The following is a 144,179-nucleotide window of genomic DNA, read 5'->3' as shown; positions in this document are numbered from 1 at the left end:
AATACTGTTGGTGATGTTTGTTCTATCACCCCTTATGCTGAGGGTTAGTGGCCTCCCCGGGCAGTTGAGAGTAAAATCTGCAGGCACAATGAATGAAAGATTGGTATCATTTAGCAAACATTACTGCATAGTGTCTTATTATTCACTGTCCTTTTTTAAGGGAGACATTACTGTAGTGACTTATACTACAGCTGTATGATAAAAGAAAGTTTACAGTCCGTACCTAAGGCCGGGGCTAGTACATTAAACAAGGTGCGACATGATTTCTTTGTCTCACAACAATGCATTCAGCAGCTTATTTTTAAAAAAAAAGGCTTGAGAAGAAAGAAAGATCTGCGAAAATATCCTTAAACAAAAGACCACTACTACCACATTAAAAAAAAAAGAAAAAGAAAAGATACGTACATGTCGTGTTACTTTCCGTGCTTGAGGACGTGAGCAACGGCTGGTAGAGCGAGAAACAGGCAATCAACCAGACTACGGGAGACATTTCTATCTTTGTTTTATGACCAGAATTCACGAATGTATAGATTCTATTTTAGTCCCTCTTAACGCGTATAATCAAAGAGTGACCCCATCTCGATGGGAGATACCTTTGCTCAAATCAATTCACTTCCAGGTGTAGAAATGTGAAAGTATTATACGGTGGGAGTGCAGTTGAAAATGACGTCTTCCAATCCGCTGTGGACAAGTTCACCAATTACCGGTGATAAAGCAATGTCATTGCTGGTGTCATTGGAGATACGGCGGCCGAGATAGCGTGCGCATCAATGCTTGGCAACCCATAAGGTATGTGTATCATCTGCCATAAACTGTGTAGCTGTGTGAAACTAATTTTCTGTCCAACTCTCTTACTTCCTGGGAAGCATTCAAAAGCCAGTCGCCATTTTACGGGAGCGCATATTGTGCTGATCAATCAACATAAACATTTTCATCCTGCCGGTTAGGGCCTACCCATCTATACTCCTGGCTTAAGGGCAACAATGTGGACAAAGTGCCTTTGCTGAAGGGCAAAACACATTGACCTGAACATTTCCCTAGTCTGAGCATAACTTTTATTTATTACCTTATGTTAATTAAGTCTGCATAACTTGGAAGTTACGGGAAGAGAGCTGTTTTTGTCAACAAATTTTTCTACTAATATTTAAAGCCCATCCTCTTTGAAAGTTCGTTGCTGAATTTTTTACAACTCCTCGACAGTTTAATGAGAATTATGCAGTTCAGTCCAGCCTTATCCTTTCATTTTATTCTCTGAAAATAAAACAGTGATAATATGTTGCATGGTAAGTCAATAGACTTGTAAAGCGACAACATTGTCATCTGTACATGATTACCAACCAACACCATCGTTTCGTCTTAAAATTACATGCTTGTACACTGCAATTTAATGATTTTTTTTAACTGTCGAATTTCGTGAGACTTCAACCGTTCACTTTAATTTCGCTCTAATCATTTGTCAAATTATGATCACGGGATGATGCTTCACGTTCTAAATCTCAAGGGACTATGTCATTCGATCCTTTGCTTTACTGGTTTTGTGTTGCTTATTTGGGCGGTTTTTCCTGGTTTTTCATGATTGCCTTTTCTATTTCACCTTTCCTGTTATTTCCTTTATAACTATCTAAAAATCTAAACAAAACTGATTATCATGCTTATATCTTTTCGTGAGAATAGGCAATTTTCAAGAAACAATGCCATGTATAGTATAGTCTTCCAGTCACTTTCGATTTACTGAACAGCATGTGATTAGTATTTAGTCGAAGACATTAACTTGAATTGTTCACGTTCATTCCGTTTTTGTCTCACGACAATCCTCACGACTGATAGATTGTTAGTGTGTTTCAGTTTTGATATGAAATCCAAATTGCTGTTTATGATCTATTCAAACCATGAGAGGTTTTAAGGAAAAGCAATGTGTGTGGGGGACTGATTTACGTCTATTTATTAATAGGGATGATAATGTTCATGGTATAGCTTGAAATGAGGATTCTGCTTTTAACTTTTTGCCACACTTAAAAACCAATTTGTCTCCCTCTACAGATGAAATTTGTAAGATCGCAACTGCTGACCATTAATTTAACAAACATGTCACTGCCGGCAACCACGGATAGCCTGATGGTAGTGTCGCTGCCCGGAAAGCAGTAGATTACAGGTTTGAGATCCGCGGTTCCTTATTTTTTGACATGTTTGTTATATGATAGATCACCAATTGAGATATTACAAAATGATTTCTATTGTAAGGGATACAAATTAAAGAAAATTCACACATCAACCTACACCCCTCTGTTTAATATTCTCTTCTTTTTTTAAAGGGAACTACTTAGGAAATATTACAGAGTATATAATAAACGCAAACAGAAAAACTGACCATTACGAATTTTATTTATTTATTTTATTTATTTATTTATATGTTTTATTTTCACAGGGTGGCTCCGTCAGTGGGTTAAACACTGTTGTTCTTGGAGGCCCTGCATGAACACATACATACAAATAAACACAAAAATGTATGATAATCATACAATACCAACAACAAAATCATATTTGCAGTATCAAATCTGTATATATCTTAATATACTGTATACTGATGTATATTAAACTCAAAATTTAACAAATATTATGCAACACATTACATCCTCATATCCTTAAATTTCCCCTACCTCAGAAAGAAAAAAAAAACAAACAGAAAAAAAAAAAGAAATGACAACAGAACTATACTTGGGCACAGTGGAGTGCCCTCCAAAATTGGGCTGAGAACGAATGTTTAGATGGAGCATGCTTTAAGTTTATTGGTAAACTGTTCCATTCGAGTGCGCCGGTGTATGAAAAAGACTGTTTCCCAGCATTCGTTCGAGCTCTAGTTACTATTAGCCCGTCAGAGACTGCTGATCTAGTCTGGTAGTTGTGTGTATTACAAACTTTCTGAAACAAGAGTGACAGGTACTCTGGAGCGTCCCCATTTAGTGCCCTATAAACCAGTTTGCACCTTTGAAGCTTCCACCTATCCTCTATCGTGGTCCAGTTTAGTTGACTTAGTACGTAGTCAGTAGATATACGTGTGTCTACCCCTAAGACTATTCTGGCCATTCGTTTGTGTTGTCTCACAATAATATCTTTCGTAGTAGAGGGACATTTTGACCAGGCGATGCTGCAGTAGTCAAACAATGGGAGAACTAAAGAGTTTGCAAGAAGTTTTAGTGAATTCAGAGGTAGGGATTTTTTCAGACGACTCATCAGACTTAATCTGGAACTTATTTTCTTACTTGTATGATATACGTGTTCCTTCCAGTTAAGAGCCGGGTCTAAGTGTACCCCAAGATATTTGTAAGACTTTACTTGGGAGAGTGTGTGGCTCTCCAGCTTTATGTTGACAGGATTTGGGATAGCAGCTAGTTTTTGAGGCGTTCCGAAAATCATAAATTGTGTCTTACTAGGGTTAAGTGTGAGGCCATTTTCTTGTACCCAGTTGTTAACAAAATCTAAATCCTTATTTAGATGAAATTCAAGTTCATCGACATGCTTAGCACTGTATATTAAAACAGTATCGTCAGCATACATTATGACCTTGCTCTTGAAAGTGACACTGGGTAAGTCGTTTACCATTATGGTGAACAGTAGGGGTCCGAGGATTGAGCCCTGCGGTACCCCTGACAGTATTGTACCCCAAGTTGACGCAGTATCCCCAACTGTTGTTTTTTGCTGGCGGTTTGAGAGATAATTTGTAAACCATATGAGTTCAACCCCTTTTATTCCATAGGATGTCATTTTCTGTAGGAGTATTTCATGGTTTACCGAATCAAATGCTTTTCGGAAGTCTAAAAACACCCCTCCAGTAAGTAAACGTTCATCCATGCTCTTATACAATAGATCAGTAAGAAAAGCTAAAACAGTGTCTGCACTATGATTTTTTCGAAAACCTGATTGTTCGGGTGCCAGCATTTCATGTGCCACAAGATACTCGGTCAACTGGAGGTGTACAGCTCTTTCAAAGACCTTCATTACAACAGAAATAACTGATATGGGTCTGTAGTTATTTGTATCGTCTGCGTTGCCCCCTTTGTGTATGGGGGTGACACAGGCTTTCTTCCATTCTTCAGGGATGAGCCCAGTACGCATTGAAACATTAAACAGGTGAGCTAGATGGCTGGAAATGATAGAGGCAGCTGCCTTCAGCAGTTTTGGATGTATCCCATCAGGACCGGTTGATTTAGACGTTTGCAAGTTTTGTAGTTCCTTTTGTACAAATGCTTCATCAACTTCATGAAAGGAAAAAACTGAATTCACATAATTTCTTTTATAGGGCTTATCGCATGTTACGGTGTTATTTTTGTCTTTACAACTTGACCTTGCACCGACAGATATGAAAAACTTATTGAACTCTTCAGCTATCTTTCCTTCATCTAGCTCAGATGCACCATCAATGATTAAAGAATTCACCTTCCTATTCAATTTCTTACAGGGTGTTACAGTTTTGAGAATTTTCCATAATTCTTTGGAATTTCTACGGTTTTCAACAATGCTTGTATGATAGTATTCTTTCTTGAGTATCTTCCCTAAGTTATTTACATAATTTCGTATCTGTTTATACTGTGCCCATTGAGCAGGATTGTTTCCAGAGTCTACAAGCTTTTTCAGTCTATCCCGCTCGTGAGAGAGCTTGATATATTCATCATTGACCCAGGGAGTTTTCTTTCCCCTTACCCTACGTGTTACCACAGGAGCAAACTTATTACATATATCAAGGAATTTCTGTTTCCAAACTTCCCAAGCAGTGTTAGGATTTTCTTCCAGTAAAACTGGCGACCAGTCTACGTCCTGCAGGGCTAATGTAAATACGTTATCATCAAATCGTTTAAATGAGCGGTATCTTATGGTACGAGGAGGTAACTTTGGTTTGTACAGTCTTCTAATTACATAAACAAGGTTGTGATCACTGACACCAAGAGATATAACGTTACTTTCCCTAACATTCTGTGGATTGCTGGTAAGTATTACGTCCAAAAGAGTACAACTTGTCTCTGTTATTCTGGTTGGAGACTCAATTAACTGATACAAACTATTCTGATTACAGAGCTTCTTTATTGGTTTTAATTCTTTGGTACATAACATATTATAGTTTAAATCACCGAGTACAATCAATTCTACGTTTGAGTCTGACACTCTAGAAATCATCTGTTCAATAAGGAGCTGGTACTCACACGGTGCCCTTGGTGGCCTATAAATTATTCCAATAAGTATACCTTTACAGTTCTTAATCTTTACTTCTATCCAGAGGGCTTCAATGCCGCTGCATTCCAAATCAATTCTACGGTGATAGGATATTGATTCGTCCACGTATACTGCTACTCCACCACCACGGCGATTTCTGTCCAGCCTTTCAAGGCAGAATCCTTCAAAAACAACTTCCGAGTCCGAGACGGTTGAGTCTAAGTGCGTCTCTGATATGGTTATGATGTCAAAAGGCCGATTGATAAATTTTTCCTTCAAATTATCATACTTTGCAGTGAGGCTACAAACGTTAAGGTGAGCGATTCTAAGTCCTTTCTCCTTCAGGTGGATAGCACCCCCCGTGTCCAGTAGCTCTTCCCGTATGGGACCTTCCTCGAATTCCAGTGTGGGAGGTAAGTTTGTAGGAGGTAAGTTTGTAGTTTGAGCATTCTTTCGTTTCCCCCTTCTAGTCTTGTGTCGTCGGGCTATTCCGAGTTCAGATATTGTCTTCCACAGTTCATGTGGAAGTCGCTGATGCTGGCGTATGTTCTGATTTACGTTAAGGCTTTGCAGGTATTTAGTGTCGTAACATATTCTATCTGTTCGCTGTGAACTGTGTTCACTGACGTGTTGTTCACTTTTACCTTTCGAATTGGGACCAGGGTTAGGATGTATGTCACCCGATTTCAAAAGCAACTGGTGGGTTGCAGTAGAGTTTGCGTAGTATTGTATCCTTGCTTTCCCATATTTACATAAGAGTTTGCACATTAGTTCACTAGGCACTTCATGGGGGCTACAGTCAGTCAGTGCCTGGCAATCTTGGCTTTGACTTATCAAAAGGGTGACAGCAAGTACAATGGTGAAAGTTCTATAGAGCTCCATCCTACTTACAGGTGCACAGTGGGTCAGTGAATAGAGAGTTGATAGCTGGTCCCTCCTTTAACAATGCAGACATTCAGTGATTGGCACAGTCATCCTTGCAAGGGTGAGTGGGCAGAAAGTCACTGAAGTATATCCATGTGTTGTAGTATGGCTCCCTGCAGTCTCAACCATACGAGAACATCGAAAATGTAAACTCCAAATAATACTTTCCCTCAGAAATCAGAAGCACTCATGTTGGTCCTGCTTGTTCCAAGACTCCAACATCAAACACCAGTTACAAAAACACAGGGTGACAGCACAAGACAAACACCAAAAACACAGGTAGGACAGAGAGCTTGGAGAGGAGCTGCCTAGGCGCTCACTCAGCTCACTGTGACAGGGGTTACGAATGTTATTTATTAGTAGAAAATTGAGAAAAGAAAATGGGATTCCATAGGGATTCGAACCCAAGACCTCCTGATTGCTAGCCCAGCGCTGTACCGACTGACATACAAAAAGCCCTAGTTCTGTGTTCGTTGCCAAAACCCTAAATTCTCAGTGCTCGAATGGTTAGAAGCCATGGCAGTGTGTTTGTGTGTGACACACACGTGCACACTCTTGAACCTATCATAAGGATAATTCAACTTGGGGTAAATGCCATTTTCTTTGATCAATTTTCCACTAATTATTGATATTCACTCTGGTCAGTTTTTCTGTTTGCGTTTGGAACATACTCAAAAAGCCGCATCACTTCGGTGATCCCCCGCATTTATCTCAGATATTTCAAAACCCATTTTCATCAAATAAACTTTGAACTCCTTTTGAAATTATAGTGTGCTCTTTCATATTTCATAAGAGGTTTTTCGTTATCTCACCAGGAAAATTAGAAACATGCATCTCAACCAAAGGTATATCATCCCTTTAACAGGCTTTTGTACATCCACCGGATTTAATGAGTTGCTATATAGGTTAGTGCGATTTTTTTTTTTATTATTTCACTGGCATACCTCAGTACTCAATTGCTGACTGGCTTTATCAAAGAAGAGTAATTCTTATTCATAGTGAATCAATATCTGATTTCTATCAAAATGGAAATATTAAAGGCAGGGAAAGGCCGTTTTAGATTTATATGTTACATCGCAGAGGGAATTTATAATCCAAAGTATACCATACATTATTTAACTATAATATGCGGTTGAAGTGTACACTGTGTGTGCATGGGTTGTGTGTATTCAATACATGAGGTGCCAGTGGGTAGAGTGCCGTTAAAACGTTGTTGGCTTTATGACAAAGCCCATTTGTAGGTTAAAATCATATTTTCTATTTTTTGTAATGTTTTGATTTTTGTCGTAGAATTATTTCAGAATGTAGAAGCTTAAATATCAGAAAAAGAAAATAAGGAAGGTTCTTCATATTTGATATTGGTGAAATAGTCATCATGGTGTCTACAATTTTGCTATATTGACAGACTTTTATCATCATGAAGAATATAGTATAGATTAAAAAGATACATTTCCACTTCGAATTTTATACCGTTTGTGTATTGCCAAGAATCAAAATTTGCAAGAGTAATTTTGTTATGGTGTAAAACAAAAAAGGACCAAAAGGGTAGAGATACATCACTTAGATTTAAATTCATACGTACTAATGTCATTAGCACTTAAAAACATAACACGACAAGTGAGGGATATGACGTTCGGAAAGTGGCACTTAGTAATCTGGCTGTAAAAGTCTTGTAATTGTTTTTTAAGGAAGACGTGAATGATTTTTTGTCGAGTCATCGAAATCATGTCAGCGAGAACAATGAATTTATTTTTGGTTAAGAAAACATCTTATGGTGTCAACTCTCTCTATATTCATGATATAAAGAAATATTGAAATTTCTTTCCTTTGGTTTAAAGGGACCGTGTAGTTTTGGTTGAGAACTAATTTCAGGTTTCTAACATTTTTGGTAAGATAATGAGAAACCTCTTATAAAATATGAAAGAGCGTGTAATTCTACGAGGAATTCAACGTTTATTTAATGAAAATTGGTTTTGAAATGGCTGAGATATCCACAAAAGAGAGCGATTCTGATGACGTGTGGGACCCACACTTTATTACGATCGCTTTGTTTTACTTTATGTTTGGATGTTTCAATCATTCCAAACCCAATTTTCATCAAATAAACTTTGAATTCATCTTAAAATGGTATGCTCTGTACTATCATCACAAGTATTTTCTTGGTATCTCGCAAAACGTTAAAAGCCCAATTCTTATCACCACCAATACTGTACTATCCCCTTAAAAGTAATGTGTAAAGCGAGAATATGTCACCTGTCCGTGCTATCATGTGATGTATTGTCGGATCAAAACAGACAAAGATGAACACAGCCAATGGCAGAAAATATTGTAACCAAATCCGAACGGTCTGGAGACCTTGTGCTCTCCCTCCGTGAATAAACGCACAAAACGCATGTCCAGCCGAATGGAGTAGGTCTACATAAGTTTCATAAGTTGGTACTGAAATCTACCCAATTTAGGATGTACCATGATATTTTCAAGAAGTACACAAAAATTTATATTCATATAACGTTTTATATTTTGATAATAGAACATTGCAATCGTTTGCTGTATATCAAACACTCAAATTAAACAAATGTTTCAACCTAAATTTTATATCTAAGCTTATTGTTCATCGGCTGAAGGTTTTTATTTTGTTTTCTTTTCTTTTCTTTTGTTTTGTTTTGTTTTTTATATCATGAGTGCGTTGATATCCAGAGGCACTGAGATGGAGTTAGGATTGTTATTATTGATATAACTATATTTTGTCAAATTTGAACCAAAGTAGGAAGTTCTTAACTGCTTCTTGTTCAATGTAAAATATCCCTGCTTATTTCGCGGTATACAAAAAGCTTGACCCCGCAAACTGGCAAAGTGAAACTTTTAAACACTTCTTGCACGTACATTAGAGAGTTAAGTTAGGAGCCCCATTACATTTCTAAAGCTTCCAACAAAACAATAGACTGAATTTTCAACAGCAACATGAGAATGCCAATCATCGCTTGTTTTTATTATATACACCAAAAATCCATAGTTTTTATAGCATATCCCTCGTACTTTCGTAACTGTAAAAAGATTAGGAACAATATAGGATTGTTTGTTTCGAGCAGGTCAAGGTTGAACGAAAGCTCCTTAATCATGACGATATTGTTGAAGCATTCGTTTAATCTAAGGTGGTATAGTATTATTCACTGTTATAGTTCATCATTTCAGAGACAAAAAAAACAATTATTATCATGATCATATTATCAAATGAAGCCATCATGCAGTGTCATGTATGCTTCCATCGTACGTATAAATGTACTAAGTATATACATTTTACTTGATGTGTGTGTGTGTGTGTAAGGTACTATGTACAGTACATGCGAGAGGATGATAACATTACATCATAACAAAAACACAGGTGATCAGAGTTTGGTATTCACACTCTCTCTTTCAATACCTCACTTGCACTCCCTCCCCCTCTTTCTTTCTTTTTTTTTTTGGCATTTTCACTTGCTTTTTCTGCTATGTTCTTTTTTTTTTTTTTTTTTTTTTTTTTTTTTTTTAATACACACCATTACGCCCACACAACATACTGGTACATTATTAGTCCTGCTGATTTCCCATTTTTGTTACCCACCAGTGATCACCCTCTATAATGCAAGATAGAGATCGCATTTTGCCATTAAATGCACAGGTATTTTATGAGTAGTATACTCGCCCTCATAAATTTACATCATACGGTGCTCGTGCAATAAGAAATAATTTATTAGTTTGTGTATTTGTATTGTAAAGTATTTTTTGTTTTGTGTTTTCTGTAATAACTGATATGAGTAATTGGATTTGGGGAATTGATGTTAAGTTCAGTTAAAAATGAATGCAAACACAGTTATTTGAGTATTAAAGTGTTAATGGTTGATGAGGTTGTTTTTTTTTAACAGATGATATGTATAATATATTTATTGAATTTTTACATTGCATTGAATCAATCATAGGGAAATGTGGTGTCTTTGTTATTGTTAAAATGTTTATATAATGTCTGTTGTTTGATGTAATTTATACGTTTTTTATGTGATGCATTATAATTTAGCCTTCGGGCTACTATTTTGCATGTTTGCTCCAATAAACCATTATCAATCAACCATAACATATGAGTGTAATGGTACACTCGTATTACTTACAATAACAAAAATCTTACATCGTAGTCTCTCTATGTTACGTCTATATGCAAGTGGAAACGGAACCCTACTATATTTACATTGCCTCATTCTTGACTATAACCAGAATGTAGTTATAAGAGCTCAACAACAACAAAAAATTCAAATGAGAATATGAACAATGTTAGTACGTTGTAATGAAAGAATTACGATTTTTACAACCATTAATATAGCTTATTCAAATGTAAACTACAGTGGATATGACAATTGTAAACATACATTGGGTTAAATACTACAGATGTGCCAGTTTTTGCAATAGGCAAACTTCGAGTAAAGTAATGCTTCATGGTTTCTTTTTTTTTTTTAGTAACAGCTTGTTTTTCTACAATATTGACGAGCAAGCATGCAGTGTACAATAGTTTACAATAAACATACAAACACAACGAGTATGAAGCAAAACCAAAGAAAATACCTTTACAGATGACACAGATTATTCTAAAGATAAGTTCATTTGATATCTGATTTTCTCCATATATACCATTATCATACAAAAATTCCTCATAATCTATTCCTACGTGAATAAACCTATAGGTTATTCATTTCCGCAGCTGCTCTTATAGCTGCTCCAAATTAGATTTTTGCTACTGTTGTCTTCAATCCATTTTACCTGCCATGGAAATGATTCTGTGGTAAGAGGATAAAAACTCTAATCGCTATTGCACACAGATTTTACCCCTCCCAGACGATTTGATTTTGAAAACGCAGCACTATTATTCGCTATAAGATTCATGTGCTCTCGCAGTGAGATAAGAATATTTGTCAATTTATTCCCTATCATTTTATCTTTCTTTCCCTCTTTTTAAGCGTATCTTTTAACTTACATAAAATCTCAAGTGGGAGTCCAGCCGTAGAAAGGCCAATGGCCTCTGCTGGCTCCTCCATTTCTCTCTTTGAATTTACTTTTTTATTCTTTTTTCTCTTTCCCTCCATTGTGTTTTTTCTTCTTGTACATGTATACTGTTACGTAATGTTATGTTATTTGCACTTTGTTCTTCGTTATTTCAATGAGAATTTGGAAGTAAATGAAATGAATGTATAAATGATCATCAATCAGGACATTGATAAGTATCTCCTGAATTCTATAATATTTCATAGACCACACAGGTCGAGTTTAACTGGTCTTTTCTTCAAAAATTGGGTGTAACAATGGAGTTATTAACTTCCCTTCATAAGTCTCATTTTAGTCCAGACTGAATAGTGAAAAGAAATCAAAGCATCTCCAGAGTTCTCGGTTAAGAGGAATGCTCTCGTACATGATCTGACTTTGATCTGACCTTTCGTCCACTTCGGACTGTGAAGATTAATTTGTTCTAGGACTGCTGTGTGAGTGGGGGAGGGAAGGTTCTTCTTTGTCCAAGTTCACATTCTGATCTTCTATGATTTCACCAGCGCAATCATGTTTCAAAAAGGAGATACCCATTTTCGTCCAACTCGTGTTCTTCTCTGTCTTTGCTTAAGGATATTGAAACAGAAAACACAGCATTGTTCATGCCCTTCGCATGAGAATCATTATTTCTCTCGATAGTCGAGTACTCGTGGTCAAGTGGCGGTTCTCTGATGGTCGCGGATTGGTCCAAAGTTGATGGAATCTCCTCGTATGTAACCCCACATGCACCGTTTTTATCTGGTGGTCTTGAATGGATAACTAAACCTTTGCCCATTGTTTCTCCGAAAGATTGGTCACTGTCAAAGTTGTGACGAGCCTTTCCATCTTCAAAATTTTCTGAAGGTTCGCTATTCATAGCACTCCGTGTGCCTACATTGGAAATCAAATAACCATTTTCGTCAACGTCGTTTTCAGCTGCAGAGAGGTCCTTACATTCAACTAACTTTACTTCTCCCTTTTTCTTCTTTACATTTTCTGTCATGTTCATGTATTGCCCTTTCTTGGCATCTGCTGTCGTGTCTTGACACTGCGAGATGTCTTTCGTGTCGTCTTTAGTACTATCTCGGTGTAGGACGTCATGGAGAGACCGGGAAGTCGAGTCTTCTGGATCGTTGATCATTTCCGATTCAAGACTGTGATCCTGTGCCAAATGCGATGAAGAGTAGAGGAAAACATGTTGAAGATACATTGACTTTTTAACCTTAGATACACAATGTGCCTTAACAATGAGTACACAATACACCAATGTTTCCTGCCATGAATATTTTCGTCCACATAAAGTGAAAATTGATGACGTCATTAGGCTTACCCTTTTAAGACTCTAATGAATTTCAGTGCAGTGGGAATTTACCGATTTTACCTCCATTAGCTTTGAAATAAACGGGTGTTTAAACATTTCCTTGATTTTTAAATGGCTACTAATCTTATTCCGAGTTATACAAGGAAAAGTTCGATGTACATTTGGAAATTTTTATTTCTAAAGTCTATTGTATTCTTACGATATGAAAACAACGGAGTTTGGTCGAAAAGAAATGACTTGCTATTTTAACGACATACTCTACGGTGACTACCTCTGCAGAATTCTGGTAGACGTGATCCTCGCTCTGCCGGTTAACTGTGGCGTCGCCAGTTTTGTTGAGTTGACGTTCCGGCAAAGAGAAATGCACCTTGCAGGCATCGGTATTGATAGAGTGCAATGAGTGGGTATCTGATTTATTTGAATTTTCTTGACGTCTGCGTTTCCTATTGATCAATAAGAAGGAAAGACAACATGTCAGGGGAATACGTCATAATACATCACAACATCGACACATGTAAGAACAACTACTGCATATGATTACTTTTGTTGTAAAATTCTATAGGATAATTCCCATAAATATAAAATTGCATAAACAGATGAAACTAATCTCTTTTTAATGTTTACTTACCAATGTTGAAAGATTGTTAATATTCCATTGCCCTTCGTTTCTTCCGATAAACTGTGTGTGTGTGTGTATGTGTGCGTTTGGGACAATAATAGATATAGAACCTACACGTATCTCAAATTGTGTGTACGTGTTTTCGTTACAAATCAATACTTGCAATACATATTGTTTGCATTGTAAATAAGCATATATTTAGATAGATACAGGTGTACACTATGTGTACATGTATCCAAATGGAAAAATGGAAACACACACACACACACACAAGATATTATTAAAAAACAATTGATTATTGCAGCACTTACCTTTTCCAGTGATGATTGCACCAAGCCATGAATGAAATGACAAGCATCATGGCTGCGAAACAGACAGGGGTTACCATAATCAGTGCGATGAATTTTGTCTCCAGGCCTAAAGAAACAGAAGAATGATCGATCCGATTGAACCTTCGTCATGAAATCAAACTGTATTATCTGGAAACATGAGACCGATATCCTTTGATAAGTTTTTGTAAAGTACATAATGTTGTAAAAACAAACAGAAAAAACAATACATGTTCTTAGTTCTCGGTCAAGGCATGCAATATATGACGTATGCCCTGATTAAGTTTCGATGATGGACATAGTAAATTATGTGACTTTTTTACATTGAACTTTTAGTGCTCAGAGGTCAAGAGTCAAGTTCAAACCTAACTGTTCCTTAATTCGATTGTAATTTCCGTCCCCAATTTTAACTCGAAGCATCCACACATTTACAGAAAAATTGAGTATGAAGATTTGATATTATGAACGCAGCATTACCAATGGTGAAAGTTAAAAGGTCACGATCAAAGGTCACGAAAATTAAATTAAAATGCCATTCTCTGGCAACGAATTCTATTAAGTAAGTGCAACTGCAATGTTGCTTGTGGGTGGATAAAAGTCAATTTATGATGATGACGTCCACACGTCTCTATACTATCAAAATATGAAGGAAAGCGAAGTTCATCTCTATGCCCATCTTATACAGAAAGGTGACGTGTATCTACACTTCTGTCCTGTCACTGTCTGTGTTTCTGGCAGAAGATTTTTTTCCGTCTAATAAACGGTTACAGCTCGTTATTCCGAAGGTTCGTTATTCCGAAGGCTCTTTATTCCTAAGATTCGTTATTCCGAAGGTTCATTGTTCCCGAATTTCATTTCCGGATTAACCAATCTTCGGAATAGAGAACCTTCGGAATAACGCCACAAATTTTCGGATTAACGAACCCTTTTTCATTTTCAGATTATAGAACCTCTAGGTATAGGGACTTTGCGTGTTTCGGATTAACGACCCTTCGGAATAACGAACCTTCGGAATAGCGAACCTTCGGAATAACGAACAGCACCCTAATAAACAGCATGTTTCATCGATAATATGCTTTTTTACCACATTTTAATGAATCACTTATACGCGGAAAAAGATTGACACGATGACATGTATTGTTTTGATACGAACCTCACCCTGGCACATGCACATAAATGCTATATAATTCATGATAGTATTATAGCATTTTGAGTGGGCACCTGCACAATACTCACTTGAAGTGTTGCTTTTACAAATATTTGTTGATGGTGTTGTGCTAGTTCTGGCATCACGACATTCATTATCTGCAAAGGTGTACCAATGAAACTAGTTCAACAAGACGTGAAATTAGTTTCGCGTGCAAAGCATTTAAATGTTTTTGAATCATTTTATTTTAGAGAGGGAGCCCCTCCCCCTTACCCTGCATCTGTAATCAACCTTCTTTTTAGTATTATGCAACGACTGAATTCGTTTAAAAACAATATTTTGTTGCTTCAATTAGTTTAAGCAAATAGTAATGGCAGAAGTAACGAATAACGTAATTACATTGTATTTACAGTTAGTCAGTTGCTAAATGTTGAGCAAGTGAACTTAAGTCTTGAAACGGGACTGGTACGATGTAATCCTCTTAATCAAGATGAACTATTGTTTCTTTCTCTACTCTAACTGACAGACTCAAAAGGGGTTTGCTTCGAGCTAAAATATGACATACTGTAAGATGACTTTGTACGACAGACCGTTTAGTGCATCATCGATTGCCCGGCAAGACGGGACTGACGAGTTCCAAACCGGGAAGTAAGTCGACCAGCCAGGTAGTCTCACACACAGAAGGTTCGCGCTGCTGATGCGGGAGAAACTCTGACCACAATTGATTATGTCTGATCCAAAGATCGTAATATCAGGATCCAAAAACTCTTTACACACAGGACCGAGATGCTTCCAAAATCCAACAGAAACTTTCGATAAAGGAAAAAAAAACCGTCTCGATTCAGATAAACAGATTTAAGGACATTAAAAAAAACACGAAGTATGACAACAATACGGATAAAAAAGCATAATGCAATCACCTTCAAACTGTGTAGATGACCTATCTCTCTCATTGCTGACGTAACTGCCTTTACAATTTAGACCTTTTTTTTTAAATGGCGAGATCTTCTGATAATGTCGTTCAAGTGAACATTTGACCCATGACCTGGGTGATCACACATTTTTATAGACATAGAAGAAGATAATACTGTGAGTACTATGAGAAGTAAACAAGAAAATAATACATTACTTTGTTTAGAAAATATATTGAATTTCTTTCTGAAATGTAATAAAAAATGTTTCTTCTTTAACAATGGGTGAAGCATATGGGAATTCAAGGTAGTGTAATTTTGCCTTGTTCCAAGTAATTGAAAGTTCAAAACAATTATGATAACAGTTCACTTTACATCAGATGATGATAATAATGCTCGTTGAAGAACTAAAAATATAGTATTGTATGCCAGAAGCAGTGGTGAATCAGCGAGGGTAATACTGAAAAACAGTACTTCTACATGAACATCATCAATCATAACGCTATATTGAGAAAAATATTGAGAACAGGAAACGTTTCTTAACCTTTCATGTGTGACACTGGGTGATACTACTGTGATACTCACGGTTATACAAGCACTGGACTTCCTGGCCTGGTTTTGCCTTTGTTTGAGGTGTCCAGTAAGGAGTATTGTTCACGCAAGAACTGAAGTTAGCATACTCTTCTGATTGATAACATGTGCAATTTCTTTCCTTAACGACAGCAATGTCATGGTTTCCACTTTTCCATCTACAGATTGACACACACTCTTCATCAGAATGAACGTTAAAGCTGGAAACGTCCAAATCCTGAAAAGTACGATGATCGCTTACGTAGCATCCGAGAAATCCAGGTTCTGCGGAAATGTAGAATGACATAATTAAAATCTGTAAGCTATTTCTTGTTCCTTATAGTTTCTGATCATCTCATCTGACATTTTCTCGGTGTTATTTTTTTTTCCTTCATAAATTCCCGATTGTTGAAGTAGAATTAAAAAGCAAACTCGTAACCTTCAGAGAAGAGGTGCTTTCATTTAGATCAGTTACATTTTAAACATCATAAACCTGATAAATAGGTTCTGAAGATTTAAGCTACGGAACGGACCGATCAAGTCGTAAAGACGAAGGAGCTTTGCAAACTTGTAATGAACATGGATGTATGACGGGCATGTCTTCGCACTAACGAATGGCACGAGGAGGGCGAGACTCATAAAAGGCAAATTAGACACAGATCTTGAATTGATGTCAATTTCAATCCTTTAAACCCTGGCAAACAATCTCGTCATTTGAGTTTCAAATGTTTGTGCATATGTTTTGATAGTTGTGATGTAAACTGAAATAAAAATTTCTCTGCTATGTGTATGTTATAGAATGGGATTTGTTCTCACTGTTTAGCTGTTTAGATGTGATGGAAAAAGTTTTTGTTTTTTTTTCAAAGTGAGACTGTTTTGTCTAACACGTTAAGTGCTTTAGTATGACGAAACTTTTTCTCCTTTTAATTATAAATTAGAACTCCAAAAAGCGATACAAAGGATTAACCGAGCATGAACTTAACATAAAAAATCCCTCCTTACTTCAGAGCATAGCACGCACCTTGTAAGACAAATTATTTGAGAATGATGGTGCACGCTAGTCAGAGTGATTTTGTTTGTTTGCACGTTTTATTCCACACACACGCACACACACATACACACACACAGCAGAGTATGATCATTTCTATCATGTTGTCAAACCGACCCAAGTTTAGGTTGTATTGACATGTGTCCATTATGATTGCATTGCGTTGAAAAGTCCAATATATCATTGGCATAATCATGTTGCTTAGAGTACATAAAAGTCTTTCGACGCTTTGATATGAATATAAATAATTTTGCAATTCATTTCCAAAATTTATTCCACAAAAAAGGTTGAAACAACAGTAGAGAGACAAACAGCAGTACAGCAAGATAATGTTCGGTTTGGTAATTAAGAGGAAGTCAAGCGTCCACAAGGATGGGCAAAACAGTATGTCATTTCAAAACAACACAAAAAGGGTGCTCCGTACAGCCGAAACAATAAGTCTTCATAATTCTGACAGGGGGTGTCTTATCTTATCCAACTTATTTTTATGCCTCCGCCAACGAAGTGGCAGGAGGCATTATGTTTTCGGGTTGTCCGTCCGTCCGTACGTACGTACGTCCGTCCGTCCGTACGTCCGTCCGTCCGTACGTCCGTACGTCCGTCCCGTTTTGTTTTTGTCGATATCTCAAGAACCGTGTGGTGGTTTTACATCAAACTTGGTATGAGGGTATATCCTAGGGGATAATACTTTGTTTGGATTTTAGGGTCACGGGGTCAAAGGTCAAAGGTCACAGGTTATTTAGTGAAAAAAAGGTTGAAAATTCATGTTTTTCTCCATATCTCGCAAATGGTTGAAGGTATCTTCATGGAACTTAGTATATATGCTTGTTCCAATGGGCAGTGATTATCGAGGGAAGTTGGGGGTCATGGTTCAAAGGTTAGGGGGTCAAAGGTCAAGGTCAACTCCTCAAAATATCGCTACTTTCCTTATATTTATGCAATGCCTGAAGGTTTTTTTTTAAACTTGATGTATACATGTATTACCCAATATGTATACATGTATTAGCCAATATATATTCTGTGGGAAGTTTCTTGCCAAAAGGTCAAAGGTCAAAAGGTCAAAGGTCAAGTGAAAGTGCTGAATTGCACTTTTTCCTCCATATCTCAAAAGTAACTCAAGGTATCATCGTGAAACTTACATATTTATGCATGTTCAACCTAACAGTGATCCTCTTTGGAACTGTGAGGTCAAAGGTCAAAGACCAGGGATAGATAATGCTGTTTTCCCATTTGATACTGAAATTATACTTTTTCTCAATACCTTGAAAATTACTCAATGCATAAACTTATAAAAGGGTCAAAAGTCAAGTAAATATCATCAGTTCCCCAAATACCTGCACTCTAACATTTTAATCATTCATCCAATTGAACCTAGTTCTAGGAAAGTGAACATTCAGCACATTTGTGTCAAACCTGTCATTTTAATATTTTGCCAATTGTGTGAAACTTTCATCACACATTGTCAAGACATTGTACTATAGACCTATGGAGAACCATGCATTATGGCGGAGGCATATCAGTCGCCGTAGCGATATATCTAGTTTTTTACATGGATTATTATTATTATTATTATTATTATTATTATTATTATTACTATTATTAATTCGGCTTTCATTCACAAATTTCATAGTACATATTTCGAAATCAGAACATACACTTGAGTTGTAAGGGTGCACCAGGTTGGGCAGCCTGGGTTTGGAATGAGCCAACTAAATGACTTGGGCCCTCAGGCCATCCTCCCAACCCACCTGGTGATTAGTGTCTCATTAGCCAGCAAGTTAATACTCCTTCTTCCATTCAGAGTATTTTGTCATGACTTTGAAGTCTACGATTATATCACAGAAATTTGGTTACATGGTACATACAAACCAGTAACCTCCTGAAAAAAAAAATGAATAAAGAAAAATAATATAATTCAATATCATTACACTTCTCATATTCAATCTTACCTCTGCACCTGATTCTCACAGCGTTGTCCGAGAAACAGGCAGTGTCGTTAGATACACGTAGGCAATCTTTAAATCTTGCACTCCGACATATATAACCTGAAGTATGATAAATATTTCTTCATATCACTGTAAATTTGGCATAGGAGAATCGGGGATATGGGGAAAAGAACACAAGAACCCATTGCACTGATCGCTGTCAAGACTTAACTCGAGTGTGTCCAACATTGTTATCAAAATAATTTACAATTTCATTACGGTGCATCTAGAGGTTTTTAAGATAATCACTTGTTATTTCGTTTTGCATCTGAATTCAAGACGTGGAGTGAAAATATCAGTGATATATCCAGTGCATTATCAGTGCATACTTAGCATTGCAGTTACCTTGATGAAATGAAAATCGTTGATTTTTCTTCGACGCAGCTGCACTTGAAATATGTTGAGCCGAATAATTTTTTACCGCTGGAAAGCCGAGCTCTCTGCAGACTAAATCCGCAGCTCTCAGGTTAAAGCCATCATAGCACACATATCTGTCTGAGTCCAGGACCACTAAGCCATCCAGGGGAGAGGGTCCGCCTACCAACTTTACAGATGGCATTTCTTTGAAATAAACGAGTATACACTATATAAGGATTTGACAGTCGTTTCTTAAGAATTAGTAATATTTTGTACTATTAACTTTTTACCTTACGCTAACCTTCGTTTATAGGAGAACTTATACCTTTAAAGAGTGCCAGTGTTGTTGTTTCATATTTGATATGTAGTTGTTTTTCTTTCGCAATATCGCAGTTCGTATGTTTGTTTTGTGTCATGTCTTTTTACGGTTAAATTTTTATTTAAAAAGCTAGGTTTTAATTTCATTAGCAACACTCTTACCCTTAACTATTTCTTTCCTTTAGACTGTACTTGTTATCATTTAATGTTGTGTTTGGGTCTGCCTTTTTAGGAAGGATTAATACTGATAATTCCGTTACTACATTCCCGAATGGCCGCCAATACGACTCCCAAAATGGGAAATTACACTATTTGGGCTAGTGTTAATCGTTTGACCTGTGAGTGTAAAGTGTGTGACATGTTGGTATAAATGCTTAAACTTTTCTCGCAGGCATATTTTCACGAAACTTGTCTTATTGTGGTTATAACGTCATCAGAAATGGCTGCAAGCATGACCATCAATGATTATGCATTTACTATGCTTTAAAACAAATATTTGGTATGGGTATTTTCAGCAAGGCCCTCGTGTGGGAAAGGGTTATATCCACCAATCCGTCCAACTCCCTTCCTTGCTCAGTTGTTTCTCTTCTCGAAGATATCCCTTCTGTTTCACCCCATCCCTCCTCCATTCTGAAAACGGATGGACATCTCTCCTATCACTTAAATATTCTATAAATTATAAACTTATGGACGTTTGCAATCAGTTATCCGTTTTAAGTTATTAGATTTAAGGGCAAGACTTCTTTTTCGGATATCACTTTTGAAATCGTGTATTTTGTTGTAAGTCGGTATATTACTGTTGTCGATTAAACATTAATCAATCCATGGACTGTTATAATGCGTTCTGATTTAGTCCTAATTTGAATAATATTTTTTTCTTGTTACGTGAGCCAATGTTCATTCAGAGCTCGCTCGCAAGTTTTCTTCCTGATTTGAGCAAGTGAACAAAAAAGTAGATGACACGAAAGAGTAGGTAGGGTGTGCATGCAATCCAAATCTTCGAGGTTTTCAGAATTGTTTCTGACGGGGTAGTGGGCTGCTAATACCTCGGTACCTCCGTATCCAATATCAAAAAAAAAAAATCTGTGAAAGGCTAGATAGTATCTGATATGATAATAGTTATTGTACAAGTACTAGAAACATAAATATGGCAGAGAAACGTTGCTAAAACCACAAGGCCTTGATTTTTGTTGTTTTTGTTGTTGTTGTTGTTGGTGGTGGTGGTATTTTTGTTGTTGGGTTGTTTTGTTTGTTTTTTTTTTGTTGTTGTTTTTTTTTTGGAGGGGGAGGGGCAAAAGGCCACTAATGTTTCCTGGGTAGTATTCGAGGAATAAAAGATAGACCACGTTCTTTTATGAATATGTCTTTGCTACGACTCAGTGTATAATACATTGAGTCGTAGTAAAGGCGTGCTGACGATATCCTCAGTAAGCTATATGCATACATCTATTTCTCGGCAGAAGACTAAGACAATGTGAGCTTAAAATAGAAATATTTGTACCCGCTGCTCAAGTAAGATCATGGAGAAAGTGTATAAACACTTATACTTATCATACAAGGCAATGGATACTTACCGTCGTAACATGTCACATTCATCTTAAAATTCGTTGGATTATAATATATGGTACCATGTACACGCACTTTCATCTCATGTGTCAGTGATAAAACGGTGACTGTTTTATGCACAGGTCCAGTCATAAATGTTCTGCTGGATATGACATCCTGAATATGAAATTCCATCAATATTTCCTTGATAGACTGAACTTCAATGAGAAATCGCCGTCCTGGAGGAGCTTTTATTACCCAAATACTGTTGGTGATGTTTGTTCTATCACCCCTTATGCTGAGGTTTAGTGGCCTCCCCGGGCAGTTGAGAGTAAAATCTGCAGGCACAATGAATGAAAGATTGGTATCATTTAGCAAACATTACTGCATAGTGTCTTATTATTCACTGTCCTTTTTTAAGAGAGACATTGCTGTAGTGACTTATACTACAGCTGTATAATATAAGAAAGTTTACAGTCCGTACCTAAGGCCGGGGCTAGTACATTAAACAAGGTGCGATGTGATTTCTTTCTCTCACAACAATGCATTCAGCAGCTTATTAAAAAAAAAGACTTGAGAAGAAAGAAAGATCTGCGAAAATATCCTTAAACAAAAGACCATTACTACCACATAAAAAAAAGAAAAAGAAAAGATACGTACATGTCGTGTTACTTTCCGTGCTTGAGGACGTGAGCAACGGCTGGTAGAGCGAGAAACAGGCAATCAACCAGACTACGGGAGACATTTCTTTCTTTGTTTTATGACCAGAATTCACGAATGAATAGATTCTATTTTAGTCCCTCTTAACGCGTATAATCAAAGAGTGACCCCATCTCGATGGGAGATACCTTTGCTCAAATCAATTCACTTCCAGGTGTAGAAATGTGAAAGTATTATACGGTGGGAGTGCAGTTGAAAGTGACGTCTTCCAGTCCGCTGTGGACAAGTTCACCAATTACCGATGATAACGCAATGTCATCGCTGGTGTCATTGGAGATACGGCGGCCGAGATAACGTGCGCATCAATGCTTGGCAACCCATAAGGTATGTGTATCATCTGCCATAAACTGTGTAGCTGTGTGAAACTAATTTTCTGTCCAACTCTCTTACTTCCTGGGAAGCATTCAAAAGCCAGTCGCCATTTTACGGGAGCGCATATTGTGCTGATCAATCAACATAAACATTTTCATCCTGCCGGTTAGGGCCTACCCATCTATACTCCTGGGTTAAGGGCAACAATGTGGACAAAGTGCCTTTGCTGAAGGGCAAAACACATTGACCTGCACATTTCCCTAGTCTGAGCATAACTTTTATTTATTACCTTATGTTAATTAAGTCTGCATAACTTGGAAGTTACGGGAAGAGAGCTGTTTTTGTCAACAAATTTTTCTACTAATATTTAAAGCCCATCCTCTTTGAAAGTTCATTGCTGAATTTTTTACAACTCCTCGACAGTTTAATGAGAATTATGCAGTTCAGTCTAGCCTTATCCTTTCATTTTATTCTTTGAAAATAAAACAGTGATAATATTTTGCATGGTAAGTCAGTAGACTTGTAAAGCGACGACATTGTCATCTGTACATGATTACCAACCAACACCATCGTTTCGTCTTAAAATTACATGTTTGTACACTGCAATTTAATGATGTTTTTTAACTGTCGAATTTCGTGAGACTTCGACCGTTCGCTTTAATTTCGCTGTAATCATTTATCAACTTAATTATGAACACGGAATGATGCTTCACGTTCTATCACTCCAGGGATTATGTCGTTCGATCCTTTGCTTCTTTACTGGTTTTGTGTTGCTTATTTGGGTGGGTTTTTTTTTTTCTGTTTTTCATGATTCCCTTTTCTATTTCATCTTTCTTGTTATTTCCGTGACAACTATATTAGAATTTAAAACAAAATTGATTATCATGCTTATATCTCTTCGTGACAATGGATAAAATTCAAGAAACATTGCCATGTACAATACTTCGGCTTCTTCCAGTTACTTTCCATTTACTAAACAACATGTGATCAGTATTTGTCGAAACATTAACTTCATTTATTGTTCACGTTAACGACGTTTTTGTCTCACGACAACCCTCACGACTGATAGATTGATACTGCATGTGTTTCAGTTCTTATATGTAATCCAAAATAGCTGTTTATGATCTATTCAAACTATGAGAAGCTTCAAGGAAGCAATGTGTGTGGAAGGCTGATTCACGTCTATTTATAGGGATGATAATGTTAGTAGTATTGGTTGAAATTAGGATTCAGCTTTTAACTTTTTGCCATACTCAAAAACCAATCTGTCTCCCTCTACAGATGAAATTTGTTAGATCGCAACTGCTAGCAACAAACATGTCACTGCCGGCAACCAGGGATAGCCTGATGGTAGTGTCGCTGCCCGGAAAGCAGTAGATTACATGCTTGAGATCCGTGGTTCTTTTTTTTTCGACATGTTTGTTAAATTATAGATCAGCAATTGAGATATTACAAAATGATTTCTATTGTAAGGGACACAAATTAGAGAAAATTCTCACATCAACCTACACCCCTCTGTTTAATATTCTCTTCTTTTTTAAATTAGAAACCACTTAGGAAATGTTACAGAGTATATACATAAACGCAAACAGAAAAACTGACAAGTACGAATATTATTTATTAGTGGAAAATTGAGCAAAGAAAATGGGATTCCATAGGGATTCGAACCCGAGACCTCCTGATTGCTAGCCCGGTTCTCTACCGACTGACCTATAAAAAGCCCTAGTTCTGTTTCGTTGCCAAAACCCTAAATTCTCAATGCTCGTAAAGTAATGGTCAGAAGCTATAGCAGTGTGTTTGTGTGTGACACACACGTGCACATTCTTGAACCTGACATAAACCCGAAGGATAATTCAACTTGGGGTAAATGCCATTTTCTTTGATCAATTTTCCACTGATTTAGGATATTCATTCTGGTCATTTTTTCTGTTTGCGTTTGGAACATACTCAAAAAGCTGCATCACTTCGTTGATCCCTCGCATTTATGTCAGATATTTCAAAACCCATTTTCATTAAATAAACTTTGAACTCCTTTTAGAATTATAGTGTGCTCTTTCATATTTCATTACAGGTTTCTCATTATCTCAAAGGTATATCATCCCTTTACAGGCTTCTGTACATCCACCGGATTTAATGAGTTGCTATATAGGTTAGTGCGATTTTTTTTTTCACTGGCATATCTCAGTACTCAATTGCTGACTGGCTTTATCAAAGACGAGTAATTTGTATTCATAGTGAATCAATATCTCTATTTCTATCAAAATGGAAATATTAAAGGCAGGGAAAGGCCGTTATAGATCTATATGTTACATTGCAGAGGGAATTTATAATCCAAAGTATACCATGCATTATTTAACTATAATATGTGGTGGAAGTGAAGTGTACACTGTGTGTGCATGGGTTGTGTGTATTCAATACATGAGGTGCCAGTGGGTAGTTTGCCGTTAAAACGTTGTGGGCTTTATGACAAAGCCCATTTGTATGTTAAAATCATATTTTCTATTTTTTGTAATGTTTAGATTTTTGCCGTGGAATTATTTCAGAATGTAGAAGATTAAATATCAGAAAAAGAAAGTAAGAAAGGTTCTTCATATTTGATATTGGTGTAATAGTCATCATGGTGTCTACAATGTTGCTATGTTGACAGACTTTTATCATCATAAAGAATATAGTATAGATTAAAAATATACATTTTCACTTTGAATTTTATACCGTTTGTGTATTGCCAAGAATCAAAATTTGCAAGAGTAATTTTGTTATGGTGGAAAACAAAAAGAACAAAAAGGGTAGAGATACATCACTTAGATTTAAATTCATACGTACTAATGTCATTAGCACTTTATAAAAACATAACACGACAAGTGAGGGATATGACGTTCGGAAAGTGGCACTTAGTAATCTGGCTGTAAAAGTCTTGTAAATTGTTTTTTAAGGAAGACAAGAATGATTTTTTTGTCGAGTCATCGAAATCATGTCAGCGAGAACAATGAATTGATTTTTGGTTAAGAAAATATCTTAGGGTGTCAACTCTCTCTATATTCATGATATAAAGAAATATTGAAATTTCTTTCTTTTGGTTTAAAGGGACCGTATAGTTTTGGTTGAGAACTAATTTCAGGTTTCTAACATTTTTGGTAAGATAATGAGAAACCTCTTACAAAACATGAAAGAGCGTGTAATTCTACGAGGAATTCAACGTTTATTTGATGAAAATTGGTTTTGAAATGGCTGAGATATCCACAAAAGAGAGCGATTCTGATAAAGTGTGGGGCCCACACTGTATTACGATCGCTTTGTTTTACTTTGTGTTTGGATATTTCAGTCATTCCAAACCCAATTTTCATCAAATAAACTTTGAATTCATCTTAAAATGGTATGCTCTGTACTATTATCGTAAGTATTTTCTTGGTATCTCGCAAAACGTTAAAAGCCCAATTCTTATCACCACCAATACTGTACTATCCCCTTAAAGGGGAAGGCTAGTAACTGATCAGTGGGAATCAGTGGAAATGCAGGGAGATGATTGTTCCAATCCTTATGGGATTCATTCAAGAGTTCATTGTATATCTATTGTTGTGTGAAAATGATTTGCTTCAGAACGGTCTCATATTCAAGTAATGTGCAGATTAATGCTCCGTCACTGACCAGGGACGCTAACCTGGAAGCATTAAACTGCACATTACTTGAATATGAGACCATTCTGAATCAAATCATTTTCACACAACAATAGATATACAATGAACTCTTGAATGAATCCCATAAGGATTGGAACAATCATCTCCCAGCATTTCCACTGATTCCCACTGATCAGTTACTAGCCTTCCCCTTTAAAGTAATGTTTAAAGTGAGAATATGTCACCTGTCCGTGCTATCAGTAAAAATGATTGTATGTATTGTCGGATCAAAACAGACAAAGATGAACACAACCAACATGACCAATGGCAGAAAATATTGTAACCAAATCCGAACTCCGTCGTGCTCTCCCTCCATGAATAAACGCACAAACGCATGTCCAGCCGAATGGAGTAGGTCTACAAGCGCCATTTCATAAATTAGTACTGAAATCTACCCAATTTAGGATGTACCATGATATTTTCAAGAAGTACACAAAAATTTATATTCATATAACGTTTTATATTTTGATAATACAATATTGCGATCATTTGCTGTATAGCAAACATTCAAATCAAACAAATGTTTCAATTTAAATTTTATATGTGAGCTTATTGTTCAGCGGCTGAAGGTTATCATTTTGTGTTGTTTAGTTTTGTTTTGTTTTGGTTTGGTTTGGTTTGGTTTGGTTTGTTTTGTTTTGTTTTGTTTTGTTTTTTTGTTTGGTGGGTTTTTTTTTATATTATGAGTGCGTTGGTATCAAGAGGCACTGAGATGGAGCTAGGATTGTTATTATTGATATAACTATATTTTGTCAAATTTGAACCAAAGTAGGAAGTTCTTAACTGCTTCTTGTTCAATGTAAAATAGCCCTGCTTATTTCGCGGTATACAAAAAGCTTGACCCCGCAAACCGGCAATGTGAAACTTTTAAACACTTCTTGCATGTACATTAGAGAGTCAAATTAGGAGCCCCATTACATTTCTAAAGCTTCAAACAAAACAATGGACTGAATTTTCAACAGCACCTTGAGAATGTCAATCATCGCTTGTTTTTATTATGTACACCAAATGTCCATAGTTTTTATAGCATATCCCTCGTACTTTCGTAACTGTGAAAAGATTAGGAACAATATAGGATTGTTTGTTTCGAACACGTCAAGGTTGAACGAAAGCTCCTTAATCATGACGATATTGTTCAAGCATTCGTTTAATCTCAGGTGGTATAGTATTTTTCACTGTTATAGTTCATCATTTCAGGGACAAAAAAAAAACACAATTATTATCATGATCATATTTTCAAATGAAGCCATCATGCACTGTCATGTATGCTTCCATCGTACGTATAAATGTTCTAAGTGTATACTAGTACATTTTACTTGATGTGTGTGTGCGCGTGTGTCTCTGTGTGTGTGTTAGGTACTATGTACAGTACATGCGAGAGGATGATAACATATATGAGTGTAATGGTGCACTCGTATTACTTACAATAACAAAAAATCTTACATCGTAGTCTCTCTATATTACGTCTATATACAAGTGGAAAAGGAACCCTACTATATTTACATTGCTTCATTCTTGACTATAACCAGAATGTAGTTATAGGAGTTAAAAAACATGCAAATTAGAATATAAACAATGTTAGTAATGAAAGAATTACGATTTTTACAACCATTATCAAAGCTTATTCAAATGTAAACTATATAGTGAATATGCAGTGTAAACATACATTTGTTTAGGTACTACAGATATACCAATTTTTGCAATAGGCAAACTTCGAGTAAAGTAACGCTTAATGGTTTCTTTTTTTTAGTAACAGCTTGTTTTTCTACGATATTGACGAGCAAGCATTCAAGTGTACAATAGTTTACAATAACCATACAAAGTATGAGGCAAAACCAAAGAAATACACTTTTAGAGGTGACTCAGATTATCTTAAAGATGACGGTAGATCATATTAGATTCTGTTCATGTGATTTTCACACATAAATTCCTCATAATTTATTCCAACGTGAATAAACCTATTGGTCATATTTCATTCCCGCTGCTCTTGTAGCTTCTCCCAATAAATTGTTGCTGTTGTTATCTTCAATCCATTTTTTCTTCTGCCACGGCAATGATTCTACAAGAGGAATAGAAATTCTCATCTCTATTGCACAAAGATTTTATTCCTCCCAGACGATTTTGTTTTGAAGACATAACCATGTTATTCACTGTAAGATATACAGTATGTGCTCTTGCACTGAGATAAGAATATTTGTCAATTTATACCCTATCATCAATCAGGACATTAATAAGTATCTCCTAAAAGCTATGAAATTTCATAGACCACACAGGGCCGAGTTTACTGTCTTTTTCTTTAGGAATTAAATACAACGGTGAATTTCCATGCATTAGTCACCTCGTAGTCCAAACTGAATGGTGAAAAGAAAGCATCTCCAGAGTTCTTTGTTAAACTTAACAGGACTGTTCTCGGACCTTTGATCTGACCTTTTGAGCACGTTGGACTGTGAAAATTAATTTATTCTTTGACTGCTTTTTGGGGGCGGGGGAGGATTCTACTTTGTCTCAGTTCACATTCTGATCTTTTATGATTTCACAAATCATGTGTCAAGAAGGAGATACCCATTTTCGTCCAACTCGTCCTCTTTTCTTTCTTTGCTTAAGGATTTTGAAAAGGAATACAGAGCATTGTTCATGCCTTTTGCATGAGAATCATTTCTCTCGATAGTCGAGTACTCGTGGTCACGTGGCGGTTCTCTGATGGTCGCGGATTGTTTCAAAGTTGATGGAATCTCTTCGTATGTAACCCCACATCTACCAGCGTTATCTGCTGGTCTGGAATGGATGATTAAACCTCTGCCCATTGCTTCACCGAGTGATTGGACACTGTCAAAGTTTTCGTCATTCTTTTCATTTTCAACATTTTCTGGAAGTTCGCTATTCGTAGCTCTACGTGGATCTACGTTGGAAATTAAATAACCGTGTTCATCAACGTCGTTTTCAGCTGCAGAGGAGTCCTTACATTCAACAAACTTGACTTCTCCCTTCTTTTTCTTCACATTTTTGGTCATGTTCATGTACCGCCCTTTCTCGGCATCGGCCGTGGGGTCTTGACACTGCGCGATGTCTTCCGTGATGTCTTGAGTACTGTCTCGGTGTAGGACGTCATGGAGAGACCGGGAAATCGAGTCTTTTGGATCGTTGATCATTTCCGATTTAAAGCTGCGATCCTGTCAAATGCGATGAAGAATAACGGAAAGCATGTTGATGCATCGTACCGAATTCCGACATTGATTTCAACTTTAATTCTATAAATACACAATTTTTATCTGAAAGTGTGTACAACATGTACTGCTATATAGATTATCGTCAAGATCTAGTGAAAATAAAGGACACCACTATTTTTACTCTTTTAAAACTCTTTATTTAACGAATTTTAGTGCAGCGGGCAATTTACCGATTTCATCTCCATTAGCTTTTGTGTGTTTGAAAATTTTCAAAAATGTTTCTAAACTCCTCCATTATAGGCTGCTATATGAGTTAAGTTATGAGTCAACTTTACAGGGAAATAATCTTTACATGAAATTTTTACTGGGGAAATTCGCATTTTAAAGTTAAATGTATTTTTACGATATGAAAGCAAAGAGTTGAATACTCTTCAAGAATTTGGTCGTCAAGTAATGGCATGTTATCTTAACCATGTAACCAATGTAATCTACAATGACTACCTCTGCAGAGTCATCGTAGACGTGATCCTCGCTCTGCTGATTAACACTGACGTCACCAGTTTTGTTGAGTGGACGTTCTGGCAAAGAGCAATGCACCTTGCGATTATCGGTATTGATAGAGTGCAAGGAATGTGTATCTGATTTATTTGAATCTTCTTGATGCCCAGGTTTCCTGTTGATTAAAAAGATGGATACGAGAGAAAGGTTCTGTGGAATACGTTGTAATACACCAAACACAATTACGTGAGAACAACTGTGGCATATGGTTAACTTTTTTTGCAAATTTCTACGGCGAATTTCCCATAAACAAAAACACATGAGACTGATTTCTTTTTAATGTTTATTACAAACATTGAACGATTGTTTAGCTAGATTCTATTGCCCTTTGTTTCGTCCAATGATTGTTGTGTATAGGCCAGCGTTTGGGACTGTAACAGATATTCTATAACTCAAATTGTGTTTTCGTCCCTTGGGTACAAATCAATACTTGCAATATATAATATTTGCATTGTATAAAATAAGCTTCAATATATTATATATATATATATATATATATATATATATATATATATTTATATATATATATATACATACATACATACATATAGTTATTGACAGTGCATATATAGCGCATAACACAAAGTGATATACACATGTAGCTATATGGGAACAACAATAAAAAGCTACTAAAAAGAATTGATTATTGTCGCACTCACTTTTTCCACTGATTGATGCACCAAGCCATAGATAAAATGGCAAGCATCATGGCAACGAAACAAACAGGGGTTCCAATAATTAGTGCGATGAATTTTGTCTCCAGGCCTATAGAAACAGAAAATAATAAATAAGATCGAACCTTCGTCATGAAATGAAACTTTGATACCTGGAAACACGAGACCGCTATCCTTTGCTAATTTTTTGTAAAGTACACTTTGTGAAAACAAACAGACAAACATTGGATGCAGTTCCTTCGGTCAAGGCATGTAATATAAGCCGTATGTCCTGATTAGGTTTAGATGAAGGGATGTAGTACAATTAATTGATTTCTTTTGCATTGAACTGATAGTGTTCAGATGTCAAAAGTCAAGATCAAACGTCACTGTTCTTTAACTATATTGCAACTTCCATCCACAATTTTAGCTCGGAATACCTACGTGAAGTAATATTGAGTACGAACATTAAATAGAATGAATGCAACATTAGTTGCCTGAACTGACAGGGGTTAAAGTTGAGGTGTCACGATAAAGGTCACGAAAATTAAAATGAAATGCTATTTTATAGCAATGAATTCTATTAAGTAAGTGCAACAGTCATTTTTCTTGTGGATGGATAAAAAGCAATGTATGCTTAAGATAAAGGATTATCTTCTGCAAGTCCACACGTCTCCATTATATACCGTTATAATATATCAGAAAGCAAAATGCTCCTTTATATGCAAATTTTATACCGTCAGGTGATATGTATCTACACTCTTGTGTTCTGTTTCTGGCTAAAGATTTTGACCGTCTAAGAAAAGTCGTACACAGCATGTAAGATTCATGATTTAACTTTTAACCAATTTTTGTTTTTTAATAAATCACTTATTACGGGGAAAAGATTGACACGATGTTGTGAAAGAACGTTAGCATAATACACATCAACTGACATTGCTTTGATACGAACATTGCCCTTCTAAAAAGCGCATAAATACATAGTAATTCATAATAGCATTACAGCATTTTGAGTGTGCACCTATACTCACATAAAGTGTTGCTTATATTTGTTGATGGCGTTGTGCTGATTCTGGCATCACGACATTCATTATCTGTAACCAAGGTGTAAAATGGAAAGAGTGCAACTTGAGTAATCTGTACTGAACCTTGTCATTGGTATTTGGGCAACCACATTAGTTTTACAAAACAGTTTTGTTGATTTAGGTAGATTTAAGCCAATAGCAATGACAGAAGTAACGAAAAAGGTAATTATTTTGTCAGTTGCTAAATGTTGAGCAAGTGAACCTAACTCTTGAAACAAAACTGGTACTGGTACGATTTCATCTTCTCAATCAAGATAATCTATTGCCTCTTTCTCTACTCTGGTTTACAAACTTTGAAAGGGTTTGCTTAGAGCTGAAATATGACATACTGTAAGACGACTTCGTAAGACAGACCGTTTGGTGCATCACCCACTGCCCAACAAGACGGGACTGACGAGTTCCAAACCGGGAAGTAAGTCGACCATCCAGGTTGCCTCACACACAGAAGGTTTGCGATGCTGATGCTGAAGAAACTCTGACCACAGGCGAGAGTCAGGTCGGATCCAATGTACGTAATACCAGAGTCCCAATAACCATTACACACGGGACCCGGTGCTTCCAAAATCCGACAGAAACTGTTGATAAAAGAAAAAAGGGTCAATTTCAAACAATATTGAAAAAAAAATGAAACAATGAAACAAAAACAAAAAACAACGTAAATAACAAAACCATATGTAGAAAAAAAAAGAATATCTGTTGTCACCTAAAAACTATTACTTCTGCTGTCGCCATGGTTGCTAACGAAACCGTCACGATAATGCCAACTTTTTCTTTTTTTATAATAAATCCACAACTTGTGATAATATCACCTCAGTGAACATTTGACCCAAAGCCCATGTAATCGCAAAACCCGATAGACATTATAAATGAAAGAAACCGCCGAATTAAAAACCATGTATAACAAATGCAAGGATAATATTCTTGCGTATTCAATATTGTTGCAATCTTGTTTTTACCATATCGAAGTTTATTATCAGCTATGTTCTTAACAACAGTTGACGTGATATATACTGATAGGGACAATAATGTGTTATATCAGTACATGTAGGCCTACTAATAAATGTCAGTATACTATAATAAATACAGTGCTGTATACCAGAAGCAATGATACATCGATAGGGGTAACACAAAATCTTAAACCAGTACAAATATGTTATTACCATGATCATGAACAACACTGTTTTGAAAGAATAATGAGCATTATGATGAGAGTAGGAAAAGTTTCTGTCATTCAATGTCATTAGTCAAATCTTTTGATACTCACGGTTATACAAACAGTGAACTTCCTGTCCGGGTTTTGCTTCGTTTTGGGGTGTCCAAGAATGGTTATACTTTACACCAGAAATGAAGTTGGCATACTCTTCTGATCGATAGCATATGCAATTCTTTTCATTAACAATAGCGATGTCATTGTTTCCCGTTTTCCATCTACAAGTAGACACACATTCTTCGTCCGAATGAGCATTACAGCCAGAATCATACAACGCCTGATAAGTATGACGCTCGCCCATGTAGCACCCGAGAAAACCAGGTTCTGCGTAAATACAAAATGAGATACTTAAAATCTGCCATTTATTTCTTATTTTGAATAGTTATTGATGACGTAGTGACATAGATCATATTCAGTAACGCTGTAATATGTTCCCGATTGTTGAAGTACGAAAAAAGCAAAAACAAAACGTACATAACATAACAAAACATTTAAACATTAGACAAGACGTGTTTTCAATCAAATCATGTACTTTTCAGACTGCATACATCCACATCTATACCTCCATGACGATCTAACCTTTGAAAGGAATGATCATTTCCTAAAGACGGAGATTTACAACATTGGCAGGACTTGGACGTAGGACAGCCATTATCTGCACACATCAAAAAATGGCAAGAAAAGGGTGAGAGCCAACTTAACAAGCCATATTAACTGGAGAATCATAAGAAGCCGATCTTGAGTGGATATAAACTAAAATCACTTTAACCTTTTTGAATGAACTCAGTATCATTCGAGTTTCAAGTAGATGGACTCCCATGGGGTAACCAGGAATTTCGTAATGGGGGGAGGGGGATGGCAAAAATATTTCTGGGTCCACAGAGAAAAAAAAATGTGGCTTCAGTGCATTTTTTTTCTTTTCCCCACATTACGTTTGCGAACCCCTCACACTCATCCCTCTGTCACCACACCACACACAGCAAGCATATCCCAACGACTTAAAAGCCCTTGAAAAAGACTGGTTACACAGTCGAAAGCTTAGGAGAATAAAAAGCCATAGTGAACATTACTGCAACGTCTGTGAGTCATTCTTCCGTCACACATATACATAAAGATAATGCAGCACCCACAACGTACGAGGCCAAGCCCGCTTCACCTTATATATATATATATATATATATATATATGTATATATATATATACATACATACTTTGTTATCCATGTTTATATATGTATAATACAATTATAGCTTGCACTTATCATAGTCATGGTTAATCTTACCTCGACATCTGAGTCTCACAGCACTGTTCGAGAGACACTGTGTTCCTTTTCGTAGGCAGTCCTTAAAACGTCCATTCCGGCATTCATTACCTGAGGTATGAATAAACATTTTGAAATATTTCGGTAAACGCAGAATATTACCAGGGGTATCGGGAATTCAGAAGAAACAAACAAACAAACAAACATAGGAAAAAATGGGAAAATTAACCTCAAGAGTATGACTCAAATATCAATAACCCTGTTTGGTATGCATATTTACCTTGAGGCATTATCAAAAGGTACCGTTGTAGGTAATCGTCACTGTTATCAGTTATTGTTTTCAACGTTCATTCATGAATTAGACTGATATTAAATATTGTTACATGCATATAATTTCAATACACATGCTCAATATCGTATATAGTTACCTTTAGAATATGAAAGCCACTGAGTCCTACTCGATGTTGATGCACTTGGAATAGGTTGAGCCGAGTAATCTTTGACCGCTGGAAAGCCGAGTTCTCTGCAGACTAAATCAGCAGCTCTGAGGTTAAAACCATCGTAGCACACATATCTGTCTGACTCCACGACCACCAAGCCATTCAGGGGAGAGGGTCCGCCTACCAACTTTACAAATGGCGTATCTTGAAAATAAAAGAGTATGATATACCAGTAAAGAAACTTTATTTGTGATGTGGATTGTTACCTTTTATACTCGTGCAAAACCGTGTTTAACCGTAGAACGCGTATTGTTAGTTTTAAAGTAGAAGTGATATAAGCAGTGTCAACGTTGTTATTTCACGTTTGATATGTAGTGTTTTTTAAATGTAGCATATGTTTGCTTCAATTTATTTCATATTTACATTCAATATTCAATAAATTTCACTATGTTTGAGCCTCATTTTTTCAGGATTGTTTATAGTGATAATTTCGATACCACAATCCAGAATGGCCGCAAGAATGGCTCAGATATTTATTTATTTATTTATTTATTTATTGAAACATATTTATACAGGATAAAAACGATCAGCTAAAAGCTGTTTTACATCGAAGTCCTGTGTAAAAACAATGCATTTTCCTGCACAGGGGATACATGTATATACTATAAAAGAGAGACCATCAAAAAGCGAAAAAAAAAATCATTTTCAACAGATTTAGAACAAAAAGGACTGCCGGACTGGGATACAAATGCACAATTCGTTAAGAAAAATATGAAAAATGCCAAGTTTTGGAGTATATTCTGCCCACTATTCACACCAAACAGAATCAATACACACAAGACTGAAACACGCAGTTTTCAGCAACCCCATTTATACAACACCAGACACTCGGTCAAGCCTACAGTTCACACACGGCACACTCACTTACACACGCGCACACACACACGCGCACACACACACATACACACACACACACACACAATTACACACGCACACCATCAACAGACACACCACACACAAAACTCACTCGAGCACACACTCGCACCACATGCAGTGATACAACACAAGATGACATATCACGGGCAAATACTCACACAAACAATGCACACATACAATACACATTCTAGAAACACAACGTAATATACAGTACATTAATACGACACTGGCGATGGCATTATACATGTACATAAACGTGTCAATAAAAAAAAATGCGATACAACCTCCATTTCTATGTATAGGCCTACTGAAATACAGAGATGAAAATGTGTGGTAGGTGACTGGTAAAAAGTGACAGCCCGGCAGTTCAAAATAACCATTATAACAATTAATCAATCAATCATTGAAAATATAAAATCATACTTAATGAAATATCCGAGGAATCCCCGTGCAGGAAAAGCTCACAAAATTCAAATAAAGGAAAAAAAAGTTTACAATCAGCATTGGATATACAAATACACGACATTAGGCAAAATAAAAATGTAGTGACGGCTGTATACATAGATTTCAAGGCATTGAATAACTAAGAACTGCTATTTCACAATATATGTCTTAAAAAAGGTACGTTTGTAAAACCTTTTAAAAGTCAAAAGAGTTGGTGCATTTTGCAATTCAGTGGGAAGAGAATTCCAGGCAATGGAGCCCGAGTATCTGAAAGATTGTTTAAACATTTCATTGTTTGGCTTCGGTAATACTACATTTAACGAATTTGCATTTCTTGTGTTTAGGCCATGTCTATCAAAATACATTTCTACTTCATTGCAAAGCCTGACTGGTGCTGTACCGTGAATGCATTGATACATGAGCATACAAAGAAAATAGTCACGTCGGGTTTCTAGGCTCTGCCATTTCAATTGGTTAAACAATTCAGTCACGCTTATATCACCATATCCAAATTGTTTGGAAACTACACGGGCAGCTCTTTTTTGAATGCGTCGTATAGATTCGCGATTTTTTGCGGAGCAGTTTCCCCACACAGAACAAGCATAGTCAAAACATGGTTGAATGGTAGACTTGTATAGGATGTTAAGTAACCGAGTGTCAAGGGTGCTACTAAGTCGTCGTAAAGAAAACACTTTATATGCTAAGCTTTTACACAGCTGTTTTACATGATTATCCCAAGTCAAATGACTGTCTATGTTAACACCCAAATATTTTACACAATCGACTTGTTTAAGTCTGATTCCATTAAGATTCACATTCAAATCCTTCAAATTAGGTTTAAAACGTGAGGATACAACCATTACATTTGTTTTATCAGCATTAATTTTCAATTTGTTATTTCTATACCAGCTATATATTTCATCAATGCAGGCTTGAAGCTTTATTTCAACATCATTCACATTTTGCCCATAGCTGTAGATTGCAACGTCATCAGCGTATATATTACAGATACCTGAATTAACACTCTGAGTGATATCATTGATAAAGAGCAAAAAGAGTATGGGTCCAAGAACTCCACCTTGAGGGATTCCTATTGTTACTTTGTTTGGCTTTGATAGCTTTCCATTCAAACATACTGCTTGTTTCCTTCCTTTCAGGTAACTCTCAAACCAGCATAATTCAGTGCCATAAACTCCATGATATTGCAATTTCAAAAGTAATAATTCATGTGAAATTGCATCAAAACATTTGGATATATCTAGGAAACACACTGCCACTACTTCACGGGCATTTAGAGCTTCAAGCCAGTCATCAATTACTCTGTGCAAGCACGTAACAGTTGAATGATATTGTAAGAATGCTGACTGTTCAACAGTAATCAATTCATGATGAAGTAAATAAGAAATGAACTGCTTTTGGACAAATTTTTCAAGAATTTTTGCAACGTGAGAGACAACCGAAATCGGTCTGTAATTTGACAAAACTTCTTTATCTCCATTCCCTTTGTAGATAGGGGTGACACGGGAGAATTTCCAATCTTCAAATACAAGTCCACTCTTTAACGAACCATTGAAAATACCAGTCAAAGTTTTAGATATATATAATGCGGCAATATTCAAAAGTTTACTATCTATATCTAAAATATCTAAATTACTGTCTTTGGGCAGTTCACGTAAAATCTTTAGTACATCATCCTCTTGTATATCAGAGAATCTAAATTCGTAAAGACATTTCGGGTTTTTCCAACATAATAATGCATTATCAAAAGAATTAAAAATTTTCTGCCCAACATTTACAAAAAAATCATTCAATTTATCAGGACTTATTTCATTATGAACACTATTAAGATACTTCGAATTACCCGTGGCTCTATGTAATTCCTTCCAAAGTTTCTTAGGGTTGTTTTTATACGTTTCAGAAACTGATGCTAAATATACTTTCTTTGATTTACGAATTGCATCAGTAACAATGTTTCTTTGTTTCCGATATTCATTCAAAGAAGTAGCACATGTAGCCTTGCGTTTAAAGTAATCTCTCTTATACATCATACCTATAATTTCTGATGTTATCCATGGATTATATCTATTCTTTATTCGAATATGTTTAATTGGTGCATGTTTATCACATATTTTCAGAAATGCATTTATCCAATTTTGCCAAATATCATCACAAATAATTTGAGATGAGAAACCTTGATGATTTGTCAAAACATCACAGTTACATATATCATTGACAAAATCATCACAGTTAAATTCACTGTAATCTCTGAAACGGGCCAATTTATGGCCTGAGTTTCTAGCAGAACACTTAACACACGTGAAAATCATGTAATGATCACTTAACGAGATCTGTGCAACATCAGTTATAATATGGCTCTCGGGTATTGTAGTAAGTATAAGGTCAATACACGTAGAAGAGGAGGCGGTAACGCGTGTTGGCTTGTGGACAAGCTGATGTAAAGAGAAAAGACATTCTAATGCATGAATTGGTGAGTTATTTCCACCACTATAATCAACATTGAAATCACCCAGAATAATAAATTCCTTGTTATCCATTAATAATTTCTCAAACATACTGGTACATATCTCAAAAAACTCATTTCCAGCATTAGGGGGACGGTATATACAACTTACCAATAAATTCATTTTCTTACATTTCAGTTCAATTAATACTGACTCAATATCATATTCCTCAATAAAATCACTTTTATCGGTTGTAGTTAAAGAACTTCTCACATATAAACAAACACCTCCTCCTCTTTTACACACACGATCCTTTCTTATAATATTATAACCCTCTATCAGAATCTCATGATCTCCAATTTGTTCATGGAGCCACGTTTCAGAAATGCACAAAATATCAAAATTAAATGTAATCAAAATATACCGAATTTCATCTATTTTAGGCAGGAGGCTACAGACATTAATATGTGCTACTTTCAATCCGGTAAAATTTTCCAGTTGAGTACTAATCAAATGATTTGCTTTAATCTCACGACTTATACTGGGGAGCGAGTTGACATTCGGGTGACGTATTTTCAGCCCACATAAATCTGTATTTGGAATGTGACCATCTACTAGGTGTTCATATACTAGTTCAGTGGTTGGGGTTCAGCAGCCTTTTGGCGGTCTCCAGACTGTCCATCCAATCGCGAGGGAATACCCTCCCTTTCGGTCTCCGACGGAATTTCTGATGATGGTGCTGCCAAAAAATATGTATGCATAGTGTAAGTCTATTGACCTGACGTGACCTGTGACCTGTGAGTGTAAATTGTAGTTCCCTTTTGGTAGAGATATTAATGCTGCTTTTGTCGGATTCGCACGAAACTTTCTTATATTTTGATTACGTCACTGGAAATGGTTGCAACCATGACCACTAAATTTTTATGCCTTTACCACGGTAAAAAAACACATATTTGATATGGGCATTTTCAACAATTACTTTATGTGGGGGAAAAAAACTATATCCCCTCCAACTCCACCCCCTTCTCAGGCAAACCACTGTCAGGTGATTTAAGAAGCAGAAATGAATGGCAGAGAAACGTTGCTGAAACCACAATGTTTTGTTGTTCTTTAGGGTTTTTTTTTTCTTTTGCAAAAGTCACCAATGATTGCTGCTTAGTATTCGAGGAATCAAAGATTGATCATGTTCTTATAGATATACAATGTACGTCTTCACTACGACTCGATGTATATACTGAGGAAAATGTATTGTTATCGTGAGTAAAGTTATGCATACATCTATTTCTCGACAGAAGAATAAGACAACGTGAGCTTTTAAAACAAATATTTGTACTTGCTGCTCATGAAAAATAATGGAAAAAGTGTATAAACGCTAATATTCATTATTTACAAAGCAATGGTTACTTACCGTTGTAACATGTGGACAAAGTGCCTTGCTGAAAGGCAAAACACATTGACATGCACTAGACTAAGCATAGCTTTCATGAAATATCTTTTGGTAATCAAGTCAGTTACTTGAAAGTTATGGGGAAAACAGCTGTTTTGTCAATAAATTTCTCTACAAATATCTTAAGTTCCTCCTTCTTGAAAGTTTTGTTAAATTTTTATAACTCCTCGACAGTTTAATTAGAAGTATGTAGTTCTGTCCAGCCTTATCCTTTCATTTTATTCATGGTAAGTTAGTAGACTCGTAAAGCGACGACATTATCATCTGTTACATGATTACCAACCAATATCATCGTTTCTTCTTAAAATGACATGTTTGTACACTGCAATTCTATTTTTAATTTGGAATTTCGTTAAATTTCGATCGTTCGCTTTAACTTCGCTCTAATCATTCATCAACGTGTGAACATGTTGAACATGAAAAGATGCTTCACGTGCTAACACTCCAGGGACTGTTTGACGATGCATTCGATCACTTGCTTCTTTACTGGTTTTGTGTTGTTTAATTGGGTGGTTTTTTGTTTGTTTGTTTGTTTGTTTGTTTGTCTGTTTTTCGTCATTACTTCTTCTATTTCATCTTTCCTGTTATCTTCTTTACAACTATATAGATATCTCAATGAAAACAATTTGTCGTGCTTCCATCCCTTTGTGAGACCGGGCATTTTTTAAGATACATTGCCATGTACAGTACGTTTTAGATTTATGTTAGTAACAGGGCAGAGGAAATTTATAATCCAAAGTATACCATCAGCGATGCATTGTTTCACTATATTGTAGTATGTGGTGGAAGAGGAGTGTATACTGTGTGTGCATGGGCTGTGTGTGTTCAATACACGAGCTGCCAGTGGGTGGTTCGCCGTTAAAACGTTGTTGGCTTTGTGACAAAGCGAAAATGTGAATATAATGCTTTATTTATTTTTATTTTATTTATTTATTTCCATTCACAGGGTGGACTTTCAGCACAAGACTGATTTTCAAAGGGGTCCACGTAAAAATACAATGATTTACAGGGTAAAACAATAAATACAAATTACATAAATAACTGTATACAACAAACAAACAAGAATAGAAATAAAAATACTCAACATAAAAAGTACAAGTATTCCTATTCACTTCAAAAGCATAGAAAATGTGCCTAGATGAATTGAATTTTCTGCCAGAGTATGCAAACAATCATTCGTGATATGAATATTAATCAATGTATGTATAATAACAACAAAAAATATGTATATTTAAAACGCAGCCTCAAAACATATCATATCTTCTTATATTCCGTTTAAAAATACAGATTGTATCACTCGAACGAATATCATACGGTAGACTATTAAACAATATTGCACTAGAATATAAAAAACTGTTCCGTTTAAAATTTGTATTTGGTTTTGGCAAAAATATTTTACATAAAGTATTACGGAGAGAATATTGCGAAGTTTGCATGCATATTCGATTGGTAAGGTATTCAGGAGCAGTATGATGGATACATTTAAACAGGAGGATAAGATTCATTTTTTTCCACATCCTTTGAAGAGGTTCAATTCCTGACTGATTGTATAATTCATCACTTCATGCAAACACATCAGCATTTAGAATAATTCTCAAAGCTCTTTTCTGTAAAATAAAAAGTATATTCAGATGTGACTTATTAGCACTGGTCCATACAGAAGAACAATAATCAAAATGAGATTGAATAATTGTGTGATACAACATTTTTATAATATGAGTATTCAAAAATGATTTTGCTTTGCGAAGAAGAAATAAACTCTTAACAACCTTGCTACGAATAAAATCAATATGATATTTCCAATTTAAAGTAGAATAAAAAATCACTCCCAAATATTTACATTTTGAAACACGGTGCAAAATTTCCCCACCTATAGCAAGTTTAATCAAATCACCATTAAATCTAGTCAATCGCCTTTGGGAACCAATAAGCATATATTCAGACTTTGCCGCATTCAGAATCAATTTGTTATGCGTGAGCCATGACGAAATACTTTGTAAATCTTCATTAATTGATACAGACATAACATGAGGATCCCTAGATGAAAAATAGAGACAAGTGTCATCAGCATAAAGTGATAGTTGGCAGTGTTGAATTACATTTGGAATATCATTAATAAACAACAAAAACAGCAGTGGGCCGAGTATCGATCCTTGAGGTACGCCGAACTCGACTCTCCTGTGCGATGAAGTATATCCATTCACCACAGTGGCCTGAAGCCTACCAGTTAAGTAGCTTTGGAACCAGGACACACTTCCCTCATCAAAACCATAATGCTTCAGCTTCTCTACTAGAATAGCATGATCCACCATGTCGAATGCCTTCTTAAGATCTAAAGTAACAAGGCAAGTAATAAGACCTTTGTACTTTTTACTTTTTGAATTGTTTTGATTTTGTCATGGGATTATTTCAGCATGTGCAAGATTAGATATCATTATTTTCTTTAATTGAGGAAGGTCCTTTATATTGGTGTAATCGTCATCATGATGACATAATACTTATTGTGTACAGCGTCTTTATGTGAACAGATTTTTATCATATTAAAGAATATAGCTAATTGACAAATTGCCCTACATCGACGTAAATAAGTATTAACCCTATTAAACCCAAGCTATTTTGATCCCTCGCAGGCCCAACTTTTTTTTTATTATTTGATGTATCATCGTCATATTTGGCACATAGGTAGAGTAACTCGTACTCTAGCTACATGACCGTACTTTTGAATTTTCTCAAGGTCACCCATGGAGGGCGCTATTTACCAGAATATAAAGAAATATATAGGAAATATGCTAAAAACATGATTTTTTTCTGTAATTTCTTTATCCCCATTATATATATCTTATTATAGACCAATCATTTTCATATTTGCCACAAATGATAAGCGAGTGGAATCTTATTATTTGTTATGGTTGAAATTTCTCAAGGTCACCACATGGGGGCGCTATTCATATCAACATAGTGATACATTATGAGACCTGAGATGAAATGTTTGGGATGGGTCTAATATGACATTTCATATTTGCATAATAGTGAAATTTTGAGATAGCAAATTGATAATATGATAATCTTATGATGTCAGAGGCATCACTTGGGTGAAGGAATCAAAATAACTCAAAATAGAAGGGCAATCTTTAGAAAATATATTAGAAAAATCTCTTCTGGTCTAAAGTAATATGTAAAGCGAGAATACGTCACCTGTCCATGCTATTAATTGGAATGATTGGGACTATGTATTGTCTCAAAACAGACAAAGATGAACACCACGAATGGCAGAAAACTTTGTAACCAACTCTGAACGGTCTGGTGACCTTGTGCTCTCCCTACGTGAATAAACGCACAAACGCAAGTCCAGCCGAATGGAGTAGGTCTACAAGCGCCATTTCATAAATTAGTACTGAAATCTACCCAATTGAGGATGTTCCGTGATATTCTAAACAAGAAAACATAAATTTATATTCATATAACGGTGTTATTTTGATAATACAACATTGCGATCATTTGCTGTATAGGAAATATTCAAATTAAACAAATGTTTTCACCTTAACTTCATAGGTGAGCTTATTGTTCATCAGTTGCAGGTTTTTGTTTTGTTTTGTTTCTTTCTTTCTTTACTATGAGTGAATTGGTCTCCTGAGGCACTGAGATGGAGCTAGGATTGCTATTATCAACGATATTTATATAACTGTATTTTGTCAAATTTGAACCGATGTGGGAAGTTCTTGACTGCTTTCTGTCCTGTTCAATGTAAAATATCACTGCCCTTGGTCAGATGCTAACACCTACAGTATCTGCAGCTTCTGTAGTACTTCGTAGTACTCTGAGATTGAGGTTCTAACTGACAATTTTGCGCATGCTCATTTCGTGGTATACAAAAGGCTTCACCCCGCGAACCGGCAAAGTGAAACTTTTGAACACTTCGTGCATGAACATAAGAGTGTCAAATTAGAAGTTCCATTACATTTCTAAAGCTTCCAACAAAACAATGGACTGAATTTTCTACAGCAACTTGAGAATGCCAATCATCGCTTGTTTTTATAATACACAAAATGTCCATAGTCTTTATGGCATATCCCCCGTACTTTCGTAACTATGAAAAGGTAAAGGAACAATATAGGTTGGTTTGTTTCGAACACGTCAAGGTTGAACTAAAGTCCTTAATCACGCGATATTTTTCAAGCATATCAGTATGATTATTCTAAGAAAAAAAGTATCAAATCCTTTGGTTTCGAAGACGGCGTTCAACCCACATCACGTTCTCTTTAACACATTGTATTCTGCAAATGACTGGTTCTGCATGCCCAATGCCAACGTTGATTGTAGACTACCGTAGGAGACAATCATGTTGAACTATATACAGTGATATAATTATCATTGAAAGATACATTTTGAATGCCAATCCAACAGTCAGGTGGATATGGGGGGGGGGGGATGGAGCACTCTTTTTTTACAACGTGAAATATAGTACAAATGTAATCAAATATGATTCATGATTCCCTTTAGGGCCCTGTCTTGAGATATGGGGGGGGGGTGGAGCACTCTTTTTTTGCAACATAGAATATTATCATAAATGTCATCAAATTTGATTCATGATTCCCTTTAGGGCCCTGTCTTGAGATATGGGGGGGGGTGGAGCACTCTTTTTTGCAACATAGAATATTATTATAAATGTCATCAAATATGATTCATGATTCCCCGTAGGGCCTTGTCTTGAAGCAAGGACAAATTATTGTACATATACGTCTGTATCCACAATGAATTAAACTTAGCAATTCTTTACCTTTGACTTGTCACCATAAGCCTTTGATATCATCTCTCTCAGTTTTCCATGTTTTTCCCCAATTTTGCGACTTTGCGCTGCTGTATGATCAGTAAGTAATCTAGAACCTCCCGTAAAAACGGCAAGAACATTGGTTATTATATAAAATATCGTATAACTTTGATAAAATCAGGTTTGAAGGTTTCATCCGTCAGCTTGTCGGATGTCATGCATTAAAAGCAACACCATAGCAACATGTACCAAATAGCACACAAATATATACAGCATGCTAATTACTTGCACAATGTACTCTTTTTTACGTTTTTTGTATTTCTTTTTCTCTTTATATATAATACACTTTGTCCCAAAAAAAGGGGGTTACAGCGGATTTACGCGTTGATACCTTTTAATGATTAAACTTTATGAATGTTACTGCAGGGTCTAAAAAAGTAACATCTTACCTATATTTTGCAGAAAACCCCATTCCCTTTGGTTAAGTGGTCACAGAAAATTGTGGATTGTTGTAAATCAAGTCATGGGTCTGTTTCTCCCAAGTTTAGCAAAGGGATGCTCTTAGAACTGCATAATGTGAGAACACAATGGACAGAACTTAGAGGGAAGGGATTCCTGGCGTGCTCGATACCATGTCTACAAAGATCCTCATTTCTCTTTGACCACTGAAACAAATCCATTGTGGTTTTCTCTAAGATGTTGGAATGAGTTATATTTTCAAACCCTGACATCTTATTTCGATTGATTCACTATTTTAAAAGTTATCGTTGCGGGGGTACCGTTGTTGTTGTTGCTGTTATTTTTTTGAGGGGGGGGGTTATACGGTATATCTTTGTGTGTGTGTGTGTGTGTGTGTGTGTGTGTGTGTGTGTATTATATATATATATATATATATATATATATATGCCATGTTCTTTCATAACCTAGCCTTCACAAAGCAAACTTTCTCGGTTTCTGTCCTTTACTGTAAAGTAAGCATGATTATCATGATAACGACGATAACATTGAAAAAGAAGACTTAAGTTGATGAAAGTTATTCCAAATATGGTTTTTTTTAATTGTCTAGCTACAACATGTATACGCTATTAGTCAGGATTGAGAGGTGCTTTTGACTTAAATGATGATGGGTAAATGATCAGGTAATATCATATAAAATACATTATACATAATCACATTTGGTCTGCATTAGAGCAGTCAGACATATACACAAACACACACACATTAATATAAGTGTATATGTATATGTATATATATATATATATATATATATATACTAATTATCAAAAGGCTAAGCTTCTCGCATTCTGTTAGAAAGAGGAAAACATGATTAGTTTAATCTAAGTTGGTATAGTATTATTAACTGTTATGATTCATCATTTCACGGACAAAAAAAACCCCAATTATTATCATGATCATATTATCAAATGAAGCCATCATGCAGTGTAATGTATGCTTCCATTGTACGTATAAATGTACTAAGTGTATACATTTTACTTGATGTGTATGTGTGTAAGAGTGTGTGTGTGTGTGCGTGTGTGTGTGTGTGTGTGCATGTAAGGTACTATGTACAGTGCATGCGAGAGGATGATAACATATATGAGTGTAATGGTACAGTCGTATTTCTTACAATAACAAAAATCTTACATCGTATTCCCTCTACAGTGTATATTACGTCTATTTAGTGGAAATGGAACCCTACTATATTTACATTGCTTCATTCTTGGCTATAACCAGAATGTAGTTATAAGAGTAAACAAACAAAAAACATGCAAATGAGAATATGAACAATGTTAGTAATGAAAGAATTACGATTTTTACAACCATTAATATAGCTTATTCAAATGTAAACTACAGTGGATACAACAGTTGTAAACATTCATTGTGTTAGATACTACAGAATCGACATGTGCCAGTTTTTGCAATAGGCAAACTTCGAGTAAAGTAATGCTTAATGGTTTCTTTTTTTAGTAACGGCTTGTTTTTCTACGATATTGACGAGCAAGCATGCAGTGTACAATAGTTTACAATAAACATACAAACACAACGAGCATGAAGAAAAACCAAAGAAATATACCTTTACAGATGACACAGGTTATCCTAAAGATAAGTTCATTTGATATCTGATTCTCTCCATACCATTTTCATACATAAATTCCTCATAATTTATTCCTATGCGAATAAATCTATTGGTTATTTATTTCCGCTGCTCTTATAGCTTCTCCCAATAATTTTTTGCTACTTCTGTCTTCAATCCATTTTTTATCTGCCATGGAAATGATTCTGTGGTAAGAGGAATACAAATTCTGATCGCTACACAAAGATTTTACTCCTCCTAGACGATTTGATTTTGAAGACGCAGCAATATTGTTCGCTATAAGATTCATGATTGTGCTCTCGCAGTGAGATAAGAATATTTGTCAATATGTTCCCTATCATTTTATCTTTCTTTCCCTCTTTTTAAGCGTAATTTTAACTTACATGAAATCGCACGTGGGAGTCCAGCCGTAGAAAAGTCAATGGCCTCTGCTGGCTCCTCCATTTTCTCTCTTTGAATATCCTTTTTTTAATCTTTTTTTTTCTCTTTCTATCCATCGTGGTTTTTTTCTTCTTGTACATGTAAACTGTTACTTAATGTAATGTTATCATTTGCACTTTGTTCTTCGTTATTTTAATGAGAATTTGGAAGTAAATGAAATGAATGTATAAATGATCATCAATCAGGACATTGATAAGTATCTCCTAAATTCTATGAAATTTCATAGACCACACAGGTCGAGTTTAAGTGGTCTTTTCTTCAAAAGTTGGGTGTATCAATGGAGTTATGAACTTCCCAGCATTAGCAAGCTCATAGTCCAGACTGAATAGTGAAAAGAAATCAAAACATCTCCAGAGTTCTAGGTTTCACTTAAGATAAATGTTCTCGTACATTTGATCTGACCTTTTGAGCACTTCGGACTGTGAAGATTAATTCGTTCTTAGACTGCTTTTGGGGCCGGGGAAGGGTTCTACTTTGTCTAAGTTCACATTCAGATCTTCCATGATTTCACCAGCGCAATCATGCCTCAAGAATAAGATACCCATTTTCGTCGAACTCGTGCTCTTCTCTTTCCTTGCTTGAGTATATTGAAACAGAATACAGAGCATCGTTCAAGCCCTTCGCAAGAGAATCATTATTTCTCTCGATAGTCGAGTAATCGTGGTCACTTGGATGCTTTCTGATGGGTGCGGATTGGTCCAAAGTTGATGGAATCTCCTCGTATGTAACCCCACATGCACCGTCGTTATCTGCTGGTCTAGAATGCCTAACTAAACCTTTGCCCATTGCTTCTCCGAAAGATTGGTCTCTATCAAAGTTTCCACCAGCCTTTCCATCTTCAAAATTTTCTGAAGGTTTAGCACTCCGTGTGCCTACATTGGAAATCAAATAACCGTTTTCATCAACGTAGTTTTCAGCTGCAGAGAGGTCCTTACATTCAACTAACTTGACTTCTCCCTTCTTTTTCTTCACATTTTCTGTCACATTCATGTATTGCCCTTTCTTGGCATCTGCTGTCGTGTCTTGACACTGCACGATGTCTTCCGTGATGTCTTCAGTACTATCTCGGTGTATGAAGTCTTGGAGAGACCGGGAAATCGAGTTTTTTGGATCGTTGATCAATTCCGATTTATGACTATGATCCTGTGCCAAATGCAATCGAAGAGTAGAGGAAAGCATGTTAATGCAGGTTGCCGATATTGACTTTTCATTTTTATTCTATAGGTACACAATGTGTCTGAATAATGTGTATACAACATGTTTGCTGCTATAAAGAGTGTCGTCCAGATCCAGTGAAGAAAAATAGGGGCCTATGACATCACGAGGCCTACTCTTTTAAAACTCTTTATCAAACAAATTTTAGTGCAGCTCTAATTCATACCAATTTCATCTACTTTATATTTGAAATGAAACGATGTTTGAAAATTTTTTTATTTTTTTGAATGTTTCAAAACCCCTCCATTATAGGCGTCTTTATGAGTTAAGTTATTAGGGAACTTAAGAGCAAAAATTCCTTACATGAAAGTTCTACAAGAGAAATGTGTATTTTTAAAGTCAGTAATATTTTGCGGTATAAGACAAAGAGTTAAATACTTCATAGAATTCGGTCGTAGAGTAACGACCAACTATCGTAACGATAATTATAATCAACGGAGATCACCTCTACAGAGCTCTGGTAGACGTGATCCCCGCTCTGCTGATTAACTGTGACGTCGCCTGTTTTGTTGAGTGGACGTTCCGGCAAAGAGCAATGCACCTTGCGAGCATCGGTATTGATAGAGCGCAATGAGTGGGTATCTGATTTATTTGAATCTTCCTGACGTCTACGTTTCCTGTTGATCAAAAAGAAGGAAAGATAAAATGTCAGGGGAATACGTCGTAATACATCTCAATACCGATACATGTGAGAACGACTATTGGATATGATTAACTTTTTCTTAAAATTCTATAGCGAAATTCCCTTATACAGATGAAACTGATTTCTTTTTATTTTTCACTTATAAATGTTGAAAGATTGTTTAAATTCCATTGCCCTTCGTTTCTTCCTATATTTTGTAGGGCTTTTTTGTGTGTGCGTATATATAACAACTGTATATATATATATATATATATATATATATACTATACAGGGCAGAGCTCGGGGCAGTAATAGATAAACATTTATCTGAAATTGTGTGTTCCGTCCTTTCGGTTAAAATCAATACTTGCAAGACGTAATTCGCATGGTACCTATATGGAAACACACACACGAAGATACTAAAAAAAAAGTTGATTATCGTCGCACTCACTTTTTCCACTGATGAATGTACCATGCAATAGATAAAATGGCAAGCATCATGGCTGCGAAACAGACAGGGGTTCCAATCATCAGTGCGATGAACTTTGTCTGCAGGCCTAAAGAAACAGAAATGATACATCTGATAGAACCTTCGTCATGAAATCAAACTTTGTTACCTGGAAACACGAGATCGCAATCCTTTGTTAAGTTTTTGTAAAGTATATTTTGCAAAAACAAACAGTGGATGTTCTTAGTTCTCGGTCAAGGCAAGCAACATAAGACGTATGCCCTGATTGGGTTTAGATGGTTAACATTGTACAATATTAATTGACTTTTTTTGCATTGAACAGATAGTGCTCAGAGATCTAAAGTCAGGATCCCACATCACTGTTCTTTAATCTAATTGCAATTTCCAGCCACAATTCTAGCTCGGAATATCGACATAAAATAATACTGAATAAGAAGATTTAATATTCAGAATGCAACATTAGTTGCATGAAATGACAGTGGTGAAATTTGAGGCATGGGTCACGATCAGGGGTCATGAAAATTTGATTAAAATGCCATTTTCTGGCAATGAATTTTATGAAGTTCGTGCAACAGTATAATGTAGCTTTTGGATGTATAAAGGTCAATTTATGCTGAAGATAACGGATTATTTTCTGTCACCATACGGTCGCTTATTATTATTTTCTTAAAGTAAAATGCGCCTCTATGACCATCTTATACAGTAAGATGACGTACATCTACACTCCTGTCCTGTGTTTCTGGCTAAAGATTTTATCCGTCTAATATTTGCCACAAAAAGTATATCAGATTTATAATTCAAGCTTTTTACCATATTTAACAGTTTTTCCGACAATGCATTATTTTTTTTTGCCATAGATTTTTCTTCTTCTTCTTCTTCTTTTGAGGGAGGGTGGGAAGAGCTGAAGTGCCCCCTCCCCTCGATTATGCTGCATCTGTTAGCAACCATCTCCGTCGTATTTTGGCTACCACTGAATTCGTGTTAGAAATAATATCATGTTAATCAATATCCAATCAAATAGTAATGACAGAAGGAACAAATTACTTAATAATTTAGTCAGTCTCTAAACGTTGAGCATTAGTGGACAAGGTCTTGAAACAAGACTATTGAGCTCTATTTATTACCATAATTGTGCTCTCCAGACTTTTGGATGAAATTTTCTTTTCTTCTTCTTCGTCTTTTTAATCTTCTCTCCTTTTCTTTTGGGATGGAGATAGTGTACGGAGTATCTGTCGACAGATCATAGAATCATGATGCCACCTAGTACGGTTCAGTCTTCTCAATCAAGATGAGCTATTGCGTCTTTCTCTACTCTGGCTAATAAGCTTTAAAAATGTGTTTGCTTTGAGATAAAGTATGACATATTGTTAACTAACTAAGTAAGACAGACCGTTTGTTGCATCATCTTCTGCCCGGCAATACGGGACTGACGCGTTCCAAACCGGGAAATAAGTCGACCATCCGGGTAGTCTGACACACAGCAGGTTTGCGCGGCCCATGTGGAAGAAACTCTGACCACAGTTTATGTCCGATCCAAAGTTCGTAATATCAGAGTCCAAATACTCTTTACAGACAGGGCCGAGATGCTTCCAAAACCCAACAGAAACTGTCGAAAAAGATAAAAGTCACGATTCAGATAAACAGGTTTAAGAATGATTACAAAAACGAAGTTTCAAAACAATACGAAGAAGAAAGCATGATACAGTCACCAAAACTGTTTACTACCTAGTGCTCATTGCTGACAAAACCGTCTCTATAATGACATTAATATGCCCAGCTCTTTTCATAATGTCTCCCCAGTGAACATTTTACCCGCGACCCGTGCAATCACAATTTTTTTTTTTCAGATATTGCATAAATTACAGAAGAAGGTATATGAATTTGATATATGAAGGCACAAGTTGCGTCAAATGACTTTCCATTATGTACTATAAGGTATCTTTTTGTGCTTTTTTTGGTCTTTAATTATGGGCAAAGTACATAAGAATTCATGGTCGTACAATAGTTTTTTTCTTTCAACTAATTCAAATTTCGTTTACCAATGGTATTGACAATAGCAGTTCACTTTTACAGACAGTGATAATAATGCTTGCTGAAGAACTGATAAATACAGTATTGTATTCAAGAAGCACTGGTGAATCAGCAGGGGTCATACAAATTGCGGAAACCAGTATACTCCTATACTTGCATGTTATCGACATAATCAAATATAAGATTATCTAAAGATAGAATGAGAACAACACATGTGTTTTAACCTTTCATATGTAACACTGTTATGGGTGATGCTATTGTGATACGTAATACTCACGGTTATACACGCAATAGACCTCCTGGCTGGATTCTATCTTGGTTTGAGGTGTCCAATAATGAGTGTAGCTTACTCCAGAAATAAAGTTAGCATAGAATTCTGATCGATAACATGTGCAGTTTCTTCCATTAACAATAGCAATGTCATGGTTTCCAGTTTTCCATCTACAAGTAGACACACACTCTTCATCAGAATGAACGTTAATGCTGGAATCGTCCAAATCCTGAAAAGTACGACGATCGCCTTCGTAGCATCCAAGAAATCCAGGCTCTGCGGAAATGGAGAATGACATGATTACAATGTGCATGATATTTCTTTATGCTTGATAGCTTTGATCAACTCATATGGCATTTTACCCGTGCTATTTTTTAACTTCATAAATTCCCGATTGTTGAAATAGAATTTTTTAAAAATCGCAACATTCAGAAAATAGGTGCGTTCATTTACATCAGTTACATTTTCTAAATCATAAATGGACTCTACATCCATGAAGACCAAGCCTTTGAACGGACCGATCAAGTCGTAAAGACGAAGGACCTTTTAGACCGGGGGCCCAGAGGATTTATTCAGCTGAAAAGGGTCACACTTTTTGATGGTCTCATCATGTGGACAAGGGTCAATAAAATGAATTGCTGGCAAGTCACATCCTGTACCGTAAGCCTAGGGGCCACAAAAAGGGGCCCCGAAAATGGATTTATTCAGCCGAAGGGGTTTACGGACAAAAGTTGGTGGATATTGTTCCTTTGGGTGTACTTATCATGAAAACAGCAATGCCAGCTCTTTTATCCTGTACGGGGCCCCAGACAGTAGCCCCAAGGGCCAGACAAATATGGTGTTATTCAGCTGAAAAGGGTCACGGCTAATTTCTTTTGCAATGGAAGTAGTTCCCATCAGAGATATCCAAAACACCAACGCCAGCTATTTTATCCTGTACGGGGCCCCAGGGACAGTAGCCCCAAAGTGCCCCCCCCCCTCCCCCCCCTCCCCCCCCCCCCCCATAGGCCCTACGTTCAAACACACACACAAACATTGATTTTGTTCAGCTGAAAAGAGCCGAGGCTAATTTCAATTCAATTCAATTCATTTATTTTCATACTTCTCATTTATGAACATTACAACAGAAACCAGACAAGTTCTTTTACCTTGTGAACAATGTGCAGAAAACAAACAATATACATGGTGATAACACAGTAATTACATGTAATGATAACTGGTCAAAATCGAAATCGAAATGGGGTTGATCAAAGAGAAGTATGACGGGACCTACATGAAAGCTAGCTTGTTTGGCTGTAAGCCCCGAGTAATCAGTGTTTGTGAAAAAGAAACGGAGAACGGATAGAAGATAAGACCAGAATGATGATGTAAGGTTGCCAAATTTTATGTAATAAACAAGAAGAAGAAAAAGAAGAAGAAGAAAAACAAACAAACTATACATTAATATGAACTTACTGTGACCGAGCCATCATTATTATACAGCCTACTTTGGTATATATACTATGAACTATTGTTGCATTAAAACTTTCACCAGGATATGATCAGTAAGACACAAAAAGTAACATGTACAACTATTAAGCCATTTGGTGCCTGCCGTCAAGCTCTGCATAGAAGGTTAAAGAGGGGTAGAGGGAAAGAGGAAGAGAGGGAAACGAAGTAGAATGTGGAATTGCTAATGATGAATTCAGAGAGCCCGATGGCAAGACCCTAAATTTCTTTTGCAAGGGAAGGAGTACCCATCAGAGATTTCCAAAACACCAAAGCCAGCTACTTCATCGTGTACGGGGCCCCGGACAGTAGCCCCAAAGTGCCCCCCCCCCCCCCCCACACACACACACATTAGTTTCATTCAGCTAAAAAGGGTCACGGCTAATTTCTTTTGCAATGGAAGTAGTATATACCCAACAGAGAAATCCAAAATACCAAAGCCAGTTATTTCATCCTGCATGGGGCCCCAGACAGTAGCCCCAAATTGCCCCCTTACCCCTCCCCCCCCCCCACCCCACACACACACACACATTGATTTTATTCAGCTGAAAGGGTCACGGCTAATTTCTTTGCAATCGGAAGTAGTACTCATCAGAGATATCCAAAACACTAAAGCCAGTAATTTTATCCTGTACGGGGCCCCAGACAGCAGCCCCAAAGTTCCCCCCTACACACACACACACACACACACATATTGGTTTCATTCAGCCGAAAAGGGTCACGGCTAATTTCTTTTGCAATGAAAATAGTACCCATCGGATATCCAAAATACCAAAGTCAGATATTTCATCCTAGCTGCACGGGGCCCCAGACAGTAGCTCCAAAGTACTTTGCTTTCTTCTCTTCTTTGTCTTCATCTCTTCTTCTTCTTAAATATGCGCTCCTTCGTCTTCATTTTCGCGACAATGACAACGTCCTCCTCATCATCATCAGTTTTGCTGTTCTGGCAAACATTTTCCAGCGTATCGGCTACGTTCGATTTTAGAGCGGCGAGAGCGGAAGACATGCGTAATTGAGTCTGGGAAAGCGTAGGAACAGCGCAGCTAAAGCAGCCAACAGCGTTATCGAAGCAGAAATGAAGCGTCGTATGAACAGGCCTCGATTTTATACGAGAGAAGAGAACTTAGTGAGAGCGTAGATCGTGCTTTGATCAAGAAAGCGGCGCAGCAGCGGGACCACGTCGGTGCCTAGTTTAGACTATACTTCCCGTTCTTGTTCCGCTATTACTACTAGCGACTACGGTCATAAAAACCTGGAATTGTTACGCTCATCCCGCTGTATATACACTGTCACTGCTCTCTCCCCGTTTGAGCTACGATTCAAAATAGGTCAATCTTGATGGGGAGATGGGGAAGAAATTTTGAACAAGTTCAAAATTTCCTCCCGATCTGTAAACATGGTAAAATTGCCAGATCCAACCCCATCACCCAAACACTGCTGCTACGATTCTCCCGGTCCCCGTACACCGTATACAGCTTAATGTACACCGTATACAGCTTAATGTAGCTGAATATGGGCTATCCAGCCATCTTCCCAGATGGAAAATAAACAAACAAAAACAAATAAACACTTTTGCCGCTCTCTCCCGATCTGACAGATTGAATAGATCGGGATGCAGATCTTGTTAGTGGAATTACATGTGGGGACACTTTAGGAACACTCCGTGGGGCACCGTACAGCTATAACTGGTTTCGGTGTTTTTGATACCTCGTTGAGTACTACTTCTATTGCAAAAGAAATTATAGCCGTGATTCTTTTCACTTAGAATAAAATAGTACGGGAGCTCTTTCTAGCTACTGGCTGGGGGCCCCTTAAAGAATAAAAATAAGTGGATTGGTTTGTGTTTTAGGTATCTCAGCTGTAAATTTCACTGCCAAGGAAAATAGGCGTACATGACTCTTTTTGCCTAAAAACGCTTAATTCGTATGGGGTGGGAATACCTGTCAAGGGCCCTGCATCCGGGCCAATTTCGTTGCACTCTTTTAATCCAATTCTTTAATGCTGAATTAAATTTAGCAAAAATTTAGCCTAGATGACATGCAGTAGTTCAATGTCATGATTTCTTCATTCAAATTCATTTTGAAACATTCACATTACCTCTAAACCTATTTTAAATAACACTTTTTCAACTGAAATTCATATACCAGTATAAGACAAGCACCATTCCACTATCCGTTCATTCATAAATTCATAATGATATAGTCACGTGATCACGTATATGCTGCGCTCTTTCATTCAAATTGATTTCTGGGCATCTAATTTAACATGTGCTGCAGTCAATTAAACAGATATGTTCATGCTTGACCTCTTTCCTTATTTTCTTTCATCGTAGTTATTGTTTTGAAAGTATCATAACATTTCATGTTTTCGTATTCGTTTAAGAGACTTTGACAACCGTTTTTTTTTTTTTTTAAGTGCTTATTGAATCCGAACAAGTAAGAAGCCACAAATTATCTGGCCGTTACGAGCGCTTTATTACGAGCAGTCGGCCGGTTCCAGGAAGTCAACGTTAATATGATCCTCAAATGTATTTTTTTTTTCATATAATTCTTTTTATGTCTTCTAGAGATATACGTCTGTATCTATTGTGCTGTCATGACTATAAAAAATGAAGTTAATCTGCATTACTGGTACACGTATAGGCCTATAATGACATGTATGAAAGAGAAGGAGCGTTACAGAACAACCAAATCCAGTTATATTAGATTAAAAATATGATACTTTTACTGCTTTATAACAGTAATTCATAGATGAAACAAAAACACATATAGAAAGACACGTTAAAATGTTCTCACCTTTAAAAAAAAGAAATAGCATGATGTAAATTTGAAGGAACACGTTTGGAATTTGACTGTCTTTCGCGAAATTTAATGACCGAAATGATAATAATGATAATGATAACAATAATAATAATAAAGTAATTTCTTATAAAGCGCTATATCTAGTTACTACTCAAAGCGCTTGCTGCTCCCTCTTAAGAAAAAAAGGTACAAAGAAATAATACATTACAATACAGTGCAATACCATACAAGGCAATACTGTACAATAAAATAACAACGCCTAACAGAAAAACCCACTAATCATATGATTGAGCAAAAAGATATGCCTTGACATGTCGTTGGAAAGTATCTAGGCTGTGTATGTTGCGAACATTATCCGGAAGTTTATTCCCAAGTGAAGGAGCCGCATGGAGGAAGGCGCGATCCCCCTAGGTTGTCCGAGTTTTGGGAGCAGGTAGCACCGTCGAAGACGAAGAACGGAGACTGTAAGCTGACTGCTTCACTGTGACCAAGTCCTGAAGATACTTCGGAGCCATGTTATGTAATGCCTTGAAAATAAGGGTAAGAATCTTGTACTCAATCCTCTTCTTGACTGGAAGCCAGTGGTATTGTCTTAGTGTTGGTGTGATGTGGTCATTCTTCCTCACACGAGCTAGAACACGGGCGGCACTGTTCTGTACCCTTTGGAGGCGATAGATAGAAGAGTTAGGCAGACCAGCTAATACTGCATTACGATAGTCAATGCTTGACGATACTAAGGCGTGAATAACCTTTACTCCATCAGATTCAGACAAGAATCTGCGAATTCTTGCGATGTTCCTCAGATGGGAGTGGGCACTCTTACAAGCACTTGTGATGTGGGTTCATATTCAATCTGTTGTCTAGGATCACTCCAAGGTCACGAACTGATTCCAAGAGCGACATGTTCTGGCCATTCAGGGAAATGTGCTCCATCTCACACACAGAGTGCTGGTGTCGGGAATCAATCAGGATCACATCAGTTTTGTCATTATTGAGTTTCAGGAAATTGCCACTCATCCAGTCCTGCATTGCTGCCAAGCAATCCTGAATTTGCTGACAACAGACCTGATCTGTTATTAAATACCCTTTTCGGCAAGTCAAGGTGAATTGGAATGAACGTAGGGTACCAGCCAATTTGAATACCCATTTTACGAATTCGAACCTTCTATCAAATGAACCGACAAAAGTGCGAAATTGGCTGGGAAAACCTAACTGGCTTTGATGTTTTGGGTATCTATGATGTAAACAAAGCAAAGGCCTACTTCGATTGTAAAAGAAAATCAGCTATGACTCTTTTCAGCTAAATGATGTCATACTAATTATGTGGGGAGGGGCACTTTATGGCTACTGTACCGGGCCCAGCCGAGTACAGTACAGGATGAAATGACTGGTTTTCGTAATATGGTCATCTCGGTTGTGCACTATACAGAAGTATGCTTCCTTTGAAAATTTCTTGGGTGTTTTTCTACTGTAACCTACAGGACCCCGTATACAGGATAACATGACTTGCTTTGGTGTTTGTGATATCTCAGTCAGTAGGCCCTGATATTTACCACATTACAGAAGAATTTGTAAGATCATTTTCAGGTGATTCAAAGTACATGTATAATGGATGGGACACTGTGGAGCTACTGTCTGGGGCTCCGTACTGGATAAAATAACTGGCCTTGGTGTGTTGAATATCTCTGATAGGTATGGTAGGTGTTCAACACACCGACCGTGTCTATATCGACCGACCGCGCACTATAATGGCATTGCGCGTACAGAAAGAAAATGTACGCATGGGTCTACGCGCAACGGTGTTCGATTCTTCACTGGGCTACGCTACCGAGTAAAATGTGACGAAAACAACTAAGTATTCCCTCTAAATTACCGAAATTTAGCAAAATCGAATAAGGTTTATCGTGTAACTACATATAACAGGCCTACCTTTGCTGACTCGTTGTTAGATGTAGAGTATCCTTCCGTAATAAATTTGACGATTTTGACCGCAAAATTGTCACCGCCGCTTGTACGATCGTGCACACACGTTACACATGTACACATGACATAAACATTTTGTCACCCGCTACGACCGTACGAGTTGACGCAGAAACGAGAAATAAATGTGAAAAAACAAACCGCCTCATTTGATTTATTTCAATTACGATGAAAAGTTTCCTAATGAAAATCAATTCAAATTCATCAAACAGTCCTTCAAAAGTAATATCGAAGGATTCAAAATATATTCAAATATTATTGGGGAAAAATGACGGCTAGAAAAAAACAGCGGCCTGTCGAAAAAACGCATTTAAGTGCCCTTTCCATACGTATTGTCAGGGTGGTCGGTTGAAATGAGCAGGGCAACTGAGTGCGGAAAAATGACACCCCACGCGTTCGAAGCCGCCATCTAGGAGCGCGTACCTCGGATCGCATTTTCAGTGCACGCTTGTGAATCCGGAGTATTTTCTCCACACGTGAGTAAAATTTCAGGCAAATTGTGAGATTTTTCACGTTTCTATTGATAGAAAAACGTTAGGTGGCCGGTATTATGAACACCCAACCATACTTCTTCCAGTGCAAAGAAGTTACCCGTGTTTGGGGCTGCTGTCTGGGACCCCGTGCGGGATAAAATAACTGGCTTTGGTATTTTAGATATCTCTGATTCTACTTCCATTGCAAAAGAAATTAGCCGTGACCCTTTTCAGCTGAATGAAACTAATGTGTGTGTGTGTGTGTGTGTGTGTGTGTGTGTGTGTGTGCGTGTAGGGGGCACTTTGGGGCTACTGTCTGGGGCCCCGTAACTGGCTTTAGTGTTTTGGATATCTCTGATAAATACTACTTCCGATTGCAAAAGAAAGTAGCCATGACCCTTTTCAGCTTAATAAAATAAATGTGTGTGTGCGTGTGGGTGGGGGGGGGGGGGGGAAGGGGGGAAGGGAGCAATTTGGGGCTACTGACTGGGGCCCCGTGCAGGATAAAATAGCTGGCTGTGGTATTTTGGATATCTCTGATGGGTACTATTTCCATTGCAAAAGAAATTAGCCGTGACCCTTTTCAGATGAATGAAACTAATGTGTGTGTGTGTGTGTGTGTGTGTGTGTGTGTGTGTATGTGTGTGTGTGTAGGGGGGCACTTTGGGGCTACTCTCTGGGGCCCCGTACAGGATAAAATAACTGGCTTTAGTGTTTTGGATATCTCTGATGGGTACTCCTTCTATTGCAAAAGAAATTAGCCGTGACTCTTTTCAGCTGAATAAAATCAATGTTTGTGTGTGTTTGTACGTAGGGCCTGGGGGGGGGGGGGGTGGGGGCATTTTGGGGCTACTGTCTGGGGCCCCGTACAGGATAAAATAGCTGGCATTGGTGTTTTGGATACCTCTGATGGGAACTACTTTCATTGCAAAAGAAATTAGCCGTGACCCTTTTCAGCTGAATAACACCATATTTGTGGGACCCTTTGGGGCTACTGTCTGGGGCGCCGTACAGGATAAGATAGCTGGCATTGCTGTTTTCATGATAAGTACACCCAAAGGAACAATATCCACCAACTTTTGTCCGTGACCCCCTTCGGCTGAATAAATCCATTTTCGGGGCCCCTTTTTGTGGCCCCTAGGCTTACGGTACAGGATGTGACTTGCCAGCAATTCATTTTATTGACCCTTGGCCACTTCCTTAAATAATGAGACCATCAAAAAGTGTGATCCTTTTCAGCTGAATAAATCCTCTGGGCCCCCGGTCTATTTGCAAAATTATAATGAACATGGATGTATGACGGGCAAGTCTTCCCACTAACGAATGGCACGAGGAGGGCGAGACTCATAACAAGGAAATCATCATCAGATATAAATCCTGAATTGATATCAATCATAATCCTTTTTGACGTTTGTTTAAAGTGGATGAACTCGTCACTCGAGTTTAAGTTTGAATATTATGTGTATATAGACTCCAATATGTGTAGCTCTGTAAAATGAATTTTACATTTTCTGTTACATTATGGCTGTTATAGAATTCGATTTGTTCGCACTGTTTTAATCTGTCAAACCGCTATTGCTTTGTTTAACACGTTACTGCTTCTATGTGATGAAACTCGTTAACCTTTTAATTGGAAATTACAATCACAAAAAGCGATAAGGATAAACCGAGCATGAAATTCAAACACCTCTCCACTTCCTTCCAAAGCGTGAACACGGCTTTTAACAAAACTTATTAGAGAATGGTGGTATACGCAAATGCATGTAAATTTGTTTGTTTGGACGTCACACGTTAACGTCAGAAACACACACACATACATACATACACACACACACACACACACACACACACACACACCCACAAGCACCAGTTATATGAAAGGTACTTTTACCTGAAACACAAACTAAGAAAAGGAAATTCAGGGAAACTTTTGAGGTACCAAAACTTATTATTATCTTTAAAGTACAGCAAAAATATTTGACACTTCAATATAAAGATAGATAATTTTGACAATTCATCGCCACAGCTATACCACACAAACGTTTTAGCGTCTCATTAGTCACCAAACTCTTCTCGTTCCCTTAAAATCATTTTTGTCTTCGCTTTGAAGTCTGCGACTATATTACAAAAATGGGGTTACATGGTACATATACAAACCAGTAACCTCCTGATAAATGAATAAACAAAGAAATGTAATTCATATCGCTTACAGTTTTTAGATTTAATCTTACCTCGGCATCTGACCCTCACAGCCGTGTTCGAGAGACACTCAGTGTCCTTAGATAGACAATCCTTTAAACTTGCATTCCGACAGTCATAACCTGGGGTATGATGAACATTTTTTCGTATCACTGAAATTTTAGCGTACGAGAATCGGGGATTTATGGAGAAAAGAACAAAAGATCACATTGTACTGATCGCTGGCAACTCTTGACTCGGTTATGTCTAACCTTGCTATTAAATAGTGTGTAAATTTACTTCTTAACATTAAAGAGGCTGTTAAAGTAATCGCTCGTTATTTCATTTTGCATCTAAATTCGTTATTTAGAGAGTGAAAATATCAGTCATATATTCAGTGCATCATCAGTGCATACTTTTTTCAATCTATATGCACAACATTGCAATTACCTTTATAAGGTAACAGTCTTTGATTTCTGTTCGATGTTGCTGCACTTGGAATAGGTTGAGGCGTATAATCTTTTACCGCTGGGAAGCCGAGCTCTCTGCAGACGGAATCAGCAGCTTTGAGGTTAAATCCATCATAGCACACATATCTGTCTGATTCAAGAGCCACCAAGCCATCCAGGGGAGAGGATCCACTGATCAGCTTTACCGATGGTATTTCTTGAAAATAAACAAGTATAACATATACGTAAAGACATTTTATATGTGATTTGATGTGCGTTGTTACCTTTTTATCATATGCTAAAGATCGATTTACGAAAGACATATTCTGTTAGCTTTAAAGTACAAGTGAGCAATGTCAACGTTGTTATTCCATGTTTGATAACATCTAGCGGTTTTGTTTTTCAATAGAGCATGTTATGCTTGATTCAATAAGTTTCACATTTTGGTTTTGTTAAAACGCGACCGGTTTATATTTAATACTTTTAAAGGTCCTGTTTAGCTTTGGAAGCAGTGATTTTTAAAAATGTTCAAGATATCACATTTGATGCATGTGTAGGTCAGTTGTATTCAACGTCCTACCAAATAAGAATTTTGCAATAGAATCTAGAATATAGGGAATCTTCACTATCTTTCTGAATGAATCGTAACTTAAGACGGTTTAATCTTTAAACATTTTTATTATAACCATTGTTCACATTTTGTGTATTTAACAGAACTTAACATTAATTATGCTATTTCAAGATTTTATATTGGTTGTTTCTATCCCTAACTCGCATTTTTTGAACTATTCTGAAGCATTAATGCTCAGTTGTTGTTGTTTTTTCATCTGCAAAAGGTGAATTATGCCTCGTGTTTAAGTCTGAGTTTTGAAGAAGTGTTAATAGTGATAACTCCAATACTGCAATCGGAAATGGCCAATATTGCTCCCACGATGGGAATTTACTCTGTTTTGGCTAAAGTGTACATCGTGTGACCTGTGAGTGTAAATAGCGTGACTGATGGTAAAAGATGTTACAACTTGCTTCGTATTATCATGAAACTAGTCTTATATTCTGATTACGTCATCAGAAATGGCTGCAACCATGATCATCAAAGACAATGCATAATTCATGCTTACAAGCGCCAGATAATGATGGGTATTTTCAGCAAGGAAGAGAGTTGTATTCCCGCCAACTTCCTTCCCCGCTCAGTTACTTCTCTTTTTGGAAGATATCCTTTGTGTTTTACCCCCACCCTCCCCCCCCCCCCCCTCCCCATTTTGAAAACGGATGGACACTTCACCTGACACACATCACATGTATGATATATGGAGTTATAGACGCTGATAATCAGTTATTCGTTATTAGATTTGAGGGCAAGACTTCCTTTTGAGATATCACTATTGATAATCGTATATTTTGTTGTAAGTCGGCATATTACTGTTGTCAATTAAATGTTCTCAATCCATGGACTGTTATAATGCGTACTGAGTTAGGGCTAATTTGAATGATACATGTATTTCTCTTTCTTGTTACGTGAGCCAATGGTCATTCAGAGCTCGATCGCAAGTTTTCAATCAGTGGTCTTCCGGATTTGAGCAATATAAAGAACAGAATGTAGATGACACGAAAGAAGCGAAAAATAGGTAAGGTGCACATGTAATCCAAATCAACGAGGTCTTCATTGTTTTTCACGGGGGGGGGGGGGGTGGTGCTGCTACTACCTCGGTGCCTCCATATCCCAAACTGAAGCAACCGCCTTACAAAAAAAATAAAAATAAAAATAAAAATAAAGTCTTGCGTACGCCTATATGAAGGCTAGGTAGTATCTATGATGATAATAATTGTAAGTAATCGGTGGTCATAGAAACAGATATATGGCAGAGAAACATTGCTGAAACCGAAAGGCCTTGTATTTTCTGCAAAAGCTACTAATGTTTGCTGGATAAGTATTCGAGGAAACCGAGATTGAAATACACCTTTACTACAACTCAATGTATTTTACAACATATATTACATTGAGTCGTAGTAAAGGCGTGCTGAGGATAGCATATTATCATCCTCAGTAAAGTTGTGCATACATCTGTTTCTCGACAGAAGAAAATGACAACGTGATCTTTAAAAAGAGATATTCGTACCCGCTGTTCATGAAAAATTATGAAGAATTAAAGTGTATGAACACTAATATTTATCATTTACAGGACAATGAATACTTACCATCGTAACACGTCGCCTTCATCTTGAAATTCGCTGGATTTCTATATATGGAACCATGTACACGCACTTTCATCTCATGTGCCAGTGATAAAACGGAGTATGGTTTATCCCCAGTTTGAATGTCAAGTGTTCTGTTGGATATTACATCCTGAATATAAAATCTCATCTGATTATCCTTGATAGACTGAACTTCAATGAGAAATCGCCGTCCTGGAGGGGCCTGTGTTACCCAAATATTGTTGGTGATGTTTGTTCTTTTACGTTTTATGTCGAAGTTCAGTGTTTTTCCCGGGCAGTTGAGAGTAAAATCTGCAGGCACAACAATAAATCAAAGATCAAAACACTGTAATTGAGTATTCATTACTGAACAATGTCTTATCATTCACAGTCATTGCGTAAGAGAGAAATTATCGTTGTTACTTATGACATTTCTTTCCAATTCACTTTCTGTTCCAAATTCATGGGCTAGTTCATTAAACAAAAGAACAGATGTCATTCAGTTGGTTCGAATGTTGATGCATAAGTTAAAGCGCTGCCTTGACCTACTCCTTGGGCGTGTAATAGACAAAATAGAATTGCGAGTTGCTTTATAATGAGCTTTTTTTGGAGAGAGGGTCTCGCAAAACATGCATGCATCAGCTAATAAAAAAGAGCGTTGAAAAAAGAAAAAGGATCTACAAAATTATTTTAACTAAAAGACCACACACACACACACACAGACACAGACACAGACACAGACACACACACAGACACACACAGACACAGACACACACACACACACACACACACAAAGATACGTACATGTCGTGTTGCTTTCCGTGAGCAACGGCTGGAAGAGCAAGAAACAGGCAACCAAAAACACCACGGGAGACATTCTTGATCTTTGCCTAATGGCGGAAAATAAATTTTATATCAGTCCCTTTTTAGTCAGGTGATAGCAGAAAAGTGAAGAATGAATCCGAAGAGTGAATCCAGCTCGATGAGGAATATTTCTGCCCAAATCAATTCGCTACCAGCGAAGAAAAAAAAATGAATGTATGATATGGTGTGAGGGTGAAGTTCAAAGAGAAGTTGATGTGGACAAGTTTACGATTACTGGAGCTTTAACAACCTTATCATTGTTGGTGTCAATGGAGAAACGGCAGCCGAGAGTGCGTGCGCATCAACTGCATGGGCAAACCCATGTCATGTGTATAAAGTTGGTCCAAGAAAAAAAAAAGAAGAGATGTATTCAAGGTGAATGAATGCTGACTTCCGTTATATGATTTATGATACCCTAATCATTTCGGTGACCACAGGAATATCGAAATTTGTGATTCATATACATTTCATGATGATAACTGCTGTTACTTCGGATTAGGATACATGGACCCACAACCAACCAACCAAACAAACAAACAAACAAACAAACGAACTTCTGAGCCAAGATTCTGTCGATTGCCTTATCACCGTTGAAGTATAGAAAGATGTGATTAATACTTTATAATATAGATATTCCCACAGCTTGCTTTTGTAGCGCATTTCAGACTTGTCAAGATATTCAATGCACCTTACGAACTACGTATATACCCCGGCATACGTGATTTCCAACCAGCACGACTGACGGTGGTCACTTTCAACTTCCTAGGGAGTATTCCAGCCAGTCCCCATTTTACAGGCATTGATGACAGGCGCGCACATGCTGATCAACCTACAAAAACATTCCTGTATAATATACTCATATTCTAGAGTTGAGAGCAGTAAAGTGGACAAAGTGCCTTGGTGAGTGGCAAAACATAATGAAATGCACCTTCGCCTATGCTGATCATACCTTTCTTGAAATGCATTATGTTCCTTAATCTCCAAACATACAAAACTCTTCGTCCTTAAAAGTAAAAGCATGTCATGCACTTCACTCAAGCATGGTCGTTTCATTTTAAATTGATAATAATATTTTCCATGGTATGTCAGCACATTGTAAATCGATGACATTATCATTTGTACATGATTACCAACCAACATCACGTTTCGTAAAGATATGATTTTTTTGTCATTCATTACCTTTTTTCTTTCAGTGACATTTCGACCGTCTTCTTTCCCACTAATCATTTGTCAATTTGTGAACATGGAGTGCATGATGCTTCACGTTCTAATTCTCCACGTTCATTGTGAGACGATGCCTTCTTGATTTTTTTTTTTTTTTTGGTGATGTTTGTTTATAATCTCTCATGATAATCTTTCCAGTTTTATCTTTCCTGATATACCCTTTAAGATATCTAAAGGTCTAAAGCTGATTAGTATCCTTCTATCTATTCATGAGATGGGCAGTTTTTAAAAACATCGTCATGTAGGCCTAAAACATTATAGGCCCTTCTGCTTCTGCTAGATAGTTTTGATTTATTCAACTACATGTGATCATCATTTTGTCGAATACATTAACTTCAACTGTTCAGTTTCACATTTTTGTCTCGTAACAATCCTCACGACTGATAGATTGTTACTGTGTTTCAGTTTTGATATGAAATCTAAATTCCTGTTTATGATCTATTCTACCACGAAGAGGCTGTAAGGAAGAAGGGGTTGTGAAGGGCTGAATCAAGCTTTTGTATATACACTTACATCCAAACAATGGATTTTATGAGTAAAGCGTATTTTGATGAAGACGTTAGTATAGAATGATAGATAAGTGTGATTTTGATTTTACTATGATACCTACATTGTATCAGAACCCAATTCTTGACTGGCATTACACAAAAAAAAAACTCAAAAAAACTAGTCACCATTCAAAGAGAATGAATGGCAAATTGGCATCCCAAACCAGGAACAGATCCTAGAATTCCGTAAGGGGGAGGGGAAGGCGCAAAGCAATCTTATACTAGTATTTCTGGGCGCCACTTCCGGGTTTTATCAGCTGACAAGCAAAAAAAAAACACAAAACAAAACAAAACAAAAAAAAGGTACTACTATCACCTGAAAAGGATGGTTTCTTAAAAATAAAAGTACATAAAATAAAGGGGCGCATGCGCTCCTTTTCATTCTTTTATTTTAATTTCTTTACATAAAAAGAAACAAAATTAAAAGGAGGACGTGAGCCCGTACGTATAATTCTTAAAACTCGTGCGTTGCAGTATGCATCCAATCAAAGCATAATACTGACGGACAGCGCGCTTCTTCCTTACCACTCTCTCGATCTCAGATCTTGCACATTCTCTCTTGTCACTAAATTCATAAATTATCAAATGACAACCTTACGACCTTTTTAGGTGTTATACATAACAAATGATAACTGTTTTAATTCGTACAAGGGAACATAATACTTCATTTGGTGACTTAATGACCGATCCATTCAACTTGGCTGGGCCTCGTTGAACCAGGGAGGACTGGTGAGAAGAGTCTTCCCACCTCAGGAGTCCCTGGTACAATGTTGAATGGATCATTTTATGTTTCACCTCATGACATTCATATATCTTATATGGGTTATATTTTTCTTATTTTGACACCACGATCTCTAAATCATAATTAAAACTGTTCACTGTGGGCTGTCAACTACATATTGATGGCAGCTTATTCAATTCGTTGATTACTCTTGGAGAGAAGGAGCATTGTCGCACGTCTCTTCAATATCTTAAATTAATTTTGTTTCCAGCGTATATATTTTCCTCCGCAGATGAAAACTTAAAGAAAATTCGGGACACTTTATGTCGTTAATCCCATGCAATCTTAAAACTAAGATTATTTGTATCATAGTCGGCTCTATGTCGTCTAGTGAAAGCTGTTTTAAGTGTTTTAATATATTGCTCCAAAACTCAGAGGTCGGAGTGGACGTATCAGTCTGGTAGCTCGACGCTGTACATTCTCTACTTTTACAACATTCTTCTTCCTATGTGGATGCCACACTGAAGAGCAGTTTTCTAATGTATAGGTTTGACAATAGACTTGTATGTACAGCTAAACAAATCGTATCTCATCAAAAGCTGTAGAAAATGAACGGTTTGCTAAATAATCTTACGAATTGCAGCAGTAAGGAATAGTGTCCACATGACGGGTAAAATCTAAGTCCCTACCAAATCTTTTTCAACTTCGGCATCCTTTATGTAGTTACAAAGAACATAAAAGCAATACCGAAGAACATAAAGGAAATAACGAAAATACCTCAATAGCTGTATATTTGTCTGTGAATTTGAATCCCTTAACTTTCATCGATCGCAGCGGTGTTAGGTGTGAATTTAGACGCGTTACATGCGTTTTTGTTGTGTGTTTTTTTAAACTGTATTTGCACGTTTATGTAAGTAAATGGCATCCTGAGGAAATCAAAATGGAATGAACTTGCCAGCTTTCAAATTTACGAATGTTTATCTGGGTTATCATTCAAATTCGCTCGATCGTTGAATTGATTGCAAATCAGCTGATGAAATGAGCCTGGATATTATTTACTTATACTATAAAAGAAGGTGGCCTTTAGATAATTAATGGTCGTCATCTTAACTATAGATATATTTTCATAGAAAATGAAAAGAACAAGAACTATGGAATCAGGCTCAGCATGTTCACTATCACTAGTTATCATTGACACTTTAACACTTTTTGAAGTAGATCTCTATTATTATCATTTTGCAGGCAACTTCAAGCTCGGACCTCCCCACGGCACAAAACACGACTCATAATAATCCAAAAGTTCAGCCAGTTCCGTAGCAATCTAAGCCCATGCGCTATGCCAATGGGCCAATATGAAGAGCGCCATCTATACGTTATTTCTGACTACGTTTGATACACATGTTTACATAGCAACCCGCCAGCTGCTATGCGCTGCTAGTTAGCAACGCGTGTGAACTCGTTGGTTGCGGGCGTTCGTTCATGCATGAGATACGGTACTGTACATTGATTCTACGGGAAGACAGTCAAGCTACACGATATTGTGGACAACAAAATCTGCCAGCAAATTACGAGGAGCCCCATAAAGAAAGAAAGATGGCTCTCCCATTTTTGCCAGGAAATACGTTTACTGATCCTACGGTAAGTGGTATAATAGAAAAAAAACGTGTCGACAATCCTGATATCAAACGAAGAGGACTGCGACACATTTTACAGTAGGCACAACTTGTACCCGCGGGTTACCACTTCATTCAGTGCTTACAAACTGCAGTGCAGCAACTTCAAGACCTGTGTGTTGCGCACTCGTGAGTCGTAGTAGAGTAGTTAGACATGGGGACTGACTTACTTATTATTCTTTTTTTCAGTGAATGAATGAACTGTTATTATTTCTTGGGATTATCTATTACTCAACGACACAAATTAAATTTATATTGCTGATAAGCTCAAAATCTACTGCACCATGCAATACCGACCTGGGCTAGGCCAGGCCTACCTGACAAAGTGACAGAATAATCAGCATGTTGATTGCGGTCACTGACCAGGAAGAAGAAGAAGAAGAGCAACAGGGTCAGGCCTAACACTAGTAATAGTTAGGCCTTAGTTCTAACATTACTGCTTCATTTTTGTAAATTCTAACGTTATGCAGTCTTTTCATTTTGTTTTCTCTTGTGATTGCAACTGCTTGAGAAGGGGTATCGATAAATTCTACTGTATTTTTAGTACCGGTAACTAGTTAGGCGGTACGAAGGTTTCTAGGTGTCTAGCACATTGACACCATGCATTGAAACCGACACCCCGTCTATCTAACACTCTAACCTGTTATTTATAGCATTGCGCATAAAGAAAAAACTTCCACGCATAATGAGACTACACGCGTTGGTTTTTGCATTCTTCACTTGGGATTTAAAGATGTCCAAATATTACTGAAAAACCTAACTTTAACAATAAACAAGATCAACAGCAAAACAATGCTACCATAGATTATAAATGGGCATTATCGTGAAATAGGCCTAGTCTAGTAAGTAGTCCACCACTCCATTCACTGTCATTCATTTCATCATAGCCGGTAAGGTAACTGCTTTCAACCTCCGTAACAGTTTAGACTTTGCACATACTACAAAGTCATTAGAGAGGTCTACTCGAGTCATAGTGAAGACGCACACGCAGAACAAGAGGAGACCGATATCACTATTTAGCCCATAAATGCACATTTGAAAAGCGTGTCTACACTGCATGTGCATTTCACACGTATTGTGAATGGAGGGTCGGGGTGAGGGGTGTTGGTTTCAAAATTATGGCGCAACTGAGTGTTTGAAAATAACAACCCACGCATTTCAAGATGCTATCTTGGGGCGTGTACCACAGATCACATTTTTAATGTGCACTTGTGGATTCAGAGTAGGTTCTATTTTCTTTCTACAGCTGTACATGTATGTGAGTAAAATTTCAGGCAAATTGTGAGATATTTTAAGTGGACAAGTATTGAGAAAAAAACATGGTGTCGATGTGTTAGACACCCAACTACATGTAGATCTACACCGTAGATACCATCTAGACGTCTATGCCTCTAGACTAGATCTGTAACTTTCTACCACTTTTTCTATTATTTTCCTTTGAAATTGTGTATCAAAGTATTGGTGCAAAGTGTGACATGTGAAGAATGCTGTTCTGTCATCTATTGTCTGCTAAAATTTATCCCATTTTCTGCTTCGTAGAAACGCAAGTATCACCGCTCTCAGTCTCTGGGCTACAAGAATGGCTATGCCCTCCCTGCCAGACCCGAGGTAGGAATCGGGGGAGAGCCCCTCGAAGTCAACCAGCTCTCTCTCTCAGAACTTGATGAACTGAACAACAAGAGGCCAACACTGACCTACGGACAGGCCAAGCAAGCTCCACCAGAAGACTTCATCCCAGCTCATGTGGCCTTTGACAAAAAGGTTGGTGGTTAACTACTTTAATGGTGAAATTCACCGATTTGTAGTTTCTTTGAGTATTGGAGCAAACTTTCATGATTTGTGAAAATTGTACAGACCAGATGCACTTGTCAACAGGTTTTGAGAATTTCTCATATGGTAGCTAAAATTCAGATTGCTGGGGCATGTTATCTTAGTGTGCAAGCAGGCTGGGAACAGTCTGTGGATATTTCCTTGTGTCGGTACTTTGGAGATGTTTAATCTACATGTAATTTTGAAAATATTTGTATTGCGTACTCTGTTTATCACATGATAGATATTTGATAGATATTTATAAACTTATCCCTTGATGCAACAATCCCACACACATGTCACAATGTGCACATCTTTCACTTTCAACTACTTATATTTAATTGGCATACCTAACAACATACCTGTGAATATTGTAAATACGTTATATTGTAATCTATATCATTAAAAGGACTGGCCTTGACTAGCCTGCACGCTATTGCCAGTTCTTTTTTGCCAAACTATATCTTAAGTATTAATTGTTTTGACTTTGTTGACGATGTTTGTTTGTTTGTCTGGTAAATAAATCTCATTTCAAATCTCATTTCAACAAATGTGGTACAGTTGTACATGTAGAGTTGATATCTCAGGCTAACACTATCTAATTATTTGTCGTGTGTTTTGTCCTTGTAGGTGCTGAAGTTCAATGCCTTCTTCAAGCAAACAGTCCATGAATCTCCCAGTGAATATTTCCGTGTGCGACCTGTCATCATTTACTACTACCTGGAGGATGACAGTATCTCAGTCATTGAACCTCATGTTGAGAACAGCGGCATGCCACAGGGCAAACTCATCAAACGGATGAGACTTCCCAAGAATGACCAGGGAGATCACTGGCACTGGAAGGACCTCAACTTGGACATTGATGTCACATTCTATGGCAAAGTCTTTCACATAACAGACTGTGATGAGTGGACATCAGTAAGTTCATTGTATTATATTCTGTAATAAAAACCAAACAAAATGCCTTGTATTCTAGTGAAAGAAGCCAGTCTGAGCATCTCAATTTTGATGAAACATTATGTACAATGTACAATTTTGAATTAAAACCCCATGTGTAGTTATACTATAGGCGCATTATAAATATGAAAAAATTTGGATAAAAATCATCTGCAGGAGCTGGCCAACAGCTTTACAGAATATTTCAAAGGGTTTATTGTGTATCATTATTGTCTCAATCAAACATTATACTTACTTTCCCATTTTAGAATTACATGGCTAGTGAAGGAATCGAGCTCAGTGTGCCTGCACACACACCAACAGACCCGTACACAGACTCACGCAAAGAGAAATCTGCCATCGAAGCTTTCACCACACCCAGCACCTTTGACAAACTCAAGCAATTCTTGGACTTGGACCGCAAGGTATGTGTGAATTCCAGTGTTGTTGTTTTTGTTTTCGTTTTGGTGATTAAAAACCTGAAATGTAGATAATCGATACTGGATTTTTTTTTTGTCAAGACAAAAAAAAAAGGAAATTTGAAATGTGATTCTCGTCAAGAATCAGTGTTTTGTTGTAATTGTCAATAGAAATTACAGTTCAGAGATCCAGCGCAATCAATCCTGTGAAATGAGATAAAAAAAGGCAAGCAGCTTTTCAAAGTCATTTGTGTCCTCTTGTATTAGTAAGACTCACTTCTTGTTTAAGATAATGATATTAAAGGAGCTAAGTAAGTAATACAGAGATGATTCCATTCCCTGTGTAGGTGCTTCGATTCTACTGTGTGTGGGACGACAGGAGCAGCATGTTTGGAGAGCAGCGGCCCTTCATCATCCAGTACTACCTGGTAGATGATACTGTGGAGGTGAGGGAGGTACATGAACCCAACGATGGGCGTGACCCCTTCCCTCTCTTCCTCAAGAGACAGAGACTTCCAAAGGACAGGGACAATGTGGATTGTGAGTACCTCAAACCAGATAATTAAACATTGATTGCAAACTTACAGGGCATGATGTGATCATTACAATATTACAATTTTACTTCGATTCCAAGAAAATCATGTGCCTTTTGAAAAGCATTTCATTCTTGAAACATGAAAGAAACATTTCCTTATTTCATTTTTTTTTCCTGGATGATTATTAGGAAAAGGTATGATTAGAATTATATGGTCAATGCAATGTTATATACAGTAGAGCTGCCTTAGTTGTACTCAGTAGGTACCATTGACTATTCCCAGGATGCTTCCATTGACTGGATATAATATATAGTCGACAAGTTTCTTGAACATGTGTCTGCAGTGACATGTGAGTTCTTAAGAGTTCTGTGTTTGTCCTTTCAGCCTCATTCCGTGCTGTGGTGATGGAGCTCTCCAGCCATGAGATCAAGGCATGGTACGGTCCAACGGACTTTGGCATCGGAAAGACTGTCTTCATCTACAACCGCCCTTTCCTCATCTATGACAGTGATGACTTCACCAAGGCCTACATGCAGCACAACTATGGAGTCCCAATGTCTGCCCCAGTGGAGGTGTCAGGACCAGCCAGGAACCTTCCCAAAATGGTAAATTACTCTCTGCATTGCTTTCAAAACTTTTTGAGAAGCTGGTTTTGCTTCACAAACAATGTATTCCTCCTACAAATCTTTCGGCAGGCTTTGGAACAAGACGCCTCATCACATTCTAGAATGTTTTGTTCAATGAAACTGAAGACAGACATCAATGAGGTCATACAAAGCATGAAAAAAAAGATTCGTTTTGGGAAGATATAGACCTGCAAAACACTATTTGGGTGTACAGTGATGAAAAATGTTCTTTTTCTTTTTAAATCATGTAACTATGATATTATCATGTCAAGAGGTGTTTATCATTTAATCTGTTACAGTTGCAGTGTAGAATTGTGTTATGATAAGATTCTTACAACTGGAAATGAGGTGACAACCTTGAGTCCTTGATACAAAAGAGAGAAAAATACAGTCAAAAGCTGTAACGTTATTTATATCTTTTAAAACTTTTTGGTAAAATAAAATGTGGCAAACACTAACTTTGAAGTCTGAATGCTATCTTCAGGTGGATTATAAGTTAGATGTGATAGGGCTCTCTATAGGAAACCCAAACATTTCAAATGTTTCATTAATGCCAAGCAGTCATTCACAAAGTTCTGTGTTTCATGTTTTGGGGAAACCATTTTGTGATGAGATGATGTTGTAGCTGTAGCTCTGCCTATCACAAGGAATCTGGATGCGTACAAGTGTAGCTGTGTTTCTGTCTTGGAACTAACAAGATCATTGTGTCTTTTCTCCTTATACCAGGCCCTTCCTCCTTACAATGGATTTGGTTCGTATGAAGACTCCCTCCAGTCGTGCCTCTCACTGGTGCCTCAGCCTCCCAAAAAAGACTTCATCAAAATGCTGGAAAATGACCACAAGATCCTCCGCTTTGAAGCAGTCATGGTAAGCCATAGAGATTAATTCTATGTGTGAATGGATCCATGGAGTGCAAAAGTGTGAAAGATAAGAATTGCTGGAAAAACATGTCTTTGTGTAAAAGGGTAGGGATTGCAAATAATTCACAGAAAATGAGACATACATATTGAAAGCTGCACTCTGTTGCTGTAAAACATTTCTGGGATTTTTTCTAAAACTTCCTAGAAAAGATATTATTTTTCTGTCATTCAAAAACTGATACACTTAATAGGCAGGATTCCCAAGATTGCTAAGAGTTTGAACATGGATCACCCATAAGTTGTACTTGTATTAACGTGTATAACACATATTGTGTGCCAACAGACACCCAAAACGTACTGGAAGGCATGCTGACACACTCATGTGGACGTTTATCTTGTTTGTTGTTTTGATCCATGGACTGAATTTAAAATATGTTATGAATTTTAAACATCTTTTCGAATTTGGGTCACTATGTCAAATTTTACTGAAACTGGTATACAGGGCAGATATGAGTGCTCATAAGATCATTTTATGTGACTTTTCAGGATTCTGTGAGGCCAGAAGACAGAGGACGTCGCTTCATCATCAGCTACCGCCTTGCCGATGACATGATCAAGATCTTTGAGCCTCCTGTCCGCAACTCTGGCATTGTGAGTGGAACATTCCTGGAGAGAACACGAGTGACAAAGCCTGGCTCTACACCAGAGAATCCACAGTTCTATGGGCCTCAGGTGAGTCAGCTAGATACCTTGACTTCACTATTCCTGACTTCAGATTTGACATGACATGGTATTTTATGCTATAGTTGAGTCTCACTTTCTCAAGATTGCATCCTCCGTACAGGACTACTGGCAGTGATTTAATAGTGTTACTGTAATATAATGAGGACACATTTTGACCAATGATAATAATCAGTTTGATTGAAAACCCCAACCTTATATCAGCTTAATCAAAGTAGTGGAATTTGTCATGGTGCCACAGTGTAAGACAACAACAACAATGATGTATTCAAAGACTGCTGAAATGTCATTTTTCACCACTGATAACATACTGTAAAACATGATATATTCGCGGCATGAATTTTTTGCGAATTGGAGCTCACAGCCTTTTTCGTGGCATGAAATTTTCATGAAATGCCACTGGCGTTCAATGCATATAGTGTAAACAAGAACTTCCGCATGCATTTTAATTTCGTGAATCTTAGCACTTGCGAAATTCGCGAAATTAAAGTGCACGCGAAAATTCCTCGTTTTACAGGAAGTCAAGCATGTATGTTTTTGCAGATTTTGATATGCTATAGATGTGTCATTCTATGGGTAGTATTTGTATTTCAAATGTACTACAACCCATAGAAAATTATTCGGCTGAAATTTCAGTCGATGATTGTGGATGGAGTGCTTTGTCAGTGACATGGTATTAATAAACGACCTGTGTAATATGACTTATGTCATTTGTCAAGACTTGCCAACAGTAATTGACAAGCTAGTGTTTAGAGATTGTCAACATCAAACATCTCCAGTAACATTGTCTGTCAAGATGGGAGTTGGAGAACATTGCAAATCCACCAGTCTGAGTTTATATACGATTGGCATATTGTGAAAGATGAACTGATTATAGCTGTGTGTAATGACAAGAGTTGATGTGTTAGTCTCCTGTGTGTAATGAGTCTGGTGTGTATCCTCCTCCCATCTCCCAGGACCTGTCTATAGGCTCTGTGCTGCAAGTCTTCAGCCACCGTTTTGTCATCACAGACGCCGATGACTACGTGCTTTTGTACCTGGAGGCCCACAGAGATGACTTCCCAGGTTGCCAGGCAACCATTGACAGCATCCGAAGTGCCAGGATGAGCGGAATGCCAGAAAAGCCTCAAACACTGGCCTCACAGAAGGGCGCCCCCATGGTAGTCCAGCGAACGTAAGTTGGGTTTCTTGGAAAGTAATGCTAGGTAACGTGAAGTTCTCATAGATTAGCACTTGTCTCCTCATTGTCATCAATATGTCATTATCATCATTACCATCAAGATTACAACCACCAAAATTTATACTCATTCCTGTTACCAACTACTGTGTCATGGTCAGAACAATTTACATCAAACTTATGACCATAAACTCTTCTATAGCCTGCTAATAATGATTACATGATGCAAACATTCTTCATATCTTCACAAGACTTGGAGGGAAATGATATCACCACAAAATATTACTAGACAGAAATGTATAGTGACCTTGCTCTTTATCAGCCATATAAAGCTTTGCCATTCTTCCTGCCAGTGAAAACTCTCTAACACATGATGTACAGCGACTGCAGCTGTGCCACTGTGAAGCTTGCATTGAGTAGCCAACAGTGCTGTGTTTTCTGCAGAATATATTTATGCAATCTAAAGTCAAGTCTAAAGTAGACAAGAGTTAACAAAAGCCCCCAAAATCCACAGGTGTGCAATGTAAGTAGGAGAGTGAAATGTATGGAAAGAAGTCCATTTCACGTCTATGGTCAAACAAAGGCAAACACATAACACACACACACACACACACACACACAGGCTCTGGAGCCCATTTACCATACTGAATTGACAACATACAGTAAATTGCAAAGGTTGTGTTTTCTGACCTTCATATATCTGCTCTTTTTCCCCTGCAGACCCAATGACCTGAAGCGGCTGTTGAGTGAAGTCAAAGCTCAGCTGAGGAAAGATAACTACATCAACTTCACCTCCCTGACAGAGGCCTTCCTACAGTATGACAGGGACCGCTCTGGACACATTGATGTGGAAGAACTCAAGAAGGCGTGTCACAAACAAAATCTGCCTCTTGATGATGATGTCATGCAAGCAGTAAGTCTCCTTCAAGTTTGCCTCTTTTTACTGAACATTTATGATTTACATACCAAGAAATGTTTCTAGAACTGGAAAAATTAAAGCAGGTTATAGCATAAAACTCATTTGATTGTTGAAACAGTCACTAGGGAAAGAGAAACAGGTATTTACGTCTGCATTATTTTGAGTGTTGTGCATCATGGTTTTGTGGGAGGGGCAAGGGGGGACATGTTGCGCTGTCCTGTCTTCAATGAGCCAACTACATTCCTATTTCACCGCCTCATTTAAGTGATAGCAATGCCAGTAAATTGTCCAATTGCCTCATTTATCTGCATCAGTGCAGTACTGTTCAATCTTTTTCTATTTTTCTCCCTTCTCTCCATAGTTGATTGCAGAGTGTGGCAGTAAGGATGGTCAAATCAGCCACGCTGACTTCATGAAGTTCCTCACGTGGGACTAGGAGCCACAAAGCCCAGCTTACACCTCCTTCAAGTTTGTCTTCATTGCTAAACCCTGAGGGATTTCATCACACTCTGACATGTTAGAACAATTCAGCTGGAAACCCAAGAAGAGCATTGTGTGCAGTGAAGTTAAAACACCAGACTCCAGCCAGACTCAATAGGCTGGGAATTTTTGAGAACTCACATCCAAGGACCTTGAACAATATGGAGAGAAGATATTTATCAAAAAATATCCCCAAATATTCACGTCACCAATAATTTGGAATACTCTCATGTCTCTGCTTATGTTTCTGTTTATGCTTTTCAAAAGACAGGAAATGTTTCCAAGAAAACTTTGAGTTACTAGAAAAATGTGGACTATTCACGCTTGGATTGCTTGGAGACAGTGTTATGGCGAGTGCATTCTCCAGTATGTAGTACTGTCATTATCAATTTCATGCATTGGCAAATATTTTAACACAAAGCAGACTGCTCAAAGAGTCACAGATTACATAGTCTCAATATGTTGTGTATGATCACTCTGATGTGTCTTATGTCTACATTTTATAATACAAATTGTAGGTCGGAGTAAATCCACCATTTTACTTCATCTGTATAAGAATGTTTGTGATTTGCTTGCTATTCCATTCATCACCTTGACTCTACCTTCCAGCCTAGAGACTTAGAGCAATACTGCCTAAAATGATTATTGAGTTTGAGTGTTCAGCCAGAGAATATGCAAATATGTAGAGGCATTTGTCTTCAAGATTCAGTCTACATCAATATATTACAGTATTCATCGCATAATTGGGACAGGTTGGGAGTAGCAAACACGGCCCCTTAGAAAGCGGAGTGCCCGATTTCGTGATGAGCACTCACCATACACTAACGGCATACGACATGTACATGTAGTGCACACACACACACACACGTGTATACTGACGTACTGTACATGTACATGAATACACAACCACGCTACCCCTCGGCGCGACCCTCTAGCCCATTCACAACTGAGGAAGATTGTGACATACACACAGATCACAGTGTATTGAAAGTTGAAACACACGAGAAATTTGGACTTTGCCCTCAAAGTGTATGACTGAGATTAAACAACGTACACAGCCTGAGCTGTGTGAGCGAGGCATGTTTTTTATTGGATGTGAGTAGGAATTGCAAGCGAGCACATGGCTTTGCTTATGTAGGGGAGAAGAATGTTCGCGAAAGCATGTGTTTCACAATGGCATGGATACTTATACACGGCGCTTTCGTGGCTATGCATGTACGTGTACTGGATGGACGAAGGTCAAAACGCACCAGTCCGAAGCTTGCTTTGTAAGTTCGATGTAAACGACAACTGATAGGGAGTCTTTGAAATATTGTGGTATTTTGGTAGATTTTTTTTTGTAAAATATCAATAAAATCGAAGATCGCTTGAAGAAAAATTGTCCCGTTTATCAGAGGTCCCCGCCCGATTATCCAGTGAAAATAACATGCATTGGAAATGTTTCTGGGAAGCGTATGTCATTTAAGCGAGGTTCCTGATTATCAGATGCCCGATTATGCGATGAATACTGTATTAAGAATTATTGCAGAGTGGAATTTCATGACATGATATGTAGAAATACTTGTAAAAATGTACAGGTGTAGATAAAATTTTGAAGATTACAGAAGTACTTTGTAACTTATTCTCCGAGGTCTATTTCTTCTGTGGCAGTGAAATTTTTCCTTGCTTCGCTGTAAATACCATTTCTGTCACAGTAGTAGCTGATCATATACTCTGCAACTGTACCTCAAAATGAATGTATTTTTCTTCCGAATTCTCTATCAATATCTTGCTATTCCAAGTCAGCATATACTCCAGTTGGTAGAAATTATTGTCCAATGATTGAAGCAAGTCTTGAAATAAAAGTACATTTATGCTGTATAGCTTATCTTGTGTTCTGTTCCCATGAACAATGTATGATTTCAAAACTGAATCATGAACAGATCCATGGTCATTGTTGCCTCGATGTTATAAAGGATATTATATCTAGCTTATCGTTGAAACCCACTGTTGAATAAGTATGAAATGCTTAGGTAGTATTGTTCTTTTCCATTTCACTATTTTTTATTAGTGAAATGATATTATATATATAATATATAATATCATAACATCTATCCAAAAATGTTAAGATTTTGCATATTGGCTCCACGAAGAAATGAAGAAACAAATCGGTAATGCATTTTTGGCCATTAAAGCATGAGTTTATTTGACTCAAATTTTTCTGCGTCCTATGCCATCTTCAAAAGTCAAGACTCCTGAAGAAGGCATAGGACGCCAAGAATTTGAGTTGAATAAAGTCATGCTTTATTGACCAAAAATGCATTACCGGTTTGTTTCTTCATTTCATATATTTTCAGACATGTTGAGCACATTTCACCTTCATCACACAAGCAATGAAGCAGAAAAGTAGAGCAGTACATCAAACTGTTTGATGGAACATGTTTTATTTATTGTCATTTTACATGGCCAATTACACATTGGAACAGCAGAAATGTATTAATAATATTAATAATAATACATACATACAAGTACACATGGCCCAAATGCAAACACAGCCCAAGATCTTATAATAGAATTTTGTGTTGACACCATCACATACACCACACATGTGGAACTTAACACACCAATCAAACAGAATCGACCCTCCCCCAGCAAAAGGAAACATGAAACAAATACGCATGAAATGAGGGGAAAACATAACGAAACATTCATATCTTACAATCATCTCATAGAACAACAAACATAGGTTTCTCTCTGTACAAGTTTTATAGATGGCCTCTTTTAACTGTGCTAGCTTGGATAGACTTTGTAACAGAACTCTTGCATTGGTCATCACTGTGTGTACTACAACTAATCTGTAAAACGAACAGAGTAATTTCTACTTGTATGCAAGTCATTGTTTTATCTGGGTATGCAAAAAATAATAAGTTCATATCCCCACCAGGTATGCCATATATCACGCATTAGAGCTACACATACTTTGTTTCTGTGTACATTGTCAGTTTGTTCACCAAAGTGCATTCATGATTAGTCCGTATAATTCTGAATGTGGATGCAAGGGAAGTAAGTGCCTTGTCAGTGAATATTACATTGAGTCCCTCATGCACAGGGGAGAAAATTCTGGCTTACCAGTAAAGACATAACCAATTCAACCCCATACCAGTTTTCACTCCAAACTCTATGGTAATAATCATTAGGAGCTGAGTTCTGAGTGGCGGACAAGAGTGTTTACGCACTGTGTCACCACTGGTGAGGTAGACTTGGGTAGTGATCCACCTCGTGTGCGGCTTGGCCAAAGGTCAAAGGTAACTGGTAGCAATCCTTGCATCACAATACTTGTGCAACCCATTGAACTCTGTAACACAGCTGACATCATTTCAAATCACTGATAATCCTCAGAAATTAGCAGAGGAAGAGAACCATGAACAGAAATACTTGGTTATGCAAACACAACAACATTCCTTTTTTTTTTTCAGCACTACTCCTGGAAACATGTTTGACACAAAAATTATTTACAATCCTGTTTACAGCAAGAATAAAGCAATAATTTCATTAACATCCAGAGAATGCTCAGCTCCAACTGACAGCCACATGATGTAGACATGAGAACATAAGACATTAGCGTGCCCCAAGTCTCACCTCCGTCAATTTCTTTTGACATCATTAACCAAACACACACAGCTTCAATAATCTCACTGAAAACTGCATGATTTATCTCCTCAAGTTGACTCTCTTGGATATAGTTTCCACGAGACAATTTCTCAAGACATCTTTATGGACAGACAAACCATAGTCCTATGTATGCCTTCACTCAGTCACTAAGCTACATTTTTTTTTTTCAATTTTCACTCTTTTTTTTTTTGAGAAAACATTTGGTGGGAAGAAGAGTGTTCTCTTTTCATCAATATTATATTTTTAACATTCTTAAACACTTTTTGATAGAAAACTTTACCAATTTCAGAATTTGAGAATGCTTATATAAAATTCCCAGTCTTAAGAAAATTGCAATTTTCAATAAATCTAATTTTCCTTTCACATAAAGAAAAGGTTAGGAAAAGAAATGGTATACTACATGACATGTAGCTATCATAAATGTAGCTAGTCTCTTGGGAAATCTTTTCCTTGCATCTAAGCAGAAAGGTCTACATTTAGCATGGGCTACAGAAAAACAACACTATGCATGGAGTCTTGGTAATCCAAACAACATCAACAAAGACGGCAGTCTGTAAACGCAGCATTTGTTCTTAAAAGGGATGTTCACACAATGCAATCGATATCAATACTTCTTCGTGAAATGTTCAAAGAATAGACAGCATTTGTGAGCAATAATTTCATACAATAGACAGAATTTGCATGCAAATGACATCAAACAGACATTTGAAGGCAAATGACATCTAATACAGGCTTACTGCAACCATCAAACCTTACACTACATAGCATAAACAACTCATGTATGATGGTGAGTCACTGAAAAAGCAAAAGCAAGTTTTGAAGACAGCAACATAGAAGATTATTTCCTCAGTATTCTATTCTGTCGAATTTGAAAGCAAAGGAACATACAACATCCGTGGAATTCAACATGGATACCTTACATACAGTCACACTTTATGAATGGAGTGACAAAGTTAATGCAAAAAAAACTAACACAAAAAACAGCTTTTCAGCAGGCAAATGGTCGTATGCAATCTAAAGGCGTTCTCAGCCACATGATGACATAGTGTCAATGGGTTACAGTCTGAATTTCACTTATCCGTTACTGAAAGCAAACACAACATCACAACTGTGGATGCAATCAACCAGAAGAATAAGAGTTAATCCGACAGCTGAGGAAAAGAACAGCTATGTACAAACACAACACTGAGTAAGCTTAACTCTTCTACGAGAAATGACGGAAGATTCCACTTTGCTGCCCCAACATTTGCATAACTACAGCTGGCTTGTTTTTTTGACTTAATGATATATGGGAAGCAAAGCTCAATATTAAAGCAACTAGAAGCAAACTTGACATGAGCAGACACCATCCTTGACATAGACTGATTTCACTCCAAAGATATCTTTGACAAAATCAACACTCTTGTGTCCATTCCCCTTCTTCAACATATATTCACATAAAATCATTTCATCATCATATAAAACAGAAATAATTATATATAGATAGATATTTATTTATTTATATGTATATATAATCATATGTACAACCATGAATATATTCTACTTTACAAATACATCAGACTTCAATATCCCATTCAATCACATGGTTTGTGCATCTTTCTCTTTACATTTACAGAGCGAAACATTCTGCTGATACGCCGTCACATTTTAAGTAATTACTAACATTTTTCTTTCTCCTCACAAGAAAACTGACAACAAAACAAAGTAAAGAGCTATGAAGCTACAGCATTGCTTATCAACATCAACTTGGATCCCACAGTAGTTGAGGTCTGAACACAAGACTAGCAGACCACGAGGGGGCCTGGTACAGCTAAGTATGCAGTGCACCATACAAAATCCACAGAGCCTTTTGTTCTTGTCTGTTTTTATATTCAATGGGAACAACTAATATCTTCTACCTTGTCATTTTCCAGTAATAGACCTTCAGACAGGGTATATATCATATGTACACTAATACATCAAATCTACTCCTTACAAGAAATTGTATTCAGCTCCCATTCATTTTGACAGAGGACGTAATTCCCTGAGATATCATGTTCGTATTATCTGACACATCCACTGTATCACACAATTCCTGTGAATCACTGAGCCACATCCAACTCACATTGTTTGTAATCTCCTCCTCACCATACAATGGATATCTTTAAATGCAAGATGATTCTTCCGTATCAGAAACAGAAACAATTTTTTAACTAATGACAGGTAAAATTCCACTTCAGTATCACCACATGGGAGGGGCCTTGAATGCTTAATTCTTGTTCCCATAGCAACAGGCAGAACTGAACTGCCTCCTCCGGCAGCAACCACCAAGATGTTTCTCTTAGACTGAAAAAAAAAAACCCAAACAAACTACAACATTCTGATCGGTTCAAGAGATGAGAAGAGAGGAGGATTGTCATTTTAAAGGAAATTAAGGTTTCCTCTCATTTGGGACCCATCCATGTCAATCATTGTTACAATGTTCACTTCACATTATCTTCTTCAGACGGCACAGTGTACAAATCCACTAGACTCTTTTCTTTATCATATCATTGGAGACACGAAAAAGTTTCAAGCTTGACTATAGCTGGGACCAAGAGCACAGAGTGTGTCATTTGCCAATGTCACTATTTACTCTGATGGAACAGCTGATTTTTTTGTTGTTAAATATTTTGAATGTCCTTATCAAAGCGTTACAGGTTTCTTTCACGACACATAATTGGGTTGACATGTTGAATTCAAACACATATTTCATAATTGTACATGTCATTGGAATAGAAACTTGACAGTGCTTGATGAGTAAAGTGACCACACAGTGAGAGACAAGTGAAGAGGTGGTGTAGAATCTCATATTAAAGGTGATGGTGGAGGCATTGCATACACCAAGAACAAATAGCATCTAGACCAGACAACCAGCACTGAATGAACCAAAGACAGCTACAAAGGGTGCAGGCATCCTGTGTGGAATATCTCTGTGGAGTCTTAAACTTTGGATTTGTGCATTATATGAACACATGCCCAGTTTTGGTAGGCAAATTGTGACAAAGTATCCATCATGCTTTTTATATCCTCTCTGAAAGATAAGAAAAAAAAAATCTCAACAAATTCAACTTTCTACAGACAAGAGTACAATCGGGATGTACTAAACAGTAATATCTCACAAGATGCCACTCACAAAACACAAGATAATCTACTATACTACACTATCCCTCCAGGTCATGATCCCAGTGCTACTTGCTCATCTCCCCCAGAAGGTCCAGCTCACTGTCCTAGTGTTGAGAGGTGGCTGGCAGTCACTGTCAGATGTCTATCAATGTCAATCCAAGAGGAGTTTTTGAAGCAAGCTGCTGCTCTTCCCTTCTCCATCATGACCTCCCATCTGAGAGAGAGAGGATAGACAGAATGACAAAATCAATATAAAAAGTGACAGAAAGAGAGAAAGATAGAAGAGGACAGAACAGACAGAAATAGCATGGTAGAAGCAAGGAAAGAAAGTGACATAGTGACATGACTTACACAGTGGACTCCCGTTATAACAAAGTCCTCGGGACCAGCAGTTTTCTTTTGTTATATCACAATTTTGTTACAACCAAACATATAAACAGTGAAAATACATAGAGAGAGTAGATAATGTTGCAGCCTTAATTTTTAGTTTGTTGTAACCGGAATTTTGTTATAACCGTGCTCATTATAGCGGGAGTGCACTGTACTCAATGCAACATGACTGCAGAGAGGGATTTCATATTGAGAAATAAAACAAAACGCTTGCCAAGTTCTCTTCCTTGCATCACACAGGAATACGGGGGAAAAGATATCACCTTTACATTTCACGCTTCACACTGTACAGCTTTAATTTGGCATTATTGTCAACATACATCAAGTAAGCCACACCTAACCCATTTTTCTATTCCAATTACTCTTCCACAGTATTTCTCATGCTTGTTATCTCACTCTACTCCACACCATTTGATCTATGACAGTTTCCTGTTGAGTTCCAGTACTAGTCTCACTACTGTCTCTACCTACCTAAACTAATGGCCTACACAGTACTTCTCTGCACCTCAGCCCTTCCTCCTAATACATTTACCCCTATTTACTATACATGTCAATCCTTTCCCCTACACCTTACTGTAAATGTGGAATTTTTTGCAAGAATATTCTTTAAGTACTCTGTCGGGTTAGATGAATTCCATGGGCTTCTAACTGTGCAGACCAAAAAATATAAAAAAATCTAAATGTATTACAAAATAACAAGCAAAATTTTCCCATGCTTTTATTTTCATGCTAGTTTCATGTTGAGTGAAATGTGCAAAAACTGCAACGTCTACAGTACTTCATTCTCTCCGTCCATGTCCCTTCTCACATCTACTCCTTAACTCTTATTCCATTCTTCCTCCCATTATATAACTCTTCCTACTGTAAAAGTGGACATTTTCACGCGACTAATTTTTCGCGCATGGAAGGGCAAGAAGAGCTTCGCATGTTTTTAAATCCGCGGAATAAAGACATCACGCACTGGAACATATGGCAAGTAACAATATTCGCGTGCTTTTATTTACTCGCTAGTTTCTGGTTGCGCGAAATGCATGAAAATTTCAACACCGCAAAAATTTCCACTTTTACAGTATTCCTGCTCTTTCCCCTTTGCTTCCATCTTTTGCTTTCCCCTTTGCTTCCATCCCTCAACTACAACTCTACTTCTACTCACCCCCCCCCCATACCTTTTCAAAATATCCCTGCCCCTATCTACCCCCTACACCCCTGATCGAACTCTCCATATCTCCAACCTAGTTTGCAGGCACAACCCCTTGTTGGTCGTAAAGGAGTCTGCGTGCACCAAGACTATAGGACAGCATGCTCTACTTATTGGGCAGGGAAAAAAATCTGTTGTCTCTGCGTATAGAATTAGTACTTCTTTGCTTGCCCTCACTCACAGACCGACAGGTAGCTGTTGTTGGTAAGATATATGTATATATATATTGAAACAAGAAAGGGAAAACTGACCAAAAACAAATAATAATAAATAGTGAAAACTTTCTTTGCTCAAAGTTTTTATATATCTATGTATATATGTGACCCTGCACCTCAAAACAAACAAAAAGTCGCCAGACATGAATTTTTAGTTAAGACCATATTCTGAAAGAGCAGATTTTAAGCTTTAAAATGATGTATAAGTCAAATCAAATGGACTCTCCTAACCTATCTAACTATTGGAAAGAAAGCACAAACTCAGGAAAAGTGTGAACTGAGAAAAGAGGCTCTGAAGTACAGTGTCTATTCAAGCGTTTAATCTTTACAAAACCGTGCTGGCTGTGCGATGAATGGGACAAAAACAAGAAGTAAACTGCCAGAGTAACAACAATGAAGGAATTATCAGATTAAACTGAAATTAAGCATGCCTTATTCACACATTCTGTCCATAATTAGTGCCAACTTTCAAAGCAGTAGCACTATCCTTTCAAAAGTTAGTAGAGTTGAAAGGGAAGAGTGTGGACAAGGTTTTTCAGAAATGAAAAAGGGATTCTAAAGACACACCTAATCACACTATTCTACCAAAAATGTTCGAGATAAACTGCTAAAAAACACACTTTCCTGCCCGTTTTATGATACCAAATTTTAGCATAACGTAAAAGAAGACCGGCTCTTTCAGAAAATATGAAAAAGTCAGGTTCGGCTAGGTTGACCCATTTCACTTATTTTCAGTCCTCACGCAAAATCAGTGTGTGCGACTTTATGTTCGTTTTGAGGTGCACGGTCACATATATATGTGTGTGTGTGTGTGTGTGTGTGACGGAAGGAAAACTTGCAGTATAGACGTTGCAGTGATGTTCAGTCTTGCCTTTATTCCCCGAGCTTTCGGCTGTTTCACCAGCCTTTTTCAAGGGCTTGATGAGACATAAACATAAAAGCAAAATAGCAACCAATTTGCATGCATTTGACCAGAAATAGAAATAGTAATAACAAGAAGCCAATCAAACTGAATGGCTGCACCACTAGCACTGCAGGTTACAACCCAGGGTCTATGGGACAGTGCCAGGGTGGTGCATGTAGAAGTCTTGGCGCAGACTCGTGCAAACTATCTCCAGCCCTCCCTCATTCTTACCTCATCCCCTGGAGTGGGGAAGCCTTGACCCTGAGGGGGGCCAGGGTTCATTCCTCCAGGCATCCCCGGGTTGCCGGACACTCGTTGCCGAAGCTGATTGCGGAAGAGGTTGGAGGCACGTGTGGCAGCATCTGGGGCATCCTTAGCATTAGAGATCTCCACAAACTCCTGCAAGATGAAAGATTGTCAGGTTGATGTCAGTCAGATATGGTTCATACCACAGGCTGATTTGAGTGAAATACAATTCATATCACAGGCTGATTTGAGTGAAATACAATTCATATCACAGGCTGATTTGAGTGAAATACAATTCATACCACAGGCTGATTTGAGTGAAATATGATTCATACCACATGGATAGGGATTCCCTCAACCATTTCACTCAAATACTCTGTCCAATTAGTTCATTTATCCCAAATTGACAGTAAATATGTGACCGTGCACCTCAAAACGAACATAAAGTCGCACACACTGATTTTGCGTGAGGACTTAAAATAAGTGAAATGGGTTAACTTAGCCGAATTTGACTTTTTAATATTTTCTGACAGAGGAGGTCTTCTTTTACATTATGCTAAAATTTGGTATCATAAAACGGGCAGGAAAGTGTGTTTTTTTAGCAGTTTATCTCGAACATTTTTGGTAGAATTGTGTGATTAGGTGTGTCTTTAGAATCCCCTTTTCATTTCTGAAAAACCTTGTCCACATTCTTCACTTTCAACTCTAATAACTTTTGAAAGGATAGTACTACTGCTTTGAAAGTTGGCGTTCATTATGGACAGAATGTGTTAATGAGGCATGCTTAATTTCAGTTTAATCTGATAATACCTTCATTGTTGTTACTCTGGTGGTTTACTTCTTATTTTTTTGTCCCATTCATCCCACAGCCAGCACGGTTTGGTAAAGATTAAGCGCTTGAATAAACACTGTACTTCAGAGCCTCTTTTCTCAGTTCACACTTTTCCTGAGTTTGTGCTTTCTGTCCAATATTTAGATAGGTTAGGAGAGTCCATTTAATTTGAGTTATACATCATTTTAAAGCTTAAAGTCTGCTTTTTCAGAATATGGTCGTAATTAAAAATTCATGTCTGGCGACTTTTTGTTTGTTTTGAGGTGCAGAGTCACATATGGAAGCAAGTTGGTGAACAAAATAAAGAAGAGTAGGATTCACATCAGAAGAGCTGCTCCACAGCAACAGCAGCCCATAGTTGATTAATGCTCGATTAAACTTGTGGTGATAAAGCACTCCATGATTACTATTATTATCATCTAACAGTGCATTTTGCCGAGGAATGACACCACTTGACAAAATCACAATCATATGGTGAAAAATTATGACAATGAATATGACAAGATTTAAGGAATGAGAGAGAGAGCCTCCAACGAAATGCCAGAATGGTGTTGTTTATGGGTGTGAGCAGCTGACATCCACCCTGACCTCACCTGATATCTAGCCCTGGCCTCCTGCCTGGCTTGATTCTCCGCAAACGATGGGTTGGCACCAGCTCTCACAGGGCCCGTACTGTCAGGTTGGTTGCCATAGTTACCAGTAGGGCCCTGTTGCAAGTTTTTTGCTGCGTCCATGCTGCTAGTCTTATCATCTTTGTTGTAAGCTGCTACCAAGAGTGGAAAGGATAAATAGGTAAAACATTTTAAAATTAAAGCTTCAATCTCACACTGAGGAATGTAATTGGAGGATTTAAAACTCAGTGTTTGGTATATGACAAAATCAATTATTGATATGTCTACTGAATTATACAATGCATCCACGACTGAAAATGGATGAAGTATTAATCACTTGCCAACAGCACACAGATTAAGTCACACACTAAATATTTAAAAACTATGTCAAAAACTGAAGACAGCTTAAAACAGGCCCCATATACATATATATCTCACTCAAGGCCACAATTTCACTAATTGTGAAAGGAGAAACATCGTATACTGGAGTCACATCAGACACTTATTAGTAAAGATTTAACTATACGAACATGAAGAATCAAATCATCAAAATCATGGACATGAAATACTTATCTACAGTAGGATGATAATAGTTTAAAACAATGGTAAATATTCTTTTTTTAGGGATATCTGATCAACCCATATGGAAATGAAGTATGGTAAACTTTTTATTATAGAAGTTTGAGGTAACTACACCCTCTTTTAAAAAAAAGTTACAGACTTACTCTGATCAAGGAGGTCCATTGTGATACCAAGCATATCCAGATCAGATGTCACACCAGCTGGGTTTGAGGCGGTTCCACCAACAGGCAGCTTTCCTGTGGGTCCAGAGGAAGGAGTGCTATAAGCCCCACCCCCCATAGGGTTGGGCTGGCTCGCACCAGGACCACTGGCTGAGATGGAGGAGGTGGTGGTGGAGGTGACTGACATACTCTTCAAGCTTTGCTGCTGGTTTCCAGGAGCTGTGTGCTGCTGAGGGTTTGGTGGACCGGTGGATGTTGGAGGAGTGGCTGTATTGTTGTTGTTATAACTCATACTAGCCAGACTGGGTAGGTTGGCTGGGGTAGGAATGGATGTTGGTACAGGCAAGCCTGGCCTCATTCCAGCCTGAAAGACAAATTATCAAAGTTTGCTCTTACATCCATCCACTTTAGTTCATCACTTATACACTAAGTTACATTCTGCTGATATAATACACCTACATAGAACAATCATCTCATCTAAAATACAGCACTTAATCTTCAGGGGTTTTGATTCCTGGACATGACTTCAATAAGATGCAGAAAAGACTGCAATATGTGCAGTTTTAAAATCATGAAACTGAAGTAAAACAGCAGAGTGTGAACTTTCAAAATGTGATTTACTCTCTCTGAATCAAGTCTTCTTAGAAAGTTGATTCCAAGAAATAATATCTCTCCTAACAGCTTGTTCAAATATTACATACATAAATCATTTCCTTTATCTTTAATTTACATTCCTTCCACACAAATCTGCTACAGACAAGAAGGAAGTACACATACCTAAATCTTGTATAGGTACTGAGAGGAAAAAGGAATGAGAAATCTCCTTGTAATGCTATGATATAATGTAACACACCACATAAAGTCCACCACCTATAGGCCCAAGAGGGAGATTGGTGCCTACCTGACTAGTAGCCATGCTGTTGACCGGAGTCCTTCTGTTCCTAGCAGTGTTGGTCAATTCCATGCTGGCCGATGGCATGGGTTGCATGCCACCACTGAAGACATCTGGTCCCATGGCTCCTTGACCCATTGTCTGACCCATGCCTTGAGACATAGTGGCCCCTCCCATTCCTTGGTTCATTCCCATACCTCCAGGCCCCATGGCCTGGGCTCCTGATCCAGTTTGATTAGGGTTCATCTGGCCTCCAGCCCACCTCATGTTGGAAGGCTTACCCCCACCCGCAGTGACAGGCATCTGGCCTCCTGTTGCTGGCATGCCACCTCCCTGCATGGGTCCCATATTGGCTGGCATACCCATGGAGTTAGCCCTCTGCAGCTGTGGCTGGAAGCTTTGTCCATATTGACCATCGTCTTCCATTCCTGGAGTCATCTGCTGAGGTACACTCAGGGACCGACTCAACATGTGGTGCTTCATTCCCATGCTTGTCATACCATGGCCTTGGCTCATGTTAGGACGAGGTATGTTGGGGTTGATCCCTGTGGGTCTCATACCTCCCATCCCTTGGTGCTGATTAGGGTTCATTCCCATTGACCCCTGTCCAGGTGGCATCATATTTCCCATTACACCCATCCCACCAAAGTCCTGGGGGTAGTTCTGTCCCCCTTGGTACCCCATGTGCTGGCCTTGTGGAGGCATCATTGAACTGAAAGGAGGCTGTCTGAAGTCTCCGCCAGGGGATCTGTGGGAGTACTGCTGGGGGGCCCCACCCATAGGATGCTGCATTCCCGGCCCACCTCCTATCGGATGACTCATTTGGTTGGGGAACATCATCTTCGACTTCTGAGGCTGTGAATGAAACACAAAGAAAAACTCTAATTCACACATCACATCTTAAACCATACAAATAGGTTTGGATGAGTGTCTCATTTTACCCACTGAAACTATTTCCAATTTTTACATATCACACCACAGAATTACATGTACAGAGTAATGCGGGTCTCAATAATCGGAATCTTCAATAGGCATAGTCAGACTGGCAAAAGATTGAGAAGTTTAAGATCATGATGTCTCCGTGATCCTTTATCATTCGATAACACTGGCAGAAGATTGACAAGTTTGGCAGAGTGGCAACGGGGGAAATATCCCTAGTTGGAGCAGGAAGTTTTGCAGGAAGTTTTGCAGGAAGTTTTGAGGGAAGTTTGCGGTCACACTAGAAAAACTCCGAGATCTTAACTATCGTGATCTTAAACTTCTCAATCTTTATGCCAGTCTGACCGTGCCTAAAGATTTGATTACATTAAGTCTCATGCTAATGATTATAAATCCTGTACACTGCACACTGAACTCTGTGTTGATATATGACGACTGCCCCCACATTGTCAACTAGACACTTTTGTGGCTTCACAGCTAGAAGGACATGCCGGTCAATGTACAGACTAGCTGAGATATATTTCCAACCTACACTTACCTGTATGCTGACATTTGGAGGAACTATGTTGTTTGCAGATGAGAAGTCGCCATAACCTTGTGAGTCCATCTGCAAAGAAGCACGATCCAGCAATCAAATATAATTTTCATCCGAAGACAAATGAATGAAACAACTCAATTTATTTAATATAACTAACTCAAGAATTCAGATACAAGATATCCAATTCCCATGGAAACTACAAAACATATGAAGTTCAAAATAAATGCCTGGAAGGACCTTTACATGAATAAATTTGCAACTGACTTCAAGAATGAAGAATCATGATTCTCTTCCCCTTTAGTTCTTTCCAGAAAATATCTTAAAACAAGTAAAATGTCAGGAAACATTTGTCATTTTCTTTCTGGTCACTAAAATCAATATAAATCTCAAGTAAACAAAGTGCACTTTTTCTTCTCTCTCTGTTTGTTCATGATTGTGCTAAAATTCACTGATCTACATAGAGAGTCTACTGAGTGATAATACTTGGTTCCCACCACCCCAGACAGAGAGAAGGTAAATTATAGAATGCATTTTTCAATGCTTCATATTCACTTTTTGGCTGGTATCCGAGCTAGCCACAACACCGACCTGTGGTGCAGAAAAGGTTTGTTGCTGCTGCTGCTGATGCAACATCATCAAGTTCTTTTGTTGTTGCTGTTGTTGATGTTGCTGCTGTTGCTGCTGCTGCTGTTGCTGGTGATGCTGTTGTTGTTGCTGTTGTTGTTGTTGTTGCAGCAAACGTTGTTGTTGCTGTTGTTGCTGCTGAACTTGTTGCTGCTGCAAGATTTGTTGCCTCATATTCCATCTCTGCAATGAAAAAGTAGAAGACGACATGAACACAAACAGCACTCTTCACCCGAGTCTTGTTCTCTTAGCTTCCTGTCAAAAAGCTCCACAACACAATACCTAGAACTTGAAACAGATCAACAGTACTGTAAAAACAGAAATGTTTGCATGCATTTTAACTTGCAAATTTTGCAAGAGCCAAGTTTTGCAAAATCAAAATCAAAATACATGTGAAAGTTGTGAACACTTTCATACTGGATTCCTAACGAGTGATTGACATGCAGTCATCTTCACAGTAAAAGTCGTTACCAGCAGCATGCCAAATATCTCTAGAATCTCATTTGAAGACAAATCACATTGAAGCAACACAAGTACATATGACAAACGTTATCAGAATTGGATACAGTTTTTCAAATCCCTGTCCTCTTCTTCACACTATAGAGAACAGATCAGCGGTATTCATTGCAACTGATGGAAACAATAGCTTAAAAACTGACACAAATTGTAATCGTACAGATGGCTTTTTTTTTTCCCTTGCCAAAGCGACACTGTTTGTAACAAGCTGCAGATTCAAATATTTGCATAAAAATGTAGTAAGATCTCGGTACAGATTTTTTTTTATCCAGAGAGTCAGTAATACACCCAAAGCACTGAATAGGAGGGGTAAGGAGTGGGTGGTCACCGAATGATGCTCTGATTGACACGCACCTGTTGGTGTGGTTGCTGCTGTTGTTGCTGTTGCTGAGGCTGCATCATTTGGTGCTTCTTGCTTTGTTGCTGACATTTCATCAGCAGGGCTTGTCTCAGCTGCCTTTGTCGTTGTGGGAAAGGACCAAGACCACCCATCCCACTGCCCCCAGGTCCTCCCATCCCACCAGCCATGGGGTGTGGTGGTTGACCCTGCTGGGGGTGCATCCCATACCCCATTTGGTTTTGATTTAGGTGGGAAAGATTTGGGGTTGGGTAGCGGGGGCCCTGGGTTTGTGGCCCTCCCATCACCATGCCCGGCATGCCCTGCTGTGGCATCTGCTGTTGCTGCTGCTGTTGCGGGTGTTGCTGAGGCATGTTGCTGTGTTGGTGTGGCTGGTAACCACCCATGTTGGGACCTGGTCCAGCCATGACAGGATTTGGTCCAGGCACGCCAGTCTGGAAATTATTCTGCTGCATGCCAGGCTGTGAGAGGAGGTCAGTGATGGGGGATACTCTGGAATCCATGCCCTGGCTGGTGGCCACACCTGTGCTCAAAGGTTGCTGCTGATCTTGCCGTGACTGTTGTTGCTGCTGCTGCTGTGGCATGCCACCCGTTTCAGGGTTTGACCCAAAGGCACTCTCCATTGACATGTTGCTGCTCTTCAGGAACTGTTCGAACTGCTCCAAAAGCATGGCATCTTCTTCAGACATGGAAGGATCCGGGGTGGAGGCAGCCTGCAGAGTGAGGTACAACAATAAAGGTGCCATGTCTGCATTAAACAATGTAGGTATGGTGAGAGTGGCATTTCAAATGTACACGAAGAAGTCTCTAGCCTTTAAACTGGAGAAGAGCATAACACAGTATCACATACACCTGTAAGCTCATAAACATGCAAAAATGAGGATTTTCATTTTCCACATTATCTATGATATTTCAGTAAGACTGAGTGATAGTACCATTGGGTTGACAAGACAGAGGCCATACAGAGAATACCAAGCTCATTGGCAAATAGGGTCAAATTAGATACTATCTTCCGAGGCAATGACGGAAAATGCGAACATGACATATACGTCACAGTGGTTATCAAATGCATGTCCTCCAATTCTGAACAAAATTGTGAGGATATCTACCTTCAAAGATAACATTCCATTTCTACATTGTTTGTTTTGTTTCTGGCATTTGTTTTGTCTCTTGGTTTGCAAATGTCTGTTATGTCTACAGGTGCCATAGTATGTTGCACACTCATTCAAGGGGATGGCTAGTAACTGATCAGTGGGAATCAGTAGGAATGCTGGGGGATGATTGTTCCAATTCTTGTGGGATTCATTTAAGAATACATTATATATCTATTGTTGTGTGAAAATTATTTGCTTCAGAACGGTCTCATATTCAAGTAACGTGCAGTCTAATGCCCCATCGCTGTACAGGCATGCTAACCTGGAAACATTAAACTGCACATTACTTGAATATGAGACCATTCTGAAGCAAATAATTTTCACACAACAATAGATATATAATGTACTCTTAAATGAATCCCACAAGGATTGGAACAATCAGCCCCCAGCATTCCCACTAATTCCCACTGATCAGTTACTAGCCATCCCCTTTAATACTGAACTTACATACCCCTACAAATGTTGCAGTCAGATTTTTGATTTCCTAACCTTCAGCTTGCTAAATTCCTATCCTCCTGAGATTACTTCTAATTTCTGTATAAATGTTAGAAGGATCCTACGGACTTGGTCTTTCCACTTACAGATTGCTGCAACTGTAGCTGCTGAGACTGTTGCTGCTGTTGACCTCTAAGCATTTGTTGAGCTGCCATGGTCTGTGCAGGTGTCATGCCGCTATCCATGGGTGCAGTCTGGTTGGGTGGGGCTATCATGTTTGCACCAGACTTGGGCACCTGTAACTGCTGGCCCTGGGCCTGGCTGGGCCTAGGACTGGGTCTGTTCCCTGGGCCATGCATGTTCATCATATTCTGGCCACCCATACTTGAGTTCTGCCCTGCCATGGCCGGCTGGGGAGCCTTACAACTTGACATGGATGCATGGGATTTTGTGTCCTTGGACTGAAATGGTGTCACATTGGTGTTCCCAGGTGTGTTTGCCTTTGACTGAGGGTCTAAGGCTAGGAGAGGCTTGTCAATGTCATTACCAGTATTCTCCAGTTCCTTGAGGAGTTCATTGATGGCACTCTGCTTATTGGGGTCTGGGTCATCCACAGTGTCAAAAGCCATCATCATCAAATGCTGCATGATGGCATCAGACTCCTCCAGGCCGTCTCCCATCACTCCCTCCATGGACACGCCCCCTTCTTGAGAGGTGGCTGGCATGTGAGGTTTGGTGGTTGTTACGGTGGGACTCGTGGTTGAGTCTTGAGAACTCTTGCTATCCCCATCGCCCTTGATTCCCTTCACGTTGGAAGATGACGCATCATCCTCCATCAACAGCTGTTGTAAGAGAACATACTGCCGTGCCTTCTTCTTCTGCTGGCCTGCACTGCCTGCACTGCTACTCCCGCTGCCATTCCCACTGCTACTTGTGCAATGTCCTGCAGCATTCTCACTATCAGACTCAGATTTCTTCCAAAGCGTTGTCGTAGAAACCACAGTACTACTCACAAATTCTGGCTGCTCTTTAGGCAGGAGTCCTGTGCCAAACATAACCTCCTTTTCACCACTCAATAATTTTCCAATGATCTCTGTCTTCGCATTCTCTGCAGGCGGAGCGTCGTCCTTCCCAATCTTTGCAGTGTTTGCATTTTTGACAGCTTTCTCCATCATGTTTCTCAAAGAGTTGTTATCCAGGACCTCATCGTTTTCTGAGAATCTTTTCCTGGTGCCCTTCTGGGAAGAAGGAGTTGGTGACACGGTCTTGCTGCTGTCAATATCGTTTTGCTCTACCAGAGGATATGAAAAACAAAAGATAAAACTTGTGAGTAGTTTACAGAAATGGTTATCACGGCAGGCTGACCCATGCTTGGTCTAATGACAGAAATTTGCTTCCACAGTCAAATCCTTCAATCATAGGAAAGTATAATTATGGAAAATACAACAACAGATAGTAATTATGCATTCATTTTGTTCTTCTGGGCACAGGATGATTCAGTCTCAACCATAACACAAGCAATTCTAAAGCAAATCTCATCATTTTCCTGATCCTCCAAGTATCTCCCCTCCCCTTCCTTACAAAAGAAAAGAAAAGAGGAGCTAAAATAAGCACATAATAACAAAAACAGAATTTGGAAATAACTGTGTTTGATATAATTAGGGTAACTACATTTCTAGCTTTCATTAAACTACTGATAAGCACATGAAAAGAACTCATAGTCTTTGACAAATTATTCCACTTAGTGCCAGCAAGAAAGATAGATGATAAGATAGGGACAAACCTTCTTTGTCTTTGAGGAGATCTTGAAGCACACTGTGCTGCTCCTTGCTGTCTCCATCTTTCTCGTTGGTGTCAGGGCTGGGGTTCATACTCCCGGAGTCCTCACCCCTCGCCCCTCCTCCTCCTGTCCCTGAACCTCGCATTCCTTGACTCCCCAACATCTTGTACACATTCCCAGATTGATTTCCTGGCAAGAAGACATCATCAGAATTGTCCTGGCCACGAAGGGCTGCTGATGTTGCCGTAGCAACTGGAGGCATCTTGTTACGACTGGCCTGGTCCCGATTGTACATCATGTTGGGGCTTGGGCCAGGCATCCCACGGCTATACATTGAATTGTCTCCCATGACAGGTGGGCCTCCCATCTGGGTGGAGTTGTAGCTATTGTTGGCAGGAAGCATACCACCTCCTTGGGAAGTCATCTTCATTTCCCCTTGTCCCATCAAGTTTCCTGGGTTAGGTCCATTACCACCACCAGCATTACTGACAGTGTTGCTAGGTCCACTGCTACCACTACCACCACCACTATTACCACCACCATTCCACATTCCAGCTGGGGGCTGTTGTTGCTGTTGCTGTTGTTGCTGTTGCTGCTGTTGCTGCTGCTGTTGTTGCTGCTGCTGTTGTTGCTGCTGCTGCTGTTGCTGTTGATGTTGTTTCTGCATGAAACTCTTGAGTTGCATGAGTTGATGTGGGGAGACATTTCTAGTTTGGTTTGAGAAGGCTTCTAGGATGCGAGTCGTGCTGGTAGACATGTTGGGCATGTGAGGAGGATTCATGTTGGCCTGTGGCATGGTAGAGTGAATTGTGCGGTTCTGCTCCATATCCCTATCAAAGACAACACAACAAAATTTTGTTTCATAACTAGAAAAATACAATCTTTACACAATCTCTGAGAATCACATATTTACAACCGCTTCATTCATATCAAAGAAATGTGTAGGAATAACCAGTGACACTCCCATAAATCAGAACACATACACAAAGATCGTTCACACAAAAATCTCAGTCCAAACTGCAAACTGTTTAATATAGCCACAGAGTGGGGAATACTCTACAGAGGTTTGTTGAACCATGTGACTCTGAATACCTGCTTTGATTGACTATCATTATCTGTTAAATATTGACATCATAAACTTGTAGAAAAAGGACCAGTCTCTGTACTGCATCATCATTACATTGAATTAATGTGAGCCATGTGTGCCTTAACCCATTGAGGACGGACTGATTTTGCTACAACACACATTTCCATAGACACTTGCCAAGTATACTTGAGACTCGTCCTCAACAGGTTGACTTTGCTATTATCATACAACTTCCTCAATTTTCTTCATCACAACAGTTATATTAATTTCAAATGTTATTCCACAGAAGAGGCTCATACTGAAATATGGAAAATCTGTAACAGCTTTAGAAATTTGCACAATGACAAATGCCATGATTTATCCTGTCCAATCTTCACCCCCGTCACACTAGAGGCGGTATGAGCTGGAATGCCGTTGGAATAAAAATTCTTCCTGCATTCCTGCATATTCGAAGTGCATTCTAAAAATTCTGACGACATTCTGAGTAAGTTCCAAATATTTGGGCCCATTCTTGTGGCCAGCCCCAATGTTTTACCCATGCTTAAAACATTCGAGGAGCATTCAAAGTGGAGAAATATCGATCTACATTCGAAGGATATTCTAATTGGACTCTGATTGCATTCTAAATATTCCTACAGCATTCGAAATATTCCTATGGCATTCTAACAGCGTTTGAAACAATCTGACCTTACAGATTTGAGGGAGAATCGGAACGGTGTTGCACTTCAAATTCTGCCAAAATATCTCAAATGCTCAAATGCTCACACAATCACCACCAGTTAAATACTGGTTAGTGAAAATGTTAGAGTAAAGATTAGAGCAAGGGTTAGGTTTGGAGTTAGAGTTTGGGTTACAGTTAGGATCAGGTTCAAGATTAGGTATAGGGTTAGGGTCACGGGAAGGGTCTGGGGTAATTGCCCAGGGGGTAATTGGCCCAGATACTCTCTTTCAAGGAGGTCTTGCTGGAGGACAGTGATCTGTAGCAAAGCAACATGGTGATTGGTCCAACAGTCCAAGGTGAAAATCACCATTTTATACGCTATCGGAGACCATTCCGGCGGCATTCTTGACACACACAGGACATTCGTGTTGCATTCTAAGTACATTCTAAGTGTATTCTAATTTTTCGGGCTGCATTCTGTTTGAATTCATGAACATTCAGTATATTTGGTAGCCATTCCGGGAATGTTCTGACCGCATTCAAAATGAGTTTGTACTGCATTCGAGGCGCTTTCTGACCAACAGACTTCGGGCAGCAATTGAATTGCGCTCGTGCGGAATTCGAAGTGCTTTCTAAAAATTCTGACCGCATTCTAACAGCATTCTGAATATTCCTACAGCGTTCCAAGTACATTCAAGCAGAAATCAAGAGCAAAGTCATTCGGAATGTGCAAGAATGATTCGAGAAGGGTTCGAAGTGCATTACAAGTATTCGAACAGCATTCCCTACCAGGCTGTTAGAATGTGAATTTTTCTCCCGAATGTGGCGCGAATGTTGAGATTCCTTAATTCTGCCTAGTTCTGCTTGATTCGTGCTGATTCTGAATTAGTGTGATGGGGGTATAATGCTCTCTGTCATCGTCAGTATCATTACCTGTAGGACAAATATTTTTCATACTACAAGACATTCTCAAACTGGTAAGACCTGAATCCTTTATTTATTTATTTATTTATTTATTTATTTAGTCATATTTATACAGGGTGGCCCTATCAGTAGTCAACGCACTGTTCTCCCTAGAGGCCCTGTGTCACAAACTCATTCATAAAAGTCAAACGAAACAGACAAATAACACTACAGAAATATACAACAGAGATTACAGAAAATGGATCTAACAAGATCAACATATATCAAATAACAAATAACCCAGGTTATGAGGCGAAATGTTTCAAATAATTACAGCAAAAGTTAGCTTTTGAAGGAGAACTGCGTATGATTGCAGGAAGTGCATTCCAAAGCATAGCTCCAGAGAAAGAAAAAGCCCTTTTCCCACTTTCAGAGGTGACTCTAGGCAAAACAAGACCATGGGTGCCAGCCCTTCTTGTCCTGTACCGATGTGTACTACTGCATAGCGTGAAGCGATCAATCAAATAGGATGGAGCAGAACCATTAATTACATCATATAAGAGCTTAGCCTGATGGAACCGCCAACGTTCCTCCATGGGAATCCAGTGCAAAGTTTTGAACATTTGAGAGGAAGGTGTTAAAGGATTTGCTTTTAGTATTATCCTTGCCATTTGTTTATGTTGTTTGATCAGTATCGACCTGTTGCGCTGATTGCAATTCGTCCAGGCATTACAACAATAGTCAAAGTAAGGTAAGACCAATGCATTACCAAGCAATTTAGCGCTGTCAAGAGTTAGATATTTTCTAACTCGTCTGAGTAATGCTAATCTGGCTGCTATCTTTTTTGAAGTATATTTGATTTGCTCTTGCCAGCTAAGATGCTGGTCCATCCAGACCCCTAAATACTTCACACTTTGGACCTGTTTGATAATTACATCATTCACCTTAAGGACCATATTCAGATTGGACTGAACAAACTTCTGTTTGGTGCCAACAACAAGTACTTGTGTTTTATCTACATTGAGTGTGAGGTGATTCTCATCTAACCATGACTTCACTTTCTTGAGTTTTCGGTTCAAAACCATTTCTATTCTTTCAGGATTAGGATCACTGAACATCATAACAGTATCATCTGCATACATCATTATATCACATTCATCAACTACTCTTGGCAGGTCATTCATGAAAATAGTAAACAATAGAGGTCCTAATATGGACCCCTGCGGTACTCCAACCTTTGTTTCATGAATGGGAGATTTCTTTTTTTGAACAACAGTATACTGAGTTCGCTCATTTAAGTAGGAAGTAAACCACTTAAGAGCTGTTCCCTCAATACCGTACATTTGTAACTTCCTAAGTAATATCGCATGATCTACTGTGTCAAATGCCTTCCTTATATCAAGGAAGACAAGACCAGTAAAACTTCCTCTATCCATATTCCTCAATAAGAGGTCAGTAACAAAAGTCAAAACAGTATGAGTGGAATGGCCCTTTCTGAAACCCGACTGATGGGGGGTAAGTAGACCATTGTCAACAAAGTAATCATGGAGTTGGTTGTGTACACTTTTTTCAAGTATCTTGACAATAACAGGTAGTACTGAAATTGGACGATAATTGTCAATGTTCGTCTTGTCTCCTCCTTTGTGAATTGGGGTTACTTTTGCCCGTTTCCAACAAGGGGGGATAACACCTGCTCGAATGGAACAATTATACATCTCTGTAACTGATTGTGCTATGACAGGTGCTGCCAACCTGAGCAAATCCTATGATGTAGCCTCACCTCATGATAGTATGGACACAGACGACAAAGTCTAGCTGTCCCCCTGGGTGGTGGCTCTGTGAAGTGCAGCAAGACGTCTGAACCAGCACCAAGTTATCCTTGTACACCTGGAACTTGTATACAGGAGTTGAGCTTTTTCCCTTCTTCATAGCTGGCAATGAAAAAAGGAGAGCATCACACATACATGTATCTTCTTTAAACTCTCTATGTCATGGTCAATGATATATCAAGGAGGTTCGAGAGATGGAGTTACAACTGACTATAATTATCGAATCAGCTGTCAGTTTTCTACGGATGGACAAAAGAATTCCACAGGTGCATTTGTGCCTTTGATGTTCGATGCTTAAAGCCGCCATTTTTCTGAGCAATCTGAAGATTCATTTTTAACGCTTACATAATATCGGGTATATGCTGCTCGTTTATATATCAAATGCAATGAAATTTCACCTAATGATAAAGCACAAAAAACAAAAGTCAATTCCGTTCGAAAATATGTGTAAAAGTATGAATCTGAGCTGTATTTTGTGAAAGTGTTTGAAATTTTACCCTCATGGAAAGCCGGTTTTATCACTTTTCTCCTTATTTCCGCCAAATAAAACTAATATGGGATTATCTTCAAGTATAGTTCTTTATAAATTAATATGTCAGATTAGCGTACAGACACGTACAGTCGAGAAATTCTTATATCTATTTCAGCAATATTTGAGCAATTTCTATTCGCACACCCCCATGCCTTTACCATTGTCTACCACCCATCGTTTGTAAGTAGGGATAGCGAAAAAGTAATTACCATCACAAAGACATATCTTCCTTGGAAAGTGGCTAGTGATTATGCAATGAGACACGAGTCCATTATCTTCGCATCTGAGCGGCAGATTCAGTTTGACACATACTTCAAACATTTTTGAGTGGCGGCTTCGAGCATGGGATAAAAGTGAATAAGAATGTTGTGACTCCATTTCTCAAACCTCCTTGGATGTACATCATTGTATCTACAAAATAACTACAAAACAAAGGCCAATTTAAGTTGTGGACTGTGCTATTATGACTGCATGACAAATTTTACGATCTATGCTTCGTACAGATTTGACTTGTCACATAACACAATGTAAACATGAAAACTGCATGAGAGGAAGTTCGTAATTTAAATGTGTAATACAGAACATATGTGTTAAATATGACTTATTTCATTATAATCATCATTACTTTTATTATCAAAAATATCATTATCATTGCTTTATTTTCATTGCAGTGAGCATCTACTGAAAAGACAAGCAGAATGCAAAGGAAATAATGTTCCTCTGTGTTAGGAAATGTTTCACTGGAAGGACACAGCATTTTGGCATAATAATCAAAGTTGCTGCAAACCTCTGTTCACAGGGAAACTGTTTGAAGTAAACAACTCTATTCTTACCTTCATCAATGTGTTTCTTGAGCTCGCTACGAAAGCCACCATGGCAAAATTTAAAGATGGTCTGGCCAACCAGGTCATCAGACGTGTAGCAAGGGGCCTTGACTCGTGACATGTCCGCTGACTTGATGACGTAGTCTTGGCTCAGTTTAGTGGTAAACTCTTCCACGTTTTCTGTGATGGCGCTATGCTCCTCTGGCGATGCCCGCCGAGCGATGCAGAAAAGGTGAACTGTGCTCTCTGTAAAGCATGAAGGATTAAACAAAATTATATATTGGTACTCATAATACCTGCAATTACATGCACTATAGCACTTGTTTTCAAAACACCCAGTTTTATTCTGTGAAAGGTGAGCTTCAAAAATAAAAAACAAACACACAAAACAAAAAACACAACATCTGTGAGGGAATGCACAATGCAGTGCTAAAGATTGAAGCAGGAACTACAGTGACCTTTCATTCTAATAATCTATAGGATAGAGATGACATCATTTTACATAACATCACCCAATATGCTACAGATTACTCCATTTGCACTTCTACATGTCAGAGATTGTCAGAGGAAACATTATACATTACAATTCAACCAACTGCTAAAATGAATTAAAACCAAAGTATGCCAACAATTTATGATTGGACTTTCTAATCCAAATCTGTAGTCCAATGTAAGAATATTCTGAATAATGGCTGACTTTGATATCAGCATGGAAACTACAAAGCAATCACAGTCCACACCCATAGATGAAGGACACATTCTAGCAAACCATGCTACTATTTCATTCCACTCTCAGTTTATAAAACACATCATAAGGTCACCAAAATCATGTACCGTAGGAGGCAGTTACCATAGCAACTAACCTGCATCATTGTTGGAGGTGTTGCTCTCTTTGTTAATGGCTGGTTTCAGGATAGCAGAGCACATCATGGTGTTATAACACTCTTTACTTGGCGTGTCCTCATTTTCTGGCTTGACTCGCATGCGACACTTGAAGGATCTGTTGCGGCCACACTGAAGGGTGTTGCCAGCATCCTGGGGCCAGATACTTGATGTAGCTGCAACAAGATCATACAACACCATGACATGATAAGAACTATTGAAGAACACATTTTTAATAAAAATGATTCGCACAATGCAATAAAAAAGGGGATTGACATGTATATATGTAGACACAAAGTAAAGTCAAATGAGGGATCCTACAGACCGACGTTGTGCATCACATAAAACTTAAACTCATTTTCAAATAAAAGTGAATGACTGGTGAACACTGTATCATGATGATTCTTCCATCAACATTCCACCCATGTTAGTTGTTTGCCGTATTGCAAATTGTTGTATCACTGTACCACTGACCCAATACATGGCCTGCATTGCTTGGTCAAGCCTGGTATGGCACTAGCCACCAAAGTAAGGCTGACCTTTTCCCTGTCTGACCACTGCTACTGATGTAATGACCCTTTCTCAGCCAACCTTCCATACACACCACCCATGCAAGTCTTCCAGTTACATCCCTGCCTGATGGTTGATGTAGACACTGTGAGTATGAACACTAGACTGTATACAATTCAAGTCTGAATAGGCCACTAATCCTACCATGCCATTATGGTAAATGATTATCAGCAATGAGTCCAAGTCACAACCCACTTGGTTTGGGAAATAAGAACAATTCATCCAAGAGCCTGCATTTCAATATAATTTCTTAAAATCCACGCAATGAACATGAATCATCAATTTGAATATCAAAATGATCTCTACAGACCATGCCCAAAATGGCAGAAGACAAAGCTTTGGGAATGCAGGTTTGTACAATTGTAAGTTGGCATTGATGTAAGAAAACAAAAATGTTGATTTGTCTATTGTAAAGGTTTGCCTTATAGTCAATTTCTATATCTACTGAAACTCTTGTGCTGTAAACCTTCCCTCCTGGCAGAATGAAAGTAAAACTAAAACATGTTAGTTATAGACTGTATTTTCTAGAAATGATTTCCTGGCTGAAGAACTTACGTGTAGTGGATGGTAAGAGGCACTTGATAAAAGGATGGTGGTCTCCAACATGGACAAAGCTGTAGATGGAAGACCCTATCAGCTCCTCCTGCAGGAGAAAAACACAAACATACACTTATCACTGGAGGAAAACACCAACCATACACTCATCACTGGAGGAAAACACCAAACATACACTCATCACTGGAGGAAAACACCAAACATACACTCATCACTGAAGGAAAACACCAACCATACACTCATCACTGGAGGAAAACACAAAACATACACTCATCACTGGAGAAAAACACCAAGCATACACTCATCACTGGAGGAAAACACAAAACATACACTCATCACTGGAGAAAAACACCAAGCATACACTCATCACTGGAGGAAAACACCAACCATACACTCATCACTGGAGGAAAACACCAACCATACACTCATCACTGGAGGAAAACACCAAACATACACTCATCACTGGAGGAAAACACCAACCATACACTCATCACTGGAGGAAAACACCAACCATACACTCATCACTGGAGGAAAACACCAAGCATACACTCATCACTGGAGGAAAACACCAAACATACACTCATCACTGGAGGAAAACACCAACCATACACTCATCACTGGAGGAAAACACCAACCATACACTCATCACTGGAGGAAAACACCAAACATACACTCATCACTGGAGGAAAACACCAAACATACACTCATCACTGGAGGAAAACACCAAGCATACACTCATCACTGGAGGAAAACACCAACCATACACTCATCACTGGAGGAAAACACCAACCATACACTCATCACTGGAGAAAAACACCAAACATACACTCATCACTGAAGGAAAACACCAAGCATACACTCATCACTGGAGGAAAACACAAAACATACACTCATCACTGGAGAAAAACACAAAACATACACTCATCACTGGAGGAAAACACAAAACATTACACTTATCACTGGACTGAGACAAGTTTCATTAGAAGCAGCTTCAATCAAGTTTACCACATCCACTGCTGTTAAACATTACTTTCCTCTGCCACAGACAAAGCTTTCATAGAGAAGAATCACATAAATGCATTACTTAGTAGTAAGCTTGGCATATATGTGAAGAAATTTATTGCAAAATGAGCTAAGCAACATTTTCAAACATTTCAAAGTAAATCCATCATCAGATAGAGCAAAATTAAATCTTTCTAGTAATACCTCAGATGTGACATAACAAGGAATATTCTAGAAGTTATGGTTAAAAAAATATTGTATTTTCTTATTATTTTCTTTGTATTTTAGCAGCTTTAATAACAAATATCTCAACTTAACAAGAGAGGAGTTAGCTCCTTTTGCAATAAAAATCTTAATGTGTATTGTGTGTGTGTATACTTCTCTGCATGTGTTTGAGTTTTGTGTGTGTGTTTCTGTGTGTTTATGATATGTATTTGACACGATGCTCTGTGACATTTGGTGCAGAGAACAATTACACAAATGGAAGGGAAACTGAATCAAAAATAACAGCTGGGCACTTTATTCTTTCTCTTCCCCTTTCTATCTCACTTTGATAATAGAAAGGGGATATCACATACTTAGAGGGCATTATACTCAATTAGTATGATAATGACTATGATGGTATCATATCATCATCATCATCTCACTCTTCTATACACTTTTTTTATCTGTTCTTATTAGATTTAAGTGAGGCTGATATATGCCAGTTTTCCCACAGTTGTTTGTTTCAAGTTATAGACAGCCAGGACAGAAACTGAACCCATCAGCTCTCATATATCATGTACACAGATGTAGATCCTGGAGTAGAGAAAGAGAGAAGAGAAATCTCTCCAGACTCTACTCTTCTGAAAAACCAGACATCGCCATTTAGTCCAAGGAGCTAACTTAACAGCAAGAACACGCTGCAACACAGATCCAATACAGTCATTACTAATGAATCGATTCAACATGGCTTCTACATGAGTTTTACATAAGGCAGTGTCGAGAGTCCATAAAGCACATGAAAGAAGTGTCTGCTATCATGCTATGCACACATGGGGTTATCAAGAGGTAGCATGGTGGCTAATACAAGTCAAACAATGATCAGGTATCATGAAGATACATGTCAAAAACTATGTACTTTGATCACAGACTGCCGAAAGCAAACAATGTTAGAAGGAGAACCCACTTGAGTTGGGAATGGTGCGCACTGCTTTATGCTACAAACCTGTAGCTATACTAAAAGGGCTTTTCTAAGCTTGTTATCTCTATTCTTTATATGATATGTATAGCTTTGATTGAGGCTGAGTAGATGGAGTTGGGTGGTACATGGAGTCTCTGCAATTAAATGTAAAATCTGAGTTGCAAAGAGGGGAAAAACTCTTCTTTATATGTGACCCTGCACCTAACAAACAAAAAGTCGCCGGACATGAATTTCTAGTTTAGACCATATTCTGAAAGAGCAGATTTTAAGCTTTAAAATGATGTATAACTCAAATCAAACGGACTCTCATAACCTATCTAAATATTGGAAAGAAAGCACAAACTCAGGAAAAGTGTGAACTGAGAAAAGAGGCTCTGAAGTACAGTGTCTATTCAAGCGCCTAATCTTTACCAAACCGTGCTGGCTGTGCGATGAATGGGACAAAAAACAGGAAGTAAACTACCAGAGTAACAACAATGAAGGGATTATCAGATTAAACTGAAATTAAACATGCCTCATTTACACATTCTGTTCATAATTACTGCCAACTTTCAAAGCAGTAGCATCATTCTTTCAAAAGTTATGAGAGTTGCAAGTAAAGAGTGTGGACAAGGTTTTTCAGAAATGAAAAAGGGATTCTAAAGACACACCTAATCATACTATTCTACCAAAAATGTTTGAGATAAACTGCTAAAAAAAAACACTTTCCTGCCCGTTTTATGATACCAATTTTTAGCATAATGTAAAAGAAGACCTGCTCTTTCAGAAAATATGAAAAAGTCAAGTTCGGCTAGGTTGACCCATTTCACTTATTTTCAGTCCTCACGCAAAATTAGTGTGTGCGACTTTATGTTCGTTTTGAGGTGCACGGTCACATATTATACAATAATAGACCCTCCCCCTATCTCAAGTATCTACCAGTGCAAGCTTCTCTTTGAAATCATGAGATGACCTTCGCAGGCTCAGAATTAAAAGGTCAAGACAAAGAAACCTCAATATGACTAAGAAACACGAAACAATACATAAAATCAATTTGGTACAGATATTAGTAATGGCTGGTAACTATGAAACTTTATGCATTTTCACTATCAAAATGCATTATGGAGAAATATCGACACATTTGTGAAACAATGCATATATCATGCAAAATGCATTTTGGAGAAATATCGACACATTTGTGAAACAATGCATATATCATGCAAAATGCATTTTGGAAAAAAAAAATCATTTTGAAAGAAACATTTTTGGGCTGCAGAAGATAGTATGGCTGTCCGGAACTTTCTTTTATATCGATAATATAAAAAGGCAACAACAAGATCAAGGGGGTAGAATTTATACCCATTTGGTTTACAAAGCACTCAAGAATCCCAGTTTGAAATGGAGTAAAAATAACGATGTGACTGTGAAAATTCACTCACAGTTACTGTGTACAGAAAATAATATAGATTTTGAAGGCTGGCTGCAGCAACACAATATACAGTCCAGTTCAAAACATATCCTACAATATTGAGGAGCATTTCAACATCCAGTAGAAACTGCCTGATTAGACATAAGTTTGTCAATAATACCACACTGGGAAATGAAGGGTGAATGCACATAGCCTCAATACAAAACAAAACAGAACAACTCATCTTTGAAGAAACACAAGAGAGAAGAAAGGAAACAAAGAAAACAAATCACAAAGGAAAAAAGTCACCTGCCTGGCTCTGTTAGCTCTACTGCAAAGTTTCTTGATACTGACTATTACCAACCAACACTCTATCCAGGTCAACATCACACTGTGCCTTGTAAATAGGCAGCCACCTGCCATGTCCTAGCCACACAATGTTCTCACAAATAATAAAAGAGACACAGCCATAATTTGATGTAAAATTGATAACTTGAACTTTGCAAAGCCTATACTCTGCTGTTTTTTCCCCCATGTCTACAATAGTAAAATACTGAAACCTGGCTCAATCTAATGATATGAGTTAGAATATTTGCCTGTGAAGACTACATAAGACTAGTTCTCCCAAACTTCCTAGCTATTAGGCCACGCCTGGCTGCTTGACTACCTCATAAACTAAGGCACCTCTCTAGACCAAGGTGCTGCTTTCACCTACTGTATACACCATACATTTAGCGAATTTATTTTTCCACAAATTGGGACTACCCAATGATTTCGCGAGTGGTTAAATTTGCAATCATGAAGCACAGGAGGAATGTATGCGTGCGCGTCACATTCACGTCGGGATCAGAGTCAGTATTTCCAAGGGTCTTTATATTCACGAACAGCACCTAACTCGCGAAATTAAAAAAAAAAATAAAAACCTTGCAAAATATTCGGTGTATACAGTATATGTTATCAAACATCATATTTGCTCATAAAAAGAGGATTGCCAAAGCTCTTTGTCATTCAAAACAGGTAGAAGGATTTCCATCCAAGAAAAGAAGCTCTTCTGAATAAAATGAAAAATATCTTGAAATGATCCTGTCCCTGCACCAATAATCCCTTTAGAATCTCTAGTATCCAGCCAAAGGGCAATATTAGTACTCTGAGAATGGGAGGGAAGACTTTGCCTAATCCAGGAATAGAAACCTTGGCATCTGAGTAAGCTAGGCCCTTTTCTTACTGATACCATCTTATGTGACATTTACAAACTCCTTGCCAGCTCTTACAGCTGTCTAGAAATGAATTCAAACAACTTTTCTTCATCCATATTCCATCTCCATTTGACGTAATCTGTGCTAACCAGTTCAGTGACACATTTATCACAGTACTGGAACCTAACGCAAAGATATAATGATGCAAGTTTTGATGAAGTTCCTCAGACCCCTTTGATATATTTTCCCCCTAAGCTCTTCTTGACAGAGGGCATTTCCTAGGTCTCTCTCCAGTATACATTGAAAGGAAATCGGGACGGGGGCCACTTCTTGGCTGCCAACAAACTTATACACTGCCACGTCATTTCATCACAAATTAGCCTCACAAATCAAATAAGATTCACAGAATAACATTAAGCAAGCAAAGAGGATATTTTTAGGCAGAGCAAACTCCTTGGACCGAGGTAGATCCAGGAAAGTCAAGATTTAGGCAGCTTTGAGTGAGGAGTATGGACTCCAGTCTCACAGAGCTATTTCCTGTCTCCAGAGCCCCCAGGATTTCACTATATCACATATCTCTATCAAGACTTCTTCCTCACATGTTATCTCTACTCAAGATTTCAATTCTTTCACAACAGCTGCTTAAGCCTTACATGAACCCAACCAATAAATATCTCTACAACTGAAGCAAAACGAAACTCTCTACCTCAATGAATTCTAGTCTCATTTTTAAAAGTGTTCCCCCCCCCCCCCATCATAGTCATAAAATGCCTGATGTTTCTTACTTTTAATAGCAATATGAGATAATGATAGTATAAAAGAACTTAGCTGAGGGGTTCATTAAACTGCTTCTTCTGACTAGTCTGCTTCAAGTTTGAGTTCAGTTTTAAATTGTATGTCACTGCTGAGAGGAGATTCAGCCAAGAAACAAAGTACACCATGCTGTAACATGCAAAAGCAAGATTGAAGTACAATATCCATAAGAAAACATGACCAATTTCTATGAAACAAGAGCATAGGACTCCAAGTTTGGTCTTCAATGCAGCAATGTGAACTCAACCATGGCTAGGGGAAATCATTGCCATGAAAATGAAGATTCTAAAATCTTGTTTCCTGTCTAAACACAAAGACCTTACAAATAAAAAATGCCCACATCTTCATGACTGCTTCCCACTTTGTCAAAGGGAAAAAGAAAAATAACTGCAACAGTAGAAATCCTTTTACGCTAGCCACATGGTTTGTAATGTTCACAAGCCTGGTTTTCTGCTTCCTTTACTGTATGTATGCCATTTGATGAAAGGGGTGAGAGAGACTGTTAGAGGTTAGTATACCTTTTCCTATCAGTGCAGCCAGAAATGCCTGATACTGTCACTACTGTCACCAACTGTCTCTCCCTCTCTCAACTTCTTTCTAATTTACCTCTCTTTTTTTTGTCACCGGAGATCTCTTTCCTGACTAGGTTACTGACCACTCACTAGTCTACTTTCATCAGACCTTATACAGGTAAGGAAGAGTATTAAATCTCACATTAAAGCATCTACCATACAGTGTGGTCTAGTTCTAAATCCATGATATACCTCCATGAAACCAAATCAGAAACTTTTTTCATGCAGTGCAGACTGAGCTTCCTTTCTTTTATTTTTTACAACTTTTGAAGTTTAAAACAAATTTGAATTTTCAAAGAGCAGACAAATAATTGCCCATTTGTTTCCTCTAGCGCTGTAGAATTCTTTGATGAGCTGTGCCATGTTTACCACTGAGGGAGACATTGATGTCACATGATCAATTAGTAACTGTAGGGACAAATGTTTACCTAGTGATCTAGTCACGACACCTGGCATTAAATACATTTATTGACACACAAACATATTGGGTACAAGTCTCCTATTATTGAAATCCAATGTACCTCATATTTGGATGTCGAAGAGGCTAAGAAAAGATTCTTTCCTACTGCAAGTACAAACAAATTTCCCCGTAACATTTGCTTTCATCTAAAGGTCTAAACACAACAATGCACATAATTTGTTCATCTATTATAGAAAAAAAAATGTTTCTCCTATCAATCAAAGCCCAAATCAATATATGCAAAGAAAATTGAGAAGTCAGACAATATTTAATTTCCACGTCAAAATGTCTGAAATGTGCCATGAATTCTTGTCTTCATTCCCAAGTGCCAAAGTAACTTATATCTCTCTGCCCAGCCCTGGATCCTGCCTAATTATCTCTCTTCCGACATGTTCCTTCTCTCTCTGTCCTCTATCCTCCCTCTATCTCCTCTTTGCCTCTCACAGCCTCCGGTTCCTGTTCCCAGTCTACCCCACCCCACCCCACCCCACTCCACCCCCACCCCACCCCACCCCCACCCCTGCACCAGATCAAGGCATGTCAATGTCTACACTCATTCTTTAACCACACATTTCAAGTGTTGGTTGATTTGTGTCAACACCATATGTTGTCACTTGATGCTACAAACCACATAGTTGTAGGTGATGACAAACACTAAACATGTACACACACACACACACACACACACACACACACACACCATGCATACACACACTGACAATCTGTTCATCTTTTCCTACTTCAAATCAGCTGATATCAACAATGTTTGTTCTCCTGGTAAACTGCAAAACATGTACTTCCTGAAGTTTGATTAGGCTACTGGGTTAACCCATTAACCCATTGAGGACGAGTCCTGAGTATACTTGGGTAGGTGTCTACGGGAAATGCGTGTTGTAGCAAAATCAGCTTGTCCTCAACGGGTTAAGAATGAGCTGATTTTGCTACAACACTCATTTCTCATGGACACCTGCCCAGTGTACTCTAGACTTGCCTTCAACGGGTAAAAGACCCAGTAATGTGGGCATACCATGCAGTGGGAAGGCTGGCCCTACTTGGATATATTTGAGAATCCCCATAATGAAATGTGTACAGCTTCATCACTGATATCTATGTACAATGTACAACTGTCACTACTCACGAGAATCTTTAGTAGAGTCAAACACTACCAATGAGTGCATGATTCGGAAGCATATTCACTGACAAGCTATTCTATTCTTATTCTCCCAACACTAGAAGGTCTTTATAGGACAAGTCCAGCTTAATAATACATGTGGATTGAGCAAATACAGCAATATTAGTAGAACACATCAATGAAAGTTTGGGGAAAATCAGACAATCCGTACAAAAGTTATGAAATTTTTGAAGTTTCTGCACAGTCACTGCTGGATGAGAAGACTACTACAGTGTATGATGTCTCATGCATAAACTAATATAAAGAAAATATTTAGAGAATTTCACAAAATGTTATTTTTTAGAAAAAAGGTGCACATTTCCTCCACTTGTCACTGACGTACAGTTGTATGGTACTTGGGATTACCAGAACACCATCTTACTACATCATCTTACTACATGTAGATAATAGCCATGTTTAATTTCCCTGGGCAAATGAGAATGCGACTGTATTGCAAGCCTGGTTCCATTCAAAACATGTGGCAACTGTTATATATACCTATTGTATAGGTTTATCGCATTTGTTCTTCAAGTCTTCTCAACCCTTCCCCACCCCACCCCCAAAACCCACATCACCTATCCCCCACTCCATGAAGGAATCCACAGGTACTGTAATATGTTCATGCCAGAGTCTGAGGGCAGAATATGAATTTGTATCTGTGGTGTTTCCCTAGCAACAAGAGTCGTAAGCGTCACTGTGGCTTCGTAAGCACAGCGTCATTACACACAGCATACTATTTAAGGTGTATAACATCACAACATGAAGCACAGCTTATGAGAGAATAACGTCACAACATGCCCACTGAAGTTTGTCTAATGAATCCACTATCGTGTAGCATTCCTGAGCCAGGCATATCACTGCATAGGCTGCCAGCATGCATGGAATCAGTATAACTAGATGGTAACTGTTGCATATATGTTTGCCTGAGATGCCTCGGCTTATCATACAGCCATTATAGCTGCCATAAGAACAAGGCCCTTCATATACATTTTGATGAATCTAATTGATTTTGACAACTGATGGAGGATTCACCTTCATAAGAGCAGTGTCTATGTGATCAACATGATAAGACACGGAGTGGTACATTGTATCATGAAACCAATCCAGTTTGAAGAAACCATCAAATATTAATGATAATTATAGCATGCTCTTATATCAAAGATTTATGAAATATAGGCAAATGTGCTGCCCCTGCTTACATAAACATTTAGCCTCGACAACTATATTTGACAACTATTTTCTGTTTGCTCAATTTGTTGTTGTTGTTGTTTTTTCCTTTTTGCATCATCTATCTCTTACTGCAGCCCTGCAGTAAGCAGGACATAATAATGGACTATTGTTGAATTCAGCATCATCGCTGCTTTGCTCTGAGCTTCTAGAGGGTTGTACATGCATCAAAGGCAGTCAATACCAATAAAAAAAACCACTTACCTGCTGGTAGCTGAGATAGCTGTTGACATTTTCAGTCACATACTCAATTTCTCCCTGACTGTTGACGACAAACAAGAAGCCATCCAGAGTCTGTGGACAAAAGAAAACAAAACAACACAAATACTGACATGTCTCAAGTTCTGGGTTGATCAATATTGGGAAACCTATTTAAACAATAACAAACCAAACTGAGAATACTTGCGCATTAAAAAAAAAAAAAAAAGATGACAGAATGTTGGCATGTACACCTATTGGTAGCTTCATAGTCATGAGATAATCTATCACAAAACTTTATAATCTAATATCCACAGATTATCATCTACAATTAACTTGTAACATATCTGAATAGAGTATGCTACTATTCAATAGAAATGTCTCTCTCTCTTACCATCAATGTAGCAATATAGACATGAGGGAGTTACAGACATAGAAAGTACCAGGTGTGAATACAGGAATGGCATGAATGCACCATTCTAGGTATTGCTACAAGAAGGAGGAATCACAGGCTACAATGTCAAACACTTTATCCTTTTCAGCTGATGAGAGACACACTCTTTATTTGTTTATACAGCATCTCTTTTCTCTCTCTCTCATTTCTCGGTTATTTCCCGCCCACAGCAAAACGAGGCATCCCAGAAATTGCGCTGTAGCTTTCCGGTATACAATACATGCTGCTTCATTACAGTCCTGACTTACAGTTTGCTTGTAACTGTTTTGTACTACTCAAAAAATTGATAAACAAAGGGAACTGTTGGGATGGTTAGGGCTTCATAGTCTCAGAAGGGGATATAGTGTGGACTGACTAATATATTTCATAATGATAGTTCTATCCATTATTTCTTTACTTTCCCGTACATTATGCATTTAGTGTGCAGCCCACTTGAGATAAACCTTCCTTTTCAGATCAGAGAATTAATGTGTATGAAGATAAAACCATCACTTTCATAATTACAAATTTTCATGAAAAGTTGACTTTTTACAAGATAGTGTAACTGTAATACAAAGAATGGAAAGCCTATTAAAAAAAAAAGCCTTGAAAATTGAAGAGATGTTGACCCTCGTACATAGTAGGGAAAGGTGACTTCTTAAAGCAATGAATGTGTAAAATAATTGACTGTTGTCTAGTACTACCACAATGAGACACTATAGAATCCAGAAAAAGACAACTGAGTGGGAGAGATAAGAGAAGATATCATAATTTCCATATATCATAAACACACTCCAGTAGGTAGGAGATGCTATCGATTACACCAGACACACATCAACAAACAGGTGAAGTCACTAAAACTAGGCCACTATTATAGGCTAACACTTATTACACAAGGGATACGCCACAGAGAAACAAAGTGAAAGGCCATTGAGAGATGAGAGTGGGAGAGAAAAAAAATACTGGCATCAAGAAACAAGAGCAAGGCGTATGAGGTAAAAAGGAATAGTGTTGAATGACGTATCAACCTCTTATATCAACACTGCATGGGATGTTAAGATAGCATTTTGTAACTGAATTTTGCCATGTGGACAGGAGATTGAGATTAGTTTTCTACACACAAGATGCTTTGCCATCTCTACAGTGTTCCTACCATGATGATTGGATTAAAGCAGGGTGGTGATTGAAGTATGTGCACATGAAAATTCTATTACTTTGAAAACTGATCTGTCACAGCATCAATTCTTATATTTCTAACCCATAATCAGCCTGTGCCATGGAGTTCCCTAAATTTGAACATTTTGTCATTTGGAAGATGGAGAAAAGCAAGTTTAAAGGGATGGTATAGTATCGGTTAAGGTGAGGATTCAGTTTTTAACTTTTTGCAAGATACTCAGAATTCACTCTATGAAATATTAAACTGCATACAATTGTAAGAGGAATTTGAAGTTATTATCTGTATAAAAGAGGAGCATATCTCAGGCGACACAGGTTATTTTCTAATTTCTCCTTTTTTTTTTTAGAAACTGTGTATTACTATATGATATGATTTCATGCACAAAGTTAGGAGAAATTAATTCTAATCCTGCAAAATTTGGTAACGTCTGCAAAACAGACATATGACCTTTAATATTTATACTATTTGTGCCAACTGACTGAGTGAATAGCGTATAACACGTCAGAGCATACTAGGTTAGAGATTATCATGAGAATGAAGGGAGTGAAGTCACAACACACGTCACAGCTATCCATTCCTCATACATTAAGAATTCAACACAGACTGAGAGAAGCGCGGTGTTGTGGGTTTGTGGTAAGGTGTGCATAATGGAAGGACCTTGACATGAAAAAGGGGAAGGGGAGGGATAGCTTTGAGAACATACCTCTAGGAGGACACTCCCCAGTGAGTCTCCAGTGGGTACCCCAGGCTTGCTGGATGATACATGGCTATGCTGCACCTCCTCACCATGCTCAGCATCTTACAGAAAAAGAAAAGTAGTTTGATAATGACATAAAATTTTCATAACATGTTATACCAAAGTTTGTACTCCAGCTCAGAGGTCTTCACGCCTGAGCTCATGACACTCAATCTTGCTAGAAGCCATACAATTTACACTACATACCTCTGAAAGGTATTACACTGTAGAAGCATTGTTTGACCAACAGCTAACAAGTATAGCATTTCCATCTATACCATGTAATCAACTTTCAGCCCATGCTGTTCTGTGGTAAAACATTTCTGTGTATAAAATACAGTGCATCAGCACTGAATTACACATTAAATGATATGAAGTTTGTGTTCTTGAAGTCTATACCAAAAACACATCAGTAAACTTCAGACAGATTAGTAAGCAATCATCAACTGACTTGACTCTGTACAGTACTTCAAAGTTGGATAATCTCAAGTGTACAAAGTGAAGTCCCATAATGTTCAATAATTTGGCATGTTTTGATTATGGACAGGCTTCAGAGCTTACAACTAACAGACAAAAGACAACCTAAAACAGCATACAGAATCATCAGTTAAATAACCCTACACACATAAATCCTCAAAACCCATCTTGGGCAATATTGTTGTCAGATTGGCAGTAATTTTCCATGCATTGATACCAACATTTTGAGGAAATTTGAAACCAATCTACTATATGTAAAGTCACAGACCATATTCTGAAAAACACCTCTGCTATCGAAGATCACTGAATAATTAGACTGTGGTATTACAATGTACAAGAACCAGAAGTGTTGAGCATGAATTATAGAGAATAAAATTCAGGACTGAAAAGGTTAATATACCTTGTTGCTGTTTGATGAGTTTGATCTGACTGAGAGTCTCCTGAATCAGAGCACACTTGTCTGGTTTCATGTTGAGAGAGGCTGGATTTCTAAGACTAGCTGTGATCAGCTCATACAGCTCCTCGATGTAGGAACTCTGCTTCTCACATCGGCGCTTGTTTCCAGGTAACCTGTCACTGACACAAACGTTCTCAAAGTTAACATGAGCCACATCATATTCTTCCATCATTTCCATGTATATTTCAGAGAGTTTCTACTTGTCTTGTCGATATCAATTTCAGTGATTCTATTCTTTTTCTATGTCAAGTGGTCATACACGATGTATTCATATCCACCATTTTCATTGCCCGACTACCATGGCAACATTTATATCAAGGCATTGTCATAATATACTTTGTATCATATTACCCTGGAAAGTAACATCAGTTTTGTATTACACAATTCACTATAATATTTTTTTTTTCAGAGGAAACATCACTGCTGAAGTTCGATCAATTCTTTGATGTATCATAACATAACTAAACTATTTTTAAAGTAACAAAGCAACATAATTTGCCACAATAGTATCGTGTTTTGTTTTTGTTTGTTTTTTGTCATCATCATTCCAACTGTGCGACACAAATCATTCTTTTTTTTCATTCCCCCCATGAAAACACTGATCAACATGGAAACAAATATCTTCCATGACCAAGTAATATACAAAAAGAGAAAATAATAAATGAATACACAGAGAATAATAAAGTCAAAATTTCCTTATAAAAAAAAAAAAATATCAAAAGGTTACTTTGCATGGATAAAAGTTTAACCAGTTGAAGTGTGGTATATTCTTTCATTATTTCAACAATCAGCATCTCATCTCTGTGAAATCTACACCTAAAGTCCTAAAAACTGTTATACTTGCTTTACCATGATAAAAGCGCTATTTTGCTATTAAGCATGAACACATGCATATAAAAGTTAAAGATATTGCTTGCTCATTTCCAACAATTCAATTTACTTTAAATAGCCAACATCAAATTTGGGTTTCCTCAAGTAATCCCAACAAGGGTTCTGGCCCTTGGATCCCACATTGATAGAACTATCCACAACATAACAACCCACACTATCACATTCACTACCATCATCCTCATCCTCATTAGTTCTATTATCAGAGCCAGAAACCACCTGCACCAATGTCTACCTCATCACAGGTGCCATAGCCATTGATCTCCACCTTGACAATTACAACATCACATTTTAAGTATCCTCATTACTCATTGTCACTTTGCTCATCTACATATGTCACTGGAGCCATTGTTCCAATTTTACTTGTTACCATGGTTACTATCATGATGAAATCTTTCTCTCACCTGGATTTGTCAGGGTGTTTGCGTTTGACTGATGAGTTGTTCATGATGACTGTTGGTGGGACTCACTCGGAGGCAGAAACACTGGTCGGTTACGCTGTGTTTGTGGATCTTTGCATGGAGCTAGGCTTGCATCAACCAAGAGTGGCTCATACCTGGTAAAGAATGAGAGTATCGAGAGTCTCTACTATCATTCTAGGTCACCTCCTGTCAGCCTACAAGATTTCTTTCAGTACAGTGGTACTTGTTAGTCACCTGAATGCTATTAGTCAGCTAAACACTGACTAGTTAAGAATTCAATATAGATCTGTTAAGTTCACAGATAAAGTTAAATTTCCTACAGAGTTCCGTTCATTAGACACTAACAATGATAGCTATTGTACATTCTACTGAAGAAAAAACAAATTAAAAAATAAGCAGTGGCTAGTCACATGTTAATGTCTTGTTATTGTCCTGTATACAAAAGAATCAAGTCAGCAAAGATGCAACTACCGTGCAAAGGTCTATGGTTTCAGTTAGTTTGCCTTCGCAAATGGTCTTTATGAGCCGTCTCACACAAAGATACATGTATGCTTACTATAAACACACACCATAAACACTCCCAATAGTTGCATTTTTTAATACCTAGGTACTGCATGTACATAAAAATATTTAGCAAGGCTGAATTCAAAAACATGCAAAAATATAAACTGTGATCCCCAACATGAATGAGGTGCGTACACTATACATTTCTCCATTCAGTGTTGTACACCAAAATCACAAATCGAGATGTCTCGATTCGTGAAAATTAGATGCACTATTATAGTGGCGTATATAGTAATAAATGATCTCCGAAAGTACAGCTGTTTGTAATAAAGTTGAAGATGGAACTGAGATGCTGTACCCTGCCAATACGACAAGTCAGTCTATCAAAAAGGTCCTTGCCGTTGAATCACTATCCACATCAGTATCTCACATGTATGCTTTCAACAAGCTCACCACAACAAACTGATCTCTCCTCTTCCACTTGACTTGTTATCTGCAAACCACATGTGAGAAAATCTCCAAGTGCACAGAAATCCAGCCTGTTGTAGTTTCTCCTTCACTCTTACCTCCTCACACATTTTCACAAACAACTGTCTCATAAAACAAAACTTCTTGCTGGAGTGAATTTCAACACTCCTAAGTTTGCATTGCATTTGAGGGACTACAAAAAGGAATGGTTATCCATGATAATTTGGTCTTTAGCCTTGGTCCCTATGTAATGTGTTCCCTGCCTTTGGGAGAGAATCTGACCTTTCTTTCCACAGCTCAGAACCCAGGACTCTTCCCAAATCACCTCAGGGAATGTTGTGAAATCTGAGGACACACATGTGGTAGAGCCATACACAACTAAATGCCAAAGAGGGAACATGGAACAAAATAATTCACAGCTTACATTGTGTTCTATTTTGTTGTTTTACAGCTTGGAGTGATTTCAAGAATAAGACACTAAATCTATCTCCCATGATTCATGCATACTTTAGAAGAACATTTCTGTGAACTTGTAACAAATAAGTCTCCCTCTTCAGTCTTGTAATCATGTAGGCCTACATGTAATGCATATGGTGTAGGCCTATATTTCCAGATGTAGCTTCCTATCACATACTCATGTCATACGAAGTAGTTTGTTCAAATTCATTTTGAAAATCACTTCATTTTGTGCCATTTCCAGATGAGAACTTGTATTTGTTTCAATTAAAATCTTCAAAAATATCTGACAGCTGGTTGACATTCCAGTCAATCCAAATATACAGTTATTGCTACTAAGTCTTCATTCACTTTGCACTAAAAAGCATATTGCTCCTACCAGACTTACGATGAATTTTTAACATGAAATCATAGTTTAAAAAATGAGCAACAAAAATAGCATTTGCCACATATAACAAAGAGTTTTCCTAAACATGCATAGTTAATGCAATACCTTAGGAGTTCTGTTGCAGTACAGCCTGTATCAAATACAGTATAATGTAACAACGACTTGGGACAAAAAAAAAAGAAGAAGAAGCAAGGCTAGCTTTTTTTTTTTTTTTTCATCTCTCTTGATTTGTTGGTTGTGTTGTTGACTTTGAAAAAAAAAAAAAGATTATTTTAATTAACATTAAAAAAAAATCACTCATGTTACAGTCACATGGTGGCTGAATATCAAAACAATAGTCATTCTAACTTGTAGATTTCATTCAATCAACTACTCTGCTAAAGTAGTGTTTACCATCAAATTAGTATGCACAGCCATACATCAGGTACCAGTACTGCAGATTACCTGCCTGTGTGGAATGCAAGATGCTTCTTGCACATTGTATGACAGTGTCAGAGAGCTGTTGGTGATCATCTCTGTTAAATTCAGTTTGGGTGACAGCTTTGAACCCAACTTGCTTCCCGGAGGAAGGAAGTTAATCCAGGCGAGATCGAGGAAGTCGCATGTTTCCGCCAAGGTGCAACAAAAGCAATCCACACTTACTACTACAGGCCGGAAGAGTTTGTCCAACAATGATTTCTAATCAACAGATTTCAGTGTGGATGGGATCACGGCTATTGCACACACACTAAGATCATCCATGACTAAACTCTCTTCCTATGTACTCTATTTAAGCTGTTATTTTCGCAGGGGTTTAATTTTTGCAAATTCTGTGAATCCACTGCTGGACCATAAATTTAACAACACGCAAAACTGACACCATGAGCTAGGATAGTGCACTTATGATAGCATCAGTGTCAATTTGCAAAAACAACATCTCTTGAAAATGTCTGTGATCTCCTCATTCGTGAAAACATCTGACGTGAAAATAATAGCTTTTATAATTACCAATACTCTTAATACAGCTATATGAAAAGAGTAAACTGCAATTATTGAGCTAGCTGGGATGCAACTCAAAGATGAAGCTGGCATTGTAGTTTTGAATGTGTCCATGCTTAATCCTTTCTGTACCAGGGACTTTGAACAGGATGTACAATGCTATGGGGTCTTCTGTACCAATCGGAACTCAAAGCACACAAAGGCTTAAACCTGTACACTTATTCAGCAAGCATACCGTACATGTAGTGGCATAAAGTCATACTAAGCCTGTCGCAGTATGCAGTCACTTGATTCCATAGATCTATAGTACATGCATTCCCTCTAAAAAAAGAAAATTAATAATTAAAGATTAAAAAAAATGTTACATCTTAAAGGTAAAAGCTTAATGATGCAAGAAATTGTGTTTACAGCATTTCATAGCTTCCATAAGTGAATTTCCATCAATGTACAGTATGCATGATTGACATACAGTTGATACTGTACTAGAAATGTCAATACACATATTGGTCAAAACCCTTCTGTGGGAACTATTGCAGAAAAAATAAAATAAAGACAAAAATGAAGGACAACATATTATCTTTCATACACATTCCTATGAAATGCCTGTCTGCGAAGGAAAACTTCAGTTCCTTTCACATCTGAGCCTGAACATCCTATACAAGTAGGAGTATATTCAAGATAAACATGACAAAATGGCATGCTTTATGGCATGTGACACTGTCCCAAAATAAGGATGAAAAAGACTGGGAAGGAAGACTACATGTACACCTGAACTCAGCTTCTGGCCTGATAGTATTACTATTGCTGGCAGTGTGTTTCAGTGCCAAGGAAAGCTAGGGTAGAGCAGCAGTTAGTACAGTGTTTTTGGACAGCTAGCAAACAATGACAATCACTAGGGTCACCGTCTATCAAGGACAAGCCTATCACTGAAGAGATATCATCACATCATGTTGTTTGTATCTCATACAATCTGGGGTAAAGAAACACCTACCTGCTACAAACTTGTAGTTGTACACAGATTGCTTGATGTCTATGCTAAGCTTGACAGGTTGGGTTCTATCATATGTTTACAAACTATTGTACAATTCAAATTATTACTACTGTAGTTGTTGGAATTTGTGATGCACGCTCATTCTTTTCATTGTTGCACAACAAACTTTGGACCTGTTACATAATACACTGTAGCTGTAACAGATATTGACTATCGACCTACATGTATGTAAAACAAGCTTATTTCTACTTCTAGCATTAGGCCCACATAATCAATCCTGAATCATCTTTTTAAACCTCTCAAGGTTGTCATTCTGTAGGTGCCTACAAATTGTTAAAAATTTTAAATCACAAATATATGGGACTATAAAGCAATCAATTGGCAAATCACTAAAAGGGCACAGTTCAACTTGAGTGTGACAAGACTAGATGGTCTTCTCAATAAATGGTGGATAGCATAATGTCCACCAGTCTATCATATTTTGCCATGCAAACAAGAAAGTGTCAATTCCTTTGCAATTTACTACTACTGTAAAAGTGGAAATTTTCGCGGTGTTGACATTTTCGCGCATTGTGCGCAACCAGAAGCTAGTGCGAAAATAAAAGCACGCGAGTATTTTTGTATGCCATATGTTCCAGTGGTGGATTCCGCGGAATTAAAGACACGCGAAACTCTTCTTACCCGCGCAAGAGCGAAAAATTAGTCGTGCCAAAATATCCATTTTTACAGTAGTTTGCCAGCACTTCCACAGAAAGCTATCATATCATGCCACCTTCTGTGATGCATGCATACAATGGTCATTCTTACAGACACTCATGCATTCTACCTCCACAATTCTACTTCAGTGCTACCCGTCGTACTGACCTAAATGTGAATTTCTTCTCAACTTTGTTAAACTTTCTTAATGCCACACAAGTTGGAATTTACACTCAGTCTGTAAGCTTTTTTCTTTTCTTTTCTTTTCTTTGGTTACTTTCTTTCTTTGTAAAACATACCAACCAGCTGTTTGTAGGGTGTTGTTTTGATGGCATAATTGCCGTGCACTGATGCATGCAGAAGCATTGATTTCTTCTAATCACTGCACACAGATTACAATCACAATCCTCATCAGCAAAGTATGATCTTCACACCATCCATTGTTGATTATCAGACAACAGACTCACACACTATTGGCCCAGCAGTTGTAGACAGACTAAAACATGACTCTTGAGCCACACTGAGTGCAGGTCTAGGCCCTATTTATGAAACTCACACTGGAAGAAGAACTTTCAAGACATAAACAGCTACACGATGTATCATGTAGTCAATCTTTTTTAACTTATGAGTGAGTATTCAAATCATGCATGCATTATAGAATATGAAATCACCTGTGATGTAGTGTAGTTTACAACATGTATGCTACTTTCCCAAACACTGAAATGAACAATGAGTAAACCTACAAACTTGTTTCATAAACCTGTTTTTTACCAGATGACAAACATGAGTCTAAATATATCACTACACAGTTTTGTCTTTGTAGGGGTCAGTTTTAAAAATCTCACTTCAAAAAGAAAATTGTAATCTAACATTTATAGCTTTCTGTGCTAGCTAATGATACTGACATTCTAGATTCTATTAGAGGCATTCATGGAGATTCTCTGAGAAAACATAGGGTAGCAATTTATTCTTTTCCTCCAAATGTTGGGAATGGCATTGTCCGTGTAGCTTGGATTTCCAGTATGGCAAACAAACAGGATGTCAATGTGAGTGTGTGAGGCTTCCTGTTCACACAAAGCCTACAGCCCTCTCTATCCTTCACTCCGATCTGCCTATGATGATCAAGTCAACGGCATTACACTGATGGCTTTAACTGCTCCTTCTACGCTTCAACTACACCATGCTTCAAATCATAAAAGGACAGGTACCATCAAATTTTCAGGTGCTCATCACTCACTGTCATATAACATAAAGTCATACTGAAAACTGTACATGCTTGGCCTAGCTTTCACGCAATAACTTCCAGTTAACGAGTATACAGTACATTAATGACTACATGGAAAACTGTAATGAGAGGCAATCAGTGTTTGCTTGAAACAAAATGCTATTCATACAAATGACCTTACTTTCATTCCAATCAAAATGGTAGAAATCGCTCTGAGTTTTATCCAAATGAGTGTTATGCAACTAATTAGTTTCTCTACCTTTAATATACTGATTGGGAGGGGGGGTTAATTTGTCAAACTGTTGGTACAGTGTACTTCATGAAAGTCTTGTGTTTCTGGCTCCCTTCAAATAAACAACAACAAAACTGACAAAATGTTCGTAACTCAGTACCATTCTTTTATTCACCATTTTATCTAGAAACCTTATTTCCATTGAGGCAGCACAAGAGTTACGCCTCACTTCAAACCAAAGAGTTCATGTTTCAACATACGTTGTAACTGTGTATTATTGACAGTATATTGTTGAGTAAAATTTTCCACGGACTGAAATGACCAAGATATGCAGAATGACTAATCCACCACAAATGTGTGGAAAAAACAAAGAAATCAGGCAAAACTAAATATACATGCAAAAAGCACAACACACACAGATACACAAATACACAATTATTCACACAATGTTCACACACACACACACAAACAAAACACACACTCAGAATGATCACAAGCAATGCGGATCTGTTGTGGTGAGATCCACAAATCCCCTTTTCCTGCATCTACTTTATCCTGGAGATTAATCTTAATTCATACTTAGGGTGTCATACATAGGGTACATGAGAATGTTGATTGCATCTGTAATGCATCAGTTTTAACAAGACTTGTTTAGGAATTCTCATACGTATGGTGTCTTCAATAAGAAACCATCAAGTCATAATGAAGTTACCAGTTTCAAACTTGCCAGGATCTGAATACAATGACTGAAGATTATTATGTGACACTCAACACTTATTGGCAAGTTGTACATTTGAAGAGAGGGATTCCATTTGACATTTTGTCACTGATATCATGCACTTATGAATGGCACATAACCCTCAAAAATAATTACCTTCAGTGATCCAAAGTTGGCAAAGTACATCAAATCACGGATAAGCAAACTTGGGCCCAAAAAAACATTGAGGATATGATCTAGAGATAGTCCTGCCATGTAGAGGGATAGGGTGAGATGATGCCTTCCTAAACCCACTTTTTCCTCAGTCCTTCCTCAAACTCCATCACTGTCATCATGGTTAATCCTGCTATAGAAAAGGTTTACATTTCACAACACTCTATGACAGGTTTGGAAGCCACACCCAGGGCCAAACACTAACTTATTTCTCTGCTGGCCAGTTCGGGCACTTAAAACCTTTGAACTTGAATTTTTTGGTGGCCCAAGGTACAGTAATAAATTCATTTTGAATTTCAGCTGCCCAATTGGGCCACCAAAACATAGCCTTTTTAAAAACTTGGTTGCCTGATATCAATTTTTAGTGGCCCTAGGCCACCAGCCCTGCATGCCTTTATTGTTTTACCTGTCTTTGGTCTTAATCCTAGCAAAGTATTATGTTACGTACTGGTATGATGTGTGTGGCCATTAAAGGTAGGGAATCCCATTTGCATGCCTTAAGTGAAGAGTTGTATAAATACAGTGGTATGTTGAAGAGAGTATCATTTTAGAAACTCCCATAAAGTATTGAAAGTGGAAGGTAACATTTAGTACATTTTTATTGACCGTTAGATTTTGAATTGAATTTTTTTCGGGGCTCGCCGTAAATTCCAGTACATTACTAGGCTACCTTTGCAGACCCATGCACTGCATGTGTGTCCATCATGTATATTTTGTGAAGAAAATTCATCAAAACTTATAAACATTTCTATCATACATTCTTGCCACACACTCCATATGTTATTACATCAGCTCTTATACTTTTAGATTTGTGTTTATAGATAAAAATACAGAAGACTGCAACAAAAAGGCTTAAGCGTGGCTGACACAAAGAACTACTGAATAGTTGAGTTTTGTGCATTATTCAAATTGTAGATAACTGTTGACTTCCAAATTTCTCAGCAGTGGCCTAAACAAGTCCCCTGAGGTTCATATTTAATGTTTTGCTGCATTTTGGGAGGTCTGTAAAAGGTATCCCCTACCTTTAACAAGCTGTGAGTGTTCTGTTCAGAGTGACCAGACTAGTAAGATGAGAAAAATCTCTCCATTGTTGGATTGTAAATTACATTAATTCAGGCCTAACATGTTGTCTAATTCTTTTATGACCAGAGACCAAGTTTTGCCTAATACTGAGCATGATCTGAAAAAAAAAAATAGCAATAATATTATCTTCCTTGCTAATAAATGACAATGATGTATCAAGGAAACTGACAACTTGTATTCCATGTTTTATGATTGGTTGGCATTAAAGTGTATGATCAGAGAACACCTATTTCTTCAATATATGCAAGCATGAATATTATGATACAAGAGTATGATGAGACGACATATGTTCTTAAGGAAAATAATTTCTGTATATCATGTGGCATACATGTGAGAGGCTGAAGTGTAGACTAAGCATGACTTCCATTCTTCTTGGAATTATGATGAAAGCTGTCAGTAACTATCAGCTCCCCTCCCACTATGAAGAGAGGACAGTGACAACACATGGCCTTGATCTTTCCTTTGCCCAACTTTTTCCCTGGGATAGAGGTGTTTAGTATAATTGACATTCAAAAACATACACACACAGAGACTCCAACCCAAAGCACCTTCTGATCTGGAGATTCTCCCGCCTGAAACCCCTAGCAAACGGGAGATTCCAAGTTGATGTGTGCGAAGCGCGAAATTCCCAGGTTCTAGATGCTCTTTAGTGCTATCTAAGGCTTATTTTTTCAACATACAATAGCAATAAATAAGAAATCCTTTCCACAGGGAGACACAGAGCCAGGGCGGGAGAAATTAAATCATAATCGGGAGAACGGGAGATTTTGCAAAAATGGATTTTCGGCGGGAGATCTCCCGTCGAAAACGGGAGAGTTGGAGTCTCTGCACACACACACACACACAGACAGACACACAAACACACACATACAGACAGACAGACATACTTGGTCTGATCGTAGTCTCAGACACAATGGCAGAGGGGAAGATTAAGAGAGGGAAAATGTGCTCAGATTAGTCACTCGGTTGTGGACTTTTTTAAAACTTTGATTGCTATGACATATAGTTTATAAAACACCTGAACATTTGAAAGAAAGTAAAAGAATATGGTAACACTGTCACAGATCACAATGATACATCTGATAAAGAAAACATTGTTATGCCTACTGTGTAAAAGCAAGTAGGGTTCAGATTGACATTGTATACAGGCTCGAGGAATTACTGAAGCCTATAAGCTTGGCTTTTACTTTTATATCACAAAATTTAAAATGTGATAAACTAAAGGAAAAAAGTAGTTATTAACACATCATTTGGGATGGTTGCTTCCACACAATGCTGGGCAAAGCTTCTGGCTGAGTTGTTTTTTCTTATCATAATTTAGTTTTCACACTGGCCTAGCCTCCATTGGTTAAAACAATACTTTAGTCCTTACAGAAGACATTCTGAGCTCCAAGTTTTATGATTTGGCTGTGGGATCAAAAGTGAAAGGCTTATATACCACTCCTTACATGCCATGCTGTGTCACTTTTTTTTTTTCTCACTTAAAGGGGATGGCTAGTAACTGATCAGTGGGAATCAGTGGGAATGCTGAGGGATGATTGTTCCAATCCTTGTGGGATTCATTTAAGAGTACATTATATATCTATTCTTGTGTGAGAGTATTTGCTTCAGAATGGTCTCATATTCAAGTAATGTGCAGTTTAATGTTTCCAGGTAAGCGTCCCTGGTCAGTGACGGGGCATTAATCTGCACATTACTTGAATATGAGACCGTTCTGAAGCAAATAATTTTCACACAACAGTAGATATATAATGTACTCTTAAATGAATCCCACAAGGATTGGAACAATCATCCCTCAACATTCCCACTGATTCCCACTGATCGGTTACTAGCCATCCCCTTTAAATACAATGTTAAATACAGACTATAGGGCTTTTTACACTTGTAAAATTTTGCTTAGCCCCGGACCAACGGTGGGGCTAAGGGGGGGGCCTTAGCCCCACCGTTGGTACGGGACTATCCTTAGCCCACTTTCTGTTTACACTCGTTTTTGCCAAAGTGGGCTAGCCCCACCGATAGTACGGTACTAGTATCTGGCCCTGCAAAATAGCAGGGGTTAGCACCGCAATTGCGGTGCCAAGCAAGTGAGTGTAAACAGAACGAAAAAATAATCCTGGGCTAAGCGACGGAGACGAAGTCCGACCCTCACTGACCAATCAGAAACGAGGCAATCAAGTGCTGCCGGTGCGTGCGTGTACGTGTACAGTACACAGCGTAATTATGAATATTCATGTGGTTTGGAAAGTCCGGGGCTAAGAAATACGAGTGTAAAAAGGTCAGTTTTCTCCTTAGCCCCGGACAAGAGATAGTACGGGACTAATTGGCGAGTGTAAAAAGCTGAAAAATTGGTACGGGACTAACGATAGTCCTGGGTCAGAGGAAGTCCGGGGTTAAGAAACACAAGTGTAAAAAGCCCTTATATGTTCTGTCTATTGATACGAGTCAATATCTCAACAAAATTGGACATCTTACAAATGTGCAAATTGGAGAACCTCATAAATTCAGGCAAGTCTCTAATTCATGAAATAAAATAGAAGGTATATTGAAGCATATTATGGATATTAGGGATTCCCAACAGGATGTTCACAATGGTGATAGCTAACTGGTGTAGCTTATCTGATGGAAACTTTGAGGAGAACAGGGTCTTGGTGTGTTGAATGGCAATGTATGTATGCAATGAAAAGCCAGAACCTGTCAATTGACTTTCCCTCTGTTGTTAGACTAGTACAGGATGGTTGGTGAAGAGTGTCACACACACTAGTGTTTGTTACAATGACTTCAACAGTCCTCCCTCTTCTTCCCCTGAATTCTCTCTCAACATCCTTCCTTTCTCAACCATATGTTTCTCTTACAACCATCCTACGTTTAGTGTTCAAACAATTGTTACCAGTTTACACAATGGATGAGTGAAATCTAGTGCAGGTACAGTGTTTATCACTTATTATTGCTGTAACCAAACATTACTCAGTACATGAGGAGACAACAATAGCAAAATCAAACAGTAAATGTCATCCTGCCGTGTTACTACTTCTTCATGGAGGGCTGCCTGTATCTATTTTCTTTGCAAATCATGTTTGTAGGAAAGTGTGGCTGGATGCTCAGTCAGTTTGTATGAGCAATCATGAAGCAAGCAGAGAGTTGAGTGGAAACTAGCTGAGGGCTGGTTGAGTGTATTGAGCCAGTCTGTGAACAAGATGTCAGCTGCTGTTAGGAGCTCAGCTGCTGCCTCCATCATATCACTTCATACAGCTCCCTCTCAACTCACTGAATACACACACAACTCTGTAGAAACTCTTTACAACAGTCTAAAACTTGCCACTCCCTCCAGCTTGATACACAACAAGGCTATAGGCATGCAGGTCTTTCCTGATTGTGTCTTACTGCAAGAATTACTCTGCCCTACTACACAAGCCAAGCAGGATTCTGGCCTGTTCGCTCATCACACTACAGAAGATGACATACAATGCACTACCGTAAAGTTCCGTGTATAAGACGCACCCGTGTATAAGACGCACCCCTACTTTCGGACCTAAAATTAAAAAAAAAAAAAAAAAACACGAAAATGTCCACGCAAATATTGCGTGTGTCATACATATTATTTCAGCTCAAAATTTCCCTAGAATGCAGCATGTATTTGCTCTATTTTTCGTTTCCTTTTATATTTTCTTTTAACGGTATTCATCGGACATCGGCAAAATATGGAAGTCGCAAAATGCGAGACTTGTCTCGGTACTCACTTGCTATTGTTTTGCCTTTCAATCGTGGTACATGTGTCATGCATATCGTACTCATGAGTGTACAGTACGATCTTTGCTGTCATGATAGCAGAGGGTCTCGCATATTGACGCATGTCAGACTGGAAGGTTCATTACGGAAAATAAGAAAACATCAACAAGTGTAGCAGAGGGATCATACGGCAAGACGTGCGGTGCGTACGGTAGTACACTCATGCACTACCAGTAACGTGTGTCTCTTGTACCATGCTTGTATGCACAGTGCTAGCCTTTTGCAAAAGGCAGCTCGCTATAATTTCAGCACACGCACACAGAGAGCAATGGACTTGCACACACAGCGCGCAACGGGCAAGCGCGCTTTGATCCGATCGCTGTGTGCACGCGAGTCCATTGCAAAAGCCTCTCTGTAGCTGCTGCCTATGCCAAAGGCTTGCTAGCTAGCTAGCTACAGTGTAGCTATGCTATCCTAGCTGGCCTCGTGAAATGAAGAGCAAACGAACGACATGGATATGCATGCATGCTTCACACATCGTTCATATTTGCGGTGACATAGTGTCGATCCTATGGCCATATTGATACTAGTACATTGATAAGTTTTACGGTATCGGTAATTTAGTAATGATACCTGTACATCGCGTATTCCAGCTACTAGGTTGGCTGTTGGTACTAGTAGACTGACATCGGTAGCATACAGCAGTGCTGTTACAGCTGTTGTCTATGGCCAGATTGATACATCGTTACTGCACAAGGCCGATGTAAGTTTATCTCGTACTTGCAGCTTTTGTGTTTGTCCAGATTGAAAGATCGCTAATTTATCCGTAAGTTTTAGTGATTGCTTACCTTCCAAACGTCGATGGGCATACATGGCCCCAAGTTGGCTTATTAAATTGGGTGTACATGACGGATTTTTTCCGTGATTCGACTGTACCCGTGTATACGACGCACCCCCGATTTTCAACGTTTTCCGACGAAAAAATAGTGCGTCTTATACACGGAACTTTACGGTACTAAGAAAATAGTTGATGACTGCATACTGTTCTTACACACAGCAGACAATGTATCTTAGAAGGAGAAGCCTTGAAAATAAGTGCACATATCACTATGGTAATACTTTCTAGATTTAGAAGAAACAATTTCTATTTTTCTGTTAAAGGGATCGTATAGTTTCGGTTGAGACATAATTTCAAGTTTCTAACATTTTTTTGTGAGATAATGACAAACCTCTTATGAAATATGACAGAGCATGTAATTCCATGAGGAATTCAATGTTTATTTGATGAAAATTGGTTTTGAAATAGCCGAGATATCCAAAACAGAGTGATTCTAATAAAGTGTGGGACCCACATTTTATTATGATTGCTTTGTTTCACTCTGTTTTTTGATGTTTCAGCCATTCCAAACCTGATTTTCATCAAATAAACTTTGAATTCCTCTTAAAATGGTATGCTCTGTACTATTTCAGAAGTGCTTTCTTGGTATCTCGCAAAAAGTTAAAAGCCCAATTCTCATCTCAACCAATACTGAATGAGAGTGAGTGAATATCCAAGTCTGCATGTGACTCAAATAAATAAACTAAAGAAGAGTAAATGTCAAAAATGAATTGATAAGGGTTGTGGTTTATGAGGCTTGGAAATTAGCATGATTCTATTCATTATTTCTATGTAGTCAAGTGGGTCTTGATACATACTGGTTTGTTGTGTTTTGTTTGTTTGTTTTTGTATTGATTACCAAGAGAGTAATTGACGTGAGTGTGCACTTGAGAGTATCACTGACAATCCAGGGTACTTTTCATATCTTTTACAATGTAAACATACATTTTAATGTTCTCTTAACCCGTTGAGGACGGCTTGATTTTGCTACAACATGCATTTCCCATAGACACCTGCCCAAGTATACATACTCGGGACTCGTCCTCAACGAGTTAAATGTTCTCCAAAGGCTTATCAAAATTTAGATTCTGCAAAATGGCTAAGCTTTTGCAAAACACATTCAATATATTGCTTTACAATATACCAAATTGTAAATCAAAATATGATTTCCAAATGGAGTCTGAGGTTGGGTTTTGCTTTATTCTCTTTGCACATGAAACAGAAATGTTTGAAACACTTTTTTTCATGGCCAGTCATTTGATCTCTACATTGGACTTTGAAGATTTTTATCAAAGAGTAGGTGGAACAAACTGAGCATCGATCAAAGGACTCCTTTTTTGGAAGTTATATGCGTGATAGTGAGAAGAAAGAAGGCTACACAGTATACATAGTATATATTCACTTTGGAAGAGACACTCCAAATAATGATTGAATGAATACAAAGACTACACTGTGGACCATGAGGATTATCTATTCGATCGATGTTAAAAGTCCATATTTCATGTCGAGGAGCTGAAGTAGTGCTGTGAAGGGCAGGAGGAGGAGGAAGAGTTCTCTCTACATCACAGCAGGTACAAAAGTGTATAGATTGACAGGTGCATGCAAACAATGAGAGAGGAACCTGGCTGAGATTCAGACAGTTTATGAATGTTATTTCTACATTATCATTAGGTGGGCTAGTTTCCTAAAAATAACATGAGCTGAATATTTTGACAGCCACAGGCATGTCAATTCAAAAGAAATTGACTAGAGATAGCTTTCCCTTTAACATCAAAACTGGTCCTCCAATATAATAGTATGCAATAATGTTCTACCATGCGTGTGTACGGTATGCGATAACATCAGAGAATCACATACAATCAAATAGAGAATGTTAAACATTACAATATCAGAGAGTGAAACAAACACCCCACAGGAGGCTCTTGTTTCCTTGGACTATGATCTGTAACACTATGTAGCTTTGTTTTCACAAAGACATTTCTTTTCACCAAGTTTGTGAACAATCCCATGATAACAATGGCAGACACAGAGACAAAAAGTATTCAGATATGACAGTGTCTTTTCCTCCTGGCTATCTGGTGCAATATGTTTGTCATAACATGGGATCAGTATTAAAAAGTTTGACAATGAAAATTGTAGGATTTCAGCAGCAAAGCAGAAGAGAGATATCACTGAACTCGTGAAATATTGAACATTTGTCACAAAATCAAATCCATACCATTTCAGTTTTCCAAGAAAGTCATGTCATTCTTCACAAGTCACTTACATATGAGTTATCATTTTTAGATGAATGCTTTAATTTTCAAATTTCTATCGCTTAAATATTTCTTCATAAAATTTCCTTTGAAACAAAACTCAGCGTTATTTTCATTTTCATTTTTTTTTTCATGTTCAAAGGAAAATTATTTTTAATCTAACCCTAAACATTGAACCTGAATATTCATAACATCTAACCCCTTGCACAGAAACATCAATTTTATTTTCATCAACGCTGGTTTTAGATGGAAACTGTACTTCTTATGAAATAGTACACAGATTAATTGCAAATTTAATACTCAAATGTTTTATCAATATCAATTCAATAATCAATGAATACAAAGATAATAATTTGAAGAAGTTCTTGTTAATGTCTGGTTATAATATCATGGAAAATCTGATGAGGTCATGCCACTGTTCAACTAATGTTTAGTTTTAACTCATTGTACATTTAGCCTCTACTCACAAAAAGGAAATACATAGTCATAGAACTCATACACACATAATACACATTGACTGACTATGCTTGTAATATCACAAGTAAGTCAGGAAAAGTAACTCCTTCTTTAACAATAGAAATCATCACATCTAAATAATCCCTACTCTAGAATATATCACACAAAGCAAATTTGATTGAGATAGGCCTATATATATTTCAAAGTTTGTAAAAATAAAAAAAAATAAAAAAAAATGCTTTCACATTCCATCACCTTCTTGTTTCTATCTTCCTCCTAGGATTATTGGAAATTGCACTATTTGATGTTTGAATATCTGTGAATTTTATTTCATTGTTTGTATAAGTTATTTAAAAAAAGTTAATTTGGAAAAATAGATTAGTCGCTACTGTGGAAATCCAATATATTGATATATTTTTGTAGGTGTTTTGATGAATGAACTGAAATAAAAATGCAGAAATTAAATTAATATAGAAGACACTATCTAAGCAGGAATATGAGATGATCAGAACACAGACTCAAGACGAATCCCAGGTCACTGGCACCTGTTATCCTGGGCATTACTGGATACAAGGTCATGTACTCACCTGACTATTCTGGCCACATCATGGTGATGCTGACGGCGTCAGACCTCCCTGGGTTGGTCAAACTCTCAATGCTAGGTTTCCAAGAGGCTGCAGGCAAGCTGCAGAAAGACACACACAAAAAGAAAGATCAATGTTGTGGTGATCTTTTAACAGGAGGAGAGAGAACAAATAGTTTATGCATCATCATGTATGCAACTGCAAAGAGTAGAGAGCTGTGTGAATTCCAAACCAGAGTAGAGGAATTCACCAAAAGGTCTCGGCCTTGACACCTCTCAGGGGAGGGCTGGGCTGGTAGAAGGGTGAAGAAAAGCCCCAAGCGGCCACCAAACACAAGACCTTGAGCACCTACCTACACAAGCTCAATCCCCTTGATTTATGACTGTTTGATCCACAAACTACATGAATTGTGGCTAGGAGGTGTGTGTGATGTGCTCTGAGCATGTCTGCTACAGGCTACAACAGCTTCCAGTCCTAACACACAGAGGAGAAGGGGCAGAATTCACACACTAATAACACCCTGAAAAGATAACAAGTATATGAGCCTTCCTCTAGTCACACTCCAATGACAGGAAATATATGAACACCATATTATATGCTTACTTTTCACTCGTATAACTTTGTTGCTAACCTTCCCGATTTAGGTCCTCCAAGTGTAAAGATGAGTAGACTAATCCCAAGGGATGAGATAATCCACATAGAGCAGCGTGTTGAAGACACTCTCAAGGAGCTCCGTAATATCCCTTATAATAGGAACCAAAAGAACAAGCCACCTCAATTGAATAGAGTGTTGTAAATGATAGCGCTGGTAGTTTACACACAACAGCAGTGCACGGCAGGCATACAGTAAACTATGTGCAACGCTTCGATGTGCGCGTCTCCTTCACTGTGCACAAATGAACCAAGCATACATAACTCAGTGTGTCTGGGGTGCAGGAATAGGGGCATCGTGGGTAGGCATAGAAAAGGCTGTGTGTGTGTCGCCCACATAGTCTGTGTGTTCATTTGTTTAGCGTGAGTCCCCTATTGGCAAGCCACTAGCTCCGCTGCCTATAATTTGAGTCAGGCAGACACACATACACGCATGGCTAGGTTTCTTTGGCTGACTACCTCTATGTGTATTCCAATAGTGTACCCTGCTCCACATAGTTGCCACTGAGGCACAGCAATGGAATAAGCCAGCTTGGAGCTCTGTAAAATGAATGTGTTGTACTGGGCTGAGTGTGAATCACCCACTCTAGCTTGGTATGCTTTCCAGGGTCTGGGTGAGTGACAGGACGACCAGCCAGCCACACACGTGGCCAATCGCATCCCAAAATAAAAAATGAAATACATTAAATTTAGGATCTCAATGTATGCTCCTCACAACCATGAATGCTTCTTAACTTCACAATATGAGCTTTATTGTCAGGATCAGGTATGTCTCAGCTGAGCATCAGATTAAAAATTGCTGTATTACAAAGCAAGAAGAGTATCAGATATTGCTACCTACAGTTTCACTCCTTGCCATGAACTAGCTCAACTACCATTAGTTATATTCCATCTGTTTCCTTATATTCCACCCCTTGGCATGGTAAATACATAGTAGGTCCTATCCATACAATATGCTCAATACTACTCACAGAGACTCCAACCCAAAGCACCTTCTGATCTGGAGATTCTCCCGCCTGAAACCCCTAGCAAACGGGAGACTCCAAGTTGATGTGTGCGAAGAGCGAAATTCCTAGGGTTCTAGATGCTCTCTGGGGCTATCTAAGGCTTATTCTTTTCAACATACAATAGCAATAAGTAAGAAATCCTTTCCAATGGGAGACACAGAGCCAAGGCGGGAGAAATTAAATCTCAAACGGGAGAATGGGAGACTTTGCAAAAGTGGGTTTTCGGCGGGAGATCTCCCGTCGAAAACGGGAGAGTTGGAGTCTCTGTACTCAACACATAATATCTGCATTCATACTCATTGTAAACTACCAATATTTCAAGCTATCCCACAGCTGGAGAGATTTCTGTGCAAGGTGAGCCTACCCATTACAGTTCTCAGATTTCCATGGTTGCCATTCTCATCCTGTTTTCATATCATCCTGAAACCTGTATAACAGACACTACAGTCTCTTTTTCCATTGCTTCCTGGATGATAACATGGCAACACATACGATACTAGGCTCATCCAGGTCCACGGTTTAAAACTGAGGTATTGGCCTACGCTACAGGGCTGCCAACATTCACACATCAGGGTCAATAGGTAGACACTTGTGTGCTGCATACATCCAAATACAACGACTAGAAAAGCACTCAGAGAGCACAGACCTCCGCCAAGCAGCATATTTCCACCTAAGCATGTATGCTGAAAGTTGCTCAATTTCCCAATGATGATGATAAAGAAGTATAATAATTATTGTCTTTACCTTATCAGCTTCCTGCTTCATGGCGCCTTGAGAAGAGCATGCACTTTAATATAATACAGATAGCTAATTCTAGACAGCTTTCTTACCATCTTGTAAACACATGAAATTGTGACTTCTATATACCAGAAATATATAAATATATATATCATACAAAAAATGCGAACTTTGCTTAGATTGAAAAGGGATGATATATTTCTTATTACTTCTCAGTCCATATCTTAGGACTCAATTGGGATTCAAAATATGCTTATGAAATATATGGCATATAGGATGAGTCATACCTCCAGTAACACTCTTTAGTAGAAGGAATCAGATAACAACCATTGCGACTTACATAAAGTCACTTGGCAAACTCGGATACAATGTGAAATACTGGTAAATGAATGCAAAATAGTGTTCATCAAAACAGATGTTGTACTTGTGGTTCACAATATCTATATTCAGGACTTCTAGCTCATTATATCACACCTGTAATTGTGTCATAGTTATCATCTTCTCATAAGCCTGTAATCTGCAGACCCCTATAGGGGATAGGCAAGCAGTGCTACCTATCACAACAGGTACTCATAAAATTCCAGCACAAACTGGTTGAGTCACTCAACACTCACTCCTCCTCTCCCTTTACATGTCAATTTGAGAAATGTTGCTAGCAGCTTTCTCACAGGTTTGCCAGTATCTATTTTATTCCGTCAGAAATCTGCTAGACTTCCTTCAAGCCTGTTATAGTTATACCTCATTCATTGGCAAAATTTCTAAAGTGAGCTTATGGCTGTCTAATCGGATAATCCAGTGTCAAAGGTACACTGTAATTCAATACCATGATCAAGCTGGTGGTTTAAATAGAGGGAAATAAGAGAATGGTACAGGTTTTACCATAATGAGACCTACTGATAAAGTAGAAAAGCTATGGAATTTTAACTCGTTGAGGACAGTATGATTTTGCAACAATATGCATTTCCCATAGACACCTGCCTGAGTATACTATGGACTCGTCCTCGACGGGTTGAAGTTTCAGATGTTTTCTTTATACATGTAGTCAAGAAATCAGCAGAAGAAAGGAATCTGTGCCACATTATAAAAAGAAAAAAAAACCTCACAAACAGATCAAAAAATAAAAAATAAGAAACAAAATCCACTGCAGTATGAGATTTGGATTACAATGAAATCATACCTTACACGGGCCATTCATGGTGACACATATTAAAGGGATCGTATAGTTTTGGTTGAGACCTAATTTCAGGTTTCTAACATTTTTTGACGAGATAATGAGAAACCTCTTATGAAATATGAAAGAGCATGTAATTCCATGAGGAATTCAACATTTATTTGATGAAAATTGGTTTTGAAATGGCTGAGATATCCAAAACAGAGCGATTCTAATAAAGTGTGGGACCCACCTTTTATTACGATCGCTTTGTTTTACTTTGTTTTTGGATGTTTCAGTCATTCCAGACCCGATTTTCATCAAATAAACTTTGACTTCCTCTTAAAATGGTATGCTCTGTACTATTTCATAAGTATTTTCTTGGTATCTTGCAAAAAGTTAAAAGCCCAATTCTCATCTCCACCAATACTGCACCCCCATCCCTTTAAGTTAATTCATCAAACTAGCCTCAAACATAAAACTCTCAAAAAGATATAAAAAGAATGATTTTACTATTCTTATTGAGCAAAAGGAAAGAACATAATATTATCTCGGAAGTATTGTACTCTAAAAAAAGTAACAATAATTTTCAAAAAAAAATTAATAATGAAGATCGTATACATCCTTCAGCAGGAAATGGCACACACACAGATGGAAACATTCTCAGTAAGACAATTATATAAGTTAGGTTGAGCTGGAGAAAGAGGATGTTCGGCCCAAATGTACCACGCCCCCTCACACACTACACATTACCCCATACAATGAGCCAAGTCTGGTACGTGGGAGGAGAAAACTATGGTGAGCAACATTTCAATACTTGCTGGCATTTTCATGGGATCACCATTCCTTTACACAGCAATCCGTGTCAAATCTACCCGTAACAATCAATCACATAGAGACAGATTCACAATCTTATTCTTTTTATGTCGGGTCAAAAAAAAAATTGCTGCTAATTGAATAGGCAATGGCAGCTCAAACTAATAAATTCTCCTCCTCACTATGAGGTAACATACTGTACTATCAATAAACCCAAGCCAAATGCCATGGGCGATATTTGGCAGACTTGGAAATAGGCTTCATCTTTATTTTATGTACAATGTATTTCTCCAGCCAAGACTGGTTTCAACAAGCCTGTAGACCTTGCACTATAATACACATAATGCACATATGTGCACATGTACATTTCTTTTTTTCTTTTCTTTTTTTTTCTTTTTTTTTTTGGGGGGGGGGATAAATCGCTTTTTCCTCTTACAAAAAAACAAACAAACATGGAAAGATCAAATGGCATTTAAAAATAAAGATTTGCTAAGATTTCAAACTACACTTTAGCCCTACAAATGTATGAACTATTCTATCACACTTTTTTTCAAGTCTGACAATCAACAAGGTGTAAGAAACCCTTTCAGGCATGCATGCTAATGAGTTCCTTAAAATGCAATCTGCAGGTAGTTTTATTCTACGTAGGTGACAGTATCCCATGACCCGGTTTATCTAATTCACTTCCCTGATTCAAAAGTAGTGACCAGTCTGAATACTTCCTACTGAATTCAGAGAATGCCAGTAATCTGTCTTGCCACTGACTACTGAAGTTTGACAGCAGGTGCCTTTTCTCTCTTTTCTTTGTTTAAAACAACAACAGGTGCCTTATGATGATGATTTGAGCAGTTCCAAACATCATTATGATATAGATCTTAGAGTCCAGTTCATTTTCTTTGCACGTATTCACTGTATTACCCCTTTATATGGCACTATGAACATTGGTTTTCCTAGATTTATAACAATAAATCCAATGGACTACTGTGAAATAATCATACTCTGATGATAAAAACTCATATTTCTAAGCCTCACAACCATACACTGTTGATGGGGCACTACCAGTTGCTGTTTTTGCACATCATATTAAAGGCATAATTTACCATTTGCCGAGGAAACAAAAACTCAGCATTAGTACTTCAAAATAGTTCTAAAACGTGAGTTAGGGATAGAAACAACCACTGCAAAAATTTGAACAAGTATAATTGAATGAGCTTAATGAGAAAAATAGTGATATCTCCTTATATTTCAAATTTTATACAGTACGGTGGGATGTTTTGTGATACATCTGACCTACACATATGCATCAAAAGTGATACCTTAATTTTTTTTTTTCTAAATCACTGCTCCCAAAGGTAAACAGGACCTTTAACATGTCACACCACACTAATTTGAATGCTGTGACATTTTTTCTTTCCTTCGTATCGTCAACTTTTTATCTCAGGTATACTGAGCAGAGTATTATCCTGAACGTTTTCTGGATGATTGCATGCAGTGACTAAACCTTGATGAATAAAACAGAAACGACTCCAAACATGTGGGATGATGCCAGATAATCCTCACATCCCTCCATACAATGGAGACAGTAGAGAGAAAACAGAAAAATGACTGATATCAAAGATTACTTCCATCCTGTTACCATGGTTCCAGCTGATTAAAGAGACAGGGAAAAATGAAGCACAGGCTTCCTACCAACAGGGAAGCACAACAAAGATATTTCCCTTCATGTTTTGCTTCCTCTGTGAGATATCAGCTTACATACATTACTCAGTGTGTATACCCAGGGCCAGCCAGTTTCCAGACAAGTTAGCTATAAGACCCACTACAGATGCTAGTTTCATTTACCACACATGCTCACAAAATGATACAACCACCAATCCAGGGTATAGTTTCACCAGAAGACACAAATTATAGTACTACAGGATATCTACAGCATTTGATGGCATTGATCACATGATGAAACGTAGCCTTTTGATATAGCCATATGAAATTGATCCTAAAACTATGTTTGGCATGCATGGACCAGGTATTTTAAAAACTTCATGATGCTATGTGTTTATAACTATTTAAACGATCTTCAAAATAGTCATATCTTCCAAATATTCATATCACTATTTGGAATTGATCAGCACATTTTCAGGCAAAGACACATGAGCTGCATGAATGCATGTCTGGAAGTATTATGGCTCCAGAGTGAATTTTTGATACTCAATGAAACACTTGTTTACATCTGACAGATTTGTTTAAAAAAGAAATCCCTTGCAGCAAATCTAAAACATCTAAGATCATCTAAAACCTCTGTAAATTTTGCATTGGGATGAAGTGAATACATACAGTGTGAAAAACTGCCCATTAACAGTACCAGTGAGGTGAAAGAAAGTCACTACCATGGATATATCATTCATCAGTGAATACATCCATTTGCCTTGAAGAAGTGCATGCATCATACAAATATAGCAGCATAGCATGGTACCAAAAAAAAAATCTGTACTGAAAGGAAAATTTGGCAGAAAAGACAAGTTCTGTCATCCCTTTTTTGTTGTTACTTCAATGACAACTTTAAACAGAAAATCTGATCAATGTCTCTCAATCTTTCTATTACACAATGAGCTACATGTTATTTCTTATTGCATTTTCGGCAGATATCTTGCAATAACATGAATATTATTTGAATATCATTTGAAACACCATACATAAATAATATAGAAGTATCGTTCGCCTGAATACACTCCAATAACCTGTACAAATCGAAATGATAACACAATGGAAATGTTATGATTCAACATGATTGAACAAAATCCATCTGATCAAATGAAATTCTTGATCAAATGATTTCAGGTATATATTACAAACACACGTACACAAACATTTTCTCTCTCTCTGAACTGTACTCAATTTCATTGAACCTACCAAGACAGGAGGGCAGTGAACCCTGTTTGACCATGTTTCAAGGTATAATCTATTCAGTGTTAATATCCCTGGTAAATCGCTTGATATTGAGTCATGTCATAAACAAGGACACTAATTATTCTCCGAAAAAGGATATGGGATTTATCCGCAATTTCAAGTCAGTGAAGGTCAAAGGTACAGTCCTGATCAATCGCTAGCATTTACAAAGAAAAAAAAAAAAGAAGAAGAGAGAGACCCAGAGGTCACCTGAATATTGCAAGTTTACCTTCCACCTAGTAGTTAGCTGACTATTATCCAAAAAGAACATCAAAGAAAGTTATCAAAAACATCTACATCTGCTTCTATTAAGACAAAAATGTATACTCTCTAAAAAAAATCGAGTGAAAATATTCACTCTTATAGGACTGAATACAAAAAAGAGTGAATTTAGAGTGAAATTGGAGTGAATTTCGAGTGAAAATGTTCATATTCACTCATTTTGGAGTGACCTCAAGGATCACTCGAAGATTTTGGAGTGATCCCTGATGTCACTCTAAAACGAGTGAAAATGAACACTCCAATCTCACTCTAAATTCACTCTTTTTTGTATTCACTCCTTTAAGAGTGAAAATTTTCACTCGATTTTTTTTTTTAGAGAGTATTTCGTGAGAGACTGTTCCAGGTATATAAAAGCAAGTTGCATTAGTAGACAATTTTAAGGGTTGACTTTTGATAGTGTACCTTTGCTGATGCTTACATTTGCAATATCTTTCGTTTACATGTTTAAGCTACAAATAAGCAAGTATTTGTTTACATGCATATTGGTCTATAGTAAATACATATATGTAGGTTTATTGCAATATTTTGCAAGTTTAACAGCTCAAAAGAAGAGACAATTTCACACTGATTTCATTATAAATCTCAAAATATCTCAGCATTCCATCTGGACATTTTATGGTTATCCTAATGTCTGTCTGTCTGTCTCTGTCTCTGTCTCTCTCTCTCTCTCTTCATTGCAGATTTATAATAACGCAACCCTTGCATTTCAAAGGGGCACATCAAAGGGATCGTATAGTTTTGGTTGAGACCTAAGTCCAGGTTTCTAACATATTGGGGGAAGATAATGAGAAACCTCGTATGAAATGTGAGAGAGCATATAATTCCAAGAGGAATTAAAGGGATTGTACAGTTATGGTTGAGACCTAATTTCAGGTTTCTAACATTTGTTGGTGAAATAATGAGAAACCTCTTATAAAATGTGAAAGAGCATGTAATTCTATGAGGAATTCAACGTTTATTTGATGAAAATTGGTTTTGAAATGGCTGAGATATCAAAAAAGAGCGATTCTAATAAAGTGTGGGACCCACACTTTATTACGATTGCTTTGTTTTACTTTGTTTTTTGATGTTTCAGTCATTCCAAACCCGATCTTCGTCAAATAAACTTTGAATTCCTCTTAAAATGGTATGTTCTGTACTATATCATAAGTGTTTTTTTTTTGGTATCTCGCAAAAAGTTAAAAACCCAATTCTCATCTCCACCAAAACTGTACTATCCCTTTAAATGTTTCTTTGATGAAAATTAGCTTTGAAATGGCTAAGATATCCAAAACAGAGCGATCCTAATAAAAGGTGGGACCCACCTTTTATTACAATTACTTTGCTTTACTTTGTTTTTGGATGTCTCAGACATTCCAAACTCGAGTTTCATCAAATAAACTTTGAATTCCCCTTTAAAGGAGAAGTCCGGACGATTTTGAAAAAAATTAACCAAAATCTACATAAATAAAGGACCATAATGACTAAGTTTCATTGAAAAAGACCCTCCCAACTCGCCACAATCGATTTTTTAGCATCACTAATTTTGAATCGTAACCGTTCGATTTCTGTACGCCGGCGAGAAAGATCACGTGACAGCGTGACGTTTCATCCTCACATTGCTTTTTGCTTGGAGCGTCAGCTGGCTCGGGGGAGCCCTGCTTGAGCAACGGTGATACGGGCCAAGCAAGCGGTAGTAGCGTACCGCTCAACAGTCTCTGACCACACAGCGGATGCACGCGGCATGATCTATTGCTTCATTAAAAAAATGCCGATGTGTCAAGTGTTAGGGTGTTGTCAATACTTCAGCTTTACTAGTAAGTCTTCAAATTGAAGAAATATTTCGATTTTAAATTGATATCTATCCACGATACTACCTTTACATGACCCTGAATGCTACAACACGCAGCCCGATTACGCTGTGTGTATTGGGCTGCTGGTCGTAGTTACCGGCGCGGCGCGGCGGCGATACCAAGCTGGCGCTGGCGTTTCTTCCTCGGTTCAAGTTACATGTATACTGTCGTATTTTATCACCGTCAGACACACTTTTCAACAGTCTCGGACAACAAAAGAGGCAATAATTCTGACATTGACAGACTGATTTCAGATTGTTCACACTCAGAAGTCGAAAAAACGATCGCGGATTGTGATAGCACTTGGCAGCAGCAGACGTAAATGTATGCCTGCACAGCCCGACAACAGCTAATGCATTGTAAGTGATGGGGTGGACACTAATAAGTACGGCAGTATTATAATACATACATATTTCAATTTAAACGAAAATGTTATAGCATTGCAACTATTTTACATTAATCTTTGAAGATTTTATATAGATATATAACGAAGATTATTTGAATAAAGGAATACAGCGTTTGGCAACAGCACTCCTAAATCGGTGTACGGTCTCCTGCAGTAGCGCCGACAAGGCACACATGCAGATACCGCCCGCAGTCAGCAGTGCAATGGGAGATCGATGCGTAGCTGGGCTTCGCTCGCGGTGCTCTCAGCTGAGGAAACTGCGCCCGATATGTCACGCGCAATGCATCCTGGGACAGATAGTACGAAGGGCAGCTTGCGACGGATTCGAACATGAAGAATTACCTTATTTAAAAAAAAAAATCATAGTAAATGTATCTGATGGTCTTTTCTCGTCGGGAAAAGGGTAATAGGTTCATGAAATATTGTTCTTTACACACGAAACGGCTGATAATCGTCCGGACTTCCCCTTTAATAGAATGGTATGCTCTGTACTATTTCACAATCGGTTTCTTGGTATCTAGCAAAAAGTTATAGGGCCCAATCCTCATTTCCACCAATACTATACCATCCCTTTAATAGTTACAGCAGCTTTGAATTATTCAAGCCTATTGCTAAGCACTCAGCGGTCTGATAGAGAATTCAGTTAAATTATGTCAATGTTATCAAAATCTGATGTTGAGTGTTGATATTGTTTTTTAGCTTTTTTAGGTTGTCAATTACCAAAGTGGTTTCATCCCATGACTGTATCGTGACAACACTTGAAACATGATAATTCAATAACCTTCCTACTCTACTTTTAGGTTTTATGAACCACTTTCACTGTTATTTCACTTCAACTTATATGGCTACTTCATAATCATGATCTGTTTTATTACGGCAGATGCACATGCACAGTTTATGAGTCCCTACATGCGCCTACATGTAGTCACACAATACAAGGCACACGGCAGCACAAGTTGGCAAGCACGTCCATGCTGGCTTGGCATGACTTTCT

At 37.9% G+C, this 144,179-nt stretch overlaps 2 protein-coding genes across 5 annotated transcripts; one reads left to right on the top strand and one right to left on the bottom strand.

The window, feature by feature from the left end:
• The first annotated feature begins 68,025 nt into the window (after positions 1-68,025).
• LOC139733562 (EF-hand domain-containing protein 1-like) lies at positions 68,026-76,654 on the top strand. The gene is made up of 11 exons (XM_071644373.1): positions 68,026-68,160; positions 69,735-69,956; positions 70,635-70,922; positions 71,210-71,365; positions 71,707-71,899; positions 72,280-72,500; positions 73,248-73,388; positions 73,928-74,113; positions 75,079-75,296; positions 76,020-76,212; positions 76,580-76,654. The coding sequence occupies exons 1-11, from the start codon at positions 68,116-68,118 to the stop codon at positions 76,652-76,654; spliced, it is 1,938 nt and encodes a 645-aa protein (XP_071500474.1). The 5' UTR covers positions 68,026-68,115.
• Positions 76,655-79,116: 2,462 nt separating this feature from the next.
• Positions 79,117-134,206, bottom strand: LOC139733581 (uncharacterized). Of its 4 annotated transcripts, none has more exons than XM_071644391.1 (20): positions 133,964-134,206; positions 133,364-133,461; positions 117,493-117,644; positions 116,144-116,319; positions 115,234-115,328; positions 112,927-113,016; positions 103,712-103,799; positions 102,568-102,762; positions 101,714-101,950; positions 100,300-100,450; positions 95,872-96,698; positions 94,235-95,379; positions 92,496-93,212; positions 91,554-91,808; positions 91,002-91,070; positions 89,534-90,379; positions 88,615-88,996; positions 87,872-88,044; positions 86,432-86,599; positions 79,117-83,707 (listed from the first exon to the last, which is right to left on the bottom strand). In XM_071644391.1, the coding sequence occupies exons 3-20, from the start codon at positions 117,534-117,536 to the stop codon at positions 83,645-83,647; spliced, it is 5,721 nt and encodes a 1,906-aa protein (XP_071500492.1). In that variant the 5' UTR covers positions 117,537-117,644; positions 133,364-133,461; positions 133,964-134,206; the 3' UTR covers positions 79,117-83,644. The 4 variants fall into 4 exon arrangements, with proteins under 4 accessions (XP_071500492.1, XP_071500493.1, XP_071500495.1 ...); XM_071644392.1 differs by having other exon boundaries at positions 87,872-88,041; XM_071644394.1 differs by having other exon boundaries at positions 91,590-91,808.
• Positions 134,207-144,179: the final 9,973 nt, after the last annotated feature.

The sequence above is a fragment of the Diadema antillarum genome, unplaced genomic scaffold (assembly GCF_040938485.1).
Source record: "Diadema antillarum isolate AM-2024a unplaced genomic scaffold, OU_Dant_1.0 seq00000483_RagTag, whole genome shotgun sequence".
NCBI lineage: Eukaryota > Metazoa > Echinodermata > Echinoidea > Diadematoida > Diadematidae > Diadema > Diadema antillarum.
The sequence above is the reverse complement of the archived record's forward strand: the minus strand, read 5'-3'. Positions and strand labels throughout refer to the sequence as shown.

What these genes read in the sequence shown, in the direction of transcription:
- LOC139733562 (XM_071644373.1), top strand. Translation starts at nt 68,116, where the DNA reads ATGGCTCTCCCATTTTTGCCAGGAAATACGTTTACTGATCCTACG. An exon ending in CCAGGAACCTTCCCAAAATG is followed by an intron (nt 72,501 to 73,247) that starts GTAAATTACTCT and finishes TCCTTATACCAG; the next exon opens with GCCCTTCCTCCTTACAATGG. An exon ending in CACAGTTCTATGGGCCTCAG is followed by an intron (nt 74,114 to 75,078) that starts GTGAGTCAGCTA and finishes CCCATCTCCCAG; the next exon opens with GACCTGTCTATAGGCTCTGT.
- LOC139733581 (XM_071644391.1), bottom strand. Translation starts at nt 117,536, where the DNA reads ATGAACAACTCATCAGTCAAACGCAAACACCCTGACAAATCCAG. An exon ending in TCTCCTCAAAGACAAAGAAG is followed by an intron (nt 95,380 to 95,871) that starts GTTTGTCCCTAT and finishes ATCCTCTGGTAG; the next exon opens with AGCAAAACGATATTGACAGC. An exon ending in AGCTACAGTTGCAGCAATCT is followed by an intron (nt 93,213 to 94,234) that starts GTAAGTGGAAAG and finishes CTCACTCTGCAG; the next exon opens with GCTGCCTCCACCCCGGATCC.